Source organism: Cottoperca gobio, chromosome 17 (assembly GCF_900634415.1).
Source record: "Cottoperca gobio chromosome 17, fCotGob3.1, whole genome shotgun sequence".
Classification (NCBI taxonomy): domain Eukaryota; kingdom Metazoa; phylum Chordata; class Actinopteri; order Perciformes; family Bovichtidae; genus Cottoperca; species Cottoperca gobio.
In genome coordinates, this window is record NC_041371.1 from 16,991,941 (window position 1) to 17,136,119 (window position 144,179).

A 144,179-nucleotide genomic window follows, 5' to 3' on the forward strand; every position below is an offset into this window, starting at 1 on the left:
TGCTTTTTGTGTGCGTGTGTCTATAAATGTTTCATGTCATGTTATGGGAGTTTCCATCCAAGTCTGAATAAACACTTCTCACTGTGGGCCAGCTCATTATGTTGGTCATTATTTATGGGCACAAATAGTCTCTAAAGCTCTGATAGAGATGAACACAATCTTCTCCTGTTTTTTGCCAGAAACTCTCAGTTTCAAATAAATGTTGTTTTGACAGCAATGCATTTATTGATTGTGAAGCCTAACTGACAACTACTGAGTCTTTCAAACCCAGAAAATCCTAAAACCTAAAATCTCCATTGATGACATGACACCTGTCTTTAAGATGTAAATCTTGATTTATTGCTGATGCCGTGTACAGACTGACATATTATCTGGTGATATTGATAATGGTTAAATTCCAGCTTCACGGAAAAAGGAAACTCTCTAACTTCAGCTTGTTTACAGTTTATATTCCAACACATTCAAAGAGTTAAGAAACAAGTCATTTTTACATATACAGAAAATAACTAAACTAGAAAATAACTAAAAGTGTCCACATTGTGCTTGCACATCATGGAGTTCAGTGGAAGTTTTGCGCTGAAATATACTGTAATTATGACAATATCTTTAGTGAATCTGACCTTCAGGGGCAGACAGTGATGTGCAATTCATGGTGCCATCAGCGGCCGCAATCCATTCTTTGTGAATTCGCCCATCACAGATCCAGACTAAACTCTTTTTTGGTTTGTTTAATTTGTGTGTCTTTTGTTGAACTAACACTTGACACATTGTACTTAAACATAATAATATTAAATACAAATACTACTATGTAGGCTCCATGTTGCTCAGTTTTCCTCATCAATGCACACTAGCTTTCAATGAACTCACACATGCACCTTAACATGTTGCTCCAATACATCATAATACGTCCTTTAAATACATCATTAACTCAACTAAAATGTACTAAAATCACAAAAGTTGCACTTACTCTGTTGCATTTTCACTATCTCTTCCCTTTCACACTAATGTTATCTGTGACAACAAAAACAGTTCATAAGCAATGTTCAAGAGGATCTCTAGATTACAATCAATACTGCCACATTTAACCTTATACTGTCCTGATAGTATCAATGGGACTTTGGCTTTAACTTCTGATACAGGGATATGAGGCAAAATTTAGATTCTGTAAAAATGGCTTAAAAACACGTTCAACTCATTCCCTGATTCTGAAGGTGTGCGTTATATGTCAATGAAAAGTTTCATTGACGGCACTGAAATAAATAAAATCCCTATGTTAGCTTTGTTAGCATCTTTTGTTGAAACCAATGAGCCAGTTGCCAGCTACCACAGTCAGTGTTATGCTAATTAAATGATGCTAATAACAAGCTGTAGTGAGTGTTCTTTCCTCCTACAACTGCCTGGTGAAGCAATATAACATATTACATTAAAATGACAGCTCTTTAAAAAAGGTTTTTCTGAGGATAGAATATCTCTGAAGTGCAGCCACACATTTTACAGTGTATAGATGTGATGGAGGTAAGGAGCCCCAGGAGCAGAGAGCCTTCTGTGGCCCCAGACGATGCACTGAGCTCAAGCTGTGCTGCAGGCAGACTCCCCTGTCCTTCCCAGCAACCATGGCCCTCCTTTATTTTCTCCTGACACCGTGAAAGGGAGTTGACTGTACTTCCTTTGTCTGACATCTTTGTCCAGGTTCAATTGTCAACCCCCTGCCCTTTGGGGTCCTACTGTCCAACAATGCTTCCTTACAGTGCCCTTCCAAACAATTAGGAACCTCTTGGTGCTAGGAGTAGATGGTAATAACCTCCCGACCACCTCCACGAACCAACAGGACACGGTCTAGGCCATCCATCAGGACCTCCAGGAACTCCATATCTGAGAGTCACAATCTGGTTAAGGACAAACTGTACATTACAGCAACACATGCTGCCATTTTCAGATTTAATCACTTTTAAGAGCACATTTACATTTACTCAAGCACCGTACTGAGATACAAATTTGATGTGCTTGAACTTTACTTGAGTTTTTCCATTTGATGTTACTTTACAGAGATGAGGATTGTATCAATTTTCTCATCTAACTATTGGCAAGAAAGTCGATCAGCGCATTTCACGGAATGTGGAACTATTCCCTTAATATGTCAACATTTATTTGACTGGCTAAACAACAGAATGACTTGACTAACTGAACGACTGATTAGCTGAAAAAGGATACAGTTCTCATCCCCCTTCTTGTTCTTCGGTGGGCCCGGCATGTTGAGCAACACCAGTTGTGATTCACGGGATTTCTTTAGCACCACACCGTTCAGCTTCACCGCCGTGTGCATCCTTCGTACGTTGGACTGGTTACTACGTTAGACCATAGACATTAATAAGAGCATCGGTTATCCTGTCATTCATGCAAAGTCAGTGGGCTTTTTGAGTATAATATTCTCAATCAGCAAAGGGAAGCACAGTATGAGTGATTGGAAATCTGATGATCATGTAGGCAAATACGGTACACAGACACATGCAGCTCTACATTTGTCATCATGCAGCCTGCTGCTCAAGAAAACTGGACTACTGATCTACTTACACAGAAGCATGCCAACACAGACGTTATTTGACAGCACCCATGCACAGACAGCTCATGCACGTCGAAACAAAAAGCCAAAGATAAAGAAGTGACTTACAGGTTCTCCCACTCTCTAGAGGAATAGAGCAAAAACATATCCAACATCAACGCAATAATAAGGCTAAACCTAAAGACAATATAACCAATTAAGTGCAGAAAATTCTAAGATGGAGCAATTCACCCATTTCGAATGTTATCAGCCCATTAAATGGTCGTCATCAGTAGTGATCACTGGGTTTAGGAAAAGGTCATGGTTTGGGTTTGTGAAATAAGTTTTCTTGTTACGCAACCTAAGTTGCATATTTAAGTTAATTAGGTTATGTAAGTTAACCTACTTATGTAACTTAAGATAAGTCAACGTGTTGACTTTTGGTTTCACTACAGGACACGAACAGCGGTCTCCTCGGAGAAAGTCCTGTGTTTGTTGACCTAAACCGTATTGTTTGATGTTCAGTTGAATACAAACATAATGTTTGACATGTTGGACACTATAACAAAAAACAAGGAGTTTTTCTTTAAGATGTTTTGCAGCAAAGCTGGATCTACTCACGGTTTCATATTAAACATGTCCTTAACTCCCATTCCTTCTCTTTGTCTGTTCCTCTCGTTAACCAGTTTGTCTTTGGTCCAGGTCATGTGGACACGATCTGGTGTGGCACCTGCAGCTTTGTCATTCATTGTAGCGTGAGACGCTGTGTTCCGGTCGTGGATCAACTGTGCCTAAACAAAGGACAGGTCAAATGATCAAAAGTCAATTAGGTGTTTTCAGCGATGTACATCCTCGTTTTCATTTCTATTAATACAACATTGGATTTCCAAATGAATCCTTGATGGTAAATGCCTCATAAAGATCAAACAAAATATGATTTTACTACTTCTCAAAATAAAGCCAAATTATTCTGATTCTACATTTCTGTTCAGTAGTACCTTGTATTTTAACTCAGCATTAGTGGACATTTTAATCACAAAGCAACATGTCATTGGAAAAATGTCATCGCTTTACAGTTGTGAGGGACAAGAAATCATGACCAGAAGAGGATATGAAGACAAATTATGCAGATGTAGTTATTTTTAGGGCAGGTGATAGACAGCTTCATGGTGATGGCAGCACATGCAGGAAAAGAACACAGAAACACTGACTGACTGACTGACTGACTGACTGACTGACTGTCTTGTGATCTTCATTAAACGTACAATATGTAATTTTCTCAATCTCTCAATCAAAACAATAACAAAAGATGGCGCAGTGGCCCATGCAAGTTTGTCATTGCAGTCAGCTTCTTCCGATTAGGATTGCTTCATTGTTCATCGTTCAGGATATGGGGTGATCCTGCCCATCATACTCGACACTAGCTAGCAGAGCAGTAGGATGTATGTGTTTTGGTGTCAGTGTGTTTACATTTCCAAAGAGCGTGATTACGCTCTCATTATTAATTTCCCCTTCATCCTCTTCCTCCTGATCTAATACCACAAGTGAGGGAGGTGTGGGTGGAGGCAGACAGTCATCTCCAACTCCAGAACTCACTAAACCTCCACATCACACCGTATTCACTAAACAACATAACAACACTGATAATGAAAACAACTGAAAAAGAGAACACAGGCCGACATTGACAACAATGGATCTAAGGGCGCAAAGAACGTGGCATGTGTACCAAGAGTATCTTAGGGCATCTAGTATGTGTGCGTGTAATCCTGACATGCTGGCTGGCTCTGTGATTAACTGCTGGCAACAATGCCCCTTCCCCATTCCGTGTACCTATTTAAGAACAGCGAGGCGAAATAACGGAGCAACAGGCTGTGTAAAAGTGCTCTCAGTGTATAACATCTTTCCCAATTCATTGTCTATGGAGCAGTTCCAGACTTTATAATTGATGACATCAGAAATTTGAGTTTTAATTTAGTTTTTGGATTTGGGAGAGAGTTATCTTGTCATGTTAACTAGTGGAAAGAAAAATAGGAATAGGAATAAAATGTATGGATTTTGGATATATGCGTAGTATCTCAATGATTGCTGGCTATTAACAACATGATGGCGACCCAACACTTTGTTGCTATAAACTATAAACATGATCCAATGTTAGAAACTGACAGAATGGATGTAATGGTTAGATGACTGGATGGATTCTCGCGTCTGGGAGTCTGGTCGATTTAAAGGCTCTCAGTGAGGAATTTGTCTTCCTCTGGTGGCAGCTGTTGGTCCCCGTGTCTCTACCCAGTCAATAATGGAGGGTAGACAGCAAACACAGAGGCTGAACATTTGATCCCTTAATTCAGCTTCTGATGACAACACTGTCTCAAGCATTGCAGTTGTTATAAATGGATTATGATGCAAGTGAGGATGGCATGATAAATGAAGTGACCAATGGCGTCATGGTCGGCCACTACAAGCCGTTTGGTGGCCGTGACTACCTCATCCTCTGGTATGCACAGGGTGATGAGGGAAGAAACACCTGATGACTTCTTCCTCTTTATGGAGCCGCGCGATACATCTGTGATGCTCTGAATCTGAGCCCGTTGTACAATCACAAAGCCAGGTTGGGGGAAGAGTTCAAAGGTCAACAACAACAGGTCAGACCATGAGGAGTTATGCTACATCTTTTTATTTTGGGTGGAGGCAAGCTGCATCAGTATAGTACAGCTGTAATATATTTTATTATAGTGCTGTATACAGTTTATTGCAGCATCACACTTGGAATGGAATATATTAGTTTGAGCCTGTTGTAGCTCTACTCATTGAAGTTTCCAAAGTTTTTTTTTGTGTGTTTTTTACAGTGTTGTGTACAGTGCAGTGTTAAAGGGACAGTTCACCCAAAAATCTAATATATATATTTTTTAAAGTCACACACAGCAATGTCTTGTCAAGTAATCACGACCCGTTCACTCAAGATAATCCAAAAACCTTGTTGTGAGCAGTTTCACGTGGGTGAAAGCTGAGCTGTAACTTTAGAGCAACTTTGAGTTCTAGAAAAGCGCTATAAAAATTTAATTTACTATTATTAGAGAACGACATTAATGTTTACATCTCACGCTGCCACAAGCACGAGCCTCTCGTGCACGGTGATAAGGTTGGGGGAAAAATAGTTCCTATAAGAAACTGCTCAAAACAAGGTATGTGGATTATCTTGAGTAACAGGGTCATGATATCTGGAAAGAGACATTGCTGATGGATTTTTCAAAAAGTATTTTTTGGCGCTTTAAACACCACAAGCCGAGTGCCAACTAGTTCCATTATATTCGAGACATCTCTAGGGCGGATATCTCCAACACTCACACCAAACAATCTGGATTGATGAATACTAGTACAGGTAAGAGGAACAATATGTGTTTTTCATTTTGGTGTGAACAGTCCCTTTAAGCTTGTCTTGGTAACACTTTTAATTAAATTAAACTGGTCATTATTTTTGATACAACAATACAGTTTTGTCACCCCTAGATAGGACATTGTGCCATTGTTGATTAGAGAAATATAATATATATAATTATAATGTTTGTATTGACATCAACAGCATTAAGTTTTTACCAGAGTTTTTACAGTGCAAATGTTAAAACGTGGGTTTCACATTACCTCTCTCTCCCTCTCAGTGCGGGACAGCTGCATCTGTTTAAGCATTTGAGACCTCTGCTCCATCACCAGCGTCTTCTCATAGGTGAAGGCGGAGATGTCGCTTTCATGCTAGAGGGGACACATAGAACATTTCCAATCAGATTCTTATACAGACTTATTGTCCTTCAATGTTTGTAGTGAACAGGTAGCCTTTCAGTATCCTGCTCGAGGGTTGGGTCAACCATCATTAGATGAAAAAATTAATTGACTGAATTGTAAGTCTCACCATTTCCACAACCTCAACCTCCGCATCCAGGCGTAGATGGTAGAGAAACATCTGGAGGTCTTTCTTCATCTGGATGGAGTTGTCGTCCATCTGGGCCACCGTGAAGATTCGCATTTTACATTTCCTCCATACCTGCAGAGGTAGGAGATGTATGAGTATCAGCTGCAGTTAAGATGCCAATCTCAGAGCACAACATTATATCTGTGATCTAGGAAGGACATATGAGCAGGAAACTCAACAATTTAGTAGCTACTTGAAGCATTACAACATCCATTTTTATTATTATGAGTGAAGACATTGTCCATTATTATTCTGTTATGGCACAGAAGCTGCTTTATAGAACAAGACAAGAGGTCTTCTTGTGCAGATGGTGCTAAAGTTTTTATGAGAATGAAAGGCTCACTGCTAACATGTTAAACCCTCTGTACAGTAGAGAAGATGTAAGGGCAAAGAAGAAGATTTTACTTTTGATTGATTTGAAGAGAAGGGATGGCCTCACCATGGTCCTATTTCATCATTTGAATTAGGTAAAATATGTTTTGTTTTTAATGAATTTATTCTGTGTACTGTGTAGTTTTTACATGATTATTGACTCAAACATGTGTATAATTCAGTTAGATAAAAAGACATAAAATAATCATGTAAAATGAAACAATAACGAGACAATTTAGACAACACACACACACACACACACACACACACACACACACACACACACACACACACACACACACACACACACACACACACACACACCTTATGTTGACTCAGCAAAAATGGCAGCAGCATGAGCAGTCCTCCATCGTGAACGATCCACCACACATCAATGGTTCCCTCCTTCAGACGCTCCTGGTTACTAGGGAAATGGTCAATGTTCTTAGCAACCATCAGAGCCTGATGAGCTGCCGTCGTCTCTCTCACAGTTTCTGCAGAGAAATAGAGTAATGGCATTTGTTTCTTTGTAAGGGCTGTGGGATACAGCAACATAAGTTATGTGTCTCCCTCTGCTGTTTTCCCTTCTTGACTCTTTTTATCGTGCAGATATACGTTGTGCCGGCTTGCCAGCAAAGGATACAACTCCTTACATGTCACACACTTCCTTCAAGACGCTCCTATGTAGTTTACCTATGAAGTTCCTTCTTGCCGAGGAGTCCCGGGCTTGTCCCCAGCCTGCTGGCCATGCCATCAGGACAGCGTTGTGTTTCATTCCTCCCAGTCCTGCTGACTGGATGAGCAGGGAGAAACCGTCTCGCAGGTTGGACGACACCACCACATGGGAGAAACCCTTCATCTTCTCTGCAGCCATCGCTGCTTTCAGGTTCTTCAGGGAGCAAAGGAAAGGAGAGGAAAAGGACAATAAATCATGTCTCAGAAGATGAATTGTGCGCAATATTTTGAAGTGATTCATTGCTTGTATCACACGTTGGCCGCCTCTTTTCTAATATATAACTTCTATAAATGAGCGGTATACAGGAAATCAGGTTAAATGTAAAGTGAACATAATACCTGGTTCAAACTGATAATGGTTTTAACATGACTGACCCTCAGAAAGATGACTGACTTTAGTTTGTATGAGACTCAGAAACATATAAACACACTCAAGCACTAATAATGACTTGATTTTGATTGTGGCTTGATAGCTTGTGACGTCACAGTAACTCTGTCCACTTCTTATGTACAATCTTTGTTTCTTATACTTTGTGTTTTCAGCTCGTTCTGATGGCCCGCTTGCAAGAAAATATATTCATGCTTTAAAAAAGTATATGGACATTATCTAGAGCTTATGTGAAATAAAAACAGATGGTAAACCTACACAATAGCACTATAAGAGCTGCATTCTTAAAAAACTTAATTTTAAAGAGAAAGAAACATTTATACAATTGTGTTGTTGAGTCACAAGCGTTTGTCAAGTGAGTCTTGCAGCACACACCAAACTTTTATGGTACTCTAAATGGGTGATGTACCCATGACTTCACACAGTAGACCTGAGACCTGAACACTGGAAAAAAACATGTAAAGGACAAATTGACAAACCTGCTCTCCAGTCTTGGCATCATTCTCGCGGGTCATAAAGGTTCCCTCCAGGACCGAGCAGACGATGGTCAGTCCTTTCCCTGCTTTGAGCTGCGTAGTGAAGGACATGAGACGCGGGTGTTTCACCGCCAAGTCAGAGTCTAACTTACACAAAACCAACAGCTGAGGCCTGAAGAGAAAGAGAAAAAAGTCAATAGTAGAATACAAGCCAAAAGAAAAGCATTGAAAATGAATTATAAACAATTTATGATATAAATCCAAACCTCTTACATTGTTTGAGTGGAAATTATAGTACTTAGCCGTGTTGAAAAATAGATTTATTTTAAAGGGAAAGTGTTCTCATTTTTTTTGTATTTTATGAAAGGAGTTAGACAGATGTGATCTTATCAGACCTCTGTAGCCTGCTGCTCATCTCTGCTGCAGGCTTGAATTTTTCCGACAATGTTAGAGTGCAATGCTAAACTGCCACCATTTTTAAAACCTTTTTTATTTAAGATCTATTTTTGCCCTATTCACCCCCAAGAACATATTCCTTTTGACTGTATTTTGCAGAAACTATTTTCTAACTTCTTATTTTCAATGAAAAAAGCACAGAAAAAAAGATCCTCTAAATTGTACAAACAATGGTGTGTCCCTTCCCCGAGCAAATCACAACATACACAGATGCTCACCTCCAGTTTTTGGTGTGTAATGGTACTTCCTCCAGCCGGATGAGAGCATAGCGGGCTGCATTTAAGGACAGACCTCTGATCCCGTCTCCCCATTCCTTCACTGCCCTGCAAGCAAAATGTCCAAATAGTAGAGTTTCACCTCTTTTTCCAAATGTTTATGAATAGAATAACATTACATGTTGTATCCGGTCTCAGTGGCGTGCAAGATGTGAAGCTAAGTGTCTGTGTTATGTTGGTTACAGCTTGTGAATATCTATAAATCAAGAGAGAAATGACGCTTCATGTACTTCACATTACACAAATAAACAGTGGCTAGTTTTGCTTGGACACTACCAGTGATGTAGAGTTTAAAGTTTTGATTTGAACTCGCAGACTCACCCTCTGTACTCAATGTACTTATAGATACAGCCGGCTATCACCATGGCAACCAGGGCGTAGTACCAGGAGGAGATGAACATGAGGGAGAGACACAGACTCATCCCTAAGAAGGACAGGGTCCTACACACATACAGTATATATTACTGTTTACTGACCAAAATCTGTGGTTTTTGATCAAATCTGTGGAAAACTTACGTCTTACATAACATGTGCAGGATTCATTTTGAGTTTAGTTGGAAGCTGTTCTCACCAGTGATAGAACTTGAAGCGAGGTCTCCAGTTGGGGGTACGGAGCAAAGTCTGAACAGCACAGGCCAGGTTAACAAACAGATAGCACATGAGGAAAAACCTGAGCAGACACACACAGAAAAGAGAGAAAGGACTGAAATTAAATGCACAACACTTTGAAAAGAAACGTAACACAGAATGAAAGCAGGTGGGAGAGAAAGTGGATCAGTTGTTTATATTTTCTACAGTGTTAAACCACCTACATGGAGAGGATGGGGGCCACGGCATCCAGAGAAGCGATGAGGATTCCTATCTCACAGATCCCAACTGTCAGCAACAGAGCCCAGGTGGGCTCACCATTAGCCTTCCCGTGACCAAAGACCTGAGAAAGACAGAGACAGAGAGCGATGGTGTGATACAGAAACATCGTATCGTCAAGGTCAAACAGTACAGTAGAATATACGGAGCGATATATATAATTAATTTAACACGGATAGTTTGCTGGCTTTTTCGTTTTAATCTCATCTATTTTATATCATATACGTGATGATTGATTCATTATGTCAATCATTTATAAAGCATGAACACCAGAGAAATCAAGCAATCTGAAGTCATCACCTTGAGCTCTAGGAAATTGTGATGGATTTATTTTTACATAATTTTTTACTTTGTATAGACTAAACAATTATTCTAGATTATTCTAGGGAAATGCATTCAACACCACTGTTAGACCCAAGCATCAACCTGTCAAAAGTCAATCAAAAGTGAAGCCAATGCAGGAGTGCCTTTAACTTGCATTCTTTCAGATGGCCAGCAGGGGGCGACTCCTGTGGTTGCAAAAAGAAGTCTGAAGAAGTCTAATAATAATGCAGCTGTCAGAAACGTGTCATCAAAGGAAGCGCTGTCCTGTGACAGAAATAAAAATGCCAAACAAATGTCTTTCAAAAGCAAAGCAGTTGGTGACTAATGTGAGAGGTGGTCATGTGACAGTCACAGAGATATTAGAGGAGAGAATATTATAGCCTACAGTAGGTGATGATAATGAAACTGGACCTGCATAAAGACGCTGAGGCAGCTGTTGTGAAATAACTTCCCTAACAACTATTTAATGTATAAATTGTGGCAAAATTAAAATAATTAAGCAATGATGGCGATGATGGCGATGATAATCTGCTGAATTGGATGTTAATTTTTGCATGACTTTGTCTGAATTACATTTTCTATTTGAGTTCCTTTCTGTATCATATTTAAACTCAAATTCATACAGATTTATCTCTCCTGTGGAAAGAGTATCTGTACATGACTGGTACAACACATTTGGACCACTTGTGAATTTCCTTTAGTGCCAAAGCGAAAAATTACAAAAACGCTGAAAATTTGTGAAATTCCCTTAAATATCTGTCACGTTCCACTTAATTACACATCTGTTTGTGCGAGTGCTTCTTGGATGAGGCCCAATGTGTTTTGCTGATAAACACTGATGTGAGAAAACTCCACAGGGCACATTTTAGTCAAGTATAACATTTTCACTGCACAGTAATCAAGTCAAGTCCATTTTATGTAAAGAGCCCAATATTACAAATTTGCCTCATGGGGCTTTACAATCTGTACAGCATACAACACCCTCTGTCCTTTCAGATAAGGAAAAACTCCCCAAACAAAAACACATTTAACAGGGAAAAATCAGTGGCTTTGTTAGGTTTTAATTGAGGTTAGAAGTTGGTCTAAATCTATATTTGGGAGAAAAGCGCTTCACTGTGGCAGAAGTGAGCCAAATCAAAACATAACAAGGGTAAGCAAAACATTCCATCACTGTAATGTAACTACTACGATACACAATGAGGCATGCGAAGAAGCTGAAAAGACCCATTCCAGACAGAAATATAGTAAGACAAACTCAAGTCACTTTGTGTTTGTGTGACACTGTAACGTGTGAAAAACACAGATATTTCTAACACTGACCTGTAAGAACGGGATGATGCCATCCCGAGCGATGGCCTGCAACAGGCGGGGGGCGCCAGTGAGGCTCTGAAGCCCCGCCCCACAGCAGGAGAAAAACGAGCCAATCACAATCACCCAGGGTGACGGCCAGGCCAGAATACCAATAACTGGGTTCTTCTTTACTGAGTAACCAAACCTGAAACACCCAAAATCAATCAACATTTCATACGACAGGTATGTGCTTCAAAATAAAAAAATATCAAAAATGATACATGACAAAATCACATAAGATAAGATGGTGTTACATAAATGAAAACATATAAGCTAAAAACAAAAGATGGAATGGTATTACAATACAAAGGAATAAGATAAAAAGGCCTTATAATTATTATTATTTTATTAAAAAAAAGGGAATAATAATAATAAATCTGATTCTAAAATAATTGTTTTACCCGTTAACCACACACCTTAAACCTAACTAAAGGTTTGCAAGAAAATAGGTTTTAATTTCAAGAACGCATAAAATAAAGTATGTACCAGAGTGAGACACATCACAAACAAATTCCATTAAACACCAATGATTCTGTCTCTAAAAACAACTATTTCTTAAAAAGCTTTCCATCACCTACTACCATTGCCACCATTTGTTTCTCTACAATGAGCAGGAAGTCCATTAACAATACTCTTACTTGTCTCTCAGCACGACGCCTTCAATACAGGCTCCGAACAAGACCACGCAGGAGATGTCTGAGCAAGAAGTTAAGATGGAAATACGTACACTCGGTATTTACTTTGTAGTAACAAACCTCATCTGTGACATTACAACACTCGTACATACACAAATAGCTGGCAAAGTTAGTGTTGCTGCTCTCAGTCATCAACTGATATACGGCTCATACACATGCACATGCTTGTGTCACATGAGTTTATACTGTACTTTGTATATACTCTGTCAGCTGTATCACACATTTCGAAACAGTCTATAGGATACAGATGAAAGAGGTGGTGAGAATAGCCATTATGGTTCCTATTGGGATGGACCTCTGGGCATCTCTGAGATCCCCAGACCTGTTAGAACCAGCCATTATACCTGAAACACACACACAAAGTATTCAGATCCTTTACTTGTATGAAAGTATTAATACCACTGTGTGAAAACACTGAAATGCAAGTAAAAGTCCTTCATTTAAAGTTTTACTTGGTAAAAGATTTTGTGATATTGTGGTTGTATAAATGTCATTTATGAATCAGAATATTTAGTTAGATACAAACATGTTGTGACATGACTTTTGGACTGAGAAAATGTACAGAGACGAGGAATGAGACACATACAAACGGATGAGCGGTTCTCGTGTGCGCCATCAAATAGAATCATGTCGCCGCCACGGTGTTAAAGTGCGTAAGTATTAAAAGCAAAATGTAATTCACGTCTCGAAAGTACAAGAACTCATCACTCAGAACTGCTCTTTTCAGAGTGTATTAATATAGAACATATTATTGAACTTCTTCTCACGATCATTTCTCACTGATACGAACATATACATATTTGCTTGGTATTTGATGTACCTGTGACAGAGGGGAAGTATATTCCCACCAGCAGAGTGAAGTAGGTGGTGATGTCATTGAAGACGTAAGGCTTATCCATGTGATCTGGCGTGTCCTGGGTTTCTTGCACCGAAGGCTGGCTTTTCTTCTCTATGTGCGTAGCAGCTGGACCATAGTCCCCCCACAGGTTGTCTAACGAAAAGATGGACAGAGAAAAGGATCATCAGTCGTATGAACATTAGGATTCATCCATTCCCTGGGGATATGATTATTTAGTGGACAAAGTTGATCATTTATCCCAGATGTAAAGATTACTGGATTGTTTCGCTTCTCACCTTTGATAACTCCGCTCAGGAGCCCAGGTATGGCCCGTATCTCTGTCAGGTTGTTTGAGGTGAAGTATTCATCACAGGTTGCGTTGGCATATTCACTGCCACAGAAGAGGCTCCATAGCTCGGTGATCACAGTGATGTTTTTCACAACCTCTGTCTTGGCACATGTTTCAAACAAATCATTCCTCAGAGATCGGTTTCCCAGCAGACAGACGCTGTAGAGGAGAGAGATCAGTTTAGTGTAGTTAGATGGAAGCTGCTTTATCTGTCTGTGAGATGACAGATATGTTACACTGTATTACCTACACTATATGGTGGTTGGCATGCTCTAGGTTTGGAGAAACAGACATGAGTTATGGCACAGAAGCAAAGCAATATGCTGCTGTGGTCGGGGGGAAGCAGTACAATTTATTCAAGCCACCTAAATGAAAGGCATACCTAAATCTAGTAAGTATATTTAGAATATTTACACCATTATACACATTATCTATGCTCTCTCGTAGACCAGCAACTCCTGTGTTCTGTGAGCTAAAATGACGGAAATGCTTTTTTGTCAAAGGAGTCTTTGAAGAGAGCATAGATCACGGCTTCACTTCCCCCTCGTAAAGGGCTGTCTGACAGCAACCAAAATATTCTAAATATAGCATCCACAGCAGTACATTGCTTAGCTTTCCGTGCTGATACTCATGTCTGTTTTCTCCCAACAGGTTTTTTAGGTGGCTAAAATAGATTTTGCTCGGTAATTCACTGACTATGGATAAGTACCTCATACAACCCCACTTCAAATCATCCAAACTATCCCTTTAAGGAATACTGTTGATTCAATACAGACAGCACAACGTCTCAATTCACTGCACATACACAACCCCTGCATGTAGTTAGTCTTGTACGCATTATACACTAATGAGTCACAGCCATAATCATAACAACCAAAGCAATGCCATGGCAACAGCCGAAGCTTTATCATCCCATGGCTATAGTCATCATCACATCTACAGTCTAGTTGCATACAGAGTTGAGCCTGAGCCAGTCACAGCTGAGGGTGTGCGCCCACACGTCCTGTGGTCACATATAATAATGTACTATATAATACATAATACTATATTATAATACAGATCAGTCTTTCTCTATTGATCAGAGGGAATGCAAAATGTATTGTGAGGGAACACAAACACATTGGACATTGATGGGTACATTGCAAACAGGAACTGCTAATATCTAATCCTGCATACTTTTAATGGTACCAATTTACCAAAAGTGTAAACAGATATAGGCTAATACAAATTGAAGGCCACAGCGTCGCTCACTCGCTCTATGGCATCAATATACTTCCTGTTTACACTCCCCAAATTATTATGGGGACTGTGAACTTAGAGCAGTGGATAAGGATTGGGCCCCGCAGTGTCCTACTTAGAAACTCCCTGATCTAACATGTTGACATGCAACAAAATCAACCGATTAAATCAGACACACTGAGCCTGCAATGAGAATCAACTGAGAGTCAGAATCACCTGCAGTGCAAGGATTTCTTCTCATCCGTGCTTTTGCATCAGTGTTAGGCACCGGAGGAGTTACATTTAGCATGTTGTTGATAAGAATGTTGAAAACAGTGTTTAATGAGATATTCTTATTCATCCGTTAGTGACTCACTTAAACTCTGGCGGTTCGATGATGGACTTGATGACTCCTGCGTAAGTGGCCATAATCGAGAGAACCACACAGGCCAGAAACACTAGAGCCAGTTTGTTCACATACCTGCAGAAAGAAGGGAAATACATGTGAGTCTGTGTGCTGGTGTGTGTGTCCAAGCCGTATTATATATATACACACACACACAACCCAAATGCACAAAGTGTCCCTCCCTATGCAACCACAGGCAACCACGCACTGCGGTCCGAAAGAGATTTCTTTAGTGTTACGACTTTGTTTTCATAATATTACAGCTTTATTCTCAGTTTCTCAGAGAACACAGATATGTGGAATGTTAATAATGTGCAGAGTTTTGAACATGAGCACAAATCTTGCTGAAACACATATGAGCTATATATAAAATGAATGAATTTATCATTGAGGTAAATATGTGCGACATGCACATTTAAAGAAGTTACTCCGCAACACAAAAAGACACAAAAGAGGAGAGGGAAATCATGCCTATATATATATATATGTGTGCTGACTTAGCAGGGATAACATTACATGAGAAGAGTTGCTCTACAGGAGATTAAATATTTGAAAGCAATACAGAATGCATGAGAGTCTTACTGCATTATATTCCATTACATATGTTTACTTTGAATTGTCACTTTGTGCCTGAATTCTGTGTTTTTCTTTATATAAATTGTTGAAAATAAATTCACCAGAATGCAGAAAGTAATGTGCCTGACTCTTAAAACCTCATGTTGGAAGACCCCAACACACCCCACTTAAAATGTGTCCCCCCCACCCATGGTTGAAACAAAACCTACACCATTGGTGTGTGTGTGTGTGTGTGTGTGTGTGTGGTTACTTACTTCACCCCGACAAACACTACCAGAGCCATCAGGAGCAGGCAGCATGTGCCGTAGACACGCATATTGTTGGACATTGCTGCACTTTCGCTTTCTTTAAACACTGTTGCTGTAGGAACAATGTACGTCTGGCAGTGGGAAGAAAAGAGAGTGAACGTGTCATTTAAACGCTTCTGATGTGGCTGACTCTCTTATCTGTCCGAGTGCAGTGACATACCAGCAGAATCTCTATGGTGCCCAGTAATGTACATTGATCCAGCGAAGGTGGTTCCGAGATAGAAACAGAGACCCACTGCTCCTCCAAACTCTGGACCCAACGATCTGGAGATCATGTAGTACGAGCCACCGGCTTTGGGGAAATTAAATCGCGGTTAGTTACTGCCAAATGTATTCCTTGGTATTTGAAACTTTATTTTGTAAAGTTTGGTAACACATTATTTTGCATTTTAACTTCCACTGGGGATGATGGGAGAAGCTCTTAGTTGTTCAAAAGGTTCATATGCTCATCTGATTCACCTTCAGTCATTACCTTGATCTCACAGCAATGAAGTGTGAGAGTTGTTTTGGAGTAAACAAGACTTTTTGTATATCGATAATGCAGACCGATAAAGCAGTAAAACCTTGGCTTGAAGATATTCATCTTTGCTTAAAAAGGAAAGCCTGATAACTTTTAGTAAAAAAAGGGTGAAATTCTTAAATTATTTGCAAAATAACTAGGCAACCTTGACGAGTTGGTTTGAAATATGTGACCGGATAATGTGGACGTTTATACCAGCTTTGTAACTCACTGTTAAAACGTATTAACAATTTTACTTGTCTATTTACTTAATAACCATTCACACATCATCATAAATCATTTATATGTTGACTTTATTATCTCTGTTATTATTTATTTCATTTTTGGGAAGCTTTGAGTAAATATTGTTGGGGGGGGGGGCACATTTGTAATTCCCCTTAATGTGTTGGAAAAACAAAAAGATATTGAGTTAAAAGGTTTATTGTAGACAGTTTGGATTTTTCTATAGAAACTTTTAAGTATCAGGTGTTTTCCAAGCAAATAATAATAATAATAATAATAATAATAACAAAAACAACAACAATAATAATAATAATAATAATAATAATAATAATAATAATAATAATAATAATAATAATAATAGGTGATTTGAAGATTTATTGCATTAAAATGCAGCAATTTACGGGGGATTTTGTGGTGGGAATAGTACCATTATTATTGCCTCTACTTTCTCTATAATTACTACAACATTTTATTTATTTTTTTTCACGGAAACAACCAAAGAAGATTGTGTCGTAGTGATGCAATCACCATAATATAGCTACAGAATGTTGATCATTATGAAATACTTTATTTGTTAAAGCTGCAGCTGTGGTTGCAAGCCATTGCATTTAAATACCGCTGGTGAAATAGTAAAAATAATGAATGCAACAATTCATAATGTACCTGGGACAACTCCATTGGTTGCTATGGCGCTCATTGATATGGCTGTGAGCAAGGTCTGCGTGGAGAGAAAGAGGACAGATGTTAGGTTATGGATGGAAGAAAAGAGAGATGTGTGCAGACTGATATATATATATATATATATATATATATATATATATATATTTATTTTTCTTTCTTTTACAAAACACTTAAAAAAATAAATCATTCAGTAAAAGAAAGAGGGGGTGACATAAAACAAAGACTGCTATTGGACATTCAAGAACATACTACAAATACGTAAATACAGTTAGAAGTTATCAGTCCATGGTAACCTGCTACAATCAGTCATTGCCATGCAAATCCAGATTGTCACTTAGAGAAGAACCTAAATCTGAATAATCTGGTTGTTAGGTTTGAGGAATTTAGTTTGTTGTCTGAATTTCTTTCCCCAAAAATTGTTAATCTCCACACTTTTGCAAGAATGACCTTTGACCTTATTTGGAGTCATGTATGAGAGATGACAGAGAGGAAGAAGAGAGACAGCAGTACTTTTCAAAGGTTACATGTTGTACAAGAACTTTGTTTAAATAAAATTATCTAAATGATCTATTATCGATGTACAACTTCGGTTTAGACAGGAACTATCTGATCAAAGTAATTAAATGACCGTTTACTGAACACTCAGTCAAAATCAGGGTTTCATTGAAAAAGACGATAAGAAATACATATCAACAAATCAAAGATTAGCACAAACTGTTTACAGAACAAGAACAAAATGCTACATTTTAGTCATAATATGTACAAGCATTGCAGTTTAATACCCTGCCCTACTAATTACATGAAGCCTTTAGAGATGCCAAATCCAAATATAACAGCAGCACCAACATCACATCTTTAGCCTCCGTCATGTCTTTGGTCTAAAACAGGGGTGGGAAAACTTTTTCCTATCAAGGACCATTTACGAATGACCTCGATGGCCGGATCAAATGGTCTCGCGGGCCGTATACGGCCTGGAGGCCGGAGGTTCCCCGCCCCTGGTCTAAAACATCAGAGCCGGTCAGGGTGGCTGTGTATTGTAGGCGGGTGTTAAGCACAGACTGATCACATCATATCACATGAGTGCTGAGCATTTTAAGTTCAAACAGTCAGCCCTCTGTTTGGACGTGGAGCTACTGACGTACGAACCACGGTTGTAAAAAAGACACACATGTTCTGCTTGTTTTGAGGACCCTCCTCTGAGTTAAGGCATGGAGATTACTGCAAAGTCGTCATAAATCAACACTGTAAATTCAGAGGAGGGTGTATTGATTGGCCTACAGTTTGTCTACCAATGCGTAAATCTCGGACTCAACCTCATATATCGTTGTTCCGTTCAGGCATTTATGAAATTATGGCCAAGAGGGACTCTGTCTGTTTGTTTTTCCTTCATTCACAGTAATGAATTCCTTCATTCTCACTTCCAACTCATAAGGATGCTGCGTCAGGACCCCTTGGCCTCACCTTTTAACACACTGGTAACAACGATCCTTTGGCGCAATTTTATCAACGTGAACTTTAGTCAAGTTTACGGAAAGATGATGGTGGTTTGGGTTAAAATAAGTACGTTTGTGACATAACTTAAGTTACATCCGTATGTTCAGCACGTGGCGTAAGTGAAGTATAGGGCTGTGTAATTATTCAAATGTTATTTACTATTTTGGCTTCCAACGATTATGGAAACCTGATAATTGATATAAAACGATTATATATTATATATTGTGCAGCATTCCGTTTCGCAATTACTTTTTTTGTCTTGCAATAAATCCAACGCAATGCTTTCCTTTATAGCGCTTTCGTCTTACTCGGAGGGTAAGGGGCAGCCACTCGGTGGATCCTATATGGTTTAGTTGGATTTATAAATGACTCACACAGATGCAGCACATGGAGACGATGGCGAAGGATCCCAGGATTCCTGCTGTGCCGACGATCCAGGTGAGACGCAGAAAGAGAATCACGCCCAGGATGTTCTGCATGCAGGGCAAGTAAACTCCAATGAAGGTTCCCATTTGGGGGACCTGTGGATGGATGGATGGATACACACACACACACACACACACACACACACACACACACACACACACACACACACACACACACACACACACACACACACACACACACACACACACACTAGAATCAATTTAAAGGTTTAACTGCTGGACACAGAATGCCTCCTTCTCTTATTGAAAAGTAAATTCTCAGTGGTCTCAAATTCCAACAGCCCCACAAACTCTGTAAGTTTTATATTGGGCATAATCGAATTCCAAAAAAAAAGTTAAAATGACACTTTCTGGAAATAACCCAGGAATTCTAGTTTCGACCAATTTGAGGTGCTGGATTTTCTCAAAATAATAATAATAATAATAATAATAATAATAAAGATAGTATGCTATTTCATTTCATGTTAAATAGGGCTGTGTATTGACAATAATCTGGTGATACAATACATATATACAGGTGTTACAATGTAATATATTGCGATACATATATGAAAGGCAATATATTGTGCTTTTTTAAATCTAAGTTTAGGAAAACTGTCATAGAATAAAGAACACATGATGCAATCAGAACAGTTGGAATGCATCTGCATTTATCGCAGTCCCTGTAAGATCAGAGCACATCTTTTGCATGTAAACTATTGATTAAAAATCAATGCAGTGTTTTTGAGAATCGATACAGAATCACAAAACATAATAAGTTTTTCAATATTTTCTTATAAGTTACATTTCAAAGATACACACTGAGTATCTTTTTGTCTTTGACAGTGTGGAAAAACCACCTATACACATAATTATTTTATTTTCCTTATAATACATATATACCTCAACTACTTCCCCCCCCAAGCGTAAGTGTACATACCATTTTCCGAGGTACAAACTCTTTGTCCTGTGCTTTCTCCATTTCCCTCAGTTGTTTTCCTAAATACTGTGAAGTGCTTGATGTTGATTTCCAGATCTCCCACATCTTCTCTCTTGTGTTACTCTGTCTTCCTCTCGTGTCTGTTTCTCTCCCCCTCACTCTCTCTGCATAGTCTGTCTTATTTTTTTGTCTCAAATCTCTTTCGGTGCACTCAGCTGTCTTTCAGGGGGCGGGTTTCACTAAAACATCATCAGTGCGTCTAAACGAAACTACAGTCCTACTGTGTTTCAGACATGACCAAGGAGGCAAGTATTGTTGTGATTGGAGCATATTCTCAATGATTTAATCTGATTTGACTCATTTAAATCCCTACTGTCTGCAGCATGTAAATGCTTTGCCACAAGTTATGTGGCTATTGAGTGCAATGTTTTTTTTCTTCTTTCTTTGAATTTGGAGGGACTTGAGGGGAGTTTACATACAATTGGAATGTATTCATTGTGGATATTTTACAGCTGGATTCTAGTTTTTCTTAGGCATATTGAAATTACTGCCTTTAACTATTTACAAACAACTTCAGCACCATAATTGAATTCCTATTTGAGTGCAGACTTTGAAACAGAATTTAGACTTTGCAGCTGCTCAATATTTGTAAATCTCAGTCCCCGCCCCCCTAAAAAAACAAAACAGGTAGTTTAGTGCTTGTTAATGCTACAATGCGCAGGGATCTTCAGTTTGTTTTCTAAAAGAGACAATCCTAAAAGGAATTATTCACGTTCTTATTGTATCAGAAAATCAATGCTACTCTCATATCAGGCCTTAGTTATGAAGCTAAAGCTGGTTAGCTTAACATAGCATGGACACTGGAAACGGGGAAACAGCAGCTGCTTAATAGTTTACTAATTGATATGACATTTGTTCCCACACATGACAGCTTTTGCACACCGGATGATATTTAAATTATACCTAACTCCTTACATACAAACACTCTGTACTCCGCCTCAGACTGGCCTCATGTGCATATTTACATGTAGCTCTATCTTTCTCTGTGAGTGTCAGAATGGAGCTCAAAAACAACCTCCCACACCACAGACATATATTTCCCCCCCAAAATGAGTGCATATATGCAGGTTTTACATGTGGAAACCTGCCAAAAGAAAGGCACTGCCAGTAGACGGAGATGCCTTTCTGTTTTTTTTCTCGTTGGGTACGAGCCGGAAAACAAGTTAAGTAAACAACAGTCCCGGGATTGGATGACAATTGTTCCCTTTTCAACTAAAGACAGAAGCCAAAAATAAGTAGGTGTTTGTGGGTTTTTTGTCCATTGGGACGGAGGTCATACAGTAGTTTGCCTCTCTAAACCGAGTGAAGTTTACTGGCCAGTCTGCAGCAGTAAGAAGGTGACTGGCAGTAAACGGACGCTGCTACACACACTCTTTGACCTCCACATGAATGTTACTAGTCCAGTGTTGGTGATTTCAATTGTTTTTCCCACGCCAAGCAGGCTATGTACACTGGGCTAAGTACAAAGAAGGTGCTATTGATCTTGTGACTTTGCTTGAGAGGTTGCTCTGCCGTTATCAAGGTATTATCAAAGAAACAATATTAAGGTGTTTAAAAACCACTCTGTGGGCCAACAGAAAGTGTCATGATGTTTGGTTTAACTAGTAATGTATTCTGTTTATGCTGTATTACGCACACCCGCTTTCTGAAAAGGTCCTGAGTGTATGAGCCTCAAACGATTACATTTGGATAGATTCAAAAGGAAACAATAGCTCGTCTCTTACTATCTGCCTCAAAATATCTCTGTATTCCATCTTAACTTGCTATCTGACCCACTTCCACTTGTCATTAGTTCTGTTGTTGTTCTATTTAGCAAACCTTTCACATGGATTCATGCAGCAGCCGACTGATACCATCAAAAAGTTTAGGGCTGAGCAGCACTCTGACAATGGTTATGATAAGCTACTGGCTGCAGGACACATAAATTGTGTTGCTTTTTGTGCTGAATTTAATATTCCACTCTAGAAGATGCACTAGTGCGTGTAATGCAGAGGTTTCTCTCAGATAGAAGCCAAATGAGCCGACTGTTTGTCAAAAAAACAGAAAATGAATTGGCAACAATTTTGCAAATGGTAAGCTCTGAAAATCCTGTAAAGTAACTTTCTATTCATTTTGTATACATACATTACATATACATGGAAAAATGTGACATATCTAATTACGTTCTGTCCCACAAATCTATTTCCTACAATGTTCATCTGATGTGAATTTAACACTTAAATTTATATCGTCATAGTTATACAGAAATAAAGTGTCATGGTCCTAACACTCATAAAGCTTGATATAATACAGTAAAAAAATAAAAAATCATAGAGGAACAAATCTGAAAAGACCAAGCCAATAAAAAAGAAAATAAATCATTTTGAAAAATGGTCAAAGATAAAACCGACTCTTTAAAAACATCACAAAGATCGTTTATCAGTTTCTAAGAATTTCTTTTTGTGGTAATAGCCACGTCATCACAGTGTGCATTTGCTATACAGCAATGACATAAACCCAAATCTGAACCACAAAGATTACACATTTAGATATTCTCCAGGCAACAGTTTACTGTATGTCTGTTGTTCGACAGGCAATGCAAAATCTACAAATCTCACAAGATGAAAGATCTGAGGAACATGGCACGTATTTTTCACAATACAGTCCATTCTCTACAGATGTTCATGATCGGCCTTATCTCCTCGTGATATCATCCCAAAGTCAAAGTCTACAGTAAACTGAACTCAAACTGTATTCAAAGCTTCATAAACAGTAAAACTGAAAAGAAGGAACTATTATTTAGCTGAAACTCATTATACTGCCTCTGTATGTATTCGATAACTAATAACTAAACAATTTCTCTTTTCCAATGTGGCTTTACTAAATCATTTTACAGAAACATTGAATGGATTTCTTTAACACAGGTGGAAGTAGTTCTCTTTAAAATACATGTTGATGTAAAGACGATAGACCAAATGTGGAAAATGAAACACCTCAGAACAACGACCCACATGAGAACTACAGTTTGGGGGGTAATGCATTATAACAACACGAGGGGGCCACTTTGGTGGGGGCGTGTTATTTCAGGTACCAGTAAGAAAATGCTCCAAGGAAACTAGTTGGAGTAAATAAATGCATTTAAAGGCGCCAACAAACATTACCCTGCATTGGAACCATTGCTAAAGTGCTCTATTGAAATGTACTTTAGATGGTAAAAAACTGCTAGAATTAGTTGCTACAGCAAGTGTGTTGGCTGTCAAATCTGACAATGCCTACAAAAGATCACGTAGGCTTGAAAACGTACAATCTGTAACTTTCAGTATTCAAAATTTTCACTAGCTCAAAAGTCAGGTCCATACCGTGACCATGACCCTCCTGACCCCTTCCTCGTTCTCGGCCTCCTCATGCTCACGAACACCCTGGGTCAGGTTGGTGTAGTTGGCCAGCCTGTTGAGAAGAGACGATACCATAGGGTTACTGTCTATTTCCTCCTGCAGAGAGACAGAGAGAGAGAGAAATGCATGAACAAATAAAATAAACACTTTAATATATCTGCACAGTTTGTATTGTTAGCACTCCGCAGTTCCACTGCTAGCAGGTGCACATAGACATTGTAAACAGGAGTGACGTGATCACAGGTCTTGGTTCTGGTTAAAAATCTGGAAATTAGTGTTAAGCTTCCTTATGTAATGATATTGTTGGGCCACCGCACTGAGGGAAAGACCTCAGCTAATAGTCTGGATATGACACCTTACACCGGCTACCAGTATGTTCAGAATTGATTAGCAGTTGCAACAGCGTGTGGGTGGTATTACAAAATGTTCTCCTGGAGACACCTACTGTAGCTTAACCTACCACAGAAGTCGTTTTGAGTACTTTAGCAGGTGTTCATATTTCTGTATGTCTGTCAGCGGACAGCTTTTCTCACAGCGATAGCGTCACAACTGTGCAAGATGCAGTCACAAAACTTTACAGATGAGTAGTTGAGATCAAAATGAAGGCCAAGTTTAAATATGGGTATATCCAAGCATGGGAGTTTAGTTGTGCTTTTATTTTTTATTTTATCTTACATTACTGTATTTATCTGTTTTATAATCAAAACTACTCATACTTATTTTTATTATTGATTTATATGTGCGGCCATATGTGTAACCTGGTTTTTGAGACGTACTCTATGAATGAATATTTTTTAATATTATCATTACAAATATGATTCACATTTTTCCATCTGAAGGTTTGGAGTCATAAACCTTTAGATCATATAGCTGTGTGTTTAACTCTTGTGTCAGCAACTAACAATAACTTAACTGTTAATAGTTATTCATACATCTTATGTCACACGACCTAATGCTATAATCTGTCTGTACAATAGATCATATGCAACATGAATTTGGACAATGCATGCAATGCCAATTCTTTTGTACATAAGCATCAAATGTTTTGACATTCATAAACAGTGTCGGATTAAATTTGGAGAAAACTCATTTCTCGTCTTACCTCAAACAGGGCCATGTTCTTGCCTTCATAATATTGTTCTCTGTCGTCGTCTGAGTTGATGAATGGAGTAGACTCTCTCTGACTGTTATCTCCTAGTAGGATACAAAAGGGAAAACACCCATACTGTAAGGTGCACAGGAGGAACAAGGGAAGGCAGCAGGATCATCAGGTACTGTTATTGTGTAGTAACCGTAACAGCTGTAGCAGCACTATACTGTATTAGAAGCAGCGATGGAGGCCTAACGTAGTCGTAGGTGTAGTAGTGTCGTAGTTACAGAAGTAGTAGTGGGAATGTAAGGGTGATAACCATACACATATTCCTCTACGGGTTATTCAAACTGTAGATTTTCAATAGCGTTATATTTGTGTCTTTGTTGACAATGCAGTTTCTTTGTATGGGAACGTGAACTTTAGGAGACTAGGCTGCATTTCCTGTGTAAAATAAGCATAAGGTATGGGACCAGTGAATCATCAAGCTGTTTCTTCTCAACTATTTTGTCATAATAGGATCCAATGCGGTTTTTAGAGAAGACAGACAAATTAAGGCTTTGCCCAAAGTTGAACCTTTTGCTACAATTAGCTTTTGTAAAGACAAAGCAGTATAGAGTGACATTAAGATGTGGCTTCTCAATTTGGTTTCTTTTGCCCCTGGTTGTTATGGCGTGGTCTCAGTTTATTAGGTTTGGTATGTTACCACACTAGATCACACTGTTGTCTTCATTGCCTTGAAGAACTGTTCAGTGGTTCAGAGATTACTGAGGAGCATTTAGTAAAAAGAACAGTGTACTGTGGATGCACATGACGTGAGGATTGTAACAAAATATAGCATGCAATGATGAGCTGGGAAGTCCCTCATCGGGCTACGAGCCAGAATCTCAGTCCTTAAAACAAACTGAAAGGATCTTGATGGAACATCTAAAACCCCAATGTGCATGATGATAAATTTCAGGGTTAGATCTGTAATCTGTGTTAGTTTTGCGTCATTCCACAGTCACCCATGTCACAAGGGATTATATTAGGCGAAACAAAGGAAATAGGGAGACTTCTCTGTCTTGCTATGGAATGCGAATGAATGAATATGTATTTATGTCACAGATGGTTTGTGACACACAATGATATATATACATTTAATCTAAAAGAACCACATATTATATGTCTGATCACATTGTCAGGAACATGGCAGAATGTAATTGTCTGCAATTTCATAGAAAATCCTATTTTCATCCAAACATGTCACACGGAAAGTCATCTGGGGCTTCCAGGGGCAGGGGGTCATTTTTATATTAATATATGACTGAACACTAAACAACATATTGGTAATACAATAGAAAAAACAATAAAGAAACACATAGGCAGTATGAAGACAGCTGTAATAAACTATGTCATACAGATGGATGAATAAAGCTTGCTATTACTAGATGCTTAGGCACTGATTTATAACTACGTCCTAACTTCAGTCGCATTCCTAATCCTACCGTTAAACGCTACTGAAAGAAAGAGATCTTCCTTTATCAATGAATGCAGCAAGTTACATTCATTCACAATTGGCTGTAAAGGTGTGAGTATCTCTATCATACTCACAGAGTTCTTTCACTTGCTTACACAAAATCCACATTGTTGAAAAGCTTCACATGCAGTAATGGTGTTAACCAGCAGATGTCCATATGTCTTTATGTTCAACAGCAGCGTGTCCTAGAGGCTCAGTTCATCAAGGACATTACATGAAGTTGTATAACATGCTGCTAAATGATTAACATATGTTGATACAGAATACCAAGATGTATTTGGATGATGTGTATGACACCCTAACCATGCACACCCTATACATTCAGTGAGTGACTGAGAGTCATACCGGTTTGGTGAAGAACTACACAAGTGACAATCCAACCAAACAAAAGTGACAGGGGACACTAAAAATAAACTTCCTTTCGAATCACTGCACTGTTGGCAGTAAGCCCACCCTCAGGCTAACACATGGAAATCAATGCTATTTATTAACATCCTTTTCCGCAGTCGGCTACAGTTCCCAGAAGGGGCTGTGTTTAATCCCCAGGATGAAAATTTGATGTGTTTAATCCACATGACGATAAAGGATTGAAACTGACCTTAACACGGGGTTGTTCGATTATGGCAAAATCATAATCCCAATTATTTTGGTCAATATTGAGATCAGGATTATTTAACACGATTACTTTTGGACTTTGGAAACATCATGCATAAAGTCAAATTAATCAATCTGATGCACTTTGAGAGCCAAATTAAGAGGCTAGATCTATGAAGAACGTTGTGCTCTTGTAAACAATTTTGTGCTCTTAAATCACGATCACAATCGGTATGATGTTTGTAATGAATGACTTGTGCGCAATGAATGTACGAAGCGCACGCTCGTATAGTGGGAGGGGCTTAAGACAGAGCGGGGAGGGAGGAGAGCTGCAGGATGAGTGCTTTATTTTCAAATTCTGACTTTTGTTTTCCCTTTTCTAGAAAAATGCGTACCCTGGGGTACCACTACGTAGAATTACAATTATGCTGAAAGGTTATTGTGGAAAATTTGTCCAAATAAATACTGCCCAATACCCCAGCTGTCATGGAATAGTATGATATTTTAGGAAATACGCTAATTTGCTTTTGGAATCTGCCAGTGGTTAGATGATAAAATAAATACCACTCTCAGACGTGATGTATTGATCTTCTCATCGAACTCTCTGGCAGACAGCGAATAAACTTTTCCTTAAACATTACGTTACATTACAATACAGTTCATTTAGCCGACGCTTTTACTTTTTTACTTTTAACTCCGAACAGCAAGAATCTTGCAAGTACATTAGCTTCAAATAGGTACAATCAGATAACCCTGTCTCCTTTCACTCCATGCTCCCTGTTTACGATAAAGTTGAATGTAAAATGTTGTCATATATGTTTTAATTTTCATGAATTTTTCTGCATTTCTTTACTTGATATTTGATGAAGCTTAAACGATTATTTATTATTATTATTATTATTATTATTATTATTATTATTATTATTATTATTATTAATAATTTAACACATTTGAATGTATATAAAAACCAGCTACCGAGAAAGCAATCTTGAGGTAAGACATTTTGGATGATGTATATTTTACCGAACATTTAATTTAAATCAAATAAAGGTTTCTTCAAGACCTGGATAACCTAAAACAAATGTTTTGTGTGCAGCCTAGAGAATACTAAGAATACTAAAAAAAGAAAGTGGAACATTATGAAACAGGACACTGGTCATAGGATACTGCTTTGGAAAATGATGGTACTGAGATGTTACTGTTTATACAGATGACATCTTGTCTAATCAGCACAGTGCCGCCACACATGGCTGTGTGACCCTTTGAGCGCTGCACGTTCTGTGACTTCTGCTTTTACAGTGAAACACATAAAGAGTAAACGTACACCCTGTACTGCCACTAATAAAGTGTTTTATTATAGTGCAGGGCTCCCTACAAAGGAATACTTTGATTTGAAAAATGAAAAAAGAAATATGTGTTTTTATTTATTTTCCTAAAGAGGCACACCACAGATTTTTCACATCAAGCTCATTTTACTCATTATTATGAAGAGAAGAGAGAAATGGCTCAGCCTGTGAAAACCGTTGTGTAATTCATCTGCGGTTTTCTATAGTCTGAGAAAATAACCCTGATAATTGGATGGTTTTATGGGAAATGTAGGATCCAGTGATTTTTTTTTAGAGAAAACCCCTGATGGACTAAAAGCCAAGATATATCTGCATCTGCTGCATTAAGTGTCTCTGCAAGCAGAACTTTGAAGGTATGTTTACTACCCAAATGTGCCTAGCTTGGCACAGTTACTGCAGGTCTATGGGGACAGTGTGTGAGAGAGAGGGAGGGGTGGGAGTCTCATTGCGTATAGTTGCATGCAAAGAGATAAATAAATGAGTCCATGATCAATTAATTAGTCTTTCTCGGTTTCCTACAAATTGAGTGATACTGTAAAGGGACAGGTTTACGGACACCTGTGGAAAGTCCTTTCCATTCACAAAAATCTTTTTTGAGACATTTTGGAGTTGATTTTTCAATACGAAGATTCAACTGTTTGTTCCATTTTTTATTGCTCTGTGTGGGACGATCCCCTCGTGGGACCTCTCCCCAGCTCTGTCTCTCATCAACTTTTGTTAACAGGACTATAATCTTCAAACTGAATCTGTCACACTTAGGCTCCAACAAGTGAGGACTGCGAGACAGCAAACGAGGCTCTCGGTACCCAGATTGAGGTTATTTAAGGATCACCTCTAGGATGCAGAGCAACGTATTGCCTGTCAGGAGGAGAAGGTCAGAGAGCTCTCTACCAGGCTGGAGATAGAGACAAAAGAGAACAAGTCTCTAGGGGAACAGGTAGAGTTACTCACAAACGAGACCTGGAGAGGAGAGCTGAGTGAGCAGTTGCAGCAACACAAACACACCAGTCAGCAACAACTTAAGGCAGAGAAAAAGTCTCACGCCAATAGGATGAGAGAGGATCAGGGGCTGATCCAGGGGCTGAGGGATGAGCAGGATGCCCTCCGTCAGGAGTTGGAGGAGGCGGAGTCCCTTACTGTTTTACAGGCCCTCAACCTTGAGCCAGAGCCCAAAGTCTCTAAGGCGCTCAGACTAGAAAATAATCTGTAACTTTATCTGTTTGAGGAAGAAGGTGAAGGAGAGGCGGGAGGAGTCCATATCCCACTGAGACTTCTGCAGGGCCTTAGCCCCTTCCACCATCGATAGCTGTGTGCTGGCACGGCGGCCTCGTGGACAGACCACAGACTTCAATCTGTGTGGGGTCGTAATGTTCCTCCCCATGTCAGCAAGGGTTTCCTCCAAGTGCTTCGGTTTGCCCCCAATCAATTGATTTAGAAAATTCAATAAAAACATTTCAAAATCTAAATGTACTTTTTATTGTATTTCCCATAATTCAATGAGGCCATGGCTAAATCCAATCATAAGTGAGAAAAAACGCCACCTAAAGTCCTAATAAAGGAAAGTAACTTTCAGGAGCTGCCATCTCATCTTTTGACTCTAGTGAAACACAATAACAATAATAATAATAATCATAATAATAATAATAATAACAATAATAATTTATTTGGTGAAGTTAAATCACATATTTAAATGTATTTAATAGTAAATTCATTCATTATCTTAGTCAAAATAGCTAGCAAAACAGAGATCCATGTTATTCCCATCAAATAATCTGTAAATAATAAGTTTAAGTTATTATAAAAAGGGTTTGCACCAGGCACTGGCAGTAGCCTGGTGACTGCAAATATATATTATTACAGAATATTTATTTCTGTAATAGGACAGACCAGCAGAAACTGAAAGAACAATATTAAGCTGCTCGAGTTTGACTCCAACCCCTTTTTATGGTCATTACACATTCCTGACCAGAGATAAGTTGCAGACACACAGAGACAGATCCAACTTGAAACAAAGAAACTGATGTTGAATGCAAAATAAAATGTACTTTAATTGATATGTTGTGCTGAGCTAACATGTTTCATTAATAGGAACATAATGAGTTTGATCAAATAAATTAGGGTGTGTCAAGCTACAAATCTCCTCCCCCTACTTTCTCCTCTTCTCCAAATGCAAGGACCCCTGAAGCTCATCCATACTGACTGATTGATTTGATGTTATTTCACTTATTTCCCTTGCAGAAAAGTATACATACATATGCACATATAGATATATATGCATCAACTCATCAATATATATATATCAACTCTAATCCTCGGGGGATCCAGGCCACGGGAGCGAGGTCCAAACTGAACCTGCTAGCACTCCCGCCAACGCAACTTTATCCGTCCATCAGAACCGGCAGGTGAAACAAAACATGCTCATGTGTTTTCACGAGTTGATGTTAGCTTAATGAGATGCTTGATTATATTACTAATGAGGAAATTAAGAATTAAATAAGAGACTTTAGACCAAAAGTAAGATCTCTCTAAATGTTGAAGTTTATATTTGCTTCACAATCCTCCGTGGTGCTTCTTAAACTCTCAACTGATGTATTAATCTATTAAAATTCAGTTTAATGGGTAAACCTCAAACAAAGATATCTGTCACTGATTCTACCTGGCCACACGTGGTCCGCTTTCATTTATTCATTGTTCCCTTCATTGCACTCATTTACCTTTCTGTTTTAACAGCTAAGTTTTGTAGTTTTACAGTTCAGTAATCATTTCATTTATAAAGAACACGATCCAGTGATTTGTGTGTGTATGAACTATCAGGTCCCTGTACACCGGGCCAGAACTCCGTAGCAGAACTCAAATTATGAGACCACATTAATTATGATTATATCAATCTTTCTTTAGTATGGGTGGGTAGTTCTCCGAGGTATTTCAATTCTGTTACTCAATACAAAAGTATTTCTGAGAGTCGAAGTTGACCCCCATAACTCTCCTTCACCTTTTGTACCAATTAATGTATTTATAATTCATAATTTTGAGTTATTAGTTAATTGTCAATTGAGATAAATATATATTTGGTAATAATTATAAAAATCTGCTACAAACAAGGCCCGCTACATAACGTAAACACTGTAACCTCTTCACATGTTCACCTGTTGATAATGTTAGTTCATTTTTTTAACTAAAACTTTGACCATATCTGACACATTGTACCTTTAAAAGGTTTAAAATTAAGATATTACACATTTCTACCGTTCCATTTGTGCATGCCTGAAAATGTTCACGACACACAGCCCGCCCCCCCCCCCCCCCCTTCCTCTCACACCAATCAAGCTGCCCTGCAAGTTGCAGAGAGTTGAACGACATCACACTTAAAAACTATATGTGTGTGTGTGTGTACAGCATGTGCCTGCCATAACATGTGTCTGACTGCTTGTGTCAGTGTGCTTCCGTTTCCACACATTCAATTATACAATGACGCATACAGTTGATCAAACACCTATCTTAATTTTCTAGGATAAGTTCCAGCTACCTCATGTCCCCGAACAGATAAAAGGATATTGGAAGCGTAGTGTAGTGTAGCCTGTTTGTGAGCATGTTTACAATGTACTCCGTATTCTTACCTGAGTGAGATCCTTGTAAGTTGTCCTCATCATCTTTCTCCCCAAAGATTTTGCCCAAACTGACAGGTTTGCTGCTTCCAGCTGCAGCTGCACTGCTGCTGCCACCCTCTGCATCCTCCACTGGTACTACAGTGAAGTTGGTAGGCATCTTTGCTCTTCAATTGTATTGAAGAAACTGTTCAGTGACGACTACCAGAATGACACTAGCTGTTGAACCTTCACCCCCACAGGGTGGAGAAAATATATCCAAAGGAAGTCAAATTAAGTTCCTGTTGAGGCAGTCAAAGTTTTAGTTTGACTTCAACATGGCACTCACTCTAAATATTTTCTTTCATTCCTCTGTGTAGTGGGATCCAGTGTCCTCTAAACTCAGGGTGAAATTGCTGCCTCCTGCACATTAGGCAGGCCAAAGTCCCGCAGAGTATCACTTCACACTCTCCTTGTTCCTTTCCCTCCCTTTCTCCCCCACTGCTCCAAGACTATTGCCCCATGTGACCCTCTATTTACCATACAAACAGAGTTGGAGTCCATACATGGAGAACCCTGCAGCTCCTCCCATTACTTTGAACGTCCCACTTCCCTCACTTACACCTTTGTAATGCTAAAATGGTAGGGAAACAAACTGTAAAAGTATCTATAAAAGACTCCAAAGTATCTATAAAATCCAATTTGACTTAAAACAAAACAACTCGCTCCTATTTAACGAGGACAATCCAAAAACAAACTTTTCTGTTCTTCAGGCTGTGTTTTTTCTTTCCTCTTCTTCCTTTCCTGGTAGTTTCCGTCTCTGGTTTCCTTCAGGTAAACAAAATGGGCGGTGCCTTTCCCACAGTGCATTATGGGTAGTGGTGAAGTGCTGGTGTTCAGCATAGAGCAGCACCACATGCTCACATGCAAACACGTATTGTGCCAGTAAAGGAAACGCCTTGGAAACCTTGGACACTAACTTTCCTCTAGCATAGATTACAATGGAGTGTCACAGGGGGAAAGGATTGAGCTTTGCAAAACAATAGCCACAAGTAAACATGCATTGTTTTCAGTATGTGGGAAGAATCATTTCATTGGCAGTTACACAAGGTTTTGTTAAGGACTTGGGACATTTATCTTGACGTACTGAAAGCTTATTCGAAAACTTCCTTCCTTAAGGATATGTAGTATTGAAAACAATATAAAGTGAGTATGACACTGTATTTTTATGTGTATTTTATCAGCAGTCGATATTTTTTCTTTAGCATTTCTGTTGGACATCACTGTAGAATACAATGAAATGTCCAATAACAGTAAACACTCATGTTCACTAACAAAGTGCTCTATTGTCATGATTCTTTCTTTATTCTCTGTGTTTCTAGTTTTAGCTGGTTCATAGAATAATAAAACAGCACATTATCTTAATTCTACTTTTTATAGAATGATCACACTATTACAGGTAATTTAGCAGACGCTCTTATCCAGAGCCACTTACAGTGAACTAACTACAGGGACAGTCAGGGTTAAGTACCTTGTTCAGGGGCTCAATAATCCTGTGCATGTCTTTATGACTTGTGAGTTTATTTATTTTTCCTCAAAAGTGTGTGTGTGTGTGTGTGTGTGTGTGTGTGTGTGTGTGTGTGTGTGTGTGTGTGTGTGTGTGTGTGTGTGTGTGTGTGTGTGTGTGTGTGTGTTCGTGAATTGAAGTGTATGTGCTTTTCTCAGGATTATACAGTTTTAGCTTTCCTTGGTCCATGACACTAAAGCTCCTTTCCTGCTGGACAAAAAACCCCACTAACTCCCACTTACATCTGGTTTTGTCTTTGTACGGTGTGATGCTGTGACATATGTTTAAGTGAATATATAATAAATAAAATCAACAAGGATTTGGACAATTGTTATAATTTGGTAACGTGCATTAATATGCTCTCCTCAAAGCCACCAGACTCTATTGAATAAAAACATTTATTTTACCTCACTAATCGTCGTAAAACACACTTTATTCTAATTTGTACTCATCAAATGCGTCTTTGTAAGTCCACTGTTCAAACAATCACCAACTCTGGTTTGTGAGATTTAAAAGAGAGACTGAATAGATCAATATAAAAATAAGTAACATCGGTAAGATGTTCACTGTTTATTAACCCTGCTTCCGGTTCCAGCCGACGTGTCCAATGATGTCAAACGTGACCCACCGGAAAAGAAACCAGAAAGATCTACTTGTCTACTGTCAATGGGATCGGAGTCTATCACCTACTGTGTTTTTAGCTGGTTTACCTGTGTTCCAAAAACCTGCATTTCTGCCCTTATTTTGGTGGAAAAAGGGTAAAGAGGAAAGAAGACTCGGTTTGAAACGCTCTCATATGCTGATCAATGCCACAAGACTTCCTGACTAAATGTAACTAAAGTCAACTGAGCAGACTTGAAAAACCGGAATGTAGAAGACCATCTCCTGCATTTTTTAAATACAGGCCGCCCAGATGTTTAACCAGATGTTTATCTTTAAAGACTCAGTATTCGTCCCCAGGCCTATTTCAAAACTGCTGAGCCACGTAATAGTTTATATGAAATATAGTGCCATGAAATGTAGACCTTAATAAACAGAACTGGATTGGAACAGCAGTGAAAGTAAACATGGCTCATGTTTAACCTGCAGACAACCCTTTCTACAGCTGGCCTGATATCAGATAATCTCTCAACCACAAATGCCACGATGGATACCACAAAGGAAAACTTCTATTTGTTCAGCTTTGTTCAGAAAATGGTGTGCAGTGGAGCTGTACTTAATGTTTTTCCTTCCTCAGCCTTAAGGTTGGTGGCAAAGAGCTGAGCTATAGAAAATCTGCAGTCACTTTTCATTCTTGTTGACCTGACCTTCACTTTAACCATTCTCTTGTGTGCAAGTGTTTTTTTAGAGTCTTATTGTGATTTTAAATGTTTTAAAGAAACTATGGATCTTCTTTATCTCAAACTTACAGCCTCAAGTGACCGTGACAAGCTGTGACAGTGTAATGCCAGCAGAGGGTGCTGTAGGTTCATGGGGGCTACACATTTAAGCTGACAATGAACAGTAGAAACTAAGAGATGTTCGGTCAATGTCCATCTCACAGGGATGGCTGCAAATCGGTTTTTAGCAAGTGTTCACAGCAGGATGTAGAAATGAGCAGAAATGCATACTTCATTGGCTTGCGGACGTGACAAAACGTCAGCACTGTTGAAGGCTCTTAATCAATGTTTTGTGCAGACCCTGACCTCTGACCTTCCTCAGAAATGCATGTATATGTATAAGTATGCATGCCAAACATTTCTTTGCTTCTCATTGGTGCGACATCACTTGGCCCATGACTGAACTACCTCAGCTTCTCCTTCACAAACAAAACTGCCATTTTATACTCCTCAGATGGCTTAAGTGTAAATGTTGAAAAAAAGGGAAAGCGAGAGAGTTCGAGGTGAAATCAAATCCCTTTAGCAAACAGCATAAAGGTCAGTGCTGACGTAGACCCGGGGACAGGCTGCCCTCCCTCAAGACTTTATTCTTAAGTGGCTAGATTCTATTTGTAGCATTTTTACCTGTTTATTGACTCTCCCAGTCCAACACCAAGTAGCTGTGCAAACACTGGAGGATTTGGACAACCTCTTGTGTCATCACACGGGGAATAAATTTCAACTACTTGCACTGTGCTGTCAGACCGCAAAACGCAATATCAGGGAGAAAGGCCTCATGTTTATCAGGGCTTGGGAGCACTTTTTACTCACTCTCTGGATTGGCTTGAGTATCCTAATTTCCTAATTATCTGATAAAAGAATACAACTTTTCATTTTTAACACTGCTAGAAAATGAATTGCAGTTTTCCTCTAGATAAAGCAACATTGCAGTGTTTTGTTGCATTAGTTACAAGCTAATACAACAACTGGTTCAATACTAAACCTTTTTAGTTGGGGCTTGTTACATCCCCAAGGTGTAGCTAGGGGAAGAGGGGGACAATAACATAACAACCAATGATTGAGCGAGTCAGAGTAGGAGTGAATGTGTATAATTGTTTATTTCACAAATAAACTGGTTCCAATGAACTCTCAAAGTAGGGGTGAGGAAGGGACCAAATGGTTGAGCCAAACAACTACAATTACTAACTGATCTAATAATAAGTGGTGTAAAACACATACAGAGGTGGCAACAACCTGCTAAACTAGTGTTTCTAACAAAGAAGTCTCTACGTGGATGAAAATGTACAGGGTACCCCAACTTACCTAAATCCACACACACACACACACACACACACACACACACACACACACACACACACACACACACACACACATAGAACTGTATATAATTTGCTTGGTCGGGGGACGTCAGCAGTAGACCACGACACAGGCTGAAGAGAGAGTCTCCCAGCTCGTCCTGGTCCTCCTTTATTGAGGGCCCTTCCTCCTGATTGGCCAGCCAATCAGGTAATCACCACCTAATTAGCTGACAGGTGAGAGAAGAGGGGGAGAAGAGAAAAACACGGCAAGACCAACACACAACCTGCCTGGCACGTAACACCCCCACCCATATAAGTCCAAACCTCTTTGGAACTGCCAATTACCATCTACCAAGCACGTGACTGTGACGAAGAATGTTGTCAGAACCCTTTTTATGAAATATTTCAAGATTGAAGTTTTGTACAATCAGTGCCCAACGCATGAGACGTTGGTTGCCGTTGTACATCCTGGACAAAAACACGAGGGGATTATGGTCAGTGAAAACTTGGATAGGATTAACACTCGAACCGAGATAAACTTCGAAATGCTGTAAGGCCAACAACAGGGACAAGGCTTCCTTTTCAATTGTGGAGTACTTCAGTTGACATGACACTCTGGTATGACGCCTGCGGTCATGCGTCTGAAGGACGTAGTTGGTGTCACTGAGCCTCTTATCTACAACATAAGGACCAGAACATGTTGTAGACAAAGCAGAACCAGGTACAGGCAAGAGAATCAAACCTTTTCACCTGGCTGAAACAAGCGGGTTTCTGTCTTCTGGTCGTAGTGTTTCTTCATCTTCTCTTGGGAAGACTTCAGAGCATCTTTAGCCAATGAGCAGGCCCAATGTAGGCGATCTTTGAGCTTGGCAACATACTCTGGGATACTGCTAACTGTTTTCTTTGGCACGATCAACTGCTCTTTAAGAACTCTTAACGGACTTCTGACCTCATGTCCAAACACTAGCTCAGCAGGACTAAAACCTAAGGACTCCTGAATAGCTTCACGGGCAGCAAATACCAGGGGAACACCATCATCCCAATCTTTTTGAGATTCATGGCAATGTTTTCTTAACATAGATTTCATAGTCTGATTAAATCTCTCTAGTGCCCCCTGGCTTTCAGGATGATACGGACTAGACGTTACATGCTTAATGCTTAAAGTTTCAAGTACCTGGGCAAACACTTTAGACTTGAAGTTAGTACCTTGGTCAGTTTGAATCACTTTAGGTAGACCAAACAGGGAGAAAAACTTCACAAGTGACTTCGAAATGACTGGAGCAGTGATCTTACGCAAGGGAATCGCTTCCGGGAACCTAGTGGAAGCACACATGACCGTTAGAAGGAACTGATTGCCAGCTTTAGTTTTTGGTAAAGGTCCAACACAATCCACAATCACTCTTTCAAACGGCTCACCCATTACTGGAATGGGTTTGAGAGGAGCAGCGTGAATTACTTGGTTCGGCTTGTCAACAACTTGGTACACATGACAAGTTTGGCAATAACGAACAACATCAGACTTGAGGCCTGGCCAAAAGAAATGTTCTAAAACTCTGTCATAAGTTTTTGTTAACCCCCATGTGTCCTGATCAGGGATGATCATGAGCCAACGACAGCACTTGAGAACGATAAGCTGTAGGCACAACAACCTGATAAGTTGCATCCAAGTTCATATCCTCACTGCCATCGCCAATCCAGCGACGCATCAACAGGCCATCCTTAAGAATGTAGGCCATCTTTTTCGACGTTCTCAGCCACGGCCTGGCTGAGAGCAGAGGGAACACATTTCTTAAGAGTTTTATCACCTTGCTGGGCTACAACAAACTCTTCCTGAGTGGCCGGCAGTTTTACAAGCTCTGAACAGGAGACCAATGATCCAGCACCAGCAGATTGGATCACCTCTGGCTGTCTTTCCGACTCAGACGGGACATCAGGAAACTGCACTGTAGCCAGAAAAGAATCAGACAAGTCATGACCATACTTTGAGTGGGCCCTTGTAACCACACAAGCAAGAAAGATCTCTGGAAGTACTTGAGTTGGTTTTTCAGCATCATAACTCAAATCAGGAGTGTCTAGTACTTCCGGGACTGGCACAACCTTGTCCCCAGCTAAGTCATTACTTAAAATGAAATCCACTCCTTTGATGGGCAAGTCAGGGAGGACAGCAACTTTAAAGAACCCTTTTACTAAAGGTGACTGAATATAAACATTGTACAATGGCGCAGCTACCAGAGTCATACCAACACCTTGAACAACTGCACTTCAGTGACATGATGACTCAGGGTTTAAATGCAAGATGCCCTCTCTAATAATGGACTGGGAGCCTCCTGTGTCTCTCAATACATGTACTGGCAGCTGAACAAAGCCCTGCGAAATGAAGGGTTTGAAACAGGGATCAGGTTCAGATGCTTCTTGTGAGTGTTCAACGTTTGGGAGTGACACCTCTTTAATGAGACCCATGCCTTTTGGCGGTGGAAAGCCTTGTGAAAACTGCTGTTTCCGCTTTAAGAAATGACAATCTGAAATAACATGACCTTTCTTATAGCAGTAGAAACACTCAGGAGGTGACGGTGGTCCTTCGGATTTTTCGAAATAGGGGTGTGATACTGAAGTTCCATCTGGGCGCGAAGAGGAAGCAAAAACATTTTTATGAATGAGAACAAACTCATCAGCCAGGACAGCTGCTTTTTACTAACATCAAACCTGTGTGCGTGAGGGACTGGGAGAGAAGGTGAGGACTCCCTAAATGTCTGCGACAATTGCTGATCCGCAGAGATTCTCAAAGCCTCTACTTCAAGCTGCTTTAACTTGATTTCAGCCTCAATCTCTAATTTACGAATCTGCAGTTTGAGTTCATTGTCAGCTCTACGTACCAGCTCCTTTTTCTGCATCTCCAGCTGAAGGCGAGCTAGATGCACGTTCAACCTGGCATTAACACTGAAGCCCTGGCTTCCTGGAGAAAAAGCCACAAACCTAGGCAAAGTGGCAGGAGGAGCCTCATGAACATTCTTGCTACCCAGAGGTGTAGCCAATACAGCCTGTTAATTAGCTGACAGGTGAGAGAAGAGGGGGAGGAGAGAAAAACACAGCAAGACCAACACACAACCTGCCTGGCACGTAACAGGGCTATTTATGATTTTTTTATAACCCTAATGGTTCTATATAAGCATACTACTTGGTCAGTGATTTTTGAAAAGTTTACATTTGATAATCAGAATGATTTTCAGGAAATCCAAGTCACTTTAACCTCTTAGATTACACTAAAAGATACATACATACTTGACAACCACAGTGGCACACAAACACAACATTAAATTGGTGCTCAACTATTTTATTAATGAATTGTTGTTTTTCAGGCAAATATGACAAACATTCACATGTTCCAGCTTTTCCAATATTAGGATGTTGCTTGACAGCATCTTAGATGACGAGCCTATACATTTGTAATGTTATTGTTTTAATATAAACATTTGAGAAATGGTAAGTCGATCTAGTAGCCTACAGGAGCTTTGTCCTCTCTTGCAACAAGGCTGGTAATAGTAGAAGAGCAGCATTACTCTGATAAGAAATAAGAAAAAAAATACACAAAGAAAAAAAAGAAAAAGGTCTTTTATTAACTTAAAAGTTAGTTTTCTCAACACCGCTGTAGCTGTAGCCAGATATTTATATTTTCAGAATTTGATGTTTTAAGTTGTATTAGCCAACCATACTTAATTTAAATAACTTTGAGTAACCTTACACATGTTAGGCTACATTAGTAACAAAAACGGAAAGCCCACATAGCATCCAGCTTCACTGCCTACCCTTTAATTGGCGTCCCTGGGTGGGCATCCCGAAAGGAGAAGTGAAGAACGATCGCCGAGCATCGTTGACTGGTATTCATTGCACGTGCAAAAGATCAGGTGAGAGTGAACACCGGTTGAAACAAATATTCACTGCAGGTAGACTAGGAAAACTTATTAATGAATGCCAGCAACAATGTTCGACGGTCATAGCTAATACAACTGCTGTTAAACGATAAAAAGCAATCCTGAATGTTGAAATACAAGTGATAAGAACAAGCATCGAAAATATTATTTGTGTTAACGATATTTATTAAAAGCCTATGGAGGGTTCCAGCGTAGTCTGGTTAGGGCCTCGTGCTCATATTAATCAAACAAATCCCAGAGTGGGTGTCCGGTCTGGTACCGGATAAAGCTTATGGTAAGCTTGCATTGATATAGTTTAATACGAAAACACCTAAGGAAGGTAGCTAAGAAAGCTTAGTTAGTTTAATGTTAAAGAAGTCCTTTGGAAGGCAGATAGGTATAGTTTAATTCAAAGACTTAAGGGAAGCGTGGCTTAGAAGCTAGTGTTGTTTACCAAAGGAGGATAGTGATTATAATCCTGAATTACGTGAGAACCGATGACGATCGCCTCATAGTCTCAGATGTTGTATATCATCTCCTTTGCGGCAAGCATAGTGTAAAACATGTTAAGATTTGTTGTATTGTTGTATTGTTGTGAGTAAAGTGTGACTAAAGCAGGCCTAAGGCGAGGCTAAGCTAGCGTTGATATTTAGCTAATGCATTGGAGTTTGTAGAACGGGTGAAAACTGTTCAAACTGACTGGGGGACGGTTGTGAAATCAAAGAGAACCGTGGAGTATATGTGAAGTAGTTTTAAGTTGGAAAAACGTGAAAGAAGGAGACGTTTTTGTGAAAGGCCTCAGAGATTAGGACCAGCTAACGGTGGCCACGTGATGCTGGGTCGCTAATTCCCCTTTAGGCCTACCACTATGGTTAATGTTGGCTTGCATTTACGTTATCCAAGCTATACTTTCTTGAAATAAGAATTGAGAGAACCATGTAGCTGATTCTACATTGCTTACCACATGTTGCCTAGTGGCATGTAGTAGGCTAATCGGTATTTTTGTGATTTAGCACTGTTACAGTTTCAGAGTGTAATTCAATACACGGTTGTCGTAAACACGGACAGCTGTACACGTGCATTTGTTATGATTACTTTACTTATAATCAAAAAAACTATCAAGTCAACAATTTACCTACCACAGCCAAATATCAAGAAAGTGCAACAACACTAGACATGACAAGCTAGCTAATGTTACGTACTAATCCGTAGCATCTGCTGAACCCAGTTCTGTTGTCCACTCACCTGGAACTGACACTAGTTACGACTATAGTTACATAATGTTGCTTTAAATTATGTTAATTAGTAACAGTAGTAATTTTTATTTGATAATACATTGTTATAATACTTATTGGTTAGCTAGCAGTTTAGCTAGTTGACTACCTAACACTTCTGCTTCAGCTATGTTTTCTTTACAAATCAAATATTGGACATTTTTCTGGCAAAATAATTTTTGGGGACTAGAACCCAGGGGTTCCTTATTAAACCTTTTTTATGAGAGCTTTTTTAAGAGTTGTATTTGTGAAAAGTGCTGTAAAAACACCACTGTTGGCATTTAATCCTTAAACCATATTATTCTAAAATGTTAGCATTTCATTTAATAATAAATTGGGTATTTTGGTCGAGGAGTATACTGTATAGTAGCATTGAAGATCATATACAGTGCCTACCTTGTCCTCGCCCTTCCATCTCTTTTTTAGGGACATGCCCACTCTACATACAGCAATGCCCAGAACACCCAGTAGTATTTTTATTTATTTCATCTCCCTCTTTCTCAAACTCTCAATCCTTTTCACACACACAGTCTCACAAAAATTGGATGTTCCTTCGTCATATTAAAATAACAAAAGCAAACAAATTAATGAATTTCACTATTAAGATGAAAAATGTCTGGTCGTCGAAGTGTGTACTCAGCCTGCCATAAGCGACAGGAGGGCACCAGGCGAGCGTGGCCAGCAGTCAGACATTTATTTTTGGTATAAGTGGAAAATTTCAACGGGCATTCTATGGTGGTGGGGACCAACAGCAGAGGATCAGGGGGTAAGAAGAAAGTCTATGAATCTTGTGGGACTGTGGGAAACAGTGACCCTCTTCCACACTCTGCTGGCACTGGAGGTCTGCATGTGGTTTACCAACAAAACAGGAGGAGAGGGAGAGCTGCCAAGCCCATAATTTGAGTTTGGGATCAGTTTGGGTGTGTGAGTGTGTTTGGCGTGTAGTAGGTGTGGAGCTCTGGTGAAGCCAAAATTCCCCATCTTCAAAATGCTTTCAAGCTGCAAAAAACAAGGTTTCACATTTTGTTTTTGTGGAAATACGTAGTAAGCTACAATCTGAAAAGGGTGAAATCATGTCTATGATCTTCTTTATCTCAGCTTCTTTAAATAAAGCAGACAATATGAACCACTCATCTGGCATCAAACACTGTCTCTTGAGAGGTGTAGAAGGGATGAATAGAGGAGAAAAGACAGGATTCTGGCAAAGTGTATGAAGGATGGGGGCTGAGGAAGTCAGTGGGTGGAAAATGAGGAATAAGGAGAGTAAAGTAAGAATAAAAAGACGGGGGAACTTACCTCCAGTTCTTCCAATAACACAAACCAGAATGTACTAGAAATGACAGAATACCAAATGTTTTGGAGCAGGAGCACGTTTTGGGAATTAAAACGTTTCACTCACACACAGACTTATTCCAACTGTAATTAGTCAGCTCAGACTTTTCAGATGGGAAGTATTCTGGAATCACAGCCTGGTGTGGGTAAACAGAAAGTATTTTCTTTGCAGGAGGACAGATAAGAGGCCAAAGAGAAGAAGCCAGGAAGTTGACAAGGAGAACAGGGAGATTGTCTGAAGAAGTAGGCAAGGTTTAAGATGTTCTGATTACCTGCATTAAACTGTGACCGGTTACTGTATGCAGTCCAATATAAGTGTTTGTTAAGGGAGTTTAGAAAACATACGACTGAGTGAGATATCTGTCTAGAATATATTTCCGTCACCTGTCATCACCCACTCACTTGCAGAGTGGGCAGAGCATTGGCAGCTTATCCTACTGGTGTGGTAAGACATGTAGGCGCAAAAATGGTGTTTTGGATACTGTGTTTTGGTAAGTAGGCGTCTCAATATGCTTTTGCAAATAAAAATAAAAATAGAAAATGCAAAACATAAAAGCAGTCATTCAACAAAGTCATGCAATCTGTGAATCAGTGTGTGAAGTGTTCAAACTTTTTGGTTCTGGAGATGGAAGCAAAATAAATGTGTTTTTCCAGGGAACAAGTGGAACATCTTAGACTTACAGTATGAAAATTCATGGTTTATAAGCATAATATTGTAGTTATGTGTAATAATGATATAAGAGAAAATTAATTACCTACAAATGGACTTTTTACATACTCTCGATTTGGCACCAACATGTAACTACTGACTTTTATCTGGTTTGTGAGTTTATAAGTAAACTCATAAAACCTCCTTATAGATATATTCACTCAAATAGAATGAGTTAAACCAACTGATTATATTAGGGCAAATGAAGTGACATGAAGACTAACCAAATATGATTGTGTGACTTTGAGAAGCTTCCAGTTCTGTGTTGTGAAGAAAAGTGTAGAGAAACAGTCCACAGTTATAAATATACCTCAACCGACAGAAAAGCCAGCAATGGGGAGATGATTACCATGTTTCGCCACCAAAACACAGCTGCTAACTATGTTAAAATAATAACAATGTCTAAATCTATGAGTGGTGGAGGGCTGAGAGGAGGAAGTCCAACCACACACTCAAACACCGGCACTCACACACACATTACTTCTCATTCCGTCCGCAATGATTGTTCGCCCACATGCACGGTGTGTGTCCGCCCAGGAGTTAACCGCCTGAGGAGCCAGCTATATAGCATGAGAGTGATTGCACCGGTCATATTTAGAAAGTGCCTCACTTCTACAAATACTGGACACATGCAGAACTACACATTCATCCACGGAGGTGCATTCATACATAAACACACACAGACACACACACATTTACGCACACACATCTCATATACGATGTGTTTCAGGCACAGCCAGCTGTGTCCAAATTTCAAACATATCTCAAAAAAACTCATAATTGCTACATAATAATTTGACGTGTCTGTATTTTACTGACCAAAACACACAATCAAAAAGGTTTTATTGCTAAAACTGGCAACACAGGAGTGTGTTGTTATACTTACACAATTACCAGGCATGACTATTTATCTATTTGCTATGAAAAGACTCATACTTTCCCTTACAGCTAAATGTTATGGATTTAGTGTTCAAGGCCTGTAACTACAATTATTTAAAGAATCACGAGACGACAGTTACAACTTTAAATTCAAAATATAGAACCAAGGTAGGTTGACTCAGTTTAGTGTGGTTTGAGAGTGAACATTTTGATGGCATTGGCCCTGACGCAGATTGACTGAAGCATTCAATGTATGTTGGGGCTTGCTGAGAAGTGTGGCTCACGAAGGGGAGAGTTCGTCCTCTAACTCGGTGGGGGCCCTCTCAAAGATGCCAGGTTATACTCTGCTGAGTTCAACACATCAAGTTCAAGGGGCCATGTTTCCTTTCTTTTCATTCCTCGCAGAGCACTTGGGCCCCTTTGAATACTGCATACTCTGCCACAGAAACATCTTGGAAGTGTTAAGCATTGTTTAATACTGCTTTACAATGTATGTGTCGTATTAACTATTGACATAAGAACTGTTTTGTTACCCACTTTACGATCCATCATTCATTGCAAAGTTATTGTTATTGGTTTTGTAAGGCATGATTTCCTAAAAAACTGTATGAGTTGTTGCGCAGGCTAAGAGACAAGTCCAGGGGTCGCGGTTAGCTCTCTCTGTAATAACAGAGAAAAGCGAAAGGCGGCAGGTTTTTTATGCCCCACCCGCTTGTAGGGTACCTTTAACGCCTAGGTTCCCACGTGCGCACATACGCTGTCTGATCAGTGAGCGAGTGAGAAAACAACAGAGAGAGATTCAGGTTTCTTTTGCACTAACGTTACTGATACAATGCTACCATAAAACTTTGATTAGCTTACCATAGGCATTTCAAAAACTCATTCAAACAGGATTACAGCTGCCGGCTCCACTCCCTGAAATATGCTTATTTGCTCTCTTGTCATGAATTAGATGAGAAGATTGATACCAGGGTAAATACTTCCCAAAATGTCAAACTACTCTTTTAAGAAAGCAGCATCCTGAAAACCACTGTAAAGCCTGAATGACAGACTGGTTTATTGACCCACAGTAATGGACTGCTTGCCTAAGTGGGTGGCTATGTGTCTGACCAAACTGGCTTTCTGACTGATTGAGTTATGACGGACAAACTGAATTTCCTGCAGATGAAGTGTTGCCTGCTTAGTCTAAATGCTTGGAAAGCCTCTAATTGACTGGCATGATGGCGGACCGACTGTTTTCTGATTGACAGGCTGGCTAACTGACCGGAGCAGTTCACAGGGGTCCTGTGCCAATGGCCGCCTCTGCAACAGGGTCCTGTGAATTTTGACAGCACTGCGATGCTTGACTTTTTTCTCTGGGAGATCTGGCCCAAACCCAGTTACCATATTTAATCTTGGTTCTTAGTTTCTTTATGTGATATACATTCAGGGTAAAAAGGTCATCCCGTGTCTAATGTGATGGTTAAACTGGGGATATTGACCATTATTGGCCTTTTCCAGTTTAATTTGTTTTATTGATATTTAATGTCCTGTTGTCTAAATGCTGTTTCAGAAGTTACTGTTAAAATTACTGGTGACATGTTCACAATTATGTCTTATAGTCATGTAAATGATCAAATAATGTATTATTAATACAAAATAATACAATAGTTCCAAAACTAAATTATTATCTCCTTTTCAGAATCTGTAGCAAAGTAACATTGAGCGTGTTTCTGTGTGTCTGCCTCATGTGGATGTGTGTCGAATGTGTGTACTCTGTGAGTGTGTGTGGCTCTTCATGAGTGTTAAGGGGTGACTGACAGGGACTTTTTAGCTAGAGCCTGACTACATCTGTGCCCGTTCAGATGAGGGAACGGAAATGCATCCTGGGAAGTTGAGATCAACGAAACACAAAGTTGGTCTTTGTCTGCACGGCTGCTACCACAGCCAGTGGTCCTGAGCTCTGTAACATCAGTTCACTCTCTTCACTGACATTGAAATGAAAAATGAAAGATGAAACCTTAAAATTAAAATCGCTCATTTTCCTCATTGGACTTTGTAACTATAACAATGCTTTTTATTCCTGGAGGCAAAAAAAAGTTTGGATTTTGAATCTAAAATCAACAATTAATTGTTGAACTAATATTTTAAGCATTTGGCTACAACGTTAACAAAAATGTAATCTTTAATTTGATTGACAGGACGTAAAGAGTAATGACATGTCCACCGTTTTGCCTGAACTGACAACTTTTTTGCCCCTCACTTGAAACATGCGACGCCAACTGGTAGATAAGATCTCCTCCCTGGACCTGAAACAAGCAGCTTTCTCTTCCTCTGTGTCCCCCACACTTCCTGGAAACACCCACAGCTTTCAAGAAAGAAATTTCACTTGAAAGTTTGATCTGCAGCTGAATTTGAGACGTTGTTGAAATGTTAATGCCCAGATTCCTCAGACTATCTGGACGCTGTAGGGACTGATAATAAAATAGTGTGGCCACTCAACCATATGTCTGTAACCATATGTCCGCAAAAAGTGAAAACAAGTGTAATATAATACAATGTAAACATTGAAGCAGAGTCGAGCCTGTAACTTGAGGTTTGCAGAATTTGGGTTTAGTATTTTCTAAGACATGCTGAGCAGGAGAATATAGTTTATTGATTTTATAATACTGACTCTTTAAAACAATAAGAAATGACACCATAACATTGAATCTCAAAGTATTTTAATTGTGATTCTGCCATGCACATTCCTGGCCAGCCAGGATCCATTTATATAAATCTATAAACAAAAGCTGGGAAATGCAGCCTAAAATAAAACAATATGTTACATACACAATATTTACAAACATATGAATATACTAGAATGATTGTTTGTCCATTATAAAAAATAAAAGCTTGAGTGACAAATATATGTTTTGCATGCAGAATCTATTTCAGCATCTACTGCTTATTGCTTGTATTGCTCTTTGTATGGCTGGCAATGTGTTAGAAATGTTAATGAAAAAGGCAACAGGAGCAAGCATTTCATAACAAAGTGATCAATATTATTTACAACATTATTATGTACAAATATATACAATGTGTATTTTACTGCCTGTCTTGTTGCTATACTATGGAGGCCCAGACCAGACTTAATAGGAATTATATAGGCTACATTTGAAAAATAATTTTCCTCATGCACATGGCCGGATTTACGATAGCTAATATTTAATAGTTCAATAAAAGTATGATCTAATAAATTCTATCTTCATTATGCAAAGGTTGAAATAAGGACACATATAACCAAAACTTACCCAGATTTAATTTACCATAAGCATGATCTTTTCTTTTCCTTAACTATAATGGAGTTCAACTTTCAACAATGTTCTCAGTGAACATAATCCAGGTTTTTGCAGAATCATCCAATTGCAATTTCTTGTCTGGCAATAGGATTAGGCATATAGATGTTTTCTACAGTAGAAGTTAGGATACAATTCATGCCAATACATGCTAATTGCAGTGGTGGTTGCAGTATTATTGCTGTTATATTATTGTAAGAGTTCGTATCATTGTAAAGTGTATGTAGAAATCATAGTTTTAAAACCCGGAACAATTATATGGAAAACTGTAACATCAATGTAGTGATAAATTGTATAAACAGATGTCATAACATAGATTGTCACCAGGAATATAACAAAGTTTGAAGCCTTCTTAGTTTGTATACTGGAGGGAAAGTAAAGTGTTTTACATACTGAAGAATCAGGTCACAAACATTTAAATAATCCTGTTGAAGTAATAATTTGTCTGGTTTAGTCCTCCATACAATACAACTCAAGTTTTATGGGCATGAAATACCCGGGGATTTAATTTCAGGATTGGTGTTACTAAACATCATTCTAATTCTCTCTTTATCTGACTGCCCCATTATTAACCTGGTGTATGTTGTCATAGATCTGAGGCATACTACATCTAAAATTACTTTGGTAAAACCTCTGATGTTATATTTGAACTTTTTTAACTGAAAATGTGGGAGCCATTAAATCTGGTGGTGTATATTTAACTTTAAGTGATAAACAATATGAAGTCATGATATCATGTCAGCATGATGCCCAATGTGATTATTACAGAGATGTAGACGTCTTTCACTAAACATCCTTTGCTAAGATACTATTGGACGCTGGTCCACTCTGGACCAAACGTAGAGCAGAAGCCTTGAGTAAAGTCGTGCTACACTTTTAGTGTCAGACGTAGAAAAGCTGAATTATTTACTGTAGGAATGAATATAATTACAAGTTGCAAGATGATAATGAGTGGGTTTGCTGGATGTGAAGTGGCCATGGCCGATGGTACTCTATCCTTTGAGAGTGGTTTTTCAGATGACTGCAAACACTCTGAAGGCTTTTCCACCTGACGGGTTCAGTAAGCTGGAAAAACAAGAGCAGGGAGATGTGGTAAAGGTACACGCAGCTTTGATGTGAAGATGTATCTAATATTGACTGGACTTTGAAATTTGCTCATCACACTGATTGAGAATCTGATTTTTTTTTTAAAAGGTCCAACACCATATACAAGTAGAAAAGTACCCAGTAGAGTCCACTTCACCACCGTCATGGAAAAACCGCCCAATTTCAACCGTCCAGAAGGGAATGTGATCCGTCCCAAGATCAAAATGTTGTTCCTCTACTTTGTTACTATCATCTATCAATTGTTATTCTCTATTTATCAAATGCTGGAAGTCTCCAGAAGAAGTCTCTGAGGCTAATAATAGTGAAACGTAGAACCATGTGTTATGTTTTGATGAGGCTCTGCCTTCCTCATTGATCACCATGATCTTATGTATTGGTTTACTTGGCCTACGCTTAACCCTCTGCACATTTTGGTGAATCATCTGACTGACATTAACATTACTGTCTTTTGAAAGGCAGGCTCAGATAGTTTTTAGCTTTTTAGGATCGAGCGAAGCTGGTATCATATGAATCTTGAGATTGCATTGAATCCTTTAATACCATGATGTCTAGCTTAGTGGGAAAGAGGCTCCAAAGTCGAGCTGTCTTTACCTCTAGGTCTACGAGACCTCAATGTAAATAATTGCTTTATAAATAAAATTCCGATTTCATTTTATGACTAGTGTACATCGTTACTGCAGCATCAGCAGTCACTCGGCTCATAACTTAGAGGCAAATCCTTTTTTTGGCCACTTCTCATATACTTTTTACATGCACATTTCTTCCTCTATATACAGTATACACTGTGTATATTTACTTCTTCTTTGTTTGTTTTTGTACCATACCTCTCTGAGGAGATGCCATTCTGGTAACTGCTACTGTACTGCTTCCTTTTGTCCACAGGCATCACATCGAGGTACCCCCCTGACTCATTCTGGATAACTCCAGCATGAATGGCTGCTCGGCAGATACTGGATTTCTGAAAGAAAAATAAACAGGTTGATACATCAAATCATTCATATAAGAAAACAATCCAAAGAAGATATTGCCCTGTTCTCTAGAGAATAAAAGCAGAGTTTGGTAGGTGACTGCTGCCAACATTGATCATCATCATAAAACCATCAACATTGAAATGGTCCCTCCACATGTGGTGACAAGTAAACAGAGAAGATGACTCCTTTTTGAGAATGGGTTGTTTAAGTATAATGTTGCACTTACTGGTTGAAACCCAAAACACCATTTAGCTCCTTGAAGGAGTAATAAGCTCATTTTCACAGCAGACATTTAGAAATGTTGTAGCTGAAGAGACAGGTATAAATAATAATCTTAATACAGGTTGAATTCTTAGTATTATGCATGTCGTCTCACTAGTATGGAACAGAGCCATACTTAATGTTATTAGCCCTTTCATGAATGAAATAGTACAAATCACAAAGTAATGTTTTTTTTAAAACTTTTTTCCAATATATTTAACTTTTGAGTCTTTATTAAATAATAATATAAAAATGTCTGCTGTGAAAAAGGGTCCATTAGGGCAAATAAGATTTTTAAGGCAGCCATTTAGATGTATCATAACAGGAAAATAGGTGGCTGGATTTAATTTAGATTTAACTTAAGTCTCTGATAGTAGCATGCACTACTGATGGTATGGCTTACTTAGCAATTAAATTAAGCCAACATTATTGTTGTTTAATACACAGTGCTTTACTGGCTATCATAAGTCAAATATGAATGAATAGGGTCTTTTTTTCCCAAAAGAAATCAATAAAAGACCAATTTATGGCAATGGTGCAAGAACTTACATCTGAGTAGTATTTTGTCCCGATGACTCGGGCTTGACTGTCACGCACACAGTTCCTGGGACAATACAACCTGAAGAAAAAGCCAGAGCTCACTTTAGGTCCTTCATTTTAAGTGCATACAAACTACTTTATGTTCTTACTGTTTTAAAGTCAGAGCTATCTGGAGGCAGAAATAATCTCTTAAATCAGATCTAATGAATTACAGGTTGTTGGATTGTAAAGAAAGAAAACTATAAATAGAAAAGCAGATGACGTTTGTCAGGATATAATATAAAAATCTGTAAATGGTCATGTTCCTTCATTGATGATGTTGAAAGGTTAGCAGGGTAGCTAATGGTATCTTAACTGACTCTGGCTATAGGCTAGTGTTGCTTCTTTACTTTGAATTTGGAAGTAATATGGGCCAAATAGCTGACCCCTTTTACCTAGAAGGACTGTGACTCATTGGCTTAGCCGATTGTGGTTTTATTTCAGTGAGATGTTTCAGCCTCCTAAGTTAATAAATCTAAAGCAGAATGTTACCTGGCACAGTGTCGTACAGGTTTCTTGTAAGGGCAGAAAACTGCAACGGTGGTGTCACATGTTAGTGCCTTGACTGGGAGGAAAAAAAAGGCAAAACAAAATGACAGTCTTTTTGTATGTAGACGACATATTACTGTATCTCCTCAAAGTGAAAACAATAGTATGCTTCTTACCAGGAACCGACTCAACTTTGAAGGAATTTGCACTTCTGTTTTTCCTGTAAATCAAAAAATAACTGCATGAAGGTATGGTCTATGCTGCATGCATCGACAGTTCCCATAAAGGGAATGCATTCATATCTAGACTGTATTAAACTAAACTCTTTTTACTCACTACTAGAATAGAACAAGACTTAATACAGAGACTGATTCATACCCAATTGATTGAATACTATTCTTGTCTGACTTGCTGAATAGCTGTTTTCTGCCCAGTCTGGTCACATCCAGCCATCCTCCATCATTGTCTATAACACCAGAGTGTAACCCAGCTCCACACACACTGGATTGCTGCAATAAAAAACAAAAGGCGTGAATGTTTATGTACAGCAAAGTATAGCTTAAAAGCAACATGAATTTTAGGGTTGTAAGAAAATATCAATACACTTAAGTATTGGGATATTAAGTTTTGTGATACTGTATCGATTCTCAAAAACACTGCATCGATTTTTAATCAATAGTTAAAAAATATATATTTACTTAACTTGTTTACCTTGAGAATCCTGAAGGCCCTTTTCTTACTGATGTAGGCAAATGTTAATAAAAAAGTTAATGCTATGATGTTGGATGTTACACGGACTGCGATAAATGCAAATGCAGATCCTACTGTTCTGAATGCATTAAAACGTTTTTTTAAACAGTATGCATATGGGAGTGTGTCCTTTATACTATGACGGTTTTCCTAAAATGTGTTTTAAATCGCAATATATATTGCATTGCTTATAGTATCACAATATAGCACAATATATTGAATCATAACCCCTATGTCATGATATGTATCGTGTTGTCATATTCTTGCCAATATACAGCCCTAATGAATTTTCCATAAATGCCATTTTCAAAAGATTTACTGAAAACTCTAGTGACCCCTTACCATGTCATAATATCCAGTCCCAACTACTTTTCCAGGGCTGTCGAGGCAGCCTGGTGGACACTCATATCTATGAACAAGAACAAAAGTAAAGTGTACACATCTTGGCAATGGTGCTTTGCTTTGAGCCCATAATATTGTATATAATATTAATAGTATAATTCAGTGTTTTTATCCAAAAGTAATTAATGATCTTATTCTATCTGAGCTGTCCTGATCATTCACACCTACCTTATGCATGATATTTTTTCCAGAAATGTGCATACAGCGTCACTATAATCCCCAGCATTTACCTGTTACAGGTCGTTCCCTTGCACCGGTCTCTCAGTTTAGTCTCACAGTCGACCTTGTTGACCTAAACAATTAAAATAAAAAGAGCGTTTCACAGACGATTTAAATAATTGTAAAAATGTACACTCTCAAAACGCCACCCTTCAGAAAGATGTAGTATTGTGGGAGCAGTCCTTACACATCTGCTCTGTGCTGACAACCTGGTTTCTCTCCAAGTTGTCGTTGGGCGAGGGATCTGGTGTGTGGGCCCTGGGTTGGGGCTCCATGTCTCTCACTGGTTCTGGTTCAGGTTCAATGTAGTTGGTCTCCTCAATCTCAGGAGCTGGACGCCTGTCAACACCCCCATCTAATAACATGGGTACCAGATTGTCACTGTATTCTTTCACTAGACTTTCATCATTTTCATTGTCTTACATTGATACAAGTTGTACTTATGTCTCAAAATTAATATTTTTTATGTGGAAATGCTACACAAAAACAAACAAAAAAATAATAATTTAAAACACAGAGCAGCTCATTTTCTTTCAGTAAAAATATTCATAACAATTTAAAACAAGGCAGAAAACCACAACTCTATACCGAGACTCACCTTTGTAGCAGAGATTGTCCCTGCAGCCTCCAGCATAGCTAGCTGGACAGGCAGAACAGGGAGATCCATATTTGTACGGAGCATGACCCCACCAGTTGCCTCTGAAAAAACGATAATGAATTTTTCTCGCAGTTAAAAAAAGGAAGGAAACAAATGGTGTATCTGATTCTTAGATAACTACATCTATGATTTGTGATTGTTTTTCTTGTTGTTATTACGAAGTTGTATCACATGGTATTGAAACAAGCAAGAACGTACGGTGGAGAGTAGTTGCAGACCAGATAGACCGCTTTAGCCCAGATCATTCCCCACACGTTCATGTTGTAACACACATTGATGGCACAGCCGATACGATTGCTAGTCGCCCACACCAACTGAAAATAGATTTCACAAACAAACAAAGCATTCAGTAATGCTCTCACATTTGTTAAATGTAGCAGAATTTTCAAAAGGCAGCGGTCATTAATATGTGCTTGTGACGAAAAAGTTGCAAAAACAAATATGTTTATGGTGTGGAGGTTTTATTTTATTTTATTTGTTTTATTTTCAGGATTGTCTAAAGGACAGCATAATCCAAGTCTAAAGTAGGATGACTTTTTCAGTTTTGCTTCAACATGTTACATAAAAATAAAATGCCATGTTTTAAATGTAACCTAAGTTGAAGAAGTTTTTCACATTTTGCCCATTGAATATCTGCGTTTATTCGGTATCAACATAGTATATCAGATATCACACCCTGAACATACCTTATATATACAGGAAAGATAGTGCTTAAAGCTACTAAACACCTTTCACACAGGTGATTTTAACAGATCGGATCTCTTCTTAGAGGCATAATCAGCCTGAGGAACTAAAAACAAAGGCCATTGCTGTTGCATAATAGTTTAACCCCTTAATACATGGAAATAAAAACGTCCTTACCTGAGTGTAGTGAGTACAAACAGGTCCTGAGCATCTGAGTGGGCAGTGTGGGTTACACTCCTGGGCGTAGGGATAACTGTAGTGCCTCACCTCATCATACCAGGCCTGCACATGGTAGGTAGGGGGACGGTCCCTAAAGTCAAACAAAAAAGTGTTACCCCGTATCCTTAGATTATATCATCCAAAAACATGTGACAATAAATATATTGAAGTCATGTCTATAAATGCGATCTCATCTAATTTGTTGGTAATGTCTATATAAAAGCAGCTAAACTACATTGTTAAAGTTTCCGTGAGCAAGGCACCTGAGGCTGAAAACAATCAAATCTCACCATGGACCAATAAAGGCAAAAAGTCTTCCCTTTTTAATAGACCGTTTTCACAGCAGACAGTTTATAGCAGGAAAAACACGGGTGTAATTGATAACATTAACGATGGCCGCATTCAAGTTAGTTCAGCCATTTCCAGGCTCCTGGTGTGGTGCATGCTCGCTTACAGACATGGCTTAATGATACCCCTAATGAAACTGAGCCATCATTAACATTATTAGTTACACCTGTGTTTCTCCTGCTACAACAAGCATCATCAGAACAAACCCACAATCATAATATATTTCAAATAAATTATATATTATATCAGACCTCCTTTACTAGCCACAATATACAGTGGTCATGGTCTTTTTTTAGGAGACACAACTCAGGTGAGACATTCAAATTTGGAATCATACAGTAAGTGAAAATATGTCTCCCGTGTTCATTAAAGCTGCATTTATTTGTTGCCACTTGGGGGCAGCAGAACGAGCTAAAAAACAAAGCACTGATATATTTTGACCGTATATAGGCAAATGTGTTAGCAAACAATTGCTTATTTACACATCTAGCGGACCTGGAGCAACAATTGCATACTTTGGGAGTTGTGTTTCTGACCACCTGACACATTTAAGTCCTATATTCACTCTCTGTTTAGCTTTGGTCTCCACAACTCCTGAGGGAAATATCTGGCTCTTCAGCTGTAAATGTAAATGCTGCATTATGTTCACCAGCTAGTCGCTAACTTTGTCTGTCTGCTGTTTGGTTTTGGATAGGTATCTTAGAGTGGGATTTTGTTTGCTGAATGCTATCTGCCTGCTGTTGCTGGAAACGACACTGATTACTGCTGTGAGAGTGACCAAACGATAAAATTGCCTGCCTTAAGTAGCTACGTAAATTACTTAACAAAAGTGCGTCACAATAACATTGACTTTCAGTTTTACACGGGACATAAACGTTGTTCTCCTGGGTGAGTCCTGTATTTGTTTTACCCATCCTTCCATCCATTGCGTTGGTATAAGTACGAACATTGAAGGAGAACAGCCTTAAGGTTTTAGAGTTTGGAGACAATCTTTACAAAAGGCAGGGTTGTCTGTTGTTAAAAATGTATTTGGTATTACACAGATGTTAAAATGGAGGATGCATGTTGTAAAAAAAACACTATTAATGTCATCATAATACTGTTGTATAAAACATAATTTAACTAACACAGTTCCCTCCACTTCGTACTTACACACCTGCCCCAGTGCGCTCCAAGGTTTTGGCCTATTTGCGTCAACATGTGGCTCGGTCCATGTTCCCATCGGCAGGTATGTGCCCAGTGCTCTGCGCTCCTCTCTAACTCATAATCCCATATCTGAGGAGCACACACACACATACACATACACACACACACACACACACACACACACACACACACACACACACACACACACACACACACACACACACACACACACAAACAGATTCTTGGTTAAACTTAGGTCCACTCTGAAGGTCAGCTAGGGTAAGTAGCTCATATTTCTTTCATAGTACCTTAAGCATTAGGTTTGGTAAGATTAGTTTTCTCTTGGGCTCCAGATTAAACCCAATGGGTTTTTGAGTCCAGAGCAGTTTTGCCTTCAACAGATGTTTGCAGACCTGAAAGTCCACTCTGGATTACCTTTATCATTTAAGTGGGCTAAGTGGCCACTTACCATAGTTGCGGCTTTAATTGCTACTCATTACATTTTTGAGATATCTCATTATCCTCGAGTCAACAAAACTACTATAAATTCCATTGAAATTAATCTGAAGGTAACCTTACTTACTTGAGTGAACCTGAAAGATGAACCTGCTCTTTACTTTAAGGTACAGTGGCTTTACGCAGGCCTCTCGCAAATTTAACACAGTACAGTCAAAACTAGGCCTCTCATTTTAGGCACACACATTCAATCTCTGACACAGAGACACATACATGAGAGAGAAGGGAAACAGAGAGGTATCACCGTCACCACATCAACTTGCAACGTTGTGCTACTATTCATTGCGGTTGTTTCATAGCTTGTTTCCAGAAAGTTATGGTCTCATAAAACAAGCTGAGAGAGAAAAAGCTGACAAATAACAGTTTCCAAAACAGAGAGTCTCTTGTTTGGGGGCTTGATGCCATTTGTACTGTAAAAACTAACAGTAAATTAAACTCAATTGAAGTCAAAATTCCTGAAAACTGTTTTGAACAAAGCAGGAAAGCAGAACATGGGTGTATAGGGTTGAGTCATTCAAATGTCCTGTAATTTACTGTTGACTTTGTTGGGGAGGGATAAGAATAGGTGCAGTGTGCTCTGCTGCTGGCATACTGTTTGGATGCATTACGGCTAAAACACGTCAAAACTAATAGGATAATGCTTAAGTGTGGAATTGCAACTGCTCTGATTGACCACCATAATGTGTTCCATATGTTGGACAAGGCTAACACACTGTGCACACTGTTGCCCATTGACTGTGGTGCTGCTTACTGTTCAGGCCTGATTGGAGAAGGGATATTTTGACTCTTCACTTTTTTGGCCACAGCCAAGCTGTGACTCAAAAATGTGGGGAGTTTTCTTCTCTAACCTACTGCAAGCTTGGCATGTGATAGGCCTACAATATCTTTCATGATTGTTACATTAAATTGTAGTTGTAAGGTTGAATTCTTATCATTCCAATTTCGGTGACTCCGCCAAAGAGGTTATGTTTTCGACTTGATTTGTCCGTCTGTTTGTCTGACAGCAGGGCCCAATTTTCATGAAACTTGGTGGAAGGGTGAATCATGGGCCAAGGAAGAATTTAGTTGGAGATCCGATAGTCTGGGCAGATGCACAGATTATGTCTCACTTTCTCAAACTTTGCGAGATAAAGCATTTGTGCTGCATTCATGTTCGAACACCCCCTCCAGTCTGAACAACTGCTCAAATGCTCTGAGCAATAAAACACAACACATCTTCTTTTTAGCTGATGTGTTGTTTCAATATTACAAATTAAAGCTCACAAACACATCGAAGTCGGAAGAACGACTTCCCAAAATAGGAAATGGGACCATCCGAGAAGCACGTGAATACAGCATTGGCCTTGGCAGAGTCTTCTTAATATTGCATGATTCTCTAAGGGAAACACATGCTTGAATTTGTCTGTTGTGTTGGTTTCAGTTGAAGTGAAACATTGAAAAAAGACAATCGGAACAGATAGAAACACTTTTGCCTTTAGAAGTTTTGGGACAAACACTTTGCAGAACCTAGTTTGTTTGAGGACTACTGAACCATTAAACCTACTTAAACGGCAATACTGCCCACCTGCACAGGCCATGTGTCACTACTCTTGCCAGTTCTAATGAAATTCAAGTTTAACACAAAGCTTTCACTGCAAACGATCTACACCGCATACCAATGATCTCTGTCAGCTCATTATTCTCTCTGTGTTCTTGTTATTCTTCACTCTCAATTATCCAGCAGAGAGGAAGATGGACTGCCCGCCGACCTTTGGAGAACGGTCACGGTAACAACTACCAATCGCCTTTTGCATTCCAAAGAGCATTAAGTTCCCAAAAGATAGAGCTGTTTATATCCATCTGCCAGGACCACCTCTGCTACAGTACTAAGCACAAGATGTGCAGTCTTACAGCAGCAGAATAAAGAGAGAATGCTCAATAAAACAAGAAGCCATTCTTTGCTTTGGGAATTCAAAGTACGAAAAATGCTACTAATTCAACCTTGTGATTATGGAAACCTTTAAAGAGTTCTCCATTTTCTCAGGAAAATCTGCTGGGCAACAAGTGACGTACTTTAAATGAACAAATGCAACAGTGCTTTAAAGGCATTTGCTGAATGGCTTTTGTATGAAATTAAGAAGTCAGAGTTGCAATGAAAACCAAATACATGGCCCTCATCAGTCCCCGGTCTTACCGCATCATTATCATCAGTAATAGTATCCCTTGCTAAAGAAACACTGGATTAGTGTACATAACATACATTTACACTACCGTGCCCTGCACTTCAAATGCCAAGGCTCGACATGTTTGAAATAGATTCACCACTGTGGCACCCGAAATGAGATGCGTGGAGGATCAAACAAAAGATAACATCGGCCTCGGCCAGGGTTTGAGTGAGCTGCGATGCATGGGAAGAGAGGAGGCGAAGGGAGAGCGCGAAAGCAGAGCAGGGTGAAGAAAAGCCTGAGGGAAAGCTTGTGGGGCTGAATATCTAGAAGTCAAAAGAGTGAGGCAGGGAGAAAACGAGTCAGCAAGAGGAGAAATGGAGTGATAGAGTAAGTATCCAGGAAGGGAGGGAGGGAGGGCAAGACGGTTGAGGTAGAGGGCAGGACAACACTGCGGGGGTGAAAGCTGGATATGAGCCAGGGTCAGCAAGGGCAGGCAAGGAGGAGGCAGGAGCTACAGCTAGCCTGATGGGGGCTTTCATTCTCTCCGTCTTTCCTTCTCTACTACCCTGTCTTGAGCTGACAGAGCTACACTGGGCAGCAAAGTGCTTTCCTCTGGGAAAGTTCCAAGGGCACACACGCACAAACACACCAATCCAGATCATTCATCCTGATTTGTGTGTTTATGTTTGCCTCGTGGATGAAAAACTCTCATGCAAGTTACTGTTAGGACATCGCTACACATGTCAAGCTTTCCGTTCAAAAATGTTACTTTTCTTTTTTTTAATCAATTGGTTCTTGATTTTGCACAGGAGTACAAAGCGACCAACAATTTTGTGAGCTGAATTGACGACTGTTGCTAGCAAATTTGATCAGCTAGCTAGCTAATGAAGCTAACATTAGCTCCACAAATTAGTTAAAATCATTGTCTCTTGCTGACCTTTAAATGTTTCCAGATAGCCAATGTGTTTGGAAAATGTCACGCCATATTTGGTAGCATTGGCGTATAAACTTCCCCAAAGCAGGACAGGGCTCCTAACGTTAACCTAAACTTTGATAGCATCCAGGACCGGCTTACACACAGTGAGGAAATAAAGCACAGTGGACTTGCTAGTCATGAACAGGTTTTTATTTCCATAAACCCCCTCAAACTAATATAACCAAGTTAAGGGTGTGTTCTTTGGGTTACTACTGTAGGTAAGCTGGTTAGCCAGACCTGCTAATGATTGAAGCTTACATTACAGGAGAAAACATTGCTCAACACATTCCTTACATTTTTGTTCATGTGTTTTTGGTTTACCTGCCGTGCCCTGTGATGGTTGCTAAAGTATGATTGCACAGGCTTAAGTAAATGGTAAATCCAAATGAACAGATTTTGCATCAGTTTAACTCTTCAGGAATTTAATGCTGACTCTCAGAAACAGCTATCAACGTGCTGTCTACACACTCTGAGCAATAAAATACAACACATTTTCTTTGTAGCATTCATGTTGTTTTTACATTACAACTTAAAGGTCATAAACACAGAAGAAAGGTTTCTCAACTCAGGAAATGGGAACATCCAAGGAGCATGTGAATGCACCATTGGCTTTTAAATTAAAAACTGAAATGCATGCTGGGTTAAATTCTTTAAAAGACAATATGTATTCCAATGTGATGAACACAGCTGTGTCCTCAGGACTTACCATGTACTCCATGTTGGAGGCAGGAGGGTGGACCTGACCCCGCAGCTTGTTGTGCAAGTCCAGGATAAGGTGCATGTCTCCCTCGCTGATGGCCCTTTTCCCTCTAGACCTGGCCTTCCACCATTCCTCATCCTTGTCCCTGTACTTGTCCAGGATGGACTCGAGTTGTGTGGAGTTGGTGAGGACCATTGCCAGGACGGTCTGGGTCAAACACAGGAACAAGCTTGCTGCTCCAACCAAGCCCGAGCAAGGAATAGACCTCTTCATGGTGGGAAGAATACCGCTGCTGAATAAAGACTACTTTTTGATATCTGCAAAACAGAGAGTGCACGTTTAAGTAGCAGAGGTCGGACCAAGTCATTGTTTTGCAAGTCACAAGTAAGTCTCAAGTCTTTGCACTCCTAGTCCCAAGTCAAGACTGACAAGACCCAAGTCCTAAACTTGGAGTTTTCGAGTCCTAAACAAACCATAATGTGCTCTTAACCAAATGTAATGCCATTTTCTGCCTGCATGCTTTGCTTACTGCAATTAGTTGTTGTTGACCACCGTGTAGTTTTTGCACACAAGCAAAATTAGTATATTTCTTTCGGACTGGCGCTCAGTAACGTAACGTTTGGATGTTGTCAGATCGGTTTAAACAAAGTGGATCTAGGGAATAAATTAGTGAACGTTAATCAATTCAGGAAATGAAGGGAAATAAATCAATTTATGGCAAACTTTTTAATCAACATATTTTTACATTTTTGGACCCGGTAAGGTATCAAGTATTTTCAACTCAAAAGGATCAAGTCCAAGGGAAGTCATGAGTCATTGGTGTTAAAGTCCAGGTTGAGTTGCAAGTCCTTTTTGATTTTGTCAAGTCAAGTATTAAGTCATCACATTTGTGACTCGGGTCCACACCTTTGTTAAGTAGAATAGTTTGAGTTTGAATTTCAGATTTATTCTTACAACATATAAGAACACAATTTAAATTATATGCAGTTGTTTAATGTGATGTTGCACCTATTCACAGCTTATTATATGGCACCTTTTAAACATAGAAGCACATTGACTCCAGGCTAAATTCACATCAGTGAACACATTAATTTTCTCCCTTCTTAGCAAGCTTACCTACTCTACAGCATCTTTATAAAATAGCTCCAAAGGCACCTTGAATCTATCCTCTGTCTCTCTTTAAATAATGCTGTAATTATAGGGGACTTCAAGCAGTCAGTCTGAGTGCATCTGCAGGTCACTGCAGATACGCACAGTAGGACCAGTGTAAACTGAGTTTTCACACGTTGTTACAGAGCACAAGATTTAGAGCGCATAATTTGGTATACAAACACATTCAATTTTAATTATTATCTTGATATTTTATTGTAATGATCTCTTCATGAACTAAACTACTCCAGCGATATTGTTTTATACAAAAAATAGGAATGTGTCTAAAGGACAAAACGTTAAATAAGGTCAGTAAAATTGTGAGTAACACAAAAACATACAGGTCTTAATTTTATAGTGCAGGTTTACCTTTAAATTTCGCGAAATGGATTAGAATATTTCCCAGGTGCAATATTCCAGATGACAGAACGCCTTGCGATTATTGCAGAGTGGCCGTTTTCCAACCCAGGGAGCCTTTAATTCCATCCATCACACACAATGAGTGCAGGCAGTCGGTACATCCACGCGGGAAGAAAGAGAAAGAAAGAGCTCAGAAATGTCTATAAGTACCTGTTGAATTCCTTGGCTGGCTCAGTGCGCTACTGGCTGCATGGGACCCCGCTTCTCATTTTGCGTTTATATGCCAAATTTGCGCTTAGCAACGCGCAACGCACGGGACCACGCCTCCACAAACCTTGTTGCTCCCACCGCCCTACCGCATCCCCTCACCATACACACACACACACACACACACACACACACACACACACACACACTGTTTGGAACTCCAGGGTTGATCTATTTGAGGAGGCACCTGATCGCACTAGAAGTGACGTGAAGGTAAACTTGTGGATGTTATTAGAGCCGCCCACTCCTGTTACAAATATTGCACATTTTGCTTTTTCCTGCGTTTTTTCTTTGACAGGAAGACACAGTCAAAGCTAGTTAATGGCAGCAGAAAATAGGCTACAGACTTAAGATACAGTGTAAATGTCAGATGAACTATGAGGCCATAAGGCCCCCTGGGAAGAAACCATAATGGCTATAAGCATTACAAAGAGTCAAGAAGCCAACTTGCAGTTATGACATTTCTTTTAGTCTCACATTGTATCACTACTCTTTCCTTGTCACAGTATGTGTTCTACCGGAACACAGTTTTCAGTCATATCCTTGTAAAAATAGTTATAATACAGTAATAATCATTTACACAAATGCATCAAACATCACCATTCATGAGCATCTGTGAGTGTTTTATTCATTTTCCTTGAGGGCTTAACTTGTCTAAGATCACATTTGGTCTTTTGCTGTGTGAGAATGGCAGCAGCCAGCAGGGTGGCCAATATTCCCCTGCGACACGACCACAAAGCACTGATTCATCTGCCTTTACATACACTAGAACATTTGTGAAAGTCTGTGAGCTGTGTGTGTGCTCTCTCTCTCTCTCTCTCTCTCTCTCTCTCTCTGCTTCCTCGACTCCAACATGACTGTCCATCAGCACAAAGAAGACAGCTTCTTTTTTTTTATTGTCATTGAGTTTCAAAGGCAAGGCAAAGTGAAGGGAAATGTATAAAAACAATGCAACTAACAGCTAACTAAAATAGGCATAACACATGTATGCAAGCAGTCGGCTCGGGCTGTATGTTACACAATAGTGTATATGACGGTGGGACATATCACACGTAGGTATTATGGCATGGCACATTTTAACCAGAAAACATAGACACTACTGGTTTATCAAAATGATCAGTAGCTTTTCCTTTCAGAGGTGAGACGAATATGTTTAAACTAATCTATTAGCACTTATTTCTTATTATGACAAAGTAAAAGTACATCCAAATTTCCCAGAGCCAAAAATGACAAAATCCTCACAAGTGAGAACATGTTTTACAAAATCGTTACTAAAATATCATGAAAGGATCCGTTTTATCGACTAATCAACTATAGTTCTGCCACTAACGTTTATTGTCATTAGAAATTAATCTGCAGATTTTTTTCTAGATGAATGATTTTGTCAGAACATTTTGAAAAATGTCCATCCCAGTTTATCAAAGTCCACTGTGTTTTGTCCCTCCAAAACCCAAACATATTCAGTCTAATATGATATAAAACAGAGAAAAGCAGGAAATCTTTATATTTGAGAGGCTGAAAACAGCACTTTATGACATTTTTGCATGAAAAATAACTTGAACAAGCAAATATTTTGGATCAACTAATTGATTAGTGGACTAATCATTTCAGCACAGATTCTACATTCTAAGTTGTGTTTACTTGCTACAAAATAAGTGATTCCTTCAATAACTGAACTAAGAAGGGCTGAAAATATGGCTTTTGTTTTAAATGGTTGACAAAAGTAAATGCAAACATCTGATTAAATGTAGACATCGCATAAACTGCCCCCAGTTGTATCTTTATTCCATTAATAATCAGGTAATGCCCACAGCTTTAAAGGATCAGTTATTGCCAGATAACATTGATATGCTTTTGATGATTATATAGTATGGTTCAAGGACACTTTCAACATTACTGATAAAGTCACTACAATATGTGTTTATACTCTTCTACAAGCATCTGCTGCCCCCTCTTGGATAAAGAATAGATTTTCAGTCAAAAACCACTTCAGCTTTCAGCAAGACATCCATGCATCAAAGACAAGAACAGTTTTCTTACAAGTGATTCATGGAGTTCTTCAACTGTCTAGCTGTTGCACTGCCATGGCAATCGGACCATGAACTCCTCATGTTGCTGCCAAATTAATGCTCTTTTAAGTGCCACCCAAAGATTGAGAAAAAGAACAAACATCCACTCTATGTGCATTCATATTTGAAACATGTGAACTATATGAATCAATTTCAGATCATTTCCCTAGTTGCTAAACTGAGACCTTATTCATAGGATTATTGGATTTGAGATCCCCTGTTCACCTAAACTAGCCTTACATATCTGACTTCCCTCTTGCCAAAAGAAACAACGTGCGGTTTATCAAATAGCCCATGATTGTTTTTGACAAGGGTATTGCTTTGTTACGTAAAAGAAGGAATCTTCCCACTGTTTCCATGTGGCTTGAATACATTTCCTCGTAAATGGCATTAGAAAAAATTATGTTAAAAGAAAAGCACATCTCTTTGATAAACTCTGCTCTCGTTTTAGGGGATAAGGTCCATGGGAGTGTTGTTGTTGTTGTGGCTTGATGACGAGATACCTTTGATATTTCTTGTATGTACTACTAATGAGTGCAAATGTGGTGTTTTATTGCACCCTCCCCTTTTTTCTTCTTTTTTCTACCATGGCTTTTATTATGACCCTTGTCTGGTGGGGAGCGTGAGGGGGGGGGATCGTCTTTGACATTTAAATTCTGTATTTTCTTCTGTAAGGCACATTTGTTAATGGAATAAGTAAGATCAGTGTGTATGATGGAATAGTGCCATTAGACTGTGCCAGTGACCCCCAAATTTGGGTTTTTACGGCCAACATTTTTGTCCTGGGGAACATGCCCCTATCACTGTTGGGTAAGCAATAATGACAACAACAAGGTTATGCATACAGTTGGTGCACCTTTGCTCTTTCCTTGCTCGGATGATGAAGTTGTGCACCTGGTGAAATGACTGCACAATACTCAGACTGTGAAAAAGAGTCAAAGACCTCACAGGGCTGAAGTTAAAATTACCCTAAATTAATAAAATGAGTTAATATAATAAATATAAAGTTGAGTAATTCAAACAAAACTTCTGTTGAGGCCATACACTATAAGCAAAAAAAAAAAGTATTTACATGCACTGTTCAATTTTGAGAGTTTGTGCTATTTTGTGTCTTCTTTCAGACTACTGGAAAGAAAACTTCTAAATACACAATTTGGTGTTCATATAACTACACATTGTCTACTTTATTTGTGCCTGTAGATTTCTCCTAGATTTACCAAAAGTTGGAATAAGACAATGCTTCATTTGTATATTTAAACATAACATTTCAGCAAACTTAATCCAATCTTAGTGTAAGTTACATTTCTTTTACCCTATTCGCATTGGGGAAGTCATGATGATCTTTTAGTTAAAACATTTACCCTATTCACCTGTAGTGTCACGCCTTAATTTGTGTACTATCTATCTACTATCTATCTATCTACTACACAAATGTATGGCTGTATTTGTTCAATGTTTTAGTTCACACACATTTTGAACATGTATGAATAAACCATTACTATCTGCGCAGTTTATCTCTCATATATGGGTCTGATTTCTTTTTCTTTCTTTGCAACTTTCAGTCAGTGTGTCAATGTGCTTTGACAAGATGAGGAACAGATCAAACATTAGTGCAAGAGGCAGGCACAGACAGACCAAATAAGGAGAAAGCAGCTAATAGAAATTAATTACAGACTTGACGTCATGATCCCACGCTGACTTTATTAATGATGTCCAGGGACAGCTGTCAGACACACACAGTAAGGTACTATTGTCGAGTTGAATCTTCTTTTCACAAAGATTGTTCGTAGTCAGATCTCTATCATCTGACAAATTCACATCAAGATGGGGAACATGCACTGCCCTCCTGAGGACGCAGCCCACCTGGCCTCTGTTGCTCGAGACATCTGCCCTTTCCCTATTTACAACCCCAGTCCTCTTTTTGCCAAAATGCTGCCCATGAACTCCTCACTTCAGCTGAGGGAACACTACAGGGCAGTGCAGTCCTCCCTGAGCCCGAATCAGCTGGAGGACTTCACACAGAGCCTGAAGACCACTTTTGGCGGGGTGGGGGTAGTGGCTTTGTCGCTTGCTGTCCTGTTTGACACTCTTGCCAGACAGGCCAAGGGAGAGTGGGTGACAGACCCAGGGCCTATTCCAGGTTTATTCATCAAAGACCAGAGAGGGTACTACCCACCGCATGTCTACACGGTCAGCGAGCACCTGAAGCTGGTACCCCACATTGCAAACAACCCCACCAGGATGATAGAGGAGACCGAGAGGTAGGTACTGTCATGTGTGTACATGGGCCCTATAAAATCAGTTTGTCACTATTGATTAAATGCATGTATTTTATGTCTATGGAGAGAAACATGTCTCAGAATGATTGTAAATGTACATACCATGATCTGCAAATATTCCACAATTTATAAATATGTATTCCTATCCAAAATTTCCTCACTCGTGACTTTTTTCATCTGGCAAAACCTTTTTTTTTTAACCACCTATTTCATATATATTTATGGATATTTAGGGATCATGATATGTGCATTTATAAATCATAATGAGATATTTTTATTTCCGTAAATGTCAGCATGTGTGATTATTTTTGTTTGTTTTTATCTCTCTAAGGTACCTCAAGCTGTTTGCAATTGATTACAACACTTACGTCCAATTGGGAGAAAACCAGACATTACCAATGAATGAAGACACCACAGAAATCAATATAATGCTGGGAAACTTTGTTGGATTCACTTTGCATTATCACCTCCAGCACATTCCAAAACGTGTCGGTTGACATGGTTGTTCTACATGAGAGAACATTAGAACCTGATGATATTACCTTTAATCTCAACTGTGACCTAGAGGCTGCTGACAAAGAATTTTTGGCTGAAGTTCAAAAATCTGACAACCGCACCCAAGAAGCTTTTGAATCCTGCAAGCCACAAAAAGGGAATACACCAAACACATGGCTACAGCATGTTGCCAAGCTAGAATTGTTAGATGTCCTATTTATACCCACGCTTGTATTGAAAGATTATGATTTTGGTAAAAGAAATACTATGAGAAAAGATTTTGATTTGAAGGCCAATGCACTTGGAAAATGCGTGTAGGAACCAATTGTATGTATTGTAACCAATTCATAAGACAAATTCATTTGAACGCAACCCACATAGTTTAATTAAATAGAACTGATATTCCATTCACTTATTGTAAGTTGCTTTGGACAAAAGCGTCAGCTAAATGAACTGTAATGTAATGCAGGAATGTATCCAAAAATTAATTAGCATTTCAGCACTTCCGGTTCTCTTGTCTCAAAGTCAATTGTATTTTTTGACTGGGTTTTTGATTAAAAGCCTGAAATAAGGTGTGTGGTTAACACAAACTTAAGATATTTTAACATTTTGTTTTAAGCCAAAAAATACGACAGTAATTCTCCCTTTCTGCATTTCTGACGACTCCACCTTCCCTTTAGCTTGGTGCTGGTGACGTGCAGACAGGCGACCGTGGTGTAGTTCGTTTATAGCTTAATGTTACCTTTTTACTCCTGGCAATTGCATTTAAGCTTCAATCAATCAAAAAAGTGCTGTTCATTTTTAAAGATTATCCTGCTGAACAAAATGTTTAAATATCAGAAACGTTTGTTTGCCACAAAGATTATTTTCTGCAATAATCCAATTTACTCTTTGTCGAGGGAAACAGTGCGATGCTAACTTCCGAGTTGGTCTACAAAAATACGTCATCCCTCTACCACTCTTTTTACCTACAGATAAATAAGACTCTGCAGATTATGATTTTACATACAAAATATAGACCAGTTTCTAAAACCTGACACATTTCTATGGGATAAACTATCAAACAGTAGCCTATCTATAGTGAATCAGTCAATCAGCATATCATATAATAAATAATAATGGTGTTACTCTGCAGCAAAATAAGAACGTTTACTTTTGTTATTTTGTTTTACTTACCTTAAATAAAGAACATTTACTTGCAAGTATTTTTCCATGGTATTGCGACATTTACTTGAGAATCTTTATAATTATATATATATTATTACAATTATAAAATGCATTCAAAACTTGGAAAATAATGAAGAAAAAAAACTGTATCTGTAAAATATGTTGTATATATGGGTGATTCTTCAACTACGGACCATTTTGTTCAATATGTTTATATTTCTACATCTTGTGTATTCAAACTTCCTGATAGTGGCTATGCTGAATTTCTTTAAATAATATACAATTGTTGTGATTTTATTAAAACAGTCAGAGGAAATCATAATTTCCATCACACCACAAAAAAATATTTTAAAAGAAAAAATATTTAATATACCTTGTGTGTGTATCTCTTGTGTGTCACACACAGAGATGGTCTAAAGTATAATTGTATTTATTTTCAGGATTTTAAAAACAACCTTTTTTTTCCATTCTTTATATGAAAAACATCTTCGAACTGCTTTGCTTAAGTCAATCAATTTCTTACATGGCACAATCATGAGTTTTCGAAAAATATGAATTAATAATACTTATAACTGCACAATTTTCCAAACTACAAAACAATTGTTATGTGATTATGTCAATTTGTATGCATTTTTGGTTCAAATATGTGTTGTGATGGGGGTGACATTGTGTGACGGAAAAGACTGCATGTGTTGGAAATGACACGTCACAAAAACATTTCTAAACAATGTTCAGTTTTATTGTCCCTGACACAAAAAAACCCACAATTTTTTAAGGGAAGAACTACATCATCTAAACTTTAACCTTTAAGCACATACAATCATTTGGCAGAAAATTGCTGAAAAGTGCTGAAACCTACAAGCAAGTTACAAATGTTGCACTTACTATTTAGCGCAACACAAAAGCTGTTTAAGTACAAGTCCCTGTTTCATTCTCTTTGGTGGTTCCTTGTCAGTGAATAGTAATTGCAGATATATTTTTGGACCTCACTCTAACACTGACAGTTTTAACCTGAGGTCTCCATCTGAACGTTAAATTTGTTGCTTTTTCTTTGGATTTGCACTTGTTTTTTAACAAAAACATCTTTGAGATTCTAACTTTAGGACTAATAATGAAACCATAGATGTATACAGCTTGAAATGTCATCCGTTTCAAAGCTAACAAATTGAAACATTTATGAAGTGAGTTGAACTTCAGAACAAAATTAAATTTAAACTCCTTTTTTTTTTTAAACTATGTTTCAAATGTTTATGTTCAAAATGAAATAAACTAAAACATTCCTGTCCTCTAAGGCTGGTTTTAATTCAATTTGAGCTAAAATGAATTCTCACAGTATTTATCTGTGAAACTTGCATACAGTATATATCAAGTCTGCCTCTATTCATCATGGTCAAGAACAGAGCGCATGTCTGCCCAAACTGCAGGATCCAACATCACATGTCGCTTTGTAACTGGCTGAGGCTCTGGGACCAGTCTGAGAACATCTTCTGTCCGATACCAGAGCACATCATCGCTCATTGGCCAGAAAAACCTGTTTTTGCCAACACGACTCATTGTTTTTACCAAAGCACAGTTGTCAGAGCCAACATCCTGTATAATGCCTGGGTAAGGCTCCCCATCATATCTGACCACACACCACTTTCCAATTAGACCCTCATGAAGGTCTGCAACGGACTGAACTTTGGTGGTAGGTGTGCTTGTGGATGTGGTTTTTGAAGGAGTTTCAGTTTCACCTGTTTCCTCCATGTATACCGTTTGGAGACCAAAACATTTGCAAACATGGGGCTCTGAACAAAAGTTTGCACAGAATTCGCCAAGAGATCTCTCCTGGTCTTGTAGAGACAATCTAGGAGCATAATGCAGTGAAATTACACACGGCACAGAGGAAAACAAAATGAAAGTGTTTTACACTCATAAACCATGTTTGCATAACAAAGCCTGTGGGTGTGGTGGAAAACGTTGACCTGATGTATCTGCATTGTTCCTCAGATAGTCTGCAGGCCATCAGGAAGAAAACTGTCCATTTCCTCAATCTCCTTCTCAGTGACATACATCAGCTTCACAGTAGATGACTGTTTTGAAAGCTGCTCATACAGCACTTTTCCATTTGGAAGATCAGTGCCGTTTACTACTAGTGAGTCAGCCTTCCATTTAACTGCTGCACCAATTCCATCAGCCGGGCCTTTTCCATGTCCTGCCTCCAGAAAGCTCCATGTGATCCTCTGAAATCCCATTTGAAAGGGGATTTTGCTCAAGAAGAAGAAGTTTTTCTTGGATCTGTATTGTGTGGTAGGCCCATCACTGATTACATGCAGCATTGTGGCTGTTGGGTTCAGCTCTTTGAGGTAAGGAAACACTGTGTTGAGATGAGCCCAGATAGCTGATGGGTCATGGCGCATTGAGGAGCTAATAGAACAGACCAACACCACCCCATTTTTGGTGTTAGCCACACCTGTATGGAGAGTGGCTTGTTGGTGGGAATCACCAAAATGGACTGCTTGCATCTCATTCCCATATTTACACATATAAGTCTCCGCAAAATCAATTTGCAAGATAATAGCATCCTCTCCTAAATGCTGCTTCAGGGTTCTGAGAGCTGAATACTGATGTTGTAGATGTGTTTTCCCATCTTTTTCTTAAGTAGGTCAGAAAAATCATTCAGCAGTGTATGTAGAGTCCCATGGACTTTTTCCTTTGCTGTGAAGTGAACTTTAAACTTTTCTTCTGTTCCATCCTTTTTCTTCTTCTCCCTCTCCTCAACCTTGCTTCTCCATTCAAACCACCAGGTTTGCTCTCCTATATCAAAAGCAGAAGTTTGCAGTTCATTATCATTACAGTCAGGGCACTCCCTGTACATGCACTCTTTTATTGCATTTGTGCATGCCAAAGACTCAGTAAGGTCATTGAGTTTGGCACATTTAATCACTTTGTGATAAAACAGCCTGTCTGCCATAAACTGGAGATTTGCATGTATTTTACAGAGGCATGTGTCTCTGTCCCTGATTGTTGGTTTTACAATCCAGATTGCTTTTTGCAAAACTCGCTGTACGAGACTGTTACTTCAGGATTCTCCATCAGAAACTTCTTGTGCAGCGCTCCTCTTGTTTCAACCAGAAAGTGCTTTTGCATTGTTTTCTTATTCTTTGTAATTGTCTCCATCTTTCCTGTTGTTGTCCTACTGTTGTCATCACGCTCAATAAATGTTGTTATTTTTTCTTCCACTTCTTTGCTGATTTTGTTGGATTGCATCTTACGGATGTATCGAAGTTTGGTGGCCCTCATCATGTTTTCCCTCCACAGCTTAGGTGAGAACCCAAACTCCTTTTTAGCGAAGCTGACCGTGCGGTATTTTTTCAAAAGCCTACCAGACAACAACTTTGGCGATCAATTGCCGATCTTTAGCAGCGTGCATATTTTGATATTTATATTTTATTTGGGAAATAATTGTGTTGTGAAACAGCAGAGTTCTTCTTAAATCTTTTGTTCCTTGTCTCATCTGTTGTTTGGTTTTGAGCTTCGGTGAATCGACCATCACCATTTCATTCTTAAGTCGGTGACATCTTTTCTTGTACTTCTCAACCTTCTTTAAGTCATCTTCCAGCTTTGCATTTGTTGCATGAAGATCTCTACAGACCTTCGCCCTTGCCTTCGCAACCTTTTCTTCCTCTTCTTCTCTGTGTGTGGTTTTCAGGTGCCGGCAACTGAGATGTTTCAGGTGGCTCAGAGGAGCTGGAGTTGTCAAGTGAGACATGATCTGGGTCAACAAGAATGTCTTCTGGTGACTGTGGTGGGGTTGTTCCAGTCATAAATCTCTCTACTACAGCTACTCTTTTCAACTTCCTGCGTCTGTTTCGTTGACATGTTCGCCATTGTCTCCTAGTTTTTCTTTGCTCTCTCTTGGACAATTCTGACACAGATTTAACGACACCTCGTTCCTTTTTTTTCAGGTATCTTTCTCTGTCTTTCCTGAGGGACTCCTGGTATTTAACCTGGTCTGATTTAATCCTTTCTCTGTAAGCGTTTGATCTCTCTGATGTGGTCTTGCGTGCCATCTTAAAGAACAAGAGAAGGTGTCAACACCAGCATTGGCATTTATTTTTTTACTGTGTTGCCATACAGTATGAAACAATTAAGTGTTTTGTTTAATTGTTTAATTTAATATACATTATTTTTCACTGATATAAGCCATAACACTCAAATTGTCATTTCCGTTACAATATGTCTTTTCCATCACAATAATAAAAGTGATGGAAATTACTGTTGTGGAAATGACGTTTTGTCACATTTTAAAAAAACATCTCATGATGTGTTAGCATGATAACGTATTCTTTAGAGCTAGCAAAAAATACTAAATGTTGGTTTTCTTATTATTTCTACATTTAAATGATATATGAGCTAGTTGGAAATGACAGCCAATAAACATATTTTCAATTTACCAAATATTGACCTTGATTTTATCTTATATCAGTTCCCTTCATGGAGCTGTCTTTGTGCTGCAGCCATGTGCTCTCATATCACATGACTATGGCTGTGATCACCAAGTTTAAAAACTTTATAAAAAACTCACCAAATTCACATTTTGCATGGAATGATGGAAATGGCAGGGACCCCAAGGGACAGGTGTACTTTTTATAAAAAAAGACATGAAATACTAATATATCTTACAACACATGATACATTTAATTAAAATTGCCATTTATGTATCATTTACACATACAATTAATATTAGGTCAATATTAAATTCAAAACTTAGCAGGTTTGAATATCCAAAATCAGGCCCAGGGACAAGTGATATACAGCAAGAACAACACATAAAAGGTCACTTTTTATGTAATAAAAATAATGACTGGTCTATGATTTAATTTTTGTATGTTCCTTTTGGTGTTAAGTGAGTGTCACAAAAACAAAAAATAGGAAATGTGTTTTAGTTTTTCTTATTTCTGCCAGGGACACAAAAATGACGATAGTTGAAGAATCACCCATATATACATGGATAAGCCTATATATAATATATATAGTGAACTTCTGTGATGATGCGCGAACTCAAACACATGCACACACTCGGCCCAGTTTAGACGGGCGCAGTTTTGTCAGTGGCCGTATATCTTCCGAGAGGATTAATGCATCCTAAAGGTGGAGCAAAACATTGTGAAGGTTTGTGGCGGGCGGGACGGGAGAGTAATCCTTTGAGCTCTCGGGGAGACTGAGAGAGAGGGATGGAAATATCGAACTCTTTGCTCTCGGATTTGGCGAGTAACTGATGGGCTGAAGGACATTTCCCCCCCCCAAAAAGGGACGTTTGGTCAAGACTATTTAATGGCAATATTTGAGACAGAGCTGCTTATCCTCAGGGAACAGAAATGGTGCACACACTTCTGCTGCCCATCGGTAAGTTTATATGTTTCAAAACCTTTTTGTCCACCCATCACATTTTGTGACATTAGTCATAGGTTTATAATCCTGTAGCCCATATTGCAACAATATTATGGTGTGCTGTCACTGCTCTGTGTTTTATAAACTTTGTGTTTTTAAAAAGAAGAAGAAGCACATTTCTGACAAATTGCAACAAAATCTAAATCTTTAATCTCTTCTCTCAGCTTTAGCAGCAAGTCTCATCTCACCTGAGCTGTCAGGTTCCTCAGCTACTAAAACAAAAACTCAAGGTATCATCCTGACACACTGTTCATTCTTCATTGTTAACCATTCTTATACTATTTTTCTGTTATAACCCATCAATAGAAAGCAGTGCTAAAATATATATATATATATATATATATATATATATATATATATATATATATATATATATATATATATATATATATATGTAGCTCTTAAATTATATTTATTAAGATTTATTAAACATTTATTTTTTTATTTTGTGAGCAAAAGAATTAAACAGTGTAAAGTAGTGCTTACCTTGAAAACCAAGATGACTGAAATGTGGTTCAGATTAGCGCTAACACAATTGGGTTTATAGATTAGTTTGACAAACAGAAAATGAATGGGCATCCATTTTGACTTAACTGTTTTAGTCATTTTAAATGTTTTTGTAAATTAAATATGATTGTTTAAATGAATTACAATGTCTCACACAAAGCGATAATATCCAGTAACACATCAAATCAGATCAAACCTTAACCTAACCCTACTGATTTGTGTTTGTTATTTTTTTGGAACCAGAAGTCACACGAGAGGGTGGAGCAAAGTACAACCAAACACACAACAAAAATGTTACAATGAACTTTCATGAACTGAAGACACACCGAGAAAGGATTAATGTTTTAAAACGAAAACACTGAAATCCCCCACACCGGACAATACATTGGTAGTGACCTGTCAATCACAAGGTAGCCCCAGCTCCGCCCTAAAGCATACGCTGCTTTCTAGTGCATCCAGTTTACTCTTAATGTGACCATAATTGACTAAATGAACATGCTTGAAACTAGTGATTGAAAATCAATAGGAAAATGTAAAATAGGGTAATTTCCTCATAGACTTCAATACAATCTGATTTTTTTTGCAACCAGTGGAGTTGCCCCCTGCTGGCCATTACAAGGATTGTGGGTTTAATTCACTTTGGCTTCACTTTTCACTTGTTTTGCTTGACTGTACACACTAAAACATGTAATTCAATTCACACAACAAACAATCCACATACCCAATTGCATTGTACGACATTTAAAATAAATAAATTATAAATACAAACAGTATCAAACTAGGGGTGTGCTGAACACTTTCATCTGCCTGTCTATCTGTCTGTACACTGTCATCCTGTGTTTCCAGTGAAGAACAACTCTGGTGTGACACCAGCTGGACAGTGTGGGACCTGGGTAAAGGAGCCTGAGGGAGGGTATTTCACCTCACCCAACTACCCTGAGAAATACCCGCCCGAGAGGGAATGTGTCTATATTATAGAAGGTGAAGCTTTCATCTTTGTCTTTTTAGCCTCACTTTCCACCCGTCCGGCTTTTATCTCACCTGTTCATCAACCTCTCTTTTTGCTCCAGCCTCTCCCAGACAATGCATCGAGTTGTTCTTCGACGATGACAAATATTCCATAGAGCCATCCTGGGAGTGTAAGTTCGACCACATCGAGGTCCGCGATGGGCCCTTTGTTTTTTCTCCCATCCTTGGTCGCTACTGTGGGCAGGAAAGCCCAACATATGTCCGCTCCAGTGGGAGGTACCTGTACATCAAGTTTGTGGCTGATGGTGAACTGGAGTCCACCGGTTTCTCTGCCCGGTATAACTTCACACAAGGTGAGTGATGGACGATGAGGTAAACAGTGGGATTGAATGTTCCTGCTACAAAAGAACTACCAGGAATGCATGCTTAGACGTATTTAATGGTACATTCAGAGCGTTGCCAGGTGATGTTGTATTGCATTGCGGTAAAAGTGATGCAAGGTTTAACTTTTTCTCAGAGGCCTATCTATTGGCACCTGTGCTGATTTTACACAGTGGTCTCATCGAAATATTTTCAACTGTGTTTTTTTTTGCACACTTGTCATTTTTAACACAATCTTAAAGGAATAATAGTTAGCACTGACAGCTAGTGTTTTAAATGGACTCTGCAGGCCAAACTGAAACATTGGAGAGAGTTGTCTCCCCCCGCCCCTTCTCCCTAGATTCGAAGCTCACGTGGGTTGCCAGGTTGAGGACTCTGAACCGACACAAGCGCAAGACAAGCACAACATTATACTTACTTATGCTTTGAAAATGGTAATTCAAAATATCAGTGGTGAATAATTTCCTAAATATTTATACTATAATAAATCAAATAAAAAAATGTAAACTTAAGTTCGATAAATCACATATTCAATATTCATATTTCCAATTTTCAACTGCCATAAACTGTCAACTGCTGCAACAATCGGTACAAACCCAAACACGTTCACGATTAAGTATGTTCAGTTAAGTTTATTGCTGGTTACGGGGTACTTGGCTGAAAAAATATATAAAAGGGGGTACGTTATTGAAAAACATCTGAGAACCACTGAGCTAATGTATACGTTTGCAATTTATTAATTGTTTGCACATTTTAAACCAGCTCCTGTGGATTTTTTATAACTGTCAATGTTAGCTAAATACATGGCTGGCTGTGTCAACAGTAATTAAAGCTAAGCCCAAAGCCCACTGCTCCCAAAAAATAGAATCTGATGTTTGATTAAGAGGCTAGACCTATAAACTATTTTGTGCTATTGTAAAGAATTGTATCATGAACTCATTGGTTGTGCAGATGTGAATAGTGATGACAACAAAAATAGTCACATCCAAAAAGCATGGTTAACGAGACGGGGTCCGTTTTTGGGTTGCAGACATTACCATAGACCCCTAAAACTGAAATAAACCACTAAATTCCTCATGGTTTGTCATTTAATCTGTATATTTATGCCATCACCAACGTTTCCATACACATCTCTCACTATTATTGCAATACAATTCAATAAATTCATCATCAAAGTTTAATCAAAACATAATACCCCTAATGGGGCATGAAGCTGCATTGTTTGAGCTAGGTGTACATAATTAACTAGCTGGCTACATAGACCGCCTGTGTGTTCAAAATGTCATACTAACTCAATCAATCAGTGAGCCATTACCAACAGACTGTTCACACTGAAGTACACTCAAGCAAGACTGCATCGCATGAGTTTGAATAGTACTTTAGCCACAATTAATAAACTCCTTTTACTATGCATTCATACTTCATACTACCCTGCATTCAACCCTGACCCAGTCCAGAAAGTCCAAATTAAATGATTAAATATATTGTTTGTCCGTGCCCTCTACAGCAATGCACAGAAGTGTTTTCTAATCTGACGCCCTTTTCAGAAGGATGACATAATTTGTCTGTGCCCTCCAATACTGTCACTGTGGAAAAATAAATCAGTTTTATGATGTGACAATGCTATGGTTAATGTTTGGTTAGGATTAAGCACAAAAATGACTTACTTTCAGGGAAGTCTCACATGTCATTTTGAACACAATCTTAAAGGAATAATATTTAGCACTGACAGCTAGTGTTTGGCCTGCAGAGTCCATTTCAAACACTAGCTGTCAGTGCTAAATATTATTAGCTTTATTTACCTTTAAGATTGTCATGCGACATGTGAGACTTCCCTGAAAGTAACAAAGTCATTTTAATTTATATATGAAGCGACGGTGCCCTTGCAAAATAGATTGCACAGATAGTGGAAGGGGAAAAGAATGCTGGCTGAACTAGGCGGCAAATGGCAGACTTATAACCAGTCTGCATCCAGTTGTACTAGGTTCAGGGAAACATCATGGTTTGGGCTAAAATGACTTTTTGATTTAGATTAAAATTATTTCTTTGGAGGACATCTCCCTAGTCAGTTCCTTTTGGGACCGTGGCAAAAAATACCGTATTTTATTTAGTTTATTTATTTAGTTTTGCATTTCTGCTATATCGTTGTTCTTATATCATAACAGCTGGCGTTCTGTCAGGCTGGCCGGGTTAATGTTTAGAGTATTACTACAGCTCTAAGCCTTCGACTCCTTACTTGGCACTCTCTCCCGATCGACCACCCTGCTGTGAGTTTGACATTGTTGGCTGCTACATGCCAAAACTGGCTTCCTCTTTTACACAGTTCCTCCCTTTTTGTCCAATTGAAACACACATTGACACACATTTGCATGGACACTGGACACTTACTCTGTAATCCTTAAATTGCATTTAAGGATATGGGACAGTGTATATTATGCTATTTTTTAATTGTGCATGTGATGTCAACAAAGTATTACATATTGCAACTTTAATAGTGGTCTGGTGGCATGCTGCTGGGTTTGTACTCTCATTTCCATTTGTAGTGCAGGCACACCAGCTGCAGCTGATGAGGCAAGAGGAGGGGAGCATTTATTCACACACAGACACTTGTTTCCTCTGTCACACACACACACACACACACACACACACACACACACACACACACACACACACACACACACACACACACACACACACACAGTTAATGAAAGCTTGTCTTCAGGGGAATACAGCTTGTCAGCGCTGAGCCGCAGTAGCAGCTTAAGGGAGTCCAAGGCAGAGGCTTCATTAACAGCAGATTTTATAGGCCACCTACACTGACAGGGGTGGGGGGGGGCAAAGATTAGTCTTCATCCCTCTGTCCATCCAGCCATCCCACTACTGTTCTTTCTTTCTTTCTTTCTTTCTTTCGAGCCTATGTACGTTATTTTTATATTCCACAAGGCATGTTCCAGTCTTAAACTTTAGTCCTGTGAGTCTGTCTCCCACTCAACTTTTTTAAGTTGCTGAAGTTGTTTGCCTGTGCATGTCGGGATTCAGTGCTACTTTGACAGTGTAAACATCAGAAACGCGTTCTTTAATGTTCGGTAAAACGTTAATTTTACCTTCAAGTGTTAACAACTCAAGCATACTAAAGCCCTTATATTTTCTGAAACTGAAAGGCTTGAGCAAGTAGTAAGTTCCCTTTAAAAAAATAAAAGCATCTCCTAAAAACATGAACTATCCCTTTAAGAAGATACTTTTCATTATTGGCAGATCAGGAGAAGCTGTTTACTGTCTGTTTACATCCAATTTAATCAGTCTCCCTTGCCAAATGTTAATCTCCTGTCTAATTCTGCTCATCACTGGTGGCAGGAGAGAATTAATTTACCCACATGCACAACTGCTTACACACATCTTTTTTAAAACCTTCTGTATTTTGAAAGGGTGAATGGATACTGCATTGACTGAGACTTTAATGCTGTATCTATTTAAGCATGTTAGCCCCATATAAAGTGTTTTGGGGGATTTTGTATGCCGTTTTGAGCAATGTGAAAGAGCATGAATGAGCACATTCTGAATTTTCACACTCCAGAAAAATGACTCACCAACACTAATTGTTATTATGTTACTATGAAAGTTAATATGTTGTGCGCGCAAGATAAGAATAATATCACATCTTCCAGTCTTCAGGGGGCTCTGCAAATTATAGCTAAATGTATTCAATGTTTATAGTTTGCGCATTATAGACACACTTTGCAACTTTTACTCAATGCTAATATTGCTTACACTTTAGCAGAGACTCTATTGTTATTGCACGTTTCCTCTTGTTTATGCTGACTTTTGTGAGTGTGCAAGTAATGAAGCCAAAGTTAAAGGTGCCCTGTGGAGTTTTTCTTAAAAAACAAGTTATGTTTAAATTCAGTCCTAATGAACGAGGGAGGCAAACTAAACTCCACAGAATACCTTTAATGATTGTTTTTTATGTATGCAGCCTCATTCCATGAATTAATCAAATTAACGTTGTGGCTATAAACAATGCATCACATGATTACTTGTGTGTGAAAGAAAAAAGATTTTGTGAGTTAGGAACCCTCCTTGTAGTGATAAACTCACAAAATCTTTTTTCTTTCACACACAAGTAATCATGTGATTCATTGTTTGTAGCCACTTTGAATCAACTTTTGGATCTGGTTCAGCCTCACTGCTCTCATGAGCGACATTCTTAGCCACAGCATGAGGCTTTCTTAACTTACATTCATCAGGTGGACACAAACCCTACAACAAATGAGTGCTCGTACTTGCTGGACGTGTATATAGTTAAGCATTTTGCTAATAAATTAGCCATAAAAGAAAGGAAAATAATAACTGAATGTCACCAAGTATAGTCACAACAACTGTTATTGTAGGTTTAAATAAATTGTCATACATTTTCAATAAACATAGTACATTTCTTAAAGGGTGGATGCTCGAAAAACTTCACCCTTCATATTTAGTGCACGCACAGAGATTCTGGGACAAGATTGTACATTTTTTAGATCGTAAATTCATCTGTTTGTTGTTCACACAATCTGATATGATTCAGTATTAGTTACGTATATATTTTGTATTCATTTTCAATGTTCTTGTTTGTGCCACATACTGTACCTTCGAGCTGAATAATATTGAGGGAGGATTTATATAAACCATCCTATATCTCGCCTTTATCTCATCTTCACAATTATTGGGTATAAAGCCTCTGGGAATGCATTGTTGCAACACACACACACACACACACACACACACACACACACACACACACACACACACACACACACACACACACACACACACAGGAATGAATGTGAATAATCTGCACAAGCCTGAGGCAGAGGCAGGGGTAAGAAACATGAGAGGATTATTAAGAGTCCTTGTTGATTTGAGCTTCAGTGGAGTCCATCACCTGCTCTTCTTACATCATAGCTATTGACCAATGCGTTGGTACTATTGATAAAAACATTTTAACATTTGGGAATTTATGGTTTTAAAATAAACTCACTCTCTTCAAATAAAAAACCTCTTGATGTGGTGTCAATTGTAGTTGTATTATTTTGTATTTTATTGAGATTCTTTGAAGTTTCCATTACACAATATCAAACTGCGTACTTCCAGAAAATAAATAAATAAATAAAAGAAGTGACCAGGTTGTCACTGCTGGTGGGGCATAATCTGTCCTGAACTAAACCAATATATCTGGGTTTGTAATCCACCTAGCAAGTAGATTCATCAGCACAAAGGTTTAGAACAATTTCTCTTCCCGTCCTGAGGCTAAGTGTATGTTTTTCTTTTTTGATGAAGGGCATCAGGGGAGTTTTAAATGAGGGCAGCGGGAATGTGCTGGTACATAGATTATGTAAACCTCTGCCAGCTGTATTTTGTTTTGCAATATGTCTTTAATATTATCAGTTTGATTCTGTGGATTTATTTTTTTGGACTAAATTTGTTTTTCTCTATTCCTAGACAATATTTGTAGAAGTGAATATTGCATGCATACATACAAACACATCTGTGCAACGTGTACACACATGAGATAACAAATGGATGGATTATATCTGCATTAATCCTTCTCAACCAGGTGTACTTGTACTAGGGGTAAATAATTTGACAGACAAATATGTCCAGATATGTGCATGGTTAGTGGACATGTTACGGGTCCCAAAGTTGGTACCACAGCAACAATAAATGATTCTTTAAAATACAGAGTGCAGCAGCAATGAAGACACGGAGCATTCAGTTCGTCATCCAGATTGCTTCTGAGGAGGGGGCGGAGATTCCCCACCTAAGACAACCCGGAGCGCAACTGCTCAACGGTGTCAACAGTTCCACCTTAGTGCTGCTTGCATTCAACATCTCTCCATAATACATATGGAAAAGTAAAATGACGTGTTTGTCACCTACAATAATAGAAATAATATTAGACCTGGATATTTTACTAAATTAAATAAACACTGTTTTGGGGTGGGCCACACACACTTAACCACACAAATAAATACTAATTTGGAACTCTATGAACAATGTGAAAAGCTCTTTCCATATGTGTAGAGTACACGTTTGTAATTGTTTAATTGTGGCCCCTAACTGTCGGTTCACTTGAGTAAATGTTTCAAAACATTTCTTTGTTTCTAAAAGTATGATGTTCTGCTTTTAGATCCAGAGTTCACAGGGCTTGGGGAACTGCCAGCTCTGCCATGTAAGTATTTAACTTATGTTATTAAGTCACAACATCATATTAGACCTTTAATAGATTTTATATGTTTGAATCTGAAGGGATAATATTCAAGCAAACTCTCTCCACAACTAGAATTACTTTAACACAAAGATGTTGTTATCCACAGTTTGTGAGTTTGAGATGGTAGGTCCGGAGGGCTTTGTAGAATCCACCCAGATCACCGTGGAGGGCCGGGCGCTGCAAACTGAGGCTGTAGACTGCAGGTGGTACATCAAGGCTCCACCAAAAGCCAGGGTCTGTATATGTCTGTACAACTGTTTGTCTTGTTATCTGCTGGTGGTTACATGTAGCAGTTTGCCTTTTGTGGTTTATCCTTATTAAAAAATGAATTTGACTTTCCCATTCAGTTTTAGCACTTCTGCTAATGTTAGCTAAAATGCTGCCAAAAGTGTTAGCATAAGCCATTAAGCTAATGATTTAACCGGATTAATTTTGATGTCACTGTTTTAATATTACAGAATGAGTATAGGTCAATTTGCCGTTACATAAAAAATGGTGGTATATTCCTTTAAAGCAGTAGATATAAAAACTTTCGTTTTCGTTCCCACAGATCTATATGCGTTTCCTGGAGTATGAGATGCACAACTCGAACGAGTGCAAACGTAACTTTGTTGCCATCTACGACGGCAGCAGTTCGGTTGAGCACCTGAAGAATAAGTTCTGCTCCACGGTGGCCAACGATGTCATGCTGGTGTCCTCTTTGGGCGTGGTCAGACTGTGGGCAGATGAGGGAAGCAGGAAGAGCAAATTCAGGATCCTCTTTACAACTTTCCATGAGCGTGAGTGAATCCATGTATCTGCAAGCTCCCTTTTTACAGATCTATGTGTGAGACTAGGAGTCCCAACAATGAAATGATAGCTTCTCCAGAGGCCTTTTGGGTACTTCTCTAAATATTAGTTGGGAGTAGGGTTGGGCGAAGGGCCGATAGACAATGCAACTGCTCATTGTCGATGGCTGCCGGTTGAAGCCATAAAAAATGTATCAATTAAATGATAGTTTGAACACAATACAATGAATCAAATACTAATTGGACTGTGAAAAGGTTTTTTTTATAGTTATTTGTTTTAGTTTTAAAGCAAACTCTGCTTTCATCAACCATGCTTCAGCAAGAAAATATTTGATGAAACTTATGTTACCTGTCCAGCACCAAATGGCGGACAGACAAAGTTACCAACTAGCTGGTGAACATAACGGAGCATTTAGCTGCTGAAGAGTCATTATTTATTATTTGCCTCAGGACATGACGGAGACCAAAGCAGAGTTAAAAGTGGGCAGAAACTGCCACGACTTCAAATGAATGTGGCTCAGTTTCTGCAGCATGTGTAAATTACTAGACATTGCTCAGTAACACGATCATCATAACAACTTTATAAGGTGATAATGTGTCAATGTTGTGTTTTCATCTTGTTGCCCTGCCTCCAAGTGGCCAAGCAAAAAATTAAAGACAAAAAACTATAATTAGAAAATGTCTTACTTATGTTAACAATCCCAGTGTGGTAAACGGCAATGTGCACTTCTGCACAAGGATGAAATATTACATTACATTCCAGAATGGACAGCAGGTACCAATGGCATGACTCTTGCCTTTTGCTTTTTCAGCTCCATGTGAAGGAGAAACTTTCTTTTGCCATAGCAACATGTGCATCAACCAGACTCTGGTCTGCAACGGGATCCAGAACTGTGTTTACCCATGGGACGAGAATCATTGCAAAGGTACCCTGACACAGACTGAGAAAGCAGCCGTATGTTAACCATGGCTGATCATAAAGTCATTCTTTTCTATGTTATCTCCCTAACTAGAAAAGAGGAAAGCCAGTATCCTGGACACACTGGACAGCACTAACCTCGCTATCATCGGAGTTACCTGTGGCCTGGTACTCATCCTGCTCATCATATCTGTCATCATCCAGGTCAAACAGCCTCGCAAGAAATACATCATCCGCAGGTAAAGTTTCATTCTTACAGTACATCTCCTGGATGTGTAAATAGCCAACATTTTGCTAACGAGTTTAGAGTCATGTTTATGTCATGGCTGTATTTGTAACTTGTTACACTGTCCCCAAGAAGCAAAAAGCAAACAAACTCAAAAACAACATTATGCAGCTTTAAATTTACAAAAACGTATTTGATAACTTGCAGACAAGGGCTTGACCTCAACCTACTGGTGCCAGTGTAACCACTTCATAAATGAAATGCAATACGGCCAATTCGCTTATTAGTCAGAACATTTTGAAAGCTTTCTATTTCGAGGAGCAGGTTTATGGCTGGATTCCATGAACTGATTTATGGATTGATTAAAAATTCTGAAATAAACTGTACAAAACATGAATTTTGAACCTGGCATTTAAAATTAGCACATATTTAATTAAATAATTCCTCATTTGCATATTTAAACATAACATAGAAAAGAAAACTTGTACTTTTTACCCTATTCACCTGTAATGTCTCCCGTTTATAACAAGGCTGTGTGTGTGTGTGTGTGTGTGTGTGTGTGTGTGTGTGTGTGTGTGTGTGTGTGTGTGTGTGGTGTGTGTTTTCTTTCCTCTACTTATCCACAGAGATGACTTTGACCCTGCCTTCCTCCATCCTGGTTTTGATCCTCCTCACTATGAGCTCTGCACTCTGCGCCGTTCCCCATCCAGCGACCTGAACGATGCAGCCATGGCCGAGGACTATGAGAAATTCCACAAGCTCCGCCGCTCCTCCTCCAAATGCATCCGCGACCACCATTGTGGCTCTTTCCCAGGGAGCATGCACGGCAGTGTCCGCGGTAGCCGCAGCAACCTGAGCATGAGAGACGCCACCATCGCTGCCGACGGGGGTGGTTTCGGGCTGCCTCCGGTGATGGTGAGCCAACAGTCACCGCGTCTCTCCCACCACACCACACCAGCAGGTCGAAGGAGCATCCTGGTGATGAAGCATAGCTATTCTCAGGATGGGGCAGAGGGGTACAGGGCGGAGGAGGAGGAGGATTTGATGATGGATGATGGTCCCAACACCAGCCAGCACCGCATGCACCACCATCAGATCCACCATGGCACGTCAGGGCTGGACCACACTGTCCACCGTACACTGTCTAATGACTTCTAATCCAATGCCAAATGGAAATTAAGAAAATGGTAAAAAAAAAAAAAAAAGAAGAAAAAAAAAGAGAGCATCAATATCAAGCATAAATTTATAGAAATTATTGCTGATCTTTACATCTTTTGTTAATGTTTTTTAATCTTATACTCCAAATTAAATAGAGGTGTTGTAGCACTTTCTATGACCCCCATGTTTGTAATGCAATATGAACATACTTTTAATGCACTATAATCTGCCTATAGCACTATATAGTCATAATAGTTGTAGTTATAAGCACTTTAAATATTTAGAATGCTTTATAACAATAATCATAACACATTATAAAGTATTTTATAATGACTTATAAGGTGAAATATTATAATACTTATAATGCAATATAAGTATGTTTACAATTTATAGACATGGCCGTGCTAGAAAGTGGTACCGGAGGTTTAACATTGTATGCAACACGCCTAGAGTAGACTAGAGCGTGTGAAACACACACTAGTAGTTATAATAAAAATACTCCTCCGCCAAAGAGTTTAGAAGCGACTGTACATCTTGGATAGTTGACTGCTGTGTAATGTGAGTGTGCATGTGAGTGGCAGTGAAATAAACTGTCAGGATTGACAGGAACAGAAAGAAGGATTTATATCCACACATACTGAGATCATTTAATTCCCACCCATTCTAATGCCTCACTACAGTTTCTTATTTTCCTTGTTTGTTTCCTTGTTTCATCTCTGGTGTAGAACATATGAAAGACTGCATCATATTTGAGATTATTTTATGAATTAAAGATGTGTCATAGTGTTTCCTATATTTGGACATTATTGCACCATCAAAGCAAGAACAAAGTCTCAACTCTTAGGTTAGCCATTTTCCTCAAACAAACAATGTTTTTGTGTTGAGCAAAGGTCCAGAATCAAATAGGAAAATACAGTTTTATCAGGGACGGCAAATAATGGAGACATACTAGTCATACCAGTGAAGTCAGCACTCAAAGAAACATGTTGCAAAATACTGTTTTACAAATATGATACCCAGTGGGCTACTGAAATGTGTATGTTCTGTTGCTGTGACAATTTATATATTATTTATGTTTGTTTGGGAGTATTTATTGTTGCTTATTTGTGTGTATCAGTTTTTCAATTTAGTTTGTCCCGTTTATTTCTGGGTTGTTTATCCCTGGCTATCTCTATTTATTTATTTCATTAAACATCTTCTTTTTCCTTTACTCTGCATGGCCCCATGGTATTGTCATGCAATGTGTGCGTGTGCATTTATTTGTACTCTGTTTTAAATTAGTTCTATTTACGGCACTCACGTGGGAACGAAATCAAAGAGGAACCTACGTGCGCTTATCGTTGTCATCCTGTCGGACTTGTAAGACTGATGCACAGGTCATTTTTTGAATGGTAGAATAACAGGACTTTCTCTGTAGCTCATTCTCTGATTTATACTAATTTGCTTTGCACTTCTGATTTAGCACAATGAGCAGGTGCGATTTGAATAATATATATTTTATTCATGACATTTGCATTGGGTAGCTAGCATGATCAGCTAACCTATAGCAGAGTCCCAGCTGTCATTCATGCAGTTCAAGTTCAGCTACAGTTACGTATTTATAACAAGCAGCGTTTCCGTTAAAGCAACATGTCACAAGAGGAGCTTTTTCTGGACTCAGGCAGCGGCAGGACAGTTACAGAGTGATGTGACGAAGAAAAAGAGCAGAAGTCTCCTCGGTCTCGTCGTAACGGGGGTGCTGGGAGGGTCGCTGGTCGCCCTGTACGCAGTGACTGCTCCGTTTCTCGCTCCTGCCCTGAGAAAAGTCTGCCTCCCGTTCGTCCCAGCGACCACAACTCAGGTGGAGAATGTCCTCCGGGTGCTGCGAGCCAGATCGGGCACCCTTGTGGACATTGGGAGCGGAGACGGAAGGATAGTACGTGCTGTATATTTTTACCCTGTGTTATACCAGAGACAAAGTGAGATTAAGTCATCATAGATGATTATGCTGATTATATCAGTAAACTGAGTCTGAGTGTCAGGGTCCCCCTGGCCTTTAGGGCATTCAAATAGAATAGACGGAGACCAAAACAACTACAATCATTCATCTGTCATTAAATGTCTTGTTTGTTAGTCCAAAACCCAAAGATACTTAGTTTAATATGATATAAAACAAAGAAAAGCAGGAATATGCATATTCAAGAGTGAGAACAGCATTTTCAGCGAGTTTGCATTCAAATGACATATTTTTGGAATATCTTGCCTCCATTTCTTACCAAGCATGCATTTTCGGATTTGTTGTTTTCGCTTTAACAACCCATGAAATCTTCCTATGTAAAAACAAAAAAAAGCCACTACTTACACACATTCCAAGTTCAGCAATGGGACACCTAAGGGGGGGAAATATTTCAGTACTGACCAGTCTTACTGACATTTTATCTATGAGATGTGCTGCAGGAACACTACAGATAACACTCTCAAACTATTACCAGACTTGCTTTGCGTCCAACTGCTGCTACAGTTGTGGTACATTGTTGCTGATACACTGAATGTCCCTTTGTCTTCCTTCCTCTTGCAGGTGATAGCAGCAGCTAAGTATGGCTTTAAAGCATCAGGCTTTGAACTTAACCCCTGGTTGGTGTGGTATTCTCGCTACAAGGCCTTGAGAGAGGGAGTCCACCGCTCCACCTCCTTCCACATCTCCGACTTGTGGAAGGTCAGTGATACATGATTATAGTAAAGTATGTAGTGACTCCTGGCCACATTTTGGGGCCATGCATTTATTTTACCATTCTGTGTTCTTCTTGGTACAGACAGCAGGTGTGTAAGAAAATTAAAACATTAAACATATTTTTTTCTCTGATTCTTTTGCTAGGTTAGTTTTGCTCAGTACTCCAATGTTGTCATATTTGGAGTCCCTCAGATGGTGAGTTCTTCTCTTTTTCCTACAGTATTTTTTAGTAATATTTATATATAGTAATAGTTATTGTTTTTTCTTAGCTTATCATTTATGACATGGGTGCTAATGCAAGTCTCTAAAACAGTAAAGTATATAAAGTCAGTGGCCAGTCACTCTGGTTGGCTAGCTCCTTAAGTAAGTAACTGACAGTATCAAATTGTACAATAGTTGAATGTATCAGTGTTGAATTGATAAATTATTGGAGATAAAATGTCATCATTCAGTTGACTGGAGAGAGATATCAAATATAATCAAATATAATCAGCTCCTCTGTTGGGTCAAGAGCTGAAGACCTCCAGTAATCGCTGCATCACCTAAAAACTTTATATTTAATCTGCCAAGCAAGTAAGTACTCTTGATAATCTGATTGTTGCTGTCTATATCTGCAGATGGACCAGCTGGAGCTGAAGCTGGCAAGCGAGTTATCAAGCTCAGCCAAGGTGGTGGCCTGCCGCTTTCCCTTCCCTACTTGGGTTCCTGAACATACGGCCGGGGAGGGCATAGACACTGTGTGGGTGTACGATGCCAAGGCATTTAAATCGCACCTGCAACATGGAATGACAAGGAAGACAACACCAGAACACGAGGACACACCAGAGTCACACACATAAATGTAACTCAGATCTTGTTGTTAAGTTGTCATTATGCGCTGCAACCCTGGGATGATCTCTTTATTGTCTTCTAAATCTACGCAATTTCTACTCTGGGGTGGGCCTGAAATGACTGGGAAGGGAAAATAAACTGATTGACACTTGGTGAGTGCTTACAGTAATGGTAAAATCAGTGGGCTCCAGTCCTCTTATTGTCCACACATTGTATGGTCTCTACAGAAAACCTTTTGCATTGTGTCCTATTCTTAGGCTTGTGTATTTATAAATAAAATCATATAATTGTCAAGCTGGCTGATTGCGCTTGACTGCCATCTAGTGGTGAAAACACCGCACCACCACACTTTGTGGATTTGAGCATGTCCTGACCGCTAGCTGATGTACTATGGAGTAAAAAAGCTTTATATACCTCCGAAACGTATGGTCACGTCTAAGATAGAAGCGTGAACTAAACACTAACTTGAAATGGTTACATGTAGATAGTTGGCAGTTGTCGCTTTTATACTGACTGACTGGCCTGACTGTTGTGGAGCAGGGCTGCCTTATTAGCCAGTCAAGATGGACACCGCTGAGGAAGGTAGCTAATGTTAAAACTTAATTAACTTGTTAACGTTAACTGGTACAAAACCCATACTAACTATGTCTGTAACACATTCAAATAACTAATTTTTAACTGCCAGTTACAATTCCCGCTTCATTTCCTTACACTTTGACAAAGGTTCACCAGAATTAAAGAAACGGCTAGCCCATTAGCTAGCTAGCTAGCATTAACTTACACCCGTTGGCTACCAGCTACTGTAAATAAAGTCAACAGCGTTAGGTTTCCGTTAGATTTCACAAACACTAACATCTACCACAAGTGGGATATGGGCGTTGAAATCATAGAAGACGGCCGTTTTCACATTAAAGTCATACATAACTATTTATGTAACGTTAGTTATACGTTAACGTTTAAAAGTGTAATGCAACCGTTATTACATACAGTATGGTAACTACCTTAGCTAACTACGTTGACAAACCGGGCGGCCCTGACAATGGACCAATGCTCGTTTTTATAAGGTTACACTGATACAAGATACAATATCGTTAACATCCTCAACATATTCTCTAATCTTGTAATTGACATTCTTGAACTAATGTAACTTTGAACAACACATGTTCTATGAGCACTATTTATGCTACGGGACAAAGAATAGACTTTCACTTCTGCGCTCACACATTGTGATATAGCGCCTTGTTGTTGATAGGAATATAGCTAAATAAGTCAGTCAAAACATACTCTGGGTATCCTCACACGTACTATGCTCTTCACCCTGGGCTAATTATAGTCATTTTATTTTGGTCATTCAGTGACACAGGTAATCCAAGGATTACAGTTTGCCCTACTGTCAGTCACCTACTCAGGCTATCCCAAATGTGTTTTAGTGTAAATGTCTGAAACTATTGAGTGTTAATGTTCTGCAGAAAGCTTGCATGTATTTTACATTTTTTCAATTTATGGCTTTATATCAAAGGTGTGTCATGAGTTTAGATTTAGGTAAATTACTGATCTATTGGTGAAATAGATGCAATATGCCAAGTTAATAAAATGAAATATTTCAGGAGTAGGATCTCATGGTAGGCTAAATTATTTTATTGTGTGCCTTTTACAGCGGACATCTGCCGGGTATGTCGGTCGGAGGGCAGCCACGACAAGCCACTCTACCACCCCTGTGTCTGCACGGGCAGCATCAAGTTTATCCATCAGGAATGGTACGCTCATTAACCCAAGTTACATGAAAATGTGTCTGGTTCCATTATTTGTTCTTGCCTTTCCTTTGCTTGAATTGTATCTTAAATGTTTGCTAGCTGTTTACATTTTCAAGCTGTCAATCTATTTGCTTTCACATGTTGTTGAAGTGTATTCCAGCAGGGACTTTAACAAAGACATCACTTTACAGGAATGTACCTGAATATAGTTGAAACAATATAAACAACCAGAAACAAAAGGAAATCTATGTTGAGCTAGGGGGACCTAACATTTATGCTGTGAAGGAACATGAAAAAAGTTGTGTAACTTTACTGCAGGGCCATGAAGCAAGACTTATGGACATAGTTTTCATAGGATTAAAAGTGTAAACTCACCAGGTGTCTTTTTGTTTTCACAGCTTACTGCAGTGGTTGAAACACAGCAGAAAAGAATACTGTGAATTATGCAAACACAGGTTTGCGTTTACACCAAGTAAGTTGTTTGTCAGTAAATTGGATCAGTACACTAACAATGCATTCATTTGTTGCTGTTAGCTCCTCTAAGTGCCTTATTAGGACTACTTTATCCCTCACTTCCACTATCTCACTTTTACCTCCCTCGTTCTCTCTTTCTTCCAGTCTACTCTCCAGACATGCCATCTCGCTTGCCTGTCCAGGACATCTTTGCTGGGCTGGTCTCCAGTGTTGGAACAGCCATCAGATACTGGTTCCACTACACACTGGTTGCCTTTGCCTGGCTAGGCGTAGTGCCTCTAACAGCATGTAAGTCTCAGCATATCTATATATCCCCTAACTTCTAACAGAGTTTCAGGAAAGGTCGAATAGAAAGTGAACATTAAAACTCAAACTCAAATATTACCATTCAACCCAATTTGCAGCAAAAAATGCGCGTTTTAACTCAAATTACTGATTTTATTCAGAGAATGGAACAAAAGTAATGTCTTCCTTCATTTATTCATGAATTGTTCAGCATTGTTCATTTATGCAGTAAAAACACATTTTCTTCAGCGTGGAGTTCAATACAATTCAAATAAGATTTAGGAATGTAGAGCATAGTTTTTGGTTCTAGTTTCACATCTGTTGTGACTCTGAATTCTCAGACTGTTGTTTTTTATTTGTTTGCCTTTCTAACAGGTCGTATCTACAAGTGTTTATTTACCGGCTCTGTGAGCTCTCTCCTTACCCTGCCATTAGATATGCTTTCAACGTAAGTTTGAATCACTCTCTGCTCTTGGTCTTGCCCCTTCTCTCTCACACTGTATCCTCTATGTCAGGGGTTCCCAGACCTTCTGTGGCCAAGGCACACCAAAGACCAAGCCAAAATCTCAAGGCACACCTGTGTTCATATCCGGGCAAAATGCCCTCTATAACACATAGTACCACTGTTATCACTCTGTGAACATTTATTTAGCCTAGTCCTTGTAAACTAGCTATTCTCCTTCACACTAGCAGAGAGCCTTTGATGTGTCACACTCTAATATTTCCCACCATGCACAAATGGCTAAAACGGGTTCACTTTGACAGATTTCCTTTTTTTTAATGATTGTTTTATTTATATTTAGGCCAAAGCATATAAGACCTATTATTTCTATATTGTGAAATAAGTGTGTAGGACAAAGTACCGATAAAGTACAGTGTTTCCCAACTCACTTCTCACATTGAACAGGTGCTCTTTTATTAAATATACTAAACACTTATCTCATTTATGTGCACGTTTCAGTTGCTTTGCGTATTTACATTCTCTCTTCTCCTCTGCTCTGTTTCGCGAAGGGCGGAGCTCCGCTTCCGAAACCACGCACACACACGCGAGCGCACACACTTACAGTCAGAGACAGAGTGGAGGAAAAGTAAGGTGAGAACTTAAAAAATCACCTCATCCAGCCCAGAGCAGTAAACCTAGGGGAAACACTGAAGTAAATAAAAAATCATTCATAACCTTGTGTACAGTTAAATGCAATAGGCCTAATTGTTTCAAAATCCCACGGCACACCAGGATTTGTCTCACGGCGGCACACCATTTGGGAACCACTGCTCTATGTTGTAAATCTGTGTGTTCTCCATGTTTTGTACACTGGAGTCCCATTTAGGTGGTTATGCTCCAATTGGTCATCAGAGTGTAGTAATTCACTGTATCTCCTTCCATCCATCACTTCCATCTTTTCTTTCCCTTTGTGCAGCTTTTTGTAGTAGTGTGAAGTAACGTGTGAAATACCTGATAAAATCATAATGTCTCTACTTTTCCTCGCAGTCAAAACCTGCTTACAGATTGCCTTCAGGGCTGTTTTGTGGTCACCTGCACGCTGTGCGCCTTCATCAGCCTGGTGTGGCTTAGAGAGCAAATTGTTCATGGTGGCGCCCCTCAGTGGTTAGAGCAGAATCAACCCCCTCTGGTTCCTAACCAGCCTCACGGTCCTGCACCAGCTAACGAGGTGAGATCATTTGATGTTTCTAACTACGGCTGCAGGAGTATAGCCACAATTATATTATCACACAATGATTTTTTATTATTATTGAGTCACTATTATTTATCACGATTATTCATTGATTTTAGGGACAAAATGCTGCTTTATTATAAAATTTGTGCATCAAAATAAGATTCCTCTTCACCAAAATTCAGTGCTCTCCATTGTGTATTACTCTTGTACTCCTGACTGGCAGCAACATTCAGTAAAGCTTTTCAGAGGTTGCTCACCAAAAGTAAAAACCAAAACATCACGATCACCCCCTGGTGGCTCGCTGTTAGTTTAGGAAGCACTTGATTCGATAGGTAGCAAAGTTTTCTATGAGCGGAGCACGTATGTTAAACGTCAATATTGCAGTCGGTCATGTTTGTTTGATTGTGGGAGCCAAAATCATAATCAATATTAATATTCGATTAATTGTGCAGCCCTATTGCCAAATTACATTTATTTTCTACCTGCACACGGAGCTGGATAGTAGTGTATCAGCTTCCCCAAGTAATTCCACCACTATTGCACTATTGACAGTTTTCTTCATATCTGTAAATAATAAGCCAGCAGAGCTTGTGATTACATAAGGCATTTATTTTTGTATTTTTTATTTATTTAAAACTAGTCATTTTTTGTTACATGTTTAATTAAAACACACTTTTGGTATTAAGTGAAAAGATAATGAGTGACGCAAGTTTAATTTTCTCCAACACTTTGCCAGTTTTCTGTGTTGGTCACATTTTCTGTGGGCCTGGTCTGACCAATGCTTCCTCACAAAGGAACCTTCAGGGCCGTTATCTTTTAATGAATGTGCCAAGCTATCCATCCATCCATCCATCGTCTACCACTTATCCGGGGTCGGGTCGCGGGGGCAGCAGCTCCAATAAGGAACCCCAAACTTCCCTTCTCCGGGCCACATCCTCCAGCTCCGACTGGGGGATTCCAAGGCGTTCCCAGGCCAGTGAGCAGATATAATCTCTCCACCGAGTCCTGGGTCTTCCCCGGGGTCTTCTCCCAGCTGGACGTGCCTGGAACACCTTCCTAGGGAGGCGCCCAGGTGGCATCCTTACTAGATGCCCGAACCACCTCAACTGGCTCCTTTCAACGTAAAGGAGCAGCGGCTCTACTCCGAGTCTCTCACCGATGGCTGAGCTTCTCACCCTATCTCTAAGGGAGACGCCAGCCACTCGTCTGAGAAAACCCATTTCGGCCGCTTGTACTTGTGATCTCATTCTTTCGGTCATGACCCAGCCTTCATGACCATAGGTGAGGGTAGGAACGAAGATCGACCGGTAGATTGAGAGCTTTGCCTTCTGGCTCAGCTCTCTTTTCGTCACAACGGTGCGGTAAAGCGACTGCAGTACCGCCCCCGCTGCTCCGATTCTCCGGCCAATCTCTCGCTCCATCGTGCCCTCACTCGCGAACAAGACCCCGAGGTACTTGAACTCCTTCACTTGGGGTAAGGGCTCATTCCCTACCTGGAGTAGGCAATCCACCGGTTTCCTGCTGAGAGCCATGGCCTCAGATTTTGAGGTGCTGATCCTCATCCCAACCGCTTCAACTGATCCAGTGACTGTTGAAGGTCACAGACCGATGATGCCATAAGGACCACATCATCTGCAAAGAGCAGCAATGAGATCCTAAGGCCACCAAACTGCAACCCCTCTCCTCCACGACTACGCCTCGATATCCTGTCCATGAAAATCACAAACAGGATTGGTGATAAAGCGCAGCCCTGGCGGATGCCAACATTCATTGGGAACGAGTCCGACTTACTGCCGTGTAACTCTCGCTTTGGGCGTACAGGGATTGGATGGCCCTCAGAAGTGACCCCCTCACCCCATGCTCCCGCAGCAGTATCACCCGGGGGACCCGGTCATACGCCTTCTCCAGATCCACAAAACACATGTAGACCGTTTTTTTTGTGGACTATCAGCCAAACCCTCCTTTCCAGTACCTTGGCGTAGACTTTACCAGAGAGGCTGAGAAGTGTGATACACACTCTCTGGTCCCCCTTTTTAAATAGGGGAACCACCACCCTGGTCTGCCACCCCCTATGCACTGTCCCAGACTTCCACGCAATGTTGACGAGGCGTGTCAACCAAGACAGCCCCTCAACACCCAAAGCCTTCAGCATTTCTGGACGGATCTCATCAACCCCTGGGGCCTTCCCACTGTGGAGTTGTTTGACTACCTCAGTGACTTCCGTCAGGGAAATTGACAACGATCCCCCATCAGTTTCCAGCTCTGCCTCTACCATAGAGGGCGTGTTAGTCAGATTCAGGAGTTCCTCAAAGTGCTCCTTCCACCGCTCGATAACCTTCTCAGTCAAAGTCAGCAGGGTCCCACCCTTGCTGTACACAGCTTGGATGGTTCCCCGCTTCCCCCTTCTGAGGTGCCGGATGGTTTTCCAGAAGCACCTTGGTGCCAACCGAAAGTGCCAAGCTAGCCCTGACATTTGTCTTGTGTTTACACACAGGCAAATGAGTAAAAAAGTGCTGGACAAATTATGTCAATCTCCTGCTCTAGTTATTGTTAATGAGCGATACAGTTCAGGACGGAATTATCTCAGTTACAAGACACAAAGTTGTCGCCCGGCTATGCTGTAGGGTAGGAACTGTAATATGTCTTTTGGTTATTTCATGAATCTACAGGTTCCAGGTGCTAACATTGGCGTCAACGCCCCGGCTGCTGCCGACGCCGCAGAAGCCCAGCTCCCTGCAGACCCCGCCCCGGGCGGGCTGCCCCCTGCCAACCCACATGAAGCTGGCAACCACAGAGATGAGGTCGAACTTGACGATGAGGATGACGACAGGGAGGAAGACGAAGAGGAGGACGATGAGGAAGGCAGGGAAGAGGATGCTGCTGATGTCAATAATGGAGGACAAGGTCAGTGTGGACATAAAAACATAGAAGTGTGACACACAAGAATTACAAGCTCTCTACATATAATTAAGTGCCCACAGCTCTACTGTGGACTGGGATTGAAACAACTCTTTCTTGGTAAATAAAGATGTTAAATTATGATGTGAAAGAAATGTTACGTGTTTTTTTGGCCAGTTTAAGATTGAGTACATGTATAGCTTTGTGTGAACTGGTGTTTTCATTCCTCTATAAAGGAATAAATAGACCTAAACCATGGCAAGGAAAAGCAACCTACATGGTAATGCAGCCACAGAAGCATATTTTCACTGCACATTGTGGGTGTTGCTCACTGTTTCATTCTTTCTGCTCGTCTTTGCAGAAGATTTAAACTGGAACGCCCTGGAGTGGGACCGCGCAGCAGAGGAGCTGACCTGGGAAAGGGTGGGAATCTATTTTTTGCCCCTCTGTCTCCTGCCCCCCCCCTGCCTGGTGCACACTAGAGGATTTTCAAATCTTAACTGATATTAAAAACATGGGAGACCATAGCTGTAATGACAGATTTAAACAATTTTTGTTTACATTTTAATCGTAAGAGTGCACACAGCAGACGATCCAGTCAAGATGCAGCATCACACACTTGGCATTTAAGCTCAACGATTTCAGAGTGGCCATAGGAAAAAAAAGCTTCTGTGACAAGAAATATATATCTTGGTGTGTTTAAGCAGCTCTCTAGATTTTTGCCATTTCCAGTGAAGCTGTTTTTAGCTGGCATGTCAATAATTGTCATCTTCATCGTATTAGTAGAAGTTGCAGATGTTTTGGTAGTAGCAGCAAGTTAGTTAGTTAAACTAGTAGCCTGTTCATTTACTTTATATATATATATTATAAAGAAACATTAGTCCGACCATTTTTAGTCTGGCTTTTATGTAGGGCTTTATAATTTATGAACAAATGTTATTATTATTATTATCATATTATTTATTTTGTTGGTCTTTATGACTTGTTTTATTTATTTTATTCATATTTAACTACCTTTAACATGCAAATGTTTGTCAATCGCTTGTAAAACACTGTGAAGTGCATTTGATTTGTTCCAAAGAGGCTATATAAATAAAGTTTGATTGATTATGACATTGCTTTCTGTTTGTATCCCAGATGCTGGGGCTGGATGGCTCCCTAGTTTTCTTGGTAAGTGCACACCCCCTCTTTCTACTTTTACAAACACAGTTTCAAGTCTGCCTTTAAAGGGACATTTCTGTATATTTCAACCTAGCATATTTTCCATAAATGTGGCCATCGGGACTCAAGACTGGATTGTAACTTTGCACTTGCAACCTTTCTCATAGAGAAACACTGATTTGTGCAGAAAACAACATGTATTGAGGCAAGCTGCGCAAGCCTCCCACAGCTTTCCAAATAAACACGATTTTCCACACTTTTCTCTGAGTCTGACCCAAAGTCAACACAGGAAGTAGCGCTCTGGAACAGCCTTTGTGCCTAATTGAGCTACGCCTGGGGCAACTTGCAGGCTACTTCCTTTATCTAACGTTACCATTGTAATTTCCACCATAGTGGGTCCAGGAAAATGTATAACAAGATAGTAGTGACACAGTCACACATATTGCACTCCATCATATAAAATGTGTCTCTGACTACATTCTTCGTCTTTCCTCATTTGATTTAGCTCCTCCTCTGTGTACTCAGGTTCCAAAAATAACGATCGATTGTCGATCAGAATCAAAATGAGATTTATTGCCAAGAAGGTTTCAATATACGACAATACATATTCTCAATATACAAGGAATTTGCCTTGGTGTATAACAATAAACATATTAAGAGGAAATAAAAATAAAAGCACTGAAGTACTGAAAAAGTCAAGAAACATAAATATAGGGTAGAAAAACTACAATAAAAATATGAAAAAACACTTATAATAGTTGTTCCATGGTACTACTTACTGTGTTAAATTTGGGTCAGTCTGAGAGAGAAGCGTTCAGAATGATTCATGTAAATATCCATAGATGTACAACGGCCACATTTATGCCAGGCTGAAATACTATATACAGGAATTTCCCTTTAACAACATCAATGGAAGATGTGTTGATATGATGCACAGACTCCATTGCTTTACACATAGAAATTGCTAAACTTTGACAGAGACCTGTGTGTGTGTGTGTGTGTGTGTGTGTGTGTGTGTGTGTGTGTGTGTGTGTGTCTCTAGGAGCATGTGTTCTGGGTGGTATCGCTCAACACACTCTTCATCCTGGTCTTCGGTGAGTTAAACATGCCATATAGTGATGACGTACTGATATTCTCACTAAACTACAGATTATCACTTAACCTGTGTGTCTCCCTCTAGCTTTTTGCCCGTACCACATCGGCCATTTCTCCGTTGTTGGACTTGGCTTTGAAGACTATGTAAGTACATGGGGGGGGGGGGCTAATTCCTTACTAGTATATGGGTTTGTCATGCAGTGATGGTATTTATGCAGTGGTGGGCCGTGCATTTCCCACCTAGGCCTTCAGTGATGTCCTACACAGTCCTACCTGAATTATTCCACCTCTTAATACCATCATTATGACGCCATGGACTCTAGAAACTATACATTTAGACAGAAACGCAGTAACCGGGCGTTGCATCACCTTAACATAGTCAAGTACAACAGAGTATATTAATATTTCCGAAGCATTTATAATCAATAAATCCGCATTTCCCTATTTTTGTTCACCCTTTCGTTGTGGAGCTCCGTTTCCCTGCGCACTTGTTCGTTGAGCTGTAGATCCACTCGGGTGTCCCAAAGGTTTTCAAAGCACTGTTGCTTATAAGTGCCCAGCCGTGCTTTGGTGTCTCGCTGCTGCCTTGGTTAGACAACTCAAGTTTCCAAACCCAGTGTGGCTCCAAACACCAAATCGATCAGTTGTAAATAGCAGGCATTCCCAGCAGTACAATGTGCAGTGCCTCTCGGAGGCTGTGAGCCGGGGGTACCGCTCGTAGTTAGTGATTTGAAAGTGGCGGACAAACCCTGTGATAGGCTCGCTAGCATCGGGGATTGGCCGTTCTCTTCTCACGATGTCTAGCTTTTCTTGAAAAGTTTGTCTTGAAAATGGCGTTGTAATTATATCTGCGACCAAATCAACCTCTTGTCCTCCTTCAGCCATTGTGGGTTGAAAAAAACAGCTTGTAGAAATCTAAATTAGCTCGTTCAAGTAGTTTGCTAGCTCTGCATAGCTCTGCCTCTCAATAGTGCGTATCCAATCAAAAGACGTGCACGTGCTGACGTTATCGTACGCCTTCTAGCTGGCCCCGGTGTCGCCAACTTGAAATCTGATTGGTTAACGCCACAGTTTTGTCTCCGTTCACTTTAAGCGACAGGCGCCCGCACTGTTGATTCTGAAGGCCTAAGGGCAGATTTCGTGGACCCTGGCAACACATCATGGCTGAAATATGATTGGATAAAAGCTCTAACATAAAGGCCAGACCTCCAAATCTCAATCTGAGGCTGGAAGCAGCGCAACCAAGAGGAAAGCTATGAAAGGAAGAGAATAGACTATGGGGAATAATTTAATACAGATTTGTGGAAAAAATATATAAAAATTAAATGTATATTCTGATGATGTTTAGGCCAGCAGAGAAGGCCTTGCTGGCCCTGACGGCCCGCCACTGTATTTATGTGATTATGATATTATATCTGGTTGCAGATTAAAGCTTCACACTTTGATGGCCTCGTCACCACCATACTGGGGTACATCCTCCTGGCTGGAGTTCTCATTGTCTGCCACGTATCCTCCGTGTACCAAACAAAGGATTTTATATAACTGTTGTTTGTTTGTTTTGTGAGTTTTGTGCATAGTTGTTTCATATTTCTGTAATATAGTGTATAACCCAAATCCTTTGGAAAGTGACCCACATGGAGTTCCTCACCTTTACCAAATGTTAGTGTTGTCATACAAGAACACAAAAGGTTAGATCAGTGGTCCGTGAAGGCTCCAGGAGTTTGTATAAAATACTTAATTAAACTTAAAAACAAAACATAGTGTTGGACCTTAACTTGCGTCCTTCAGGGGTTTGCTTCATTAGTGAAGTTCCAGCGGTCCAGACGTCTCTTGGGTGTCTGCTACATCGTTGTCAAGGTAAATTATGTTTCTATCTATTTTGTTTTTTGTATCAAACTAGGAAAGCTCTCAGGCGAAACCGTAATTAAGTAAATTATGATTACAGGAACAAATTATGAAAACAGAAACTAAATTACTTTTGTATTTTTTCTTTTTACATGTCGCAGGTGTCCCTGCTGGTTGTCATGGAGATAGGCTTGTTTCCGCTGATTTGTGGTTGGTGGCTTGACATCTGCTCGCTGGTGAGACAACGAGCAGAATGAACTCCATATATTCCGTTGATATGCACTGACCCTTAATGATAATCATGGGGATGCAGTTTGTTCACATGTAACCGAGAGACTTGATGAACATTAACAATGAAAAGAAAAAAACTAACTAAAAATAAATTTTGGTATTAAACACACAAACACACACACATTAAAGCACATGTTCATTGCAGGAGATGTTTGATGCGACTCTGAAAGACAGGAAACAGAGCTTCGACTCGGCCCCCGGGACCACCATGTTCCTCCACTGGCTGGTCGGCATGGTCTACGTCTTCTACTTCGCCTCCTTCATCCTTCTGCTCAGAGAGGTCAGTGCAGCACTTTGGCCAGTCACAGTCATGTATTCCGACTTTGTGTATAAAAAAACACGAACCATCTATAGTTTTTAAAATCTCAAGCTTTTCGCATGTCCTTGTGGTTGCAGGTGCTCCGGCCCGGCGTGCTGTGGTTCCTGAGGAACCTGAACGATCCAGACTTCAACCCAGTCCAAGAGATGATCCACCTGCCCATCTACAGACACCTGCGGAGGTTCATACTCTCTGTGGTCAGTAGAGGATTCTCCTCCTCTGTTCCATCCCAAACCTCACCTTCAGTGGCGAGATGATGCCAAGATTTCTGTTTACTCTGACGCTAAATATGCTGCTGTCATATCAAGACGAGTACATTTACCAATACATTACAGACTTATCTGCACATTACAGAATGTTTTATCATCAGTAGATTTAGTTTAGTTTCTCAAAGAATATTGATCTTGTATTATCCCAACTAACATATCTTTGTTATTATAAGTAGATTAACACTTGCATTGTTACATTTACGTCACATTGAAATTGAGTACACATGTCAAATGTCTGTGAATTGACTTGTAAATAATTGCCATAAAACATACTTAAAGTGACAAAATGAGGCACATAACATTGTATAATGATGTTTATTGAGGTTTGAGAGACTTTGGCATTGAGACTCCATCGATGTGATGCATCCTCTGTAAAAATGAAATTAGGAGATAAGGTAGAATCCCCCCCGGAGTCTAGACGGTGGTGATGGGGCTGTAGGGGAGGCAGCAGATGAAACACCTGGATCATCCTGAGGGACAAGGTGCTGATGGGGAGGTGGTGGGTCGTGCAATCGTAGGTGTGACAGACAGAATGACAGAAACGCAGTGACATCTAGAGAACAGCCTCTGAGGACAGATCGACTCGAGGAACGTGACCAGATAAAGTGACGCTAGAAATGAATGAAAGTGATAATGGCAGAGTGGGATTGTATTGTAATGTAGAGTATAGAGAGAGTCTAAAGAGACTTTACATGTCTATTAACAAACATTGATTTGTTGTTGTTGTTTCTTCTCTGTGTATTTCCAGGTGGTGTTTGGCTCCATAGTTCTGCTGATGCTTTGGCTTCCTATCAGAATCATTAAACTGTTCTTCCCAACTTTCCTGCCCTACAACGTCATGCTTTACAGGTACTCACGACAACACTACATTATCATTCAACTGTCGGCATCTCAAAGCCAAAGATGACTATTTTCTGTCTATTCAGGCATAACCAAGACAGGAAGCTGCTAGAGAAAATTAGCTGCCATTTCTCGATACAGCGGTGTATGATAAACAACTGAGTTTGGTGTGTGTGTCGTCTCTGCAGCGACGCCCCCGTCAGCGAGCTGTCACTGGAGCTGCTGCTGCTTCAGGTTGTGCTGCCGGCATTGCTGGAGCAGGGCCACACTCGTCAGTGGCTCAAACGCCTCGTCCACGCCTGGACGTTCACAGCTGGATACATGCTGTAGGCCACACACACACACACACACACACACACACACACACACACACACACACACACACACACACACACACACACACACACACTCACACACACACACACACACACTGCAACTCTGGATCTAAGACAAAAATGATTACTCACCAATGGCTCCCCCACAGTGACCTTCACTCCTACCTTCTGGGGGACCACGAAGAAGATGACGATCATCCAAACAACAACCCTCCCGGTCGCCATAACAACAGGATCCCCGGCCTGGGGGAGGGGCTTCACGCTGCCCATCAGGCCATTCTGCAGCAGGGCGGTCCAATCGGTTTCCAGTCATACCACCAGCCTGTCGACTTTCCCCTCAAGGTGAAATTCATATTCATATTCATATCATGCATCAGAGTTCCAGCAGATCCTAAAAAAGTCTTAAAAGGCATTAAATTAAAAATAAGGCCGTAATCTGTATTTAAAATGTCTTAAATCAATCTTTTGAAAGTCTTACAAATGCTCAGACATTTGGAGGTGGATTTGATTTTTTGATTTTTTCTGACTTTTTCTTTAAAAAAAAGATTTACCAAATGCCTCTCGCATTAACGTCACACAGATTCAGATAGATGGTCTTTAATTTAATTCCAAGTGGCAATAAAAAAGTCTTGCATTGAGCTGTAGCCGCCACATAGTCATATCCTGCCACTGTGCTGATATTAATTTATTTTCTTCTTTTTGGCTGTTAAGATCGTTCTGCTGGTCGTCTTTATGTGCGTGACGCTGTTAATGGCTAGTCTGATCTGCCTCACACTGCCGGGTAAGTTGTGGCCTCAAGCCGGCGTTCTCTGCATTTCACCTTCATTTCATTCTTTACACCTCCATTCTCACCTGTCTTCCTCTTCCTCTCTGCCAGTGTGCGCGGGGCGCTGGCTGATGTCTTTCTGGATGGGCAGTGCCATGGTTCATGAGCTGTACACAGCGGCCAGCGGTTTATACATCTGCTGGCTGTCCATTCGAGCCGCCTCCGTGATGCTGTCCTGGATGCCTCAGGGACGGACCATCATCATGGTCAAAGTCCACGAGTGGACCCTCATGGTAACGTCTCGCCCAGCCAATGGCCAAACCAATAAGCTCTCTCTGTGTCATGTGGAAAATGTTTTTATTTTGATGTGACGTCTTGGTGAAAACAGATCCTAAAGACCATTGTGGTGGCCGTGCTGTTAGCCGGGGTGATTCCTCTGCTGTTGGGTCTGCTGTTTGAGCTGGTCATCGTTGCCCCTCTCAGAGTCCAGCTGGACCAGACGCCTCTCTTCTACCCCTGGCAGGTTAGAGTTATGGAGTGTGTATGTGTGTGAATATGAGAAAATCATGGATTATTTATTTAGCAGTGTGACTGTTATGGTGTGCCCAGTGTTCTCTGTGGAGCTGCGTCAAAGACAGGCAGACAGAAATAAATCAGTAAAATGTTACTTTAACTTACTTAATGATTTAACATTCTCCCTTTTAAAAGATCCAGCCGAATTCATTAAATTAAATTGCACACTTTAGGATCCTTCTTATTAAGGAATATGCACGAACAAGACTGGTTTGTAAGAGTGATATTTAACAATGTAACAGGCAACAGAAGTGATCTCGGCCAGTCATAAGCAACAGCACATTGTTAATAAGACATAGAGCAAGAACATATTACAACCATGTAATCTACCATAATCAGGTCATTAATAGGCCTTTTACTGCTGCAAACTATAGATTACATTAAATGTCAGGTCAGATCTTATTCTTTGATTTCATATTTCTGACTGAAATACAATGTTTTCCAGTTTTACACACTTTTCTTCTCAAGGCTGTTCGTGACATTTGAGAACTTTAAGGAATAAAATGTTTTATAGAAGAAGAAAAATTTTTTAATTTCTCAAAGTAAGTTATGGAAAAATGTTAGTACCACTATTGAAATCTAATGGCACTAGTATCAACACATTTCAAACAATATCAGCTGGCATTTAGTGTACTTGTTAAGGACACAAAAACCGTGTTTGGCAGACGCATGACTCTGAGATGTGATGCTGAGCACATCCCAAACGTTTGAGACGAACCTCATTGTGTCTTTGTTTTTAATTGCTTTGTTTGTCTGTGTGTGGAAGGACTGGGCCCTGGGCGTGCTGCATGCTAAAATCATTGCTGCCATCACACTGATGGGCCCTCAGTGGTGGCTCAAAACCGTCATCGAGCAGGTCAGTCTCACATCCTTCTGGCGCCTTTTAATCGAGAAACAAACTGGATCACTGACATTTAAATACACTGTACAGATGACAAAACGTAAAATATATCTTTCTGACACAAATAACTTATCCCCCCCCCTCTCTCGCTCTCCTGCAGGTGTACGCTAACGGTATCCGAAACATCGACCTTCATTTTATCGTGCGAGGGCTGGCCGCCCCAGTCATCTGCGTCCTGCTGCTGTCTCTCAGTGTGCCTTACACTATCTCTAAAGGCATTACACCCCTGCTGGGTGAGTCGCTCGGTATACTTATGTATGTGTCTCGGTTGAGCATGAAAGTTCCAAGGTAAAGGAAGAACAGAGATTCTGGCTTCCTTCATCGCCATCACAAACTCTCTGTGAGTCGGGTCAAAGATGGATTTGAAAGCTCGTTATGTTGAAACACAGTTATATTAGTAGGAATTAGCAATGGGAATTGTGCCTTCATTTTTGAGCGTCGATAAAGCTGACAACCCAAGTGGAAACTTAAATTTAATTTGGTCCTTATGGTAATTTGGGTACAGACTTAATTATAAACTTGGAGCAGATAAAATTCAGGCTCAGATGTAGCACACACACTCAGATATCATCAGGCCGCAGCGCAGGCAGATTGTTCCTCATTTGAGAAGTGCTTTTTATGCAAAGCCCACCCAAGGCAACATTTTTAGATTAGACTAAAAGGTGTTTTTGTGTTGACTCAAAGACAACACTTGCATTCAAACAACGAGTCAACAAAGGATTCGCAGCGCTGCTGGTAATCAGGAGTTTAGCCTTTGTGCAAGCCAAAGCGCAGTTGATCGTTTTTAAGTCTTTCATTTACTCCGTTACCTGAAATCTCCATCAGTTCTTCGAGTTATGTCTTCCTCCCTCCCTCCCTTCTCAGGTGTGCAGCCAGAGATGCAGACGCTGGTGGAGAGGAGGATCTATCCCTTCCTGATGATGGTGGTCATACTGTTGGCCATCCTGTTCTTCCAGATACGACAGTTCAAACGCCTCTACGAACACATCAAGAACGACAAGTCAGTACACAACAAAATAGAAGTGTTGGGGGCAAAGAAGCTTCATGTTTGATTTCCAATCATGTTGTTTTACTGATCCAGAGTCAGTGGTCAGTAAGGCTGTGTGTCAAACATATATACCCTGATAATTAACATTGATTAACAATTCCTACAGTAAATATTAATTAAAAAAGAGTTGCAAGCAGAAAATCTGTTTCTGTATCTTAAAAAGAAAAGCATCAGAATGTAGAATGTATTCTTAGTAATTCATTTTATTGGCCGTAGAGTGCGACTGTTAGAAAAAGCAGATAGAAAGGCTACAGTCAGAGCAGGGGATGGGTCTAATTGCTGTTTTTTAAAAAGCTGAATGTTGTTAGAAACAAGCATGATGACAAGAAGGGAGAAGGATCCACAGTGTTGTGGGATACATGTGGGCAACATCTAATTCAATGTGAAGGAGGAGAATGAAAAAGAAAGCATCTTACTGTACATATAATCTGAGAATAAAAGTGCCCACTAAAGAGGGATCAGTGTAAGAAGTGTGTGTGTGTGTGTGTGTGTGTGTGTGTGTTTAATACATTACAAATGATCTGTAAACAAGCTTGTCTTTGCTGTTGCTCCTCCAGATACCTGGTTGGGCAGCGACTGGTGAACTATGAACGTAAGACGGGCAGGAGGATGTCCAGCTCCTCATACAGCACGTCCTCGTAGATGTGCCGCTGTAGCCGACTCGCTCTGCCCAGCACGGAGACTTGTCATCAGCTCCTGTGGTGAAACCTTTTTTGTTTTGTTTCCTAAGGAGGCAGAGACGTTGAGGAGTGAAGACAAAATACTTTGTGGAAAAATTCAGACAGCATGATTGAAATTCAGCAGAACCTCAAAGTTGTTGACTGTCCATCCTGTTCAATGTGTCCGTGTTTTGTCTTCAACGGAGCTGACGGTTTAAGCTGTAATTATATATTGTTTTTAATAGGTTTGAGTTGAAGTCAGGTCAGTTGAGCATAGCGTTTACCTCAGATTGTGCTTCCCTTTGAATGTTTATTCTGAAATCACACTGAGTGTCTCTTATTGGGACGTTTTTGACACATTGGTCTCAAATGACACCCTTCATCAAATGGAGGTTGTCAGTGATAGAGAGGGACATACATGATGTAGCATTGTGATTGTATTAGGTTTTTCTTTTCTTTTTTTTATGTTTTTATTAGACGTGTTTTCATGAATTTCATTTGTTATATTTCTGGAGTGAGCTGTTAGATAATCCTGAGAATTCTTTTGAAGTAAAGATATGGAAAAATATTATTATTTTTTAAATCTGGAAACAGCCAGGAAATTGAAATTCTTTTATTAAGATGTTCTCCTGTGAATTTTAAAGCCAGTCTGAAATGTGTGGTACGTTACACAGGACGGGGGAGGTCATTAAGAGGTCATTAAGTGAGGTTCCAAATATTTAAACTGGAAAAACAGCGTCAGAACATTTGTGCCTGTGTTACACCCTTAGACTGACACTGACTTTACAGAAATATTTATTCTGGTAGATTAAAAAAAGTATTGTGCTGCTAATAAACTGTTAAGACTCTTAAACTGTCTGTAACAGCTCAAAACAACTGTATGAACAACAAAACACTTATTTTCATTTGGGGGGGAAAAAGTGAAATATACTGACTGTTGCATGAATATTACTAACTCTAAGAAGAAAAACATTTGTCCATGTATGCAGATATACTGTAGTTAAAACAAGGCATACCTACATTTACAAATGATTCGCAGTTTAATATATATTTCCCCATTAAACAATTTACGATGACTTCCTGTTTACGTAGGCGATTGCTTTTGATTGGGTGGAGCTACAATTGTTTCCTAGCAGTCAGTGTTCTCATTACTGTAATCCTGACCAGCTAAGACATTCCTTTCAATGGTGCAACCTAATTCAGTGAATTACTGGGGTTGAAACTAGCTACTAGTTCTTACTAATAATTTATGAAGGATTTTACACACAAACTTAGTAAAAGACTTAGCTGGTGCAACCCAGTCCTGCTCCTTTCCCCTCTAAGTTAAAGTTATATTTCATAAAACTAATCATTTGTTAACACCTGCACTCTAAAATACACTGCTCAGATATTTACCGGCCTGAAATAAATAAAAGGAAAAACCAATGATAAACCGGTTGATCCTTAGTGGCGTATATATCCTGACGGGTAAAGGGCCGGCTAACAACCATGTAGAAGTAACAGCTGGCTGGGAGAAAAGAAACAGCCACAAAAATGCATAGAAACGAGAATAAATATTAAAAATGTCTCCCTACTTTTATTATAATCACTTTTTCTATTCAAACAGGCTACTGTTGGATATTAAAGAGTACTTTAAGATTGAACCGTACTATAGATTTAAAAAAGAAATAATCCTGCCTCCACTGAGGGAGTACTGTCCGAGGACCTGGTACTCAAAGTGAGTTGAGTGGAAACACGACTACAGAGGTCCTTTAAAATGAGCTCTGTACTTTACCTCTTCACAGCCGGTGCTCTGATTTAACTGTAGCTTGACGCTGACACTGATTGGAAGAATCGGAGTTTCTTTCTTCTGCCTCTGAAGTCATGTTTCAGGTTTGTCTGATACTGTGAGAGAAAACAGCCAACTCACTCGGCAGTGTACAGAGATGCTTCGCTTAGCTTAGCATAAAGACGACTGTAAACAAACAAAACCCACCTGTCAGTGCCTCTAACGCTCGCTAATTAACCTGTCTTTTCTTGTCTGTACATTGTTAAAACGTCAATTTGTGTTTTCACAAGGGATTAGATACTGGAACTATTTCTTGGCAGGGGGGCAGTGACTCCCAAGAAAGCAAAATGTCAAACTATTGTTTTAAGGTTTCAAACATTACATTTTCGAGAACCTCTTAGGTGTTGTGCTCCCGATGTCTCACTTGTACGACGATCACTTTGCCTCCTCAGCTCCACTTGCTCTTGAGAAAATGCCTGAAAGTTACTTCCTTCCCGTTTCACAGCAAGTTTCAGATTTTGAAGTTATATTCTTAAACCCACTACAGAAAAAAAGCATTACAATAAAATGAAAGATTTAAAAAGTTAAACAGTTAACATATGTTCAATGACGGTAACTCAGCCATTGTTTTAAACTGAATCCTGACGGGTTCTTGCTCCTAAACTCGTAAGAGAGATGTTTAAAATGTGTTTTAAGATCCTTTTCTTGAGGGGGACAATAATGGTCGAGTAGTAATTAAGATTAGCTTTTTTCATGTGTTCCTTCACTTTAAACCACCGTTTGCAATCATTTCAGAATCCATCGAACACAGTCAACACATTGTATTCCCCCCCCCCCCCCCCCCCCGCTGATACTGAAAGATATGTCAGTATTTCACTGTGGTGACTGCACAATGGGTTTTACTTAAAAGATGAATTTAAGTTTTGTATCTGTTTTTGACACTTTCATTAGGAGTTTGGTAAACATAAACTGCTTTTCTATTGATATGGATTGTGAATTACTATAACTTTAGTGCTGACCGCTGTAGTGCTGCTGTGGGGAATGCTCACATATATATATGATGCTATAAAGTGACCTTTAAGTATCTTCTTGAACTGCGCTAGACAGATTTTGGTCTTGAATTTCAATTTCTAGCAAGCAAATGATTTCTATTTTTATATGTGCAGTGGCATGTACTGTGACAGAAAGGTATATGATCTAAGGTCTATTAATTGTTGGTTCAGTAATATGAAACAATAATAAATAGTTGAAATGATTCCTCAGTGTGCAGTTTCTTCTTCACACTGCAGACAATATAATCCTCAAACAAATGTCATGTGTGTTTAATGTTTGGCTTAGAGCTGCGGATCCCAACGTTGGTGTTGTGACGCCCCTGAGGGGTTACGAGATAAGTCTCAGGAGTGTGGAAATGATTAACATGAAAGGAAAAGGGAAAAAATGAATTCCAGTAACACAAAAACATGTTTTTTTCTCCTTAATTATCCCTCCACAGCCCTCTAAAAATGATTAAAATAAATGAATCCGAGAAGGAAATGACTCATTGACATATACAGCCTAGTTTTATGGGCAGCAGGAAGCCAGCAGGTTCTTTACCGTGTACTTGGTCTATGGGCCCAAAAGTGCAGAAACCTGAAAAAACATTCTGAAATGATCATGGAAGGATTGGGCCGCCATGATTGACCAGCTGTGGAGGTGAGAAAGTCATTGATGTATAAAGAGGACTGATACAGCGTTGGAGGCGGGACCCCGCTCGTTCCTATGAAAGTTGCTCAGTGGCACACAAAGCCAAAAAAAGTTAGATCTTTGAATATTAAATATATGTTGATCTTCCACATCAATGAGGCCCTTCGAGCAAGCGCTCTAATGTTTTATTTATTTATTGTTGCAAATTGTGAGGGAATCCCACAGGCCTATCAGTTAGCATTGGTGGCCATGTGCAGTAAAATGAGTGCAGAAGAGCTTGTGACAGCTGGGGTTGAGTACTGCACTTTGTACTGTTAAGGGTACCGTCTAATATACAATAACCGTTCATGCATTCACAAGCACAACCTCAAACAATTTACCTCCATGCCAAATTTTAGCATCCTAGGGTGAATATCGTGGCCCACTGTGATGGCCCTTAAGCCTCAAGACCAATTTCCTGATTTGGGGAGCGGCTCATTAGGAATGATGGGTGACACCTGCATCGGTGTGACTGCTCATATCTATGGGCGACTGAGCACTCGGTCGCTCTCTCCTCTCTAGGTTGATTCGTTTGTTTGGACTTTGGTTGTCTTTAGTTTCTTACTCCTATATATATATATATATATATATATATATATATATATATATATATATATATATATATATATATATATATATACTATATAGTATATAGTTATTCACACATGTGCTGGTGAACTTTAAAGAGTTATGTGTGTCCTTCCTTGAGCCAGGTTGTGACAGCACATACCACACATGACTCTGTAAGTAAGGTCAAGTTATAGACGGAATCTAAATGAAGTGTGGATGTGTGAACATGTATAGGTATAATAAACCAAACAAACCAATTCACATTAAAGAGAGGAGAGAGCGACTGAGTGCTCAGTTACTCATAGATATAGCTGAGCAGTCACCTTAATCCAGGTGTCAGCCATCACTAATGAGCCGCTCCCCAAATCAGGAAATTGGGGTCGAGACCTAAGGGCCATCGCACCACAAAGAGTGGGGCAACTTTTGTCGACAGAGCGAGCTATAGAGCTGCTGGTCGCAGATAATAAATAACAATGTTGATATTATTGATAAGTTTGAACAGTGTTTTTACAACTGAAATTATATTTTTGTTAGTACAGAGAAAGTAAAGGTACCGTTATCAGTTCAAATGCTTTATAATCAACATATTGTGACAGCCTGAGTCTCACTAATGCATTATTTGTGTGACCTTTTCAGGCTTCAGTTCTTATCAATTACTTTCTCCCAACTCGGGGAAGTAAATGATTGTGTATTGGACCGTGAAAACTGTCGACGGCACATAGCCGTTCCCATTGGTTTTCACATTCAACTAAGCGGCAACCTCCGTGTCTGAAAAGTGAAGTGATTTATTACCTCAGTAAACATCTTCCTAATAACTTTATGGTCTCGCTCGCTAGTTCAAGTCTTCTTCACTACGGCATGATGTTCATTTTGTAAATTATGGTCCCATGTAGAACAATTGACAATAAAAGAGTGGGGCTACCAGTGTGTGATTGACAGGTCGCTGAAACAGTATCACTTCATGAAAGTTAAATGTAACATTTTAGTCGCCTAAAAATGACTCTTTTTCGACTTCTTGTAGACAGTCTTTGCATTCAACCTTTAGTTTTGATTTAGTTTGAAGATCTGATAGGAAACTGATCACTTTCATATATATTTATTGAACTTAAAGTGTGTGACTACAGTGTCACAGAACACAGGCCATTATCAAAATTCAACATCAGCAGTTTATAGCAACCTAGTTCTGATTTGGATAATGTTTGTACTCCTGGAAAGCGCAGCTCTAGGAAAGGGGGTTATTTCTGCTAAATCCAATTACCTTTCTGCCAACAGTCTTAACAGTTGTGGAAGCAGAGTGCAGATTAGGAGCGTATGCAGCTAAAGCAAGATTTCTACTGTCAAACTTAATCAGATTTTTTCCAACCTGTGCTTCATTTTTCACGAGCACAATGGGGTCACATACTTAATAATGATTTTATCTCCATAGAAGTTCAAGTGAAGTTTATTACGCAAAGTGGTGTAAATTGTTTCAGGATTTACAAATTAGTATGTCTTGCTTCCGCATTTGGCTCATCATGCTACTCTGTTATGAATTGTATTCTTACTGTAGAGTCCAAATGTTATTCATTAGGGTATCCAAAAAGTACAAGTCATATTGGTGATGGGAAGAAATGGCATTGCACTCTACAAAAAGTAGGCCTTAGTCCTTCCACTGTAGCTTCTACACAAATTAGGTCACATGATTGTTAAATCCAATTTAAGTTGGCAGTGTTAAGTGCAACCAGAGAAGGGGGGGGGGGCTGCTTGGCCTGTTGCACTGATGACATTAACTCTCTAAGGGTATCTGGGTCAAAACAAACCAAAGGAATGATGGTGTAAACTTTGGCATGGATATTCAGATATATGTTGCATTTACTTTGCATATTCTCCGTGTTTAGTGCTGTTAATGTTAATGTTTTTTTTCTGACGTGTAAGACATCTACAGATATTAAGAGAGAGGATTTTTAAAAGTTAAAACATTCCCTTGGTGCGTGTAACATTCAATTAATTTTATTGTATTTTAACAAAACATTGAAACTGTCTTGTCACAGGGGAGGGAAACACGACAGAACAGCTAGAGAGAGAGAGAGAGAGAGAGAGAGAGAGAGAGAGAGAGAGAGAGAGAGAGAGAGAGAGAGAGAGAGAGAGAGAGACTAAAGGGATTATCGTGCGTCAATTCAAGAGAATATCTCTGTCATCCCATTGCCAGTAAAGGAAGCTCAATGTTTCTCCACAGGGAAACACGATTAGTTGCTGTTAGTGGCGACTGTTACTGTTTCCAACCAAGACGGCTGCCTGTTCTACTTTCACAGTGGACGTTTGAAGCTTTAACTTCTCATCAAGACTTCAAGAATTTGAGCTGCCCGTCTGGGTTCTGAAGCCATGATCAAAAGATATTACGGACGAGGCTTTTGGTGCCATTGTGAAGAGTCACATGGAGATGGGCATTGACTCTTCAACTATTTGTAACTCATGGAAACTCTTGGAAACACCTGTCAAACTCCATTTATTTGGAAATGCCAATTGATCTTATTGATTATTGAATCTCTTTGGTCACTTCACCAATTCAGAGTGACTGTGTCGGATCATGCATGTGATCCAGCCTTTCTTGATGACATTGTATTATGGAGTTCTGGAGAATCCTAAACTCTACGGCATCCTGAGAAGATATTTTCGAAAATGACAGAGGATTGGGATCATGTGTGATGAACTCATGCCTCCCCTGTGACCTTCTGGTGACCCTTATCTCTTGGAAAACCTGACTGTGACGGATTCAGGTCAATAGCCTGGCAGGATCCAATCTCCTGTGTGTAGGATGAGACAACGTATTGCAGCAGGCCTGTGGAGATAAACTCCTACAGTAGTCCTGACACCTCACAAGAATTTAAAGAAGTTTCAAATGATGTTAATAACAGAGAATCAAGGTGAAGTTTCAAATGTGCGGGAGAATGGCGTGTCCGGAGGCATCGGACTGGGTGAGAGTCGCTTTAGGACTAATACATTTGCTATGGATACACCGGTCATGTCCATCACCTCTGTTGACGAAAATGAATATGAATGTGAGGTGTCAGAAGAAGACAATAACGAGGAGAGTGAAGTGGATTACACACGAAACTATTGGGAGGATGAGGACGATATCTACCAGGAGTTCGACGAGTTGGACTTCGATTCGCTGCCGGATCGCTCGGACACACAGAGCATTGCCTCAGACGATTCTTTCTATCCCCCAGATAATTCAGCTGGGTCAGACGTTTACCGCTCACTGAGTCCTGACAGCCCCGAGCCCATTTCCTTCTTTAAAGCCTGCTGCAACAACAGCGTCATCATTGTCAAGATTATGATCAGACAAGGAGTGACCGAAGAGGAAGTGAAAGAGACGGATCGGAACGGAAGAGTAGGTCTCTGGGTTCAACGCATTTTGATAAAACCTTTGATTTTCAGGCACTTCTGGCTTTGTTTTCACTGCCGACCCAAGAATGGCAAAGTTTACATTTTGTTTACGGCTTCTTTGATGGAAACAAGAAAAATCCCAATGTGTGTCCCTTGAAAAGTTTTCTAGATGGATTATTCAACTTTACAGGCAGGCATTGGTTTCCATTCATTTTCCAATATCATTGTGTATCTAGGGTACGTGCAGAAGCACTGGCACTTTGAAACAATAATATGAGTTTATGCAGATTTACCATTCACTAAAATAGATGACACAACTCAAGCAAGTTCAGAGTCAACCAGTTGATTTTCATACTGTTTGGAAATGAATGGAAACCAATGGCTGCTTCAAAGATTCAAAGGTAGTACAAAATAAATGTATTTGACATTTAGGTCCTCAGACCTTCAGTTTAAATCATTTTCCTGATGTAGGTCAATTGAACCAACCACTGAGTTTTTTTTCACAATACAAATACATTCATACAAAACATGTAAACATACTGAATATGAAATACCACAGCTTGGTGTAGCACTCATGGAAAATACTCATAATTAATTAATCTACCAGTTAAAAAGTCACTGTTACGGTTCTGTGAACTTTGATTATATACGGTGAAAGCATCAGTAGTGGGAGATTCCCATTTTCCAGAGAGTTCATACACAGCTACGTAATTGCTGTATGAGCATTATAACTGCTACAACATGGCCAGCAGTGTTAATCATGGAGTAAGCCACCCACTGAGTTACTACAGTTTAAAGAGCAGTTTAGTCTGGTTCAAAACAGTACTGTAGAGGTAATTGCAAATAGTCACACTTGCAGCTCACAGTAGGGAGCCGTAAATATATTATTTAAAATTGTAATTATAGTGCACTTTGATATGGGAGCTGTTGCTGTTTCCCCGCATGCATATAATCCGCTGTAAGTACATGTGCCTGCAATGTTAATTGTTCACTCAGTACCAATCCAGCCTTTTAAATGTTTTCAATCACAACTCTTGAGATTTTGTGATTGTGAGTTCAGTAAACAAAATAAATATAGATTTTTTTTAATGATTATGATACATATACTCCTATAATTCATCACTTTAAGGCCAATAGAGAGATGAGCTGTAGTATGCAACACAAACGTACCACGAAGGATAAATTACATGTTTACCCTGAGCAAAACTTGGCTGTTCTTCTCAGCGGCAGTCGCGTCAGGTTTTTTGCGATCAGGCCGGCCGAGCCTGGTGCAGCATCCTGAACACGAGCGAGCCACTTGGGGGTCAAATGCTAAAGGAGGCTGCAGGGCAGTTAGTTTAAGCCTCAGGTAACAGATGGGGAATGCAAACTGCGCAATACCAGTGTCATGAAGCAGCTTGCCATCAGGGCTCAGCTTCTAAAGGGCTCGTTAAGACATTGACCTGAGAACTTGGTAATAGATACTGCATGCCTGTAGAGCTGGAACAGAGTGAGAAAGATTGTCCTGGACAGTAATGTCTTTCAGGAAACCTTAGAGCGTGTTGACGCAGCATTATGCTGCCATAGAAATGAAGATCAAGGTGAGACATTGGATATTGGGATATTGAGGTAAACAATAACTTTATCGGCAAGCACGCTTGCTTGACGTGCTTTATCACAATCCAGAAGTGGGTAGTGGGGAAGGCATTATGTATTACTTGTCATACCTCATTTGCGATGACTGGTACTACAATGGGAACTACAACAAAATGCAGCTAAATTGATGCGACGTGGATCATGAAACGTTTTGTATCACAACGGCAGATAGCAAAGGCCAAGTTAGAATTGTATTACTTATACAAAGCAGCACAGATACCTTTCTGCAGGCCTTTGATTTACTAACTTTATATAATTATTTTTTACATTTCTTTTTAAGACTTGTGCATTCAAATCTGGTTGCTCTGTGTAGTTACATCTGGTACGAACATGTGCTCTGTATCTGGATAGATTACCTGTCCATCCAATCCACGTGTCACCTCCAGTCTGGCTGATCTGATGACTTTCCTGATTATAATGAGTTCAGCCTGCATGTACATTTTGAATTAACGTGTGTTTTTCCTTATTTAGACAGTACATCATCATACAGACTGCATGGTAAAGCTGGATGTAATTGGGGTCAGAGTCGAACATGTAAACCGTTTTAGTTTGAAATGTAGGGATGCTACAGGTACGCTCCCTTTAAATGGATAGTTTGGATTTTCTTGAAGTGTGGTTGTATGAGGTACATATCCTCAGTCTGTGAATTACTGACAGTAGATGGCAGTCTGCACACTCCCAGTTTGGAGAAGCAGACACCGGCACAGAAGCTAAGTAATGTACTGCTGTGGACGGGGGCAGCAGCAAAAAAGTGTACATTTTATTTTAAATATTTTCACCACTTTACCTTGTCAGACTTTTACCTTGCAGAACACAGGAGTTGCTGGTCTACCACTACGGTTAATTTGTTTGTGTAATTGTTTGACTTTGGTGAATCCAAATACATAAGTCCCATCATGGTACCTCATACAACACCACTTAAAAAATCTGACCTATCCTTTAAGTTCAAATAAGTGGTTTAGATAATGTGGTGAAACATTCAAATGTGTGACTGTCTGTGCTTTTGATATTTGCCCTACCGGCCTTATAGGAATTATAGGTAAAATAACACATTTTACCTTTAACTTTAAACCATTGTGGACTAGAAAGTGTGCGCCAAGTTTGAGCTTTGTCAGGTGTTGAGGCTGTACCATGTCGAGGACTACTCACATTTATTTTCACTGTTATTTGTCTGTACCTGCCACTTAATATTCATACTGCAATGTGGCAAAGTCTTGCTAATCGGATGTCTTTCTTCACATTCTGTCACACCTCCAGCTGGTTAGGTTATTATCAACCCCTGTCCTCATTGTTAATGTGTGTTTTGTGGGAAATATGATATTGACACTAACTCTGATTTAATAGCTATTACCCTTTTGAATAAGAGCGAACCAGCTAGTAGCTATTTTGAGACAATTAGGTGCTTGGCAAGTGAACAATCTAGTTGGAAACCCATGTTTACCCTGAATTACCAGTCTACTACAGACTCACTGTCTGTTATACTGTGAAAAACAACCTTTTGCTTCTGCTTGTAGGCAGCATGACTGATCGGGCTTATTTCTTTTTACGAGAACCACTGCAATGATTTTGTCCTTTGAGAAAATATGGCTATGAATCCATAAATAAGCTTCCCCGTAGCCCCAAGAAACCATTCTGATGTTTAATAAATCAAAGACAAAGAGGGTAGAAGAAACTCAAGCACTCTTGTTTTTTGTGTTTCAGTCTGGTCTGATTGTGGCGTGTTACCATGGCTACGTGGACGTGGTCATCGCCCTCTCTCGGTGCCCGTATCTTGATATTAACTGGCAGGACAACGAGGGCAACACCGCTTTTATTACTGCAGCACAAGCAGGTAAACACACCTCAGGCCTTTTAAAGGATTGTGAGTGCTTGTATTTCTCAGAAGGCCTTTGAGTAAGTGGCCACCAACACACAGGTGTTTCCACTTATTAGACTGATTAGACCTCTTACTGTGTGGACGTGCACAGACTGTACTTGATTAAGAGCTTCCAAACTGTTCACTAGTTAGACAATAAACATCAATTCCACTCTCATGTCTGCTACAAAATCAAAAATACATATATTTCCTCTCACCTGTAGAATTATTGAGTTATTTGTTAAGTGTTGGAGGTATCGGCGTAGAAATGTCTGCCTTTTGACCCGGTTACTAAAGATAATCCAGAGCCCTTGTTGTGAGCAGTTTCACGTAGGGACTATTTTCTTTCTATAGTACTACACCTGCCAACTATCAAGTTGCATGTAAAAAGAAGTATAAACAAATCTAATTGTAGTTTTACGGAAGGTTATGTGCCAAACTATTTCTTCGCTAGCTTTGGCCAAGCTAGCTATTTTCCCTGTCTCCAGTGTTTGACTACGTTAGCTGGCAGCTGGAGATAGCTTCAAATGTACCGTACCGAAATGAGCTTATAAAAAAAAGAAAGCAAATAAAGGTGTGCATGCGTGCGCAGGGCCTTCACAATTAAAATCATGCCTGTCATAAATTGTGTTATAAACAGTATCAGTTTTCTGTTCATTGTACTAATGTATCATCGTCTGTGTAGTATTTATTCATTGGTTTAATAATTAATTTATATTGTAAAAGTAATGATATACATTCAAAATGTAATATTTATGGTAGTGTATTGTTAACAAAAAAAGCAGTTGACATTACTGAGTCACTTTGCTGACACTGTGTCTCTTGAGCTGCTCTGTGCTTTTGCAGGTCAAAGACAAACACTGCAATGGTTGTATACAAAAGTAAAACAGGAAGTGACACACAGTACCTCATCAGGAGACAACGTTTTATTTTCCACTCTCAGGCAACTCACCAAATGATGATGTCTTCAAAGCAACTTAATGGAAACTAGCTAAAGGTTCTACATTGCCCTCACCAAAATAATTGCTGAGATTGGACCGTGGCTATGGTGCTAAAACTACGAGCAATTGAACAGGTTGTAAAGTTGAAGCCAGATTTGCTACCACCTTATTTCAAGGTGAAACCAAAGGTGACACCAAACTTGTTCCAATCTGTAAACTGTGATGGATGTTGACACTTAACATTTTGAGTAATACTTTTACTGTTTGCCTTCCTTGTCTTTCTTCCAAATAAATTAGACTAAACTGTCGGCTTGTTTACAACCTGTTGGACGATTGTGTTCCTGGACGCAACATATTTTAGATATGAGTAAATGTGAGTAAAATGTTATGTGAACTGATAGAACCAGTGGTGGGAGCAACACCAAATACAAACCCAAGTTGTACCAAACTGTAGTTTTCTATTAATCAAAAATAATCCTGTAACTGAAGAGAAATAAAATGTGCAATGATCCTGTCATTGGCACTTTTTGATAGGCTCTCGCTTTAAATGGCAATATGATTGAAAGAGTAAAGATCTGAACCAGGACAAGGTCTTATACATAAAGATCCATTTACTATTTAAGCACTGAGGGATTGAAATATAGGTCTGAGTACCAACCCAGTCAAACCTAATGGATTCATCCTCAGTATCTGTTTGAGTCATGCTAACATGCTCCCCAACTTTTAGCTTTCCATAGACCTTGTATGGCAGCTCGCCCCAAGCCGCACTTCGCCAATCCCTGGTGTAAATTTGGCGGAGCTACAAGCCGTAAACAGCTATTTCTACGCGCCTCTCGCCGCTGATTTTGACAGAGAATTGTTCATAAAATAAAAATATATTGAGAGCTCTGATAGTGCTATGTTCTTAAGCGATAGCTCTGATTAATAATTGTATTCTTTAATTTTGAAACAGTAACCTTATGTTGTTTTGTTAAAGGCTTTTGCATTAAATCACTGATTTTTTTTTCTTCATCACATCATCCTGCGCCTGACCTGGGCATCGGACTAAATAAGTGTTCTGTAACTTTACTCACTAATCATACATCAGTATTACAGGCCTAAGTCTGATTCAATGCCTCCCACTCCCTCCGCGTGCATAAAATGATGCACCCCCTTGTGCAGATGCATTCTGTTGTCGATGCCCCCACTACTTTTACAGAGGTAGACATTTTATTGCAGGGAATTGAGTAAAAAAATTATATTATGAGGTCTGGTGATTTCAGCCGCAAGAATCATTTTCATTTTCTGGCATTAAAAAGTATCATGGTAAGTAATATCATCGTGATGCAGCCACATGTATCAGACACGGCGGCTCGGCCTCTCGTCTGCTAACGATGATGAATGGCTCTTTGTGTCCTGTGATGAAGAGCTGCAGACTACTCATTTTCTGCTTCATTAAAAGAAGTATCGATCCCCTTTCATGACAAAGTACTCTGCAACACCTCAGGGGGACAGGTGACCGAGGCTGTGAGTCCACACGACTGCAGCAGAGTCGAATACATATGAGAAGAGAAGCTTTCCATGAAACATTTCCATGAAGTTAGAAAGCGTCCAGACATACATCGGTAATTAAACCCAGGTCGTCAGAGGTGAACTTCCAGTATTATAACTGAAACTGAATCCTTTATGTATGCTCTCTTCAAAGCCAACAGACTCATTCGACAAAAAACAAAATGTTGTCCTGGTCTGCCACAACCTGGGTCGGTTCATTTGTTTGTGTAATTGTGTTACATTGGTAAATCCAAATAGTCCCACATGGATAAGTACCACATACAACACCCATAAAAAATATCAACTATCCTTTAAGTTCAAATAGGTGGTTTAGATAATGTGGTGAAACTGGTGGAGAAGCCACAAATTATATATATAATAGTATAAATTAAAAAGACCTCAAACATTTACAGCATGACAGTCTTCTGTGTGCAGGAGGGAATTAAGCTGTTCCACAAAGTCACACAAGGACACATACAATATGTTTCCCCAGAAATAATTATACGGTAGAAGTGAGATAGGACGTAGAAAAATTAATATTCTTTGTTTTTATATTGATTGATGAAAAAAGAGTAGGAAATGGAGAAAAGCAAAGATAATATGGACGATGTATCAGAAGAAGCTTTGCCAGTGCCAAACTGTAGAAAACAGCCTGCATAGCACACCTCTGTGTTTGTCTCTGGTCTGCAGGTCATTCGTACATCTCAAACTACCTGCTCAACTACTTCCCTGGGATGGACATGGAGAGGAGGAACTGTCACGGTTTCACAGCGCTGATGAAGGCTGCCATGCAGGGTCGGGCCGAGTGTGTCAGGTCCCTCATGCTGTCTGGTAAAACACATAAATAATCATGGTCAACGGACAGCCTAGCCCCAGATTCTCCCTCTGACTGTCCCCTTGCATATCTCCTTATGTTTCCAGGAGGTGATATTCAGGCCCGGGACAGTAGCCGCCATATGACGCCCAGGGAGTGGGCTCTCTTCACTGGTCGATACGAGACTGCCAACCTAATGTATCGGCTGATGTCAAAGCCCTGTGCCGAGCAGTTCTGTGACACCTTCTCCCAGGAGTGGCCCATGTTGGAGGTTAATAAGTTCATCGTGACGACAGCCCTGCTATTGAATGCAACACATAATGCTTTAAACTAATGATTCCTCTAATGTTTGGGCTTCTTGTGCAGGAGCTGGTGGCCCGGGCCCAGGAGCCAAAGTCCTGCTGGAGGCATTTGATCAACTTCTTTTCCTGCTGCCCTTATAGGTTTTACATGACCAATAGGGTAGACCCTGTCGATGATGGCGTTCTTGAGCACATGGTCCAGATCACCACCTGTATCTCCTATCCAGTCATTGCCACGGCTTGCCGCACGGTGTGTCCAGGCAGCCCACCGTGCATCGGGAAGCGTCGTCAGGCCGTGCAGGAGATCCTGAGGAGGCAGCGGATATCTGAGCTGAAGAGCATGGGCCCGGACAGATTGAACCACTACAAGAGGTTTTTTCAGAACTCACGTGTCCTCCTTATCCCCAAGGTGACGGATCGGAGAGCCAGCCTGCAGCCTCAGCTGCTGTGCGACGTGGCCACAGTGGCCATTAGACGAGCAAGCCTCCTGCCTCTGAATATGCTGAGGAGAAACAGCGTGCGGCCAGGCATCGTGGTGCCTAAAGTTAGGCTCTGCAAAGCCCCGGCTCCGATCTTCATACCAGAAAGACTCAAACGGAGCCGTAACCACAACGAGCTCCAGATCCCCAAGTGGAACTACAAGATGAAGAAAATAGAGAGGAGGCAGGAGGAGGAGAGGCTAAGACTGCCACCTCAGATAAGGAGGAGATGAGGGGAAAGCGGAGTACTACTGTGACATGGCCTGCTGCAAATTCAAGGAGCTCGAGTGTGTTTAGTTTGAAAGCCCTGACAACGCACAACGTCGCAGTCCTAGAAAACTAAAGAATGTTTACTCTGTTGATGTAAATATAACTGCAAATGTTTTTCATTTTTGTTTTGTTGTATTTGTTGCCTTGTTTCTTCTTTAGTTCCCACGCTTCATTTTTTAGGCATGATTTGCATTGTGGTGCAATGTGGGAGATACGAATGCTTATTAAAAAGTTACACATACAGAATAGTACGACGACGTATTAGGGGCATTATAAGTAAAAACAAAAGCCGGGGTAGGGAGGTAATAATCCGAGAAAGAATTTGGATATTCTCTGAGATTAAAGTCGTCATCAGAAAATAAATCACAAATTTAGGAAAGAAAATCATGAATATTTTATTTGAGTTATAAAGTCATAAATTAACGGAAAAGAAACCTTGTGAAAGGAACCACCTCTCTTCACTGCAAGATTGGATCAACTTCATTGGCTGCCTGCCCTGTGTGATGCCTGCAGTACCAACCTTGCAATCAGATTAAGCAATAAGGAAATACTTTCAGCCCAGAATCACAATTATCAGAAGTATTCCCCGTTTAACGGTGGTGTCTGTGGTGCGATGAGGTTGATCCGACCTTGCAAAGTGAAGCGTAAATGTACCACTTTAATCTCGAAACATTAACCCCTTCACTGGCATTGCCGTCGTTTTTCTTACCTACAATGGCCCGAATACGCCGTTGTAGTAATTCCTGCGAGGATGCTAACAAAACAAATGTTTTCACGTTGGCACAACAGAAGATTATGGGTAAGCGTTTCAGAATGCTTTAAAAAGAAGTGCTTGTCTAAAGCAGAGGTTTCCAGCTCGGAACAAAACATACAACCGGGGAGCAGAGGAGGAAAGAAGAGGAAACATTCAGTAAGAGAAATAAGGAGAACACAGAAGCAGAGGAGAGGCAGGGATTAGTGCTGTGTTTCCGTACGGCTCTGCTCGACTCCACTCACTTTTGGTACCAGGTGCTTTTCTCTATTTCGGTTTTTCACTGCGGATGGTATCCCCTCAGTGTAGGCGGTGACATCTGTTTGCCTTAGCGACGCCGCTTGAACCTGTAACAATTGTAAGGTGAAGGCGGCCATTTTTTTAAAGTGGGGTTGAGTGAATAAAAAAAGACATGATCGCTATTGAAGGTAGTTTTTAAATACGCCGTGTTTGGACGAGATGTTCCGCGACGCACTAGCCAATCGCTGAGAGAAGAGCTGCGACATGGCCAAATGAAGATTGGTGGCTGACTGTCACAGCACATTGCCACAGGAAAGGATCACTGAGCATTCGGGAGGGAGTAAGCCAAGAAGCCATTTTACACTGATACATATACAACAGGTATTTGTGAGCAGTATTTGACAGCTGAGCTGAGGAGCCAGCTCACGCAGGCTTTGTAAAGGCTTTGTAGAGAAGTGGGAAGGCAGAGCCAAAAATAAACAGCTTAGTGCGAGACTGTGACTAATTGACTTCCAAAATAATCACGAGTTAGTCCACTGCTACGCTTGTACTGTAGGTATCTCCTGCTCTGTGAGAAGTGGAGGGCCACCGTTAGTTATTCCTGATCATGTGTATTTGAATTTCGCATTGAAATGGCAGTAATGAAAAAAACATTTGGAGGAGCTTTTACAACATACAGATAAATGGAATATAAATACTACAAAATGTGAGTAAGGAAAGGGTACCACATATGTCCCTTTTGGTGTGTAAAGATGCTACTAAGTGTAATAATGACATGTATCACCCTCCAGTGGCAACCACTGGGAATTGCAACAAAGCGATGAATCTGTACTCTTTTCTTCTTTCAATTGTTTTTTTTCCTCTGGGACTGAACTGGTCTTGACCCCAGTGAACTGTACTTAAGTGGACTGGGGACTATTTAAGTCTCTCTCCGTGGATCTTTTTACATTTCTGCCAAAAACGGAAACTCTTTGGTAGCAAAAACTCATTTCTACCACATTTGTGCACTGGCATGGAGGATCATACATCATGTGGAGAGGATGGAGAAACCGTTATGTCACTCACACAAACTGTATTTTATATACTTTAAGTCAGGGGGGGCCCACACCTTTTGGGCTTATGAGCTACTTTTGAAATGACCAGGTCCAAGTGATCTAGCTGTATTAAAATAAATACAGGGGGGGGGGGGGGGGGGGGTTGCTAGTGCGTAGTTCACTCCTCCCCTCTCCTTTCCTCCGCTCTGTCTCTGACTTTAAGTGTGTGTGTGGGAGCGAAACAGTGGTGAATGCGCAAGGCAAGAAAAAAACAAAAAACTTGAATTTCCGTTGGGGGAATATATATGTATATTCTTTAACGGTGCGCGATCTACCCGCACTACAATCGTAGTTTAAACTGTGACCTTTCGAACACCCCTGCTTTAAGTGATAAAGATTTTCATTGAAATAAATGTATATTAAGTATATCCCTGAAGGAGGTAACACACTGGTGATTGAGCCTATGGCCTCCTGATAAAAGCTCTTGCATTTGCAGTATTAGGATCTGGGTGTCTATGTCCACATTCCTGGGAAACACTGTTTGGATCTCTGGGAAGTGACATCCAAGCTTACAGCTTATCGCCATAGCTGTCGACTTTAAAGGAGAAGACCACGTAAATAATGTTGAAGGAATTCAAATATGTTATTTCCATGGCCTAGGGAACATAAGGTCATCGGTTTCAGAGCCACACACAAGAGAACAGGATCTCAAACTTGTAATGTCATCAAGCATCAAGAGCTGCTCCATAGACAATGAATGGAAGACCACCGAATGTTTGAAACAGAAAATGTGCCCATTTACTCAGACCATCACAGGAGGGAAATGTTGTGATTCATACTTGAATGTCAAAATTGATCTTTTTTGTCCTTTTGTTTTGTCATCGGTTGTGTATATTTATGTAACCCTTTCCTTTGATTAGACAGATACTGATGCGTTTCTTTTTACCATGGATATTGAAAGCTAAACTACAACAAAGGTCAATTCCATGCACATCTTCGTCAATCAGGGAGTCATTTGTAAATGGCCTTTTTTGATTATTTTATGACATACTACACTTTAACTTTTACTATACTATGACTTTTTATTATATACAATACTATAACATTTTCATTACATACTATAACATATTTATGAATTTTTATATGACATGCTCGAATTTAACTTTTTTCTTTATGACTCACTATATTATGACTCTTTATGACGTACTAAACCATGGCTTTGAATATTCGCTGTTGATTACTGCCGAAGCTGTGGAGTCTTTCTTTTGTTCATGGTCTGAGGCTGCCCAACTGAAAATTCACTTTCATATTACTCCAGTCGTCCTCTCCGTGTTTAAAAGTTAATCCACCATATCTAAATACAGTAGGCCTATTGTGCAAAGTCTTCTGTCTCATGTAATCCCCGACTCGGTGATGTCGAGGTCACGGCTCTGTGCGGGCCGCGCCGTCTGTTGCAGGACACCTTGTTGTTCTTTTCGCTGAATGTACTGTAGGTCTTTATGACTTCACACTTGCTGTACGCTTTGGGTTCGTTGTCATGCTGCAGAATGAATTTGGGACGAATCAGACGCCTCTCTGATGGTTTAGCATGGTGGATAAGAGTCTGCCTTTAATTCTTTTCAGCATTGAGGAGACCACTTATTCTGACCAAATCCCAAACTGCATTTGCAGAAATGCAGCCCCGAACGTGTCTTCAGCGACAGATTAAACTGTGATGTTAATCTCAGCTTTATTCCTACACAGCTGTTTCAACCTGTGGTATCTTTTTATATCATGCACTGGTAAAGTCTGTTACTTCGTTGCTCTCTTTCTTTAACAGCATATTCATATCTCACTCAAATGTTTAACTATTTGCAAAAATAAACGTTTTGAAAACTATAATGTAATATTACTTGTTGACACACGAATGCAGAAGATATGAAATAACAAATCTTTTCGTGCTTCACACCTTAGTACTGTATAGTTATACTTGTATAAGTGCTGCTATGCTATCATGGTGCAGTGACAGTGGAAGAAACACAAATGTTAATGGCAATAAATATTTCATCAAAACTTTGTTCATCGGTAATCTCAAATATGAGTTTTGGTAGGAAAACTGTACAAAGTGAAGTAACAAAGAAGTGACATCCTGGAGGGAGTCGTGTGTACTGAATCACTACAGGGATCTCCTACATGCTACTTTGGGTTTTTGCCAAGAGAAACTAAAAAAATAATTGTCCTGGGAACCATAAAATACTGTAATAATATTTAAAACACTAACTATACCGGGTAACTTGCTTTCTAAAGTTTGGCTGATCAAACATTTTACGAACCTCTTTTACTTTGTTACAGCAGCAGAGATACAACTATAGGTGTCCTACAAATAAAAATACTTGTGGTTTCCCTTAGATTAGAAAAAAAAGATGCTCTCCAGCCTCCCTCATCTCTGGAGCTGACTTGACGCGTCGTCCATGCTTTGTTCTGCGCTCCCACAGTGCATGTGTGATGAAGACAAGACGCAGGCTAACCCCAGCTCTCCAAGATAACAGTCTGTGCCTGTGGCGTGGCGCTCTATCTACAGAGAGCCATGCAGAACAGGCTTCAGAGACTAAAATGGCCGCCACCCTGACCTGTGCTGCAGTTTCTCTAATGACCACTAGAGAGCACTCATGACCCTTTGTATAGATGATCTCATGCCATTAATTAAATAATAGGGGACATCACCGAACTGCTTTCTGTGTCTGCTGTTTGAGAGGCTGCGTCGTCTTTCCATCAGTGTAAGTGTATGTTATATACAAAGCTATTTACAATAACTTCTGTGTTCAAACCCAAAGTTAAACAGGACAGGGCTGACATACATGAGCCCTGTCTCACAACATCATCTTAAACTCGGTCTCATGGATGTTTTTACTCAAACGTGTCCTGGTCTTTGGTCCTTTGCATCACTTGCTGGTCTCGTAGAACACGGGTTGAAGCTTTCCTGCTGTAAGTGTATTGTGCACAAAGATGCACAATTCTTTCATTTACAAGTGCAGGTAATGTGTCTGCATCTTCATTTTTGTAGTGTTATGCAGAAATGTATGAACCGGTATCAGACTTTCAGAGATAGCTTGTAACCTTAGTTGTATTCACACTTTTATGTAAATAATGAAATGTTAAGAAATGACTTTGTTTCCTGCTTCAAACCTGTTTTTTTTGTTGGTCTTCTTACATTTGCCCAAACACTGGTCCCTCCTTAGAACTACAGCGCCGCATAACAATAACTGAGTGAATAATCCAACATGTTCATTGTGATGGATTAGTTGTTTAGCAAGTTTCAAGTCTTTGTTAGTGAATTTGCATATTGTACTGAAGGAGAAGAAAGCCAAGAAGGTTTTCAAACTAAAAGCTTATGGGATGCTTTTGGAATCCTGCAACAATGCAGTTAATGGTAAAACATAGAAATCCAGCAAAGCTGAACATAACCACAGTAAAGAAACACCATAAAGACACTTTTTTTTTTGGCAACAGAACAAACAAAATCAGAGGTTCTTCGATGGTTCATTTATATTTTTTGGAGCAGTTGCAATCTGTTTGAGGCAATAGAAAGATTCACAATTCTCTTTTTAAAACACATTTGGTCTAGCAACAAAAAGGTTACCGACGTTATATCTCCATACAGGTCTTATAGTCAGGTTTTTCTGCCTAAGGATCACAAGGACACACATAACGTTGTCAGTTTCCAGATGCCTACTCACAAATACAGTACGTCTGTTTTTCATCCAGTGTTTTTTGTGGGGACAGTTGCATTATGGGTCATTTTTCAAGCAACAGAAGATGACCTCTAGGACTTATAAACAGCAGTGGGTAGGGAGAACCAGGGTCTGTTGTCACGTATTACAATTTAGCCTTTCTCACATCAAAATAAAATAGAAATCACCATTTAGTTTCAGATTTACGGACGAAAAACACTCGTGCATTCATGGGTGAACCTTTTTTTGCTATTTAGCATAATGAAACCAATTAATCCGAACTGGGGGTTTTCATGCATGGGAAATACAAGAATCACAATTGTGATTGTTCTCCGTTATGTGGCTGATCATCAAGAGTTTGCAAAGGGGAACATACATTTTGTGCACAGATAAAATACAGACATGTTGGAAATACTTGGACGTAGCACCTTTTTGGACTGCTTCAGTAACAACGTGGATCCCTGGGCCCTGGTCTACTCTACTCCACATAGCAACAACATTACTACACAAAGTCGACAATTTAGTGTGTTGACCAGAAATAAAAAATGTGAACAAAATTCCTACATGTAGCTGTTTTTTTTCTTTTTTAAGTCTTTTTCCATAATGTTGCTGCTATAAGTGACATCCACATCTGCACATAAAAAGTATATATATTTATATTTATATAATATATATCCGTACTCTATTAACAGTTTTGTCTACCATGAAGTTAGAATTGCCACCCATCTCTGAGAAAAAAGTTATTTTTTGTACTTCAAACATTGATTATTTTACAACACAGAAATCAACTAATTTTGTACAACTTTGGAGGAAGCGTTGCTCCGCCCGGTCACAGTCCCTCCGTGGTTTTCTTTTTTTGTTTTCTTTGTTTTCTTTTTATGTTTTCTCTCCAATCCTGGTGCAGTTAGGCAGGTTTCATCCCAGTAAAACAGTTTAGAAAAACCGAAGCATTTACAAACTGGCATCGTTAGAACAGCAAGGATGTTCGGCTGAGAGCTTCAGCTGAACTTGGACCCTTTAACACGCCCCTAACCTTCCCCCCCCTGCCTTCTACAGCTGAGGGGAAGTAACCCTTGTTTGGCACGGTTATATACACAATGAGCACAGTTCACTCAAAGGAGGGGCTCATGAGAACAAAAAGTGGATTTGAGGTGTTGATGTGGAAAGATAGCCGACAAAAAACCAAAAGCTAACCTTAAGAAAATTCGAGTTTTGTCACGGAAAAGGCTGCTCAACTTTTTGAGTCAGCCATTAAGTGAAAACCATCTGTAGGACAGTTAAAGGAGCACCGTGACATACCAGAATTGATGCCTCAATACCCAATATTTCACAATAGCAACACGTTGACATCCGTCTGTAACTGTGATATGAATTTAGAAAGTCTGGGTGCAGATATTGTGTGTGTGTGTATTTGTGTGTGTTCTTAAGGGGGGGGCAGTTAGTGAGAAAGTGAGGTTGACCCAATGGCGAAAAGGCCTGACATGACACAGAAAATAGTGCAATGTACAGTACACAATGCATCTCCGTAAATGTACAGTGTACGTCAAATACTATACAACCAGAATCGAGAATTAAAAAAGTAGAAACACAACAAAAGAAAAAAGAAGAAAAAAAACCTGTTACAAATGACAAAGTCCAGAAGCGTTCTTTGCCCAGAGGAGGATACATCACGCTGAAGCCATAGAGAGAAACAAAGGTTTGTGTGACAGACGTCTACATGTCCTACAGCTCTGCTTCTTGTGCTTCACATTACTAAAAGCCATGATGCTATACCACATATTTACAGGTGTCTCCTGGATATCTCTCACACGTTCCATTCACAATCCAAAACCTTCCATTCTTGAGTCCACTGATTCATTTTTTTCTTTCATTGTCCATCCTCATCTCCACATATTTCACTCTTTTTCCACCTTTCCTTCCCCTTCTCTTTCGTCATGTCCGTCCCTCTTACATTCTGTATCCAGAGGCCTTCAGGTGCAGGAGATCTTTCTGTCTGCTCAACCTTTTTTCGCAGTAGTTGTTCACAAACTAAACACGGAAAGAAAATGTGTCCGTCAGTTTTGTTGGTGGTGTGCATGCACATGCATGGCCGCTCCTCCGTTTCGCTTCTGTTCCTTTGTCCCCTTTCCGTCCTCCCTCAGATGTCTCTGAAAGGAGTTTAATGTCTCAGATTTTCTTCTCATGTCTCTTTTCCTGCACTCCATCTCTGTCTCCCTCTGTCGTCCTGCTATCTATGATGCTACTCAGGAACTACAGGGGAGGATGGTGATGGAGGGAAATTGTCCTCTCGTGTCCTCCTCTATTTAAACTACCCCCTTCCCCCATCCACCCTCACCTCCTCCTAATCCTCCGCCCTTGTCTCCCCTTAGACCCAGGAGTCTGGTGAGGCTGGATAGTGGCTGGTCTCATAGTTGAGCTCGCTGTAGGGCCGCGAGGCTGAGTAGAAGTCTACATAGTTGCCGGTGGACTTGAGGCCCTGCAGGTGCATGTTGAGGTCACCCTGCGGGGGGCGCCCTCCCGCGTGAACCTGGTTCTCGTAGAAGGCCTGGTCCTCGTAGTTGACGCTTTCGGGCGGGGGAGGGTTTTGGAAAGGAGGGTATGGCTCTGAAGGCAGGCCTTGAGAAGAGATCTGTTGAAAGAAAAGCAAAAGTCATTCATTGACGAGCAAGAACATGATGGTGAGTAGGGTCGGGCGATACTTTTACATTTTCCAACCGCCCATCGTCAGCCCAAGTTTGTTTAGCTAGCAGTCAAACTAGTATCCAAAAAGGGATTGATTGGTGTGTGATGCTGTGAGAATGCCGAGTCATACGTTTAGAGATACTACCAGCCTCAGGTATCAGCTGCCAGAGGGTGTGATGGGTAATATACGTATAAGGCTTTTACAACAATGAGCAACAATTCAGAATCGAATACCAAACCCTGACAGCAGTTTACTCTAGTATTCCTGTACTGCATAAATGGCCCTCGTGGTATTTGTTTTTATCCCATTTGGATTCACTAATAAACTCCCGTAGAATATGCTGCTATATTTTCTCTCTTAACTTACTATACAGTAGTTCCTTCTCTTAAAGGTGATGTGAGTCATGAAGAAGCATATTTGAAAGATAACTAGTCGTAGTACTTATTCACAGATGTGAATACTTTGAGGTATTTGTGTGTTATCAGTACTTGTCTCAATACACAGGCTTTGTGATCACATGTATTTAATACAGAAAAGTGACTTGTCGTACCTGATTATACTTCAGGTCCTCAGTGGGCGACACGTATGCTCCTCTGTGCAGCGTGGACGACCCACTGGAGATTTGACCTGCAGAGACAGAGAGGACGTCATCAGGTGGACGGGACACATTTTTCATTAGAGAATAAGATTAAAATGACAATGAATGATGATGATTAAGGAGAGCTTAGAACTCGATGTTTCCCGTATAACTGCTGTCAGTATTACATAATGCAAAACTGAAACTACCCTGAAAACCACATTAAAGTATTATAGTGATCACATTATGGTAAACTTACTAACGCTCCCTATAGTTCCCTGATTAATAAGTAACTCAATTATTATTTAGTGGATGTTTTTCAGACTAAAATCCCATCGTGAAAACTGATCGTGAGATCTCAACAGCCTACGTCAGAGGATCTTTTCTGTCTGATTTTAGCTGATAAATTGTAGAATTTATAAGTGTAGTCCAGACATTGTATGAGAGTGGTATTGATTTCCTCCTATAACTTTCTTGAAGAAGGCAAATTAGCACATTTACCAAAATGTTGAACTTTAATATTGTAAAGTCTACACTTACATGTGGTTGCTATTTATTCCAAAGTTTTACACTTAGCAGAAAATACCTTCGCTTTGACGGGAGAATGTGTTTTTGTGTCAGACGTGCATTATGGAGTTCCTACCCATCATGGCGTCCTTCCGGGATGTGTGTTCGCCCTTGTTGCCAAGGTAACTGGCATTGGCAGTCGACTCGTAGTCTGGCTTCCTCTCCTTCAACGCCATCATCTCCCTGGGGGAAGCAGGGGCGCTCGCTACACACACACACACACACACAGACACACAGACACACACACAGACACACACACACACACACACACACACACACACACACGGGGGATATCTTTAACCTGTAATCCATCTTGAACACATTATCAATACATTTCACAGAGGAGGCCAGAGTGATGTGTACTTTACCAAGCATCTCATGTTTGTACAGCGCACCGAGGTATTACTGTGTGTATTATTTCCTCAAACCATCCCCCTGAAAGAAATCACAGACGGGGGCACTGAGTGCTGTTTGTATTGTGACTCTGTGGGTATCGTGACATTCTTCACAAATCTGGCTTTCTGACCAGGGTGAGACTTCAAAGTGATAAATATTGAGTCATCTCTCTTCTCTGCATCTGCTTTTACTCTTGCCTCTGTCTTCTATTTCTGTCTGTCTGTCTGCCGCTCTCTCTCCACCTGCATTTACTACGTACATACATAATTCCATTTTAAACTCCCACTGGCCTATTAATCTCTGTCCGTCTTGGCAGTAATCACCCTGAAATCCACAAAAACGAAAAAGTATCATAGAAAATATAGAGAATATGAAATGCGGAGGGATCAGTTGCAAAGATAATGAGTTAGTTCTGTTGAGCCATATTGGAGGAAACCTGGACTATTGATTCAGTGCCATGTATTTCAGTAGTGTTTCCTCTGATATTCAAATCATTATCAACAGCCTTTCATATAGAAGCTGCCGGCTGTAATGCAGCCTGCCAGCGTGTTTTGTGCAGCTGCATCGTTCCCTTTGTCTCTCTTCTGTATAACACATTCTAGCATTGATCCATACTCTCATCTATTGACATACCGGCACACACACACACACACACACACAGCGGTAAACAACTGGCCTTTCACACACAAAGATTTCTTTCTAGATGTGAAAGATTACCACATCAGTGAACTTAAGCTAATGGCTTGATGGACCATGTGCTTGCACAATTGTAAGCTGAGAAACTAAATTAAAAAAAATGCGATTTAAGCTTCCAAATCAAAATGTTAATCATTTCGCCACCGTCAGTTGACAGTGTCATAAATCCAGTTCCGGTGATTATTAAAAAAAATCCAATGAAACCCATTCAAATGCTCTCACATAAAGTCATTTCAAACTGGCTTGAATTATGTATTGGCAGATACAGAACAATAAATCTCCCTAATTGAGGGTTTTTAAAAATCATACCTGTCATTTAGTGTCATGAAATATGATGAAAACAATGGAACTCGTCTGGTAATATATTTATTGCAGAACTGATACTATAACCTCTGTCAGACATGCACCACGTTACATAATGTAACGGCAATTTCACATGTCAATCTCATGTCTGAATAAGTGCCAGAGTCACTTTTACATAAACATTTGCAACTTAAGGTTATTTTCATTATCGATTATCTTTTTAATTCATTGATTAATCGTTTGGTCAGAAAATAGTGAAAAATGTCCATTTCAGTTTCTCAAAGTCCAAGGTGATGTATTTAAATGTCTTGTTTCGTCAGTGCAAAACCCACAGATTAGAAGTTAAATGCACGTTGTGTTTGCCTTATGAAGAGGAATGTAATCAATGTATCGCTTCATTATCATCTCTTGTGCACACAGAAAAATGTCAGTCTCATAAACCATAAAGAAACACAGAAAGGAGTCAGTGTTAAGTTGTTAAGGGGTCTATAAAAATGTGAATTAGTGGAGAAGGGGAGGCAGATTCCCGTCGCACTCACGACGGTCTTTAGTGAAGGATTAAGTTACAAAATGTTTTAAAATCCATCAGCGATGAGAGAACCTTTCCACAACAGCCCTGTAATGACTAAACAAAGTCTTAAGGAACATTTAAATAAATAACACCTGTGTCGTGTATGACAAGCCATTACTTTAACACATAGATGATGCCAGCAACGCTACGTGTTCAATGTTTTGGAAACATTTTGATCACATGCCACACATGTCTGCCTGAAAATTGATTGTTGGCCTTGGTTTCAATGGACATTGTTATTGTCCCAGCGTCGGTTTCAGAGGCTTTTTAGAACCAGCCAAGAATAAAGCTCATGGGGAAAACACCGTTTACATTTTTCTTCCAATTTCTACAAAGTTAGTGAACATTAGAGGATGTTGTCATGAGTCCAAAAATACTGAAGCCTGGAAAATTCATAGTCAAATCATAATTTCGACAGCACAAGGGAAAACTACTTTTTTTTGGAGGCACCGTGCAAGGATTTTACTTGACAAGAGAATAATTTGTCAGTGGCTGCCATAGTGTGAAGGTTAAAGCAGACAGACAGAGCAGAGCATTTGCTTGACTGGACTGTAGTGGTTGGAAGATTGATAGAGGACAAAAGGGAAGACAGGAGAGTGCGGGCTGCGTAGACTCACCTGATCGATTGTTTGGTGAAGTCCGTACGGGAGAGATGGACGGAGTGCGAGAGGAAGAATAAGGTCGCTGTCTGTCTCTCTCTATCGTGGAGGAAGAGCCGACAAAATGGTACTGGGCGTAGCCATCCTGAAGAAGGGAAGAAAGGGGAAGGAAGGGACGACAAGAGACGAGACGGTGTAAGAAATAATGCCTGGCAATGGTGTCATCATTACTCCGTTTCCAGTGTTAATACAGCCAGAGCTCGTTCAGACTTTACCTTTTTGTAGAGGCTGCGGAGGTCTCTGTATTGCCACATGCTGTTCAGGACTTGGGATGCTGCTTTTACCACTTTAGGACTATGTCTGGGAATTCAGCAGAGAAGAAAAAACACACAGTATAAAGCTTGACTGTCCATCATTTTGTTTAGTGCTAGCAGGAGCTATAAAAACATCACAATGCAGAAGAACGAAGAAACAGACAAAAAGCAGAGACAGTAAAGCATCATCTCACTGCTGACGACCAAAGATGAAAATGCATTCTGTATCTCCTCAAATATGGCACTTTAAATTGTACTGAAGCCAAATTGCATAATTGATTGATTGGCCAATATTTCATTCTGCATCCTCCAGGGTTTCACTCAGCTGACTAATGGCGGTGGGTTTAATTGGCTCATATGGCCTTATCAGCCTAACAAATGACATTTATTTCTTCAAGTGATTTTGCTAAATGTTATTGTTTTGGATTTTGTGATTGCATATCAGTGATGGAACTTAAAAACAAGTCTTCCTATGTTTCCTGTCTGTATCTACTGTCAACTGTCAAACAAAAGAAATACAATAAATGTAGGTGTGTGGGTATGCAGGTAAACAGACAGATACTGACCAAACTTTCTTTTGGACCTTATTTTCTGCAGTTTTGACTGTTGACTCATAGCTCTAAAACAAGCACACAGCCTCTCTAAACCTTTACTTTCATCCTCCTCCTCCTCTGCCTCGCCCCTGCATCTCTGCTGCATGATCTCTCGCTCTACCACAGTCCTGTTCCAACCCTTCCTTATTCCACTTACTTGTCCACTGGACGGATGACATTTGCTGCATCTCCCTCTTGGCATACTACAGATTTTATAATACATCCATGGGCCTGCCTATCTTCATGCCTAAATATCTCTTTCTTGACATGCATCCCCTTGCTCTGCCTTATGAGCCTTAATATGTGTGAGTCAGCATTTGGAAATATGGAGACAATTAAATACAGATTATCTCCAGTCCAGCTGTACATATTGAGGCTGTGGGGACTCTGGTTCAGGAGTCTCTGCTCATCCAATAACAGAGCTTAGAATTTCAATAAATTACAGTTTTTGATTCTGAATCAATTCTGAATGAAATCGCCATTACAAGGTAATTAGTCACATATGCTGTATTGACCTATGTGTTCTTTCTGATATCAGTTTAAAACTGTTTCTACAACTTCTACAAGAACACTGCTCCATGATGGTACTTCTTATACTTCTTTGCTCCCTTCTTCTTTCTTTAAACCCCCTTCCACCTGACATCATCTTCCCATTCGGCTTACTTGTCTCCTTTGCTGCGGGCGACGCCGATGAGCTTCTCAATGCCGCCGGCGTCCCTCAGGGCCTTGGTGTTCTCCATGTTCTTGGTGATGACCTCGTGCAGTGCACAGCAGATAGCCGTGATGGTATCGTCTGACATGGTCTTTCCCACCAGGATGCTGCTGTTGGTGCTTCCTCCTCCTCCTCCCCCGCCGCTACTGTTGTTGTTGTTGCTGCCTCCGGGCAAACGGTGCACCAGGTCCCTCATGGCGTATTTACCTGTGGGCACGGTGGGTAAGAGTGACAGGGTGGGTGGGGGTGAGGTGGAAAAGGTTGGTTGGTTAAAGGGGTTTGGATGTGGAAAGGAGGAGACAAGGTGGAAATGGGAATGAAAGTAAGGCACTTTTGGGCTTGAGTATGCTAACTTTGGTGTGTTAGTGTTTTTGGGCAATACTTCTAATCTACTGATACAGAATATATATATATATATATATATATATATATATATATATATATATATATATATATAAGTATATATAACCATAGTCCAGAGAAAAATGATGCGCTCTCTGAAAAGATCAAGATAAGTAACATATCTAAACTTTAATTCTATTCTCCAAACCTATAAAATATCAATAAATATAGATCTAGAATGAGGAAAAAGTTTTCTCTGCTTAAGACTAGCCTCACTCTCTAAATCTGTCGACTCTCTGCTTTCCTTTTTCTTACCTGAAAAACCTATAAAAGCTAAAACACCCGACTCACACAGCCTGGCTGTGTGGCTGTCAGACGACGACGATGACTTGGCCACGTGATCTAACACCGACTGACTACATTTCCCATGACAGCTCAGTACTGCTGTCAGCCAATCTTGTCCACTCTGACCTCTGCCCCTCATTCTGATTGGGTCATCACCCTGGGTGGTGGGGGTGGGGGCAAGTCATGATCAACTGACAGTTCACATTCACACTGTATGTCTAAAGATCCTGCTGGTACATGAAGTATATATACTGCAGAATTATTTGAATTAATACTGTGTAGTATTAAACACAAACGCAAACCAAATATAATAATGATGTACAGTATATATACCTTTTGTTTTAAGCAAGACAAGAATGTATTTAGTTTGAGCAATGCAACGTTTACATTTAGGAACAGAAGTCAGGAAAAATGTGTGTCTCTGCTGAAATAAATACAAAAACAAAGTCGACCAGTGATTCTCAATGTGGGGTCCATGGCACTCCGCCAAGGGGTCTGTAAAGAGTTTTCAGATTCATTCATTTAAATGATCATGATTTTAAAAATGATGACTTTTAATTGTTATTAAATAAAATAAATTGTATCTGGATATAACAAATTGTATATTATTTTAAATACCGTAAACAGAATCTGTGTTTTAAAACTCTGTGTGTGTGTTTTCTGAAATGCTCTCTTAATTCGCTTTTGGTATTTAGTTTAGGTTCAGTGTTTTATTGGTATTCTATGTTGAGAATGGTGCAAATATTTTTCATACCTGTCTGATATCTTTCCAATACATCTTTCTTGTGTTGTTCTTGCTCATTACTAGGAGTAAAGAAGTGCAAAAAATAGGGGGTCCCCGGTACATTCTGATAAACAATTGAGAACCTGAGAGATAAAACTAGACCAGTTGCTTCAAGTCATACACACACACTCCATTACTTCAACTTTCCTAATGACTTTTTCATTTTAAGCAATAAAATAAACACAATTATTTCCAAATAATGACCAATTCACAAACATAAACTGGCTTATTACAATAAGTAATATTCACATTATTACAAACACACTAATGCTGAAAGTGAAGCGCTCGCTCCGTCAAGTTTGTACCAATGCAGCAATAAAGCAACAGTTGGCTCACAGCGGACCTGTCTGTGCAGACAGTATTGATATCTACAGCTGAAAGCTCTGAGGATGCAACCACAATATGTTGTGTCTTTAACTCAATTTCATCATGTCAACACAACACAAGTGAGGGCACGACAATATGTCCTACCAACATAGGCATGCGTGCCCCTGTGTCAGCGCGATATAAGATTGACATTACAACCTGCATACACTGTACACATGCATGGTTGCATTCACATATGTAGACGGCACGCGCACACACACACACACACACACAGACACACACACACACACAGACGCAGACAGCTTAGCTCAGAGCCTCAAGCATCAGACAGAGCAAGAGGAAGGAGGCATGCAGTTGTTGCCATGGGGACCAGTAGAAAAGCAAGAGTTTATTACAGACTTGGTCTCCAAAGGAAAATCAAGCATCAAACGATCAATCAGAGCAACATCACTATCTGCTTAAAGGAAACGTTCTTTATATCTGCATATATGCAGGCGAATACTATCAGAACATGTACATATGTCTTTTTAATATATTAAAGACAAATGCACCAGCCTATCGCCGGTCAGCAATAACTCTGCGCAGATGAACTTTTAACAGTTACTTAAAAAAAAACAAGACGACTAAACAAGCCTACTTATGTACACAAGTATCATATTCATTATTGAAGCAAGTGAATAGTTCTGCAAGTGGGTCAAGATAACTGCTCTTGTTTTCAGCGCTATTATCCTAAATTAAGGCCACTCAAGTGAGACTTGAAAAAAGTTGGATGCTTTGATGCATTAACCCATTGGCAGATTATTTTCTGTGTCACCGCTTTCCAGACTGTGTGGGTCCCTTTGTGTAACTTCCCTCTTTCTATGCTGTGAATGAACTACTCACCAATGAGCTCCTTGTTCCTGACGTCCAGAGCCATGTTCCTGAGCGCGGTGGCCACGGCACAAACCACCCGGTCGTTGTCTATCCTCAGTAACTCCACCAGGATGGGGAGGCCTTTCTCCTTACGCACCGCAGCCCGGATATACACCGACCACTGGGCAGGACAGAGGGTGTGGAGGTGGACAGAGAGAGAGGTTTGATTTTATTCGAGTTCCTTTCTGCCTACGTGTTCTGTGAGGTTAAATGAATGTTTTTGTCAAAGGAGTCTGGTGGCTTTGAAGAGAGCAGAGATAACGGCTGTCAGACGGCGAGGTGAAACGGGGAAAATATTCTAAATGTAGTGCACACTCAAACTGATTTTTTTAGGTGGGCCCTTTTACAGATGGCTAAAATACATTGCCGATCGCCATGCACTTTAATTCACTGATTATGGATAAGTACCTCATACAACCCCACTTCAAAACATCCAAACTATCCCTTTAACTGATGACACATATTGTGGTTGGCTGATCTTCTGCTTGTGATTCATTACGACACTTCTCGTGGCCTTCAGTAGCAAACTGAGTTGTTCAGTTGTCATGGAGATGATTTACGGTACTTATTGTGTATACCGTATTTTCCGCACTATAAGGCGCACTTAAAAGCCTTTAATTTTCTCAAAAAGCGACAGTGCGCCTTATAATCCGGAGCGCTTTATATATGGATTAATTCTGGTTGTGTTTACTGATCTCGAAGCGATTTTGTGTGGTACACGGCGCTCTGTCAAAATGTTTTAGTACGACTTTTGTAAACTACAAAGCCGCACTGTGCTGCCTATTTCTATGTTTATAGAGTTGGGACATGTTTTTTGACTCAGAGTGAGCGCTCATTGGTTTGTTGGTTTGCTGGGGGCGTGTCAGAGTGAGCGCTTCTGCTTTGCGAGGATCTTTGTTTACGGAGCTGCGAGATCAACACGTGGAGCAGAGACGCTAAAAAACTGTGTTTGTGTCTGTGATGCTTGAGCCTTGGAAACTATTTGTCTTTTTACGAAGTAAAATAAGAACAGTAAAGTCAAGAAAGCAAACCTTGCATCTTTATTGGAGGACTTTTGCATGTTAGCTAACTGTCTAGCTACGCATAGGGATACGCGCTGTACTTGCATAACACGCACCGCTTGCAGCATTACGGCTACCGTAGTCAGGAGCGTCGCGGAGTAATACATACTGTGCTTCACCATAATATTACAGTGTGTGTGTATAAGGACCCCAAAATGGCACCTGTCAAGAGACACGCTTACGACGCGGACTTCAAACTCAAGGCTATCAGTCACGCAGTAGAACATGGGAATAGAGAGAATTCAACATTAATGAATCAATGGTACGGAAGTGGAGGAAGCAAGAAGATGACGTTTGATTTGGCGGTATCAGACTGTTTTTTTTACGTGTTACAACTGAACAAGGTTGGGAGTTATTGTGAATACGCTCATTAACGTTTGAACAATGTTGAGTTATTGTGAACACGTTTAATAAAGTTTGACTGACTGACTTATCTGACTGTTTTGTTTCGCTTAATGCGCCTTATAGTCCGGTGCGCTTTATATATGAAAACAGATCGAAAATAGACCATTCATTGACAGTGCGCCTTATAATCCAGTGCGCTCTATAGTGCGGAAAATACGGTAGTTTATGGCTTTGTTGTTATCATGTCACCTACGTGTGCTAAGGATCCCACAGCACACAATGACCAGAATATGGGGGGGGGATTTCTCACTTTCAGAACATTTTGACACCCACTGGAATGTCAATGCACTTCTGATGATGCACTTCTATCACGGTGATATCGGCAGTCTCTACCTTCCAGCTGCCAGCAGCTAGGTTCTGCAGAGCCCCAGCTGCCCCCTCCAGGGTGTCTGGGTTGGAGCACTCAGACAGCAGTGTAAGGTAGGGCTTGACGATGGTGGGGTGCCATAACATCTGGATGCCTTTCGGGGGCTCCGCCAAGTCTGGAAATGGGCCGACGCCATCCCACTGCAGAAGATGAGACATAATTCAGAATAGAAAAGCATTTTGAATTCTGTGTGAGGCGAAGGGTTTGACAGTGGTTGGGTGCCAGCATGGACCCCTCAGGCAAGAACAGAGGAAGGAGAAAGAGGGAGAAGATTTGCTATTCATAAACAGGGATATGAATAGGGTGGCATTCATCTATTTGTGCATTTTGTTTTTCTATCTCTTCATTAATGATGCATTTTGAAACATACACACACTAACATACTGCATAGCTCTTGATTGCTGGAGGTTTCTCAGTGACACTGCAATATCATTTGCACAGATTAGTAGTACTGGCATTTGACTGGCATGTGTTTAAGGTTGCACTTTGTTTTATGATTACTCCTTTATGTACTGCTGCAGTTTAATCTACAGCAATGCATCATATTCTTTAAGATCATCATATGTTTGTAGCATAGCTGTCGTGTGAGAACCACGTATCTCCAAGAAGTGATGAGTTTAGAAAATGAGCCCCGTTTTCAGCTTTGTGAACATGTGTTCTTACAGCTGATCCAAGAGGGCTTTTTAAATAGTTTTCTCAACACATAAAGGAACACCTTCACTTCATCTCAAACATTCAAAATAAACACATCTGGAGATTCATGGTTTTCAATGGACAGGAATGAGATGAAAAGCTGTAATCTGAAAAATCTAAGTTTTAATACAAATGTAACGGAGTAAAATGTAGAATATTTGTTCCCTGAAATGTAGTGAAGTGGAAGTAAAAAGTAGCAAAAAATAGAAATTGTACTTAAGTAAATTGAGTTTACTACAAACGTACTTGACCTCTTTATCTGAATCTGATTGGTTGATGTACTATAGTAAAAACACTGGGATGTCCTGTATGCTTCCTACTTGTCCTCATTATATAATATGGATTAAGATTATGTAATTATAATTTGTATGGAAAATAATATCATCCTCCTTCCATCTGCAATGACGTAATCTCACACGACATCTGATAAGGCCCGCTGCCAACAGACTGCACTGCTGTCTTCCTTTGCTTCCCTTTGCTTCCCTTTCTGACCTTATTATCGTACTACTTCCTCTTCCCCCCTCTCTCCTCTCTCACCCTTTTGTATTTTCTAGCCACCCCCTTAACCCCAACTTCCTTTACTCTCCCTTTATATCTCCTCCCTACCGACATATCCTTTCCTCCTCTCGTCTCCTCTCCTGTAATTACCCTACAGTTGATAGAGTTTTGCCCTCTCCAACAAGCTCCCCGATCGCTACTTCATGGTAATCACCCACAGCTGCACTGGAGTGGAGACACACAGATAGAGGGAAGATAGAGGGGGGGGGGTTATTATCATTATGGAGAGGTTATGATTTGTCCCTTTACAATCTGATCCCATGGTTAGTTTTAAGATCCCTCATTTCCCTGGTTCTGCCTGGATACACAAAAATGTTGTTGAGGGTTGGCTTGGAAAATGAAAGTTAAAGGCCTGGCTCATCACTAACATTATAAAAAAAAGAAAGAAAACTCCTTTCTCTGTCTTTTCTAGAAATGAAAGGGCAGGGAGAGCTTGCAGAGCTAATGAGCAATTCACCCACCCTGATCCACCGGAAGTGTTGGGTTTTCAATCCCCACAGCTTCAGTGGAAGTTGTAAAAGACGTCTTCCACTCAACCAGAATGTGATGCTGATTGCTCATTAGCATGACAAGTGGTTCGAGCCTACTCCAAGGCAGCCGTTTGGTTTCTGCCAACTCTACAACTAAAAGAGCACTAATCTTTTAAACTAACCGGAGGATGAATCTCTTCCTGTCAGTAGCAGATGGACAGACTCAGGAAATCCATAGAGAAATACCACAAAATCGGCTTGCTATTTTTAATCCAAACATAGGTAGTGTATGGAAAGTCATTACATTTTATATCCTAATCCTGCTGTGTGAATACCTTGTAGCATGTGTTGATGATATTACACAGAACGACACAAAAACAATCAATTAAGAAGATGCACATTAGTATCACATCGTCACGCTCCTCTACATGTAGCTGTGAGTCACCTTATTCTGGAGACGTGACCCTAAATAATTCAGGTGGTCGGTGAAGAGCACGTTAAAAAACAACTCAAGCATCATGAATATCAAAGAAAGCTGTGGTGCATTCATAAATATTCATCTGAGACTCCAGATAGTGTGAACCAAGGATGAACTGAGCAAATGTTCCTGAACTAGAAACAGCAACGAGCTGCATTACAAAATGAGATACTGAAACCTAAATGCTGCAACATATAATGGTCGGGAAGAGGATGACAGCCTTGTATCTGAACTACTGTTACTATTTATTGTTTAACTTTAATTATCCTGGTGTGGACATCTGACAGGGAATACCAACCAATTAAGTTGCATGTATTAAACAAACAAGGGCAAATTCCTCATGCATTATGTACTCTCTGTGTAAATGTAGATTTTTATGTAGTCATTAAAATTCTATAAGAGAATATATTATTGTGAAATAAGAGGGGTAAAAGGAACCCCCTTAACATCGCAGAGACAAGAAATACAAGAACTGAATCTGTTCTGTCCCTTTGATAAATGGGGCCTGCTTCATAGTCAAGGTGCTATAGGCGTCATATTAGCCGTAATAACTAAATACCACGTTAATTTAGCCATAATTTAGAGAATAGAACTCCAGAGTCGGGAGTTTTATTAATTATGCTTCATTAACGAAAACTTCGGTTAAATGTGTCAAGAACTTTTTTTTTCCCATCACACATCACGAGGGAATGACTAGACGGCACCGACGTCATTACTTAGGGCAGGGGTCGGAAACCTTTACTATCAAAAGAACCATTTGGCCCCCTCTTCCACCAAATTATATTTGTCTGGAGCCACAAAACATATTTGATAACAAAGCTTATAAGTTTTATATATAGTTATACTATATGTGTTGCATTTATGACAATAAAGGAAACTGTTGAGATGGTATCGCTATGTTTACCTGTTTTAACAAAGGAAACAACAAACTCTTTAGAAGAGAAGGAAAGAATACACTGGCATGTTTAGGCCGACTTTGAAATAATAAACACAGAACTATACAGACGTATTTGAGTCCTCCACATAATTGCTGAATCAAATAAAAATGAAATGAATATGATATAAAAATAAACAAAACAATAAAAAATACAATTTAAAAATGAAATCAATAAAAGTAGCCGACTTTGAAACAAACAAAAATAAATAAAACGTATAGCTGCAGCCTAATAGCTTAAAAAGAGTAAACATAAAATAATAGGACAGTTTGTATTTTTGTTTTTATCCATGGTTAGCATAGTCAGACGGGGATCTGAAACTCAAGATCTACTGCGCCCATAGACGCAGTAAAATGTGACGCATTTGTTAGTGGACAAAATATTTACAAAATATATTATGAATTTATATTTCAGTGTCCCGATATCACCTCAAACTCATGAAAAGAGGTGTTCCCTTTGAAAGATTGTCCACTGTGCAACAACAAATAAATAAAAATGTATATTTAGTTCAATGTTTAGTTTCTTTGTCAAAGCTACAGGGAGCCACGACAGAGAGGTTAAAGAGGCTATGTGGCTCCTGAGCCGCAGGTTGCAGACCCCTGACTTAGGGGTTTGATTTAAGCATATTCTTGCATGTGGTGCAGATTGGCTCTCATAATGAGCCATGAGCAAAGTCAGAAGGATTCGGAGAAGCAAAGCTGCATTCTTCATCATTCAACCTGTGTTTTTCATCAGATAATGATAAGATCAAATCTTATGTGAAATAAGTTTGATTAAAAACCATTATTTTGACACAGGACTAAGACCAAATAATAAAATACAACATTAGGAAAGAAAACCTTTTGACTAAAACATTTTGAGTTGTCGTCGACTATGAAGGACAAAAATGACAAAAATGTCTTCTAACGAGTAGACTAAATCTAAAATAGATGCCAAAATGACCACTGCTCCAAACATAAAAGATATATGACAGCAACTGTAACTACCCATGTAACTGCTTAACGTTGATGTAACACTCTACATGAGCAACAGTTTATTATATTCCTAATAATGTCCACATGCTACCTTTGCATCTAGCTGCCATGTTGATGCCCCCTTTGATAAAGTAGTGCTCACACAAAGTTGCCGCCTCTCTCATCTCTCCTTCAGTCTCTAAATATGTGTGTAAATGGGGGTTTGGGGTCCATTCAGACTGAACGTGTAGCACATTCTCTGTTTCGCTTCATTTGTGCCAATTCCAATTGTTTTAACTACAAATACAGACAGGACAGATGCTAGTTGTAGCTAGCTAACAACATAAGCCAACTCGTTGTGCCTTTGTGTGTGTGCGTGTGTGTGTGTGTGTGTGTGTGAGTGTGCACAGATAAGACTTCAAAACGTAGCATTGCTACCTACGTATGAGTGAGGAAAAAACAAGCCCTTTTGGCTTGTATAAAAGGGGCTCTTTTTATACAAGCAAGTAGAGGGCAACAGCATTCAGCTAAGACCAAACAAATCCATTAGCTTGTCTGGATATTCATCAGAGGACTGTTTAGATGCACGAGACAATGATGAATCCACCATATTGTTAATATACACCTCAATAATCCACCATGTTAGTAACTGCATGGATCTGCAGTACTCCATGATCACACTGCCCAGAGAACAAAAACAATGAATCTACAGCTGAAGCGCTCACCATTTTTATCTCAAGTGAAGCATCAGCAATAAGTATCTGACCTAATTAAGAAATAAAAGTAATGGGGGAAAAAAGTTAGAAGTGTAAAAAAATACTCCCAACTTTCTGTTTTCCCACCTGGTCATGCCCCTTCTTTTTCTTCTTCTTCTTGCCCCAGCATCCGGAACTCTCTGCGTCCTTCCCGCCGGTGTCACATAACAGACCGTCCAGCTCCTCCGACCCCCCCTGCTGGCTATGAGACGTCTCTGCAGCCAGACGGTACGACAAGTTCCTCAGGATGCACACGCAGTTCTCTACGGTCTGTTGGTTGAAAATAAAGAGAAGAGAGAGAGAGAGAGAGAGAGAGAGAGAGAGAGAGAGAGAGAGAGAGAGAGAGAGAGAGAGAGAGAAAGACATGAAGGAGGGCAGATGGCAATCAGGCGAACAGACAAACATACACTCAATAGTGTAGACACATATTCACACACACTTATATGAACATACTGTGCAGTGCTGCCTGTATTTATAGACATGGACGCACAAATACACACATGCTGTGCGCATAATGTACACACTCATGATAATCCCATTGTTGTGAGTGGCTATGCAGCCAAGAGTCACATACTTTGATCTTGTGAAGGATTTCTAAGGATTAAAAACTTCCCATCTCCTCGTGAAGAGCCTCCACTCAACACACACACACACACAAACGCAAATCTATTCTTCAGATGTCTTTAGTTTTTCGATGGGATCAACTTCCCACTTAAATATTAATCTCCTGCTGTCCTTCTTGCTTTTCAGAGGCAAAGACTTTGCTGCACAAGTGTCTGGAAAGTAACCCCAATGAGCGTAGCCACGCTGGAGGAGCTACGGCTCCTTG

The 144,179-nt window shown here is 39.8% G+C and overlaps 7 protein-coding genes across 12 annotated transcripts in view; 4 read left to right on the forward strand and 3 right to left on the reverse strand.

The window, feature by feature from the left end:
- Positions 1–316: 316 nt before the first annotated feature.
- LOC115022465 (solute carrier family 12 member 7-like) lies at positions 317–32,838 on the reverse strand. The gene is given in 28 exon segments (XM_029453446.1): positions 317–1,872; positions 2,212–2,345; positions 2,669–2,683; positions 3,161–3,330; positions 5,023–5,118; positions 6,179–6,286; positions 6,444–6,575; positions 7,200–7,369; positions 7,569–7,764; positions 8,478–8,646; positions 9,149–9,253; positions 9,527–9,646; positions 9,777–9,875; positions 10,018–10,136; positions 11,717–11,891; positions 12,385–12,442; positions 12,687–12,785; positions 13,262–13,432; positions 13,576–13,787; positions 15,223–15,327; positions 16,083–16,207; positions 16,297–16,320; positions 16,322–16,428; positions 17,542–17,596; positions 19,428–19,574; positions 23,817–23,948; positions 24,955–25,046; positions 32,019–32,838. Coding segments are annotated over 28 exon segments (3,375 nt in total). The 5' UTR covers positions 32,167–32,838; the 3' UTR covers positions 317–1,780.
- A 14,178-nt stretch (positions 32,839–47,016) lies between these two features.
- Positions 47,017–61,572, reverse strand: LOC115021925 (cysteine-rich secretory protein LCCL domain-containing 1-like). Its single transcript, XM_029452654.1, has 15 exons — positions 61,339–61,572; positions 59,827–60,137; positions 55,492–55,610; positions 53,946–54,078; positions 53,283–53,398; positions 53,025–53,125; positions 52,608–52,781; positions 52,438–52,492; positions 52,148–52,214; positions 51,434–51,564; positions 51,232–51,275; positions 51,059–51,131; positions 50,537–50,606; positions 49,580–49,713; positions 47,017–48,713 (listed from the first exon to the last, which is right to left on the reverse strand). The coding sequence occupies exons 2-15, from the start codon at positions 60,091–60,093 to the stop codon at positions 48,662–48,664; spliced, it is 1,536 nt and encodes a 511-aa protein (XP_029308514.1). The 5' UTR covers positions 60,094–60,137; positions 61,339–61,572; the 3' UTR covers positions 47,017–48,661.
- Positions 61,573–72,966: 11,394 nt separating this feature from the next.
- Positions 72,967–84,234, forward strand: LOC115022397 (neuropilin and tolloid-like protein 1). Its single transcript, XM_029453378.1, has 9 exons — positions 72,967–72,994; positions 74,393–74,527; positions 74,617–74,868; positions 81,063–81,104; positions 81,250–81,377; positions 81,694–81,922; positions 82,744–82,857; positions 82,945–83,089; positions 83,703–84,234. The coding sequence occupies exons 1-9, from the start codon at positions 72,967–72,969 to the stop codon at positions 84,232–84,234; spliced, it is 1,605 nt and encodes a 534-aa protein (XP_029309238.1).
- A 1,325-nt stretch (positions 84,235–85,559) lies between these two features.
- On the forward strand, positions 85,560–88,015 carry atpsckmt (fATP synthase c subunit lysine N-methyltransferase). Its single transcript, XM_029453154.1, is given in 5 exon segments — positions 85,560–85,896; positions 85,898–86,149; positions 86,792–86,929; positions 87,089–87,139; positions 87,562–88,015. Coding segments are annotated over 5 exon segments (696 nt in total). The 5' UTR covers positions 85,560–85,863; the 3' UTR covers positions 87,784–88,015.
- A 92-nt stretch (positions 88,016–88,107) lies between these two features.
- On the forward strand, positions 88,108–107,987 carry LOC115022210 (E3 ubiquitin-protein ligase MARCH6-like). The gene is made up of 26 exons (XM_029453153.1): positions 88,108–88,357; positions 89,433–89,532; positions 89,928–90,001; positions 90,148–90,291; positions 90,664–90,736; positions 91,778–91,958; positions 94,634–94,868; positions 95,224–95,285; positions 96,000–96,032; positions 97,066–97,117; positions 97,204–97,262; positions 98,544–98,624; positions 98,907–98,975; positions 99,125–99,199; positions 99,400–99,534; positions 99,651–99,770; positions 100,591–100,691; positions 100,871–101,008; positions 101,167–101,359; positions 101,729–101,798; positions 101,895–102,076; positions 102,172–102,306; positions 103,123–103,212; positions 103,358–103,490; positions 104,122–104,257; positions 104,863–107,987. Exons 1-26 carry the CDS (start codon positions 88,339–88,341, stop codon positions 104,945–104,947), a joined length of 2,775 nt encoding a protein of 924 aa, XP_029309013.1. The 5' UTR covers positions 88,108–88,338; the 3' UTR covers positions 104,948–107,987.
- A 3,918-nt stretch (positions 107,988–111,905) lies between these two features.
- Positions 111,906–120,182, forward strand: ankrd33bb (ankyrin repeat domain 33Bb). The gene is made up of 5 exons (XM_029453379.1): positions 111,906–112,397; positions 115,730–115,859; positions 119,045–119,185; positions 119,276–119,439; positions 119,535–120,182. The coding sequence occupies exons 1-5, from the start codon at positions 111,906–111,908 to the stop codon at positions 120,180–120,182; spliced, it is 1,575 nt and encodes a 524-aa protein (XP_029309239.1).
- A 5,568-nt stretch (positions 120,183–125,750) lies between these two features.
- The window catches only part of ctnnd2b (catenin (cadherin-associated protein), delta 2b), a 161,910-nt gene continuing 143,481 nt past the window's right edge, over positions 125,751–144,179 (reverse strand). For 2 of the 6 annotated variants that reach the window (XM_029453413.1, XM_029453411.1), the window contains exons 16-24: positions 143,438–143,620; positions 138,475–138,648; positions 136,646–136,796; positions 133,917–134,172; positions 132,622–132,715; positions 132,365–132,491; positions 129,858–129,986; positions 129,188–129,264; positions 125,751–128,583 (exon numbers count right to left, since the gene is read on the reverse strand). In XM_029453413.1, the coding sequence (XP_029309273.1) occupies positions 128,320–128,583; positions 129,188–129,264; positions 129,858–129,986; positions 132,365–132,491; positions 132,622–132,715; positions 133,917–134,172; positions 136,646–136,796; positions 138,475–138,648; positions 143,438–143,620 (1,455 nt within the window). In that variant the 3' untranslated portion in view covers positions 125,751–128,319. The remainder of the gene's footprint in view (positions 128,584–129,187; positions 129,265–129,857; positions 129,987–132,364; positions 132,492–132,621; positions 132,716–133,916; positions 134,173–136,645; positions 136,797–138,474; positions 138,649–143,437; positions 143,621–144,179) is intronic. The other 4 variants (XM_029453414.1, XM_029453412.1, XM_029453410.1 and 1 more) reach the window with 2 other exon arrangements.

Bases quoted from the DNA above. Each gene is read 5' to 3' on its own strand.
- ankrd33bb (XM_029453379.1), top strand. From the start codon at position 111,906: ATGTTAATAACAGAGAATCAAGGTGAAGTTTCAAATGTGCGGGAGAAT. The intron at 112,398-115,729 runs GTAGGTCTCTGG...TTTGTGTTTCAG, and splicing joins AGACGGATCGGAACGGAAGA to TCTGGTCTGATTGTGGCGTG. The intron at 119,440-119,534 runs GTTAATAAGTTC...CTTCTTGTGCAG, and splicing joins AGGAGTGGCCCATGTTGGAG to GAGCTGGTGGCCCGGGCCCA.
- LOC115022210 (XM_029453153.1), top strand. The intron at 90,737-91,777 runs GTAAGTTTGAAT...TTTTCCTCGCAG, and splicing joins CCATTAGATATGCTTTCAAC to TCAAAACCTGCTTACAGATT. The intron at 101,009-101,166 runs GTAGGCCACACA...GCTCCCCCACAG, and splicing joins TTCACAGCTGGATACATGCT to TGACCTTCACTCCTACCTTC.
- LOC115022397 (XM_029453378.1), top strand. From the start codon at position 72,967: ATGGTGCACACACTTCTGCTGCCCATCG. The intron at 72,995-74,392 runs GTAAGTTTATAT...CTGTGTTTCCAG, and splicing joins CACACTTCTGCTGCCCATCG to TGAAGAACAACTCTGGTGTG. The intron at 81,105-81,249 runs GTAAGTATTTAA...TGTTATCCACAG, and splicing joins GGAACTGCCAGCTCTGCCAT to TTTGTGAGTTTGAGATGGTA.
- LOC115021925 (XM_029452654.1), bottom strand. From the start codon at position 60,093: ATGAAGAGGTCTATTCCTTGCTCGGGCTTGGTTGGAGCAGCAAGCTTG. The intron at 52,782-53,024 runs GTGAGTCTCGGT...CCATGTTATTAG, and splicing joins GGACAATCTCTGCTACAAAG to ATGGGGGTGTTGACAGGCGT. The intron at 49,714-50,536 runs GTAAGTTCTTGC...TTTTTCTTTCAG, and splicing joins GGACAAAATACTACTCAGAT to AAATCCAGTATCTGCCGAGC.